Source organism: Lottia gigantea (assembly GCF_000327385.1).
Source record: "Lottia gigantea unplaced genomic scaffold LOTGIsca_3, whole genome shotgun sequence".
NCBI classification, from domain to species: domain Eukaryota; kingdom Metazoa; phylum Mollusca; class Gastropoda; family Lottiidae; genus Lottia; species Lottia gigantea.
In genome coordinates this window covers 17903-142966 of record NW_008708986.1, presented here as the reverse complement: position 1 = coordinate 142966, position 125064 = coordinate 17903, and the positions used below count along the sequence as shown (strand labels likewise).

The window sequence follows — 125064 nt, the reverse complement described above, 5'->3', positions numbered from 1 at the left end:
CCATTTACTCAGTATACTTCAAACAAAGTTCCTAATAAACTAAGAATACCATCAAGAATACATTCCAAATACCAGTTACAAGGTATTGTTGTTCCCACAAATACCTAATAGTGGAACTTCATTATGTAGTGCTTATAAGCAATCTAAATTTGGGCTCTGAATGTCTAAAATGGGATTCAGCAATATAGCATTAACCAAAATAGTGAACACAGGGTATAAAAGTTGCCCCCCCTCACAGCCATGAAAGCAAGTTTTTCAGGCAAAAATCTCACAATGATATTAGAAATTCGGGCAATCTCAGATATTCCGCCCCCCTCGGACATAAACCTGGCTCCTCCACTGCATATTGTGTGCTTATGTATATATTTTATGCAAAGACTAACATTACTATTTTGAGGCTGCTATTCCAATTCTCATAAAAATTCTAAAAAAAATCAAAAAACTTTTTACTTTGCTCCGACGATAGATCGTTTTGTCTTAGTTTCGGCTTAATCTTCAATGAAAAAAAAACGTAATGATTTAAATATTAAATAATTGTTTAATATTAATAACAAATTTATACAAAAACAATCAACAAGATACGACATATTACTACTAACTTTAACATAAAGTCTTTGAATGGCATTTAGCAATTGTGAGTACGATATATAGACACAGCTTTATGGAACAACAATCATGTGCCTGAGGACGACGTAAAACTTTAACCAGTGATTGTTGTTCCATAAAGCTGTGTCTATATAACTTTTAACATAGTTGGACAAAGATATTTCAATGTACATCTTAGAATATCTGAATATACACCATGTCAGGCATATGTTGTACTCAACTGCCTAAAATATTTATTACTAAAAAGATACCGAAAATAGTTTGCTTTGTTTTGCATCATCCTCAGATGCATATAGATATCTTGACCCAACTACATATTATATTCTAGAAAATAATCAACAAATAAGAAAAAAATCAGTATATTTGGCCTTTTGAGTTTCTTTACTTCCAATCATTAACACAGTTTGGAATAGTAATAAGTAAATCCATTTTTCATTACTATTACCCCAAATCTTGTAGCGCCCTAACTTGCAACTTAAAATATGAGGTAAATAAGATAATATACAATCTATAGATAACCTTATTAGCAAAATTCATTTGAAATAATTTTCATTTTTTATGCACATTCAGTGAAATTTTGAATATAAACAAAACTATACTTCATTGTGTGCTCAAAAGCTCAAGTACTATAGTTGAAAGCTTTCATACCAGAGCAGAAAAATTCAGACTTTAAATTCTGACATTAAGTTCAGAATATATGAATTAAGCATAACATCTGCCTATAATACCAATAAGCCAAAAGCACTGGTGGACATTTTGAAGAATAAATCAAATCTAAGTATGCCCACAATAAAAGAATAATCCCAGCTTATCACTGACAGGGGTTGAGTTTCCTCAAAGCGGAATGGCCAGCATTTATAATAATTGTAAATAGGAATAAAGAACTATTAAGCTAATCAATGCTTAGCTCTTATATTACATTCACATATATTATACAAAGCATGAACAACATTGTGAGCAGAACATATACTTAAAATCTATACAGATAAGTATGATACATTATTTTATGATCTTCCATTATTATGCTTTCATTAGGACTATTATTATGTAAGTTAATTTAATTTAATTAATTATATGCACCTATTTCTAAACATATAAATATTATCTATTTCTACAGCAGTACTATGGTGAGCATATACATTTTGAAACAATCAAAACTGAATAAACACTATTTATTTATTAAAGGGATTTTGAAGAGGTTTTCTAAACTTTTGATGATAAATGGAAACCATTGACAGCACTGATTAGCACCATTCCACATTTCTCTCTGACATCTATGGTTTTTGGTTTTCAATTGAAATACATGTTTAAAGACGTCAATAATGACAAAGCTATTAGTGATATAGAAGAACCTTCCGAATAGTAACATCATAAACGCCTTATTTCATTGGAATTGCAACATAGACTGATTGAAAATTGTAATGTTTGATTTGGCTATCAGTGTAACTGATATCAGTGTCCCTGATACACAAAAAACTTCTATACAATCCCTTTAATGTAGAAAGACCATAAAGGATATAAGGTTGTAAGCTGTGCTGCGAATGATCATTTTTATTTGTAAATTTTGAACTTTTCCAGATGTTCATATTATCATTTATGGATTACACTACATTATTTTATAAGCTCTAAATTTTCATCAACAAATCTGAAAACTTTTTCAATAATAAAGCCACATTGAATAAATATCAAATTGTATAAGACAATCTCAAATTTCAAATAAAGAAAAGAAAAAACCTTGAAGTACTATTGAGCAATACAAAACTAATTGAACTAAAATAGCCATTCTTTAATCAATCTAAAGCTAATAAACAAGTACTGTTGATGCACAATTGATTTTTGTTTAGTCTATTTAGCTATTTATTATATTGCTTCTTAGTTATTGCTGGTATCTCTACATATAAGCAGTTTCATTAATATATTCACACAAGAACTTTATCAAACATTGATAGGGAGCATTTTGAAGAATAAGCACTTTGATAATAAAAGTATATAAAGATCTAACAAAATTTAGGATAAATTAAATTTCAAATAAGTGTACACTATATATTATGTTCTTTGTGACCTTACTTTCTTAAAAGTATGTTCATTTTAATTTGATTATTCTATTCAATAATGAATAGACCTTTTTTTTAGTTTTATTTTGTAATATGAATTTGATTTCAGCTTTTAGGTCACATATCATATAAAAAATAACCTGAATAATGCATGTATCTTTGCATATACAAAATATATAATTATACAATTTGGATGAAATACATTTGTAAGTTATTGGGTTTGTGACCAACTATGTTTTGTCTAAATAAACAAAAAAATATTGACATAATTAATGAATTTGAAAAAAAACAATGACATGCATCCAAATTTGTGACATAAATTAATCTGAGCTTTGGTTGTAATAGTTAAAAACTAAAAGAGATGTAAAATTATTTTTATAAAAGCCTTGATAAATACTAATAACTGTAAAATAATAATAAATAACTTGCCTAGCAAATAATGTTTAATGAAAAAGTTTTGATCTAGCAGGTTTACCCCTGTAGTTTTGAAAATGGTCAGTAAAAAATTAAAATTAAGTATAACATAATAAATGGGTTTGTAAAAATATTTTCTGAATAAAAAATGATTAATACTTGTCTAAAGCACTTATATTATCAAACTCTATATAAAACATTAAATAAATAAGCACATTTCTCTAAAATATTCTCTCTATTTTGATTTCTCCATTTTTTCTCGTTCCAATCTTTCTTTCTCCATTTTTTCATTTTTTTCATGTAAACGTTGATCATCACCCCATTTTTTTGTATTGCTTAATGCTTGCGTTTTAACAAAGTCTATTTCACGATATTCTGTTGGTGTTTGATTGGATAGGTTTTTACTCGGTAAACTTTTCATATGAACTGAATCTTTATCTGTTGTCTCTTCTAGAGCTAGATCAAGATATTTCAACTCTTTATCTTCTCCAGGGGGTGGTGGAATACTCTGGACTCCACAAACCTTGTGCAGAGACTGAAATTAGAATTCCAAAAAACTTTATGATCTGATATAAACTTTAAGATAGAGAATTCAAGGTCACAGAAGTCTTTTCTCAAGCTTTTTTATGATTCAGAAACTGTGATAAGTAACAAGGTCAGAAATACAATATGTATACTATTAGAATATGACAAAATAAGGGTATTTTCAGGTATCAACAAATATCTTGGACCATTCAATATACTCTTTCATCCAATTTAATTGGTTTTAAAATATACAGTGTGATCTGTATAATCTGACATGCATGGGGAGAATGTTGAAATACTCAAAGTATTAAACATGTTGGATATTAATATACTTACATTAAGGCCCTCATCATCAGAACTAAAATCACCATCTCTATGAGGAAGTTGAATTGCTGGACTCTTATGAGGAATAATTGGTCGACTGAAATACATGTATATTGTATATTATAACATTCTGATATGAATAGATAAATTTAAGTGTAAAGTCTGTATTAACTATTAACCCAAGAATAAGGGATCTGAAGATATTATGCATGATAGAGGGAAAGAAAAGAACCTTAATTGGATATCTATCTAGATATATTTCAACTTAGGACTTCTGAGTACTCTCCAGTACCTTGAAACTTAAAGGGATATTCTGTTTTTTTTATGAGGACCAGAGCCAAAACTACTTTAAGCTGCTTACTTTAGATTTTAAACATTTTTGATAATGAAAGTTTTTCACATGGTAATAACTATCTATAAAAGTTTATATCTGTTCATGCATAAGAAATTTTATTTTTATTCATAATTGTTATGCCTCAGCAATAACCTAGTAACAATGTAATTTTGTAAACGTACAAGTAATTCATACTTGTATTTCAATTATGTATGAATAAAGGTTAATTTTTTTGGTAATGTTAAAATGTAGCAATGTTTACTACAGAGTTTAAAGTTCAACAATGAACCACTCCCCTGTGCATATCTTGTTAGCATTTTGATTAGAATTTGACAGGAAGGTGATAAATACCGCTAATTCTATCATGTTCATTGGACAAAACTACATACAGGGAAGAGTCATAAAGTTTGTTATTTGTTTAAAATGTGATTCCAATTTCTCAGAAATTTATGCATCATAGAAAGCCTATACTTACATTTCTTTTTTTTCCCCCAAAGGTTACTGCCTACTCCTCAATATCATTTATCACAGCAAAATATTATACAAAATTCAGCATAAGGAACTCTTTTTTGTGACAACCCTTATATTCCACCTGCTAAAAATCATCACTGCATTTAAGCTCACTTTAGAGGTCTGTAGAGGTAAGGATTTGTCACCCTTTAAATACTATCTTAACAAAAAAGTTTCTTACCCATTGCTTGTTGTACCATTTTGATGTCTTTTAAAGCTTTTAGTTCGCTTGTTACTCCATATTGAATATGTATCATCTAAAATATTATAAGTTTTCATTATATTTACTATATAAAGTCTTCATATTCCAAAATGTTCAGTCAGTGACATATGTAAAATTTGGAAATGAAATGCACTTTTTTGAGCTAATGAAGATAAATTTTTCCAGGACAATGGCATTAGCCTGCTCTTTTTCGATTTCCTACTGTCAAGGGGTTTTTACTTGCACAGTCTGTAGCCTTAGTTTATTGTCTCATCTGAAAGACTAGATGCTTTTTCCATGTCAGCCTCTGAATATCTTATGTAGAAAATGTAAACAAAAGTCAAAACACTCAACGATAATATCATTAATCCAAACTATTATTGGCCATTTACATAATGTGACCTTTATATTGTACATGTTTATTGTTCTATTGTTATTGTGAAGGACACATTATATAGCTTATCATGTGTCCCTTATTTTAAATTCTGAAATCCCAGAAATTCTGTGCAATGGGCAATAACTCAAATTCTGTTGATCGAAAAATTGTCAAATTTAATCTTGACTAAGATCTCATCATTATAAATGATCATACCAAATTTCATTTAAATCGGATGAAAACTGTAGCCTCTATTGTGTTCACAAACAAATTTTGAAGCGTTTTTCATAAATCAATAACTCAAAAACCATTCATCGAAAGATAGCCAGATTCGAACTTGTCCAAGATCTCATCATTATAAATATTCACACCAAATTTCATTGAAATTGGATGAAAACTGTAGTCTCTATTGTGTTCACAAACAAATTTTAACATTTTTCATAAGTCAAGGGCAATTACTCAAAAACCTTTCATCGAAAGATGGCCAAATTCGAACTTATCCAAGATCTCATCATTATAAATATTCACACCAAATTTCATTGAAATTGGACAAAAACTGTAGTCTTTATTGTGTTCACAACCAAATTTGACGCATTTTTCATAAGTCAAGGGCAATAACTCAAAAAACGTTCATTGAAAGATCGTCAAATTCGAACTTGTCCAAGATCTCATGAATATAAATGATCACACCAAATTTCATTCAAATCAGATGAAAACTGTAGTCTCTATCACGTTCACAAGCCAATTTTGACGCGTATTGGCTAAGTCAAGGGAAATAACTCAAAAACTGTTCATCAAAAGATCGTCAACTTCGAACTTGTCCAAGATCTCATCAATATAAATGATCACACCAAATCTCATTCAAATCAGATGAAAACTGTAGTCTCTATCGTGTTCACAAGCCAGACTGACAGACTGACGGGCATGGGTGACCACAATATACGTCCACATTATAATGTGGGCGTATAAAAATCAATTACTCTGATATTAGATCTATATCATCTTTTGCCTTATGACAAACTCATTCAAGTATGAAGAAAAAAAAATGTATACCTGTTGGGGGAATTGCTGGTCTGTGAATAACACCAGGTGGTCGTGGTATTGATCGTGATGATGGTGGAGGCGATACATATAAATCATTATTCAATGTTTCTGGAGGACGAGGCGCTGGTACAGGAGGTGTAGCTAACATATCAGTATACGTAGAGTCAGTATTACTTCTACCACTGCCTCTATCCATAGATAAATACATATCATCATTGCTTGGTATAAACCCTGCTGCAGCATTTATATATGAATGTTTATTGCCTTTACATGGTTTAGGAGCTGCAGGTACCAGATTAATGTTACTCTCGCGATTGTTCAACACCGGATTATTAGATTTGGGTATATCATAGCTATCAAATACTAATGGACTTTCATGCTTGGAAGGTGTTGGTATTATTGCATTAAGATCTGTATTGCCCATGGCCATGGTATTCCTTGGTGTGGGAAGATTTTGGTAATCATTTTGAGGATAGTTTGAAGTGATGGGTCTGGGAGGACGACTAGGGGGAGGAGGAGAGGATTGTCTACATGCTGAACGTACAGGTGGTGTATCATATGTGGGTAATGTCATATCTTGTGGTGTAACAGGACGACCACTTGATAATGTAGAATCTGTACACCCACTACTACTAGATCTAGGTGTGCTAGGACTACCACGACGTGGTGGAACATCATAAGTCAACTCATGATGAAATTCACTATCTGAATTCCTTTGTCCATGTGGAGGGGGTACAAGATAGAACTGATCAAAAGATATATGGGTTTGTTTTGATGGTGGGGGAACACTATATAAGTCACTGAACACTTCACTACTGTTCCGAGGACTTGGTGATTGATGTCCTGTTTTTAGAGGAGGAGGCGGAGCTAACTCATCAGGCACACTATCCACACTTTCACGTCTGTCTATCGGTGATTGTCTATCTGCACGATTACTTCCAGTACTACATTCCTGTAATGGTATGTATGATTCCGAGGTTGATAAATGTGACGATAATGTTGATTGTGTTGTGCATGGTACAGGTTGTGGTTTTGATGGTTGTGTAACAACTGGTATTCTTGTTATACTTGTTCTGGCACTCGGATTAACAGAGTAAGCAGATACAACAGGTGCTTTGCCATTTTGTGTAGGAGCTTGTTTCTTTGGTTCTGGTATGTCAGTGGCTAAAAAAAGAAAAATTTTCAATCATTTCTTTCAAACACTGGTTAAACAAAACAAGGAATGAAATTATGTATTGGAATGGTTTCAACTTAGATTCTCTTGGACTCTACCTACCAATTTACAAATTTCGAAACACAGCAAAAGATCATTTTTTACAAACCACAATCAAATTGAAAAAAAAATGGGTTAAAAAATTAAATGTATACAAAGTGGAAATTTGCTAGACAGGGTCTTTAATCTTTTGTTAGTTTTTCTCTCTCCAGCTCAACAAGGTAACACATTCTGATGTTTACATCATCTAATTTGTCAACAATTTAAAACGTGAAGAGATGAACAGCAAGCGTTGTTCAAACTGATCACAGCTTTACTCCTATTACTGATTTGTACTACAATGACTTTTAGAAGTATGTTGTTAGCTTGAACTTTTTCTACATCAAATGAAGACAGTACCTGTACCTATTGATCTTTTTTTTTATACAAAATAAGGCAAGATTTCAAATTAAGACCATACCGAAAGAACCATTGTTTTTTTTCCAAAAAGCGTACGCACCATTTTCAAAGTAAAATTTCGGTCATTTCTCTAGCTCTGGTCATAAGACTATTCAAGAATATTGCATAAACTTCAAAAGCCAATAATGAACCTTACTCACATGTATGCTAATGCAATGTTAGAAGAGAAAGCCTATGAGATCTTGAAACATAGATCTACCAAAAATTAGAAGAAAGATAGCTTGCCAGGCAAGGTAACATACGCCCACTGGCAGCTGTCAGAAATGATTAAACAGTCTTTAGTGACTACAGGGTTGCACAATATAGCTAATAGAGTGAAACGTCAAGTCAGACACGATATTTCGGTGAAATATTATCCGATCATCGCGAAAATCGATAGGGACCATCTTCATAATGACATTGACATACAAAATAAAAATCAAAAGAATCTGTAAAGAATTGTAGCCTGTAGAGTGAGCACGATCTGCACAATATAGCTAATAGAGTAAAACGTCAGGTCAGACACGATATTTCGGTGAAAAATTATCCGATCATCATGAAAATCAATAGGGATCATCTTCATAACGACACAGACATACAAAATAAAAATCAAAAGAATCTGTAAAGAATTGTAGCCTGTAGAGTGAGCACGAGTTGCACAATATAGCTAATAGAGTAAAACGTCAAGTCAGACGCGATATTTCGGTAAAAAATTATCCGATCATCACGAAAATCAATAGGGATCATCTTCATAATGACATTGACACACAAAATAAAAATCAAAAGAATCTGTAAAAAATTGTAGCCTATAGAGTGAGCACGAGTTGCACAATATAGCTAATAGAGAAAAACGTCAAGTCAGACACGATATTTCGGTGAAAAATTATCCGATCATAACGAAAATCAATAGGGATCATCTTCATAATGACATTGACACACAAAATAAAAATCAAAAGAATCTGTAAAAAATTGTACCTTTAGAGTGAGCACGAGTTGCACAATATAGCTAATAGAGAAAAACGTCAAGTCAGACACAATATTTCGGTGAAAAATTATCCGATCATCACGAAAATCAATAGGGATCATCTTCATAATGACATTGACACACAAAATAAAAATCAAAAGAATCTGTAAAAAATTGTAGCCTGTAGAGTGAGCACGAGTTGCACAATATAGCTAATAGAGAAAAACGTCAAGTCAGACACGATATTTCGGTGAAAAACTATCCGATCATCACGAAAATCAATAGGGATCATCTTCATAACAACATTGACATACAAAATAAAAATCAAAAGAACCCATAAAGAACTGTAGCCTGTAGAGTGAGCACGAGCCAAATGTGAACGGACGGACCGACGGGGCGATTACAATATACGCCCATCTTACCTGTGTTCGTATAAAAATGATAAAACTTACGACTTTCTTCTTGTTTTAATCCACAGACACTACAAAGATTACTGACCCACTTTGCCATGTCTTCTTCTGTTGCTGTGGCTAGGAAATAGGTCCTTTCTTTACCTCGACAAACAGTTTTTATAGCTAGTAAATAGGGGAACTGATCAGAGTCCAGAGATTCTATTATTTGTTCACATTCCTCTAGATCTATTGTTCCTTTTTTCCTGGTGCATTGTTCATCACTGAAATAGTTCAGTTCGTACTGGCCTGGTAAACTACCAGATGGTTTACATAGAACAAAATATCTCTTCTTCCATTTCTGAAAATATAAGAATAGCTTTTATTACACATCAAAAATTTTTCAAACCAAAGATTGAAGACTGAATAACTAATACAATTTTTTCCATATTTTACTACAAAAATATGTCTGAAGACTAAAATCCACGAAATAGCTCATTTCAATCAAAAATGTTTTAAAAGACCCAAATTTTGTCCACAAATCTCAAAGCTCCTTTAAAAGCCTGTCCTCAAAAACAACTGAATTTAGTTGTCATTAGACTAAGTTTCATGTCTCTAATATCTATGATAACTGATTTACAGACACCCAAGATTCCATTTTTAAGTCCATTTATAGATCTTATCTGTCTGATCTGTGTTTGAAAAACATGATTTACTTTCTATTCTTTATAATGCTGAGACAGAAGATAAACAGTAAACGTGATTTGAAACAACACAAACAATTGTTATATAATTATCAATTTTTGATATAAAGATTCTTGAAAATAAAAGCCTTAAAGATATTAATATTGACAAATGTATTAGACCACACCATTGGTAATAATAATATAAAGTCTACATGTCCTAATAACATGATTTAAATCATGATAATAACCAATAAACTATCATAATTATACAGGCTTCATCATTACACAATCATAACATGTCTCTTAACAAGTCTGAAGTTAATGTCATTCTATCAAAACCAACATTAGTGATGGAGTTTCAATGAAATATGATATTTATTCTAGGATATACACTACAAGTCAATAAGATCATATTATTTCTCAAAGTTAGGACAATATTAAGGTAACTCTCCAATTGATTGCAAACATATTCTGGAATTGTATTAAAGGCAGTTTAAAGGAATTGCAAAGAAGAGCACTGATAGCATTGGTTTGCACGAACCAATTTTTGGCACCATTCCAATTTTCAATCTAATGTCATTGGTTCCTGCAATTCCACTAAAACTAGATGTTTGATGTAATTACTATCACAAAACATGCTTATCTTAAACAGGCCCTCTGCTTAAAACTTAGTAGAATTGTGGAAGCCATACACGTCTGATTGAAAATTGAAAGGGTACAAATCGATGCTAACAATGTCCCTGATACCCATAAAAAAACTTCTTTACAATCTTTTTAGTAGTATCCACATCAAAAGTTTATGGCTCCTGTATTTCAAAAAGAGTTTGACTAAATCATGATTGTCACCTATTCCAAGATCTATTTTGCTTGGTCAAGATTTTTTATATATAAAACACTACAAAAATGTTAGAATAGAAAAAAAAACATTAAAAATATGTCTGAGAAGAGAGGGTCCTTAAACAAACTGTACATCTGTTAATAATCATCCACAGCTTGGTGATATCTTACATCTCAAACTAGGTGATAACTATCATATAAAAATACCAGAATGATAGTATAATGATAGTTTAAGTATGAGGAAAGTTATCATATTTTACTTGTCTAACATCAGATACTCAAATAGTGATTAACAGATGTATTGGAATTATATTTAACTCATGCCAGGACTTCTCCTTCAAAATTTATACTAATGGTCTTATAGATCTTTTGTGTGGATACATGTCTACTGTCAAAAGCAACAGAGAAATCTTTATCAAAATATAAAAGAGACATTGATTTATTGTTACATATTGATGACAATGGTATATAACTCATACTTGCACTTGACTTTTGTTCTCAACCAGAAAATTTCAAGGACCAGAAACACTTGTGAATCATATTATAACTCAAGTAAATAAATCTCAACCCAGAAGTGAATCATTTCACACTATTTGATAGTGAAGGAATTAAAAAGGAAATAAGCCATCATGAATGGTGTAAACAACAGAGGTAAAGCCTTGAGGTACAAACTGGAACAATTTACTATAACATCATACACTAGTCAAATGCATCACACAAACAGAAATTCTAATTCTTTATAGCTCTTTAATCTGACATTTAGAATGAATAAAATAAACCCTTGAGTTCATGACTCTTTCGCCATTTTGCTAAATTTTGCTTTTATAGGAAAAGTTCTGCTTTGAACACCATTGAATTTATAGCAACATTTGAAACAGGAAAAGATAAATTTGTAGAATTGATATTAATATGAGTGACCTTTAGTCAGCTGTCAAATATAACTAATTACTCCATCATTAACATCACATTCAATAACAACATTTTCAATTTATAATTCATCTGACCTTAATGTAGTTATCATGGACTACTGCTGGTAAAGAGAATCAGAGTTTCTCAGCAATGAGTTTCAAGATCTAATTTAATTCTGCCTTGTTTATTTTACCCCCTATTTTTTTTGTAAAGAAGCTCACATTGATATTGGTGCCTTTTAGACTACCAGCCAACATCCTATGTTTATCTTAATTTGATGGCTAGATTGTTTATCTTGTTGACTTTTGTTCTTATTAAAAACTAAACATATTTTATTGCACTAAACAAAAGTTATTATTTATGGCACTCATTTTAAACTCTTTCATCTCATTTTCTTGCTATTCTTTTGTTTCCGTGACCTATATCCCTTGAATTTCTTTTCCACCTAACTAAGCTAAATGTGCCATTTTTGTCACATTAGTGCTGTTCTTTGTAGAGATAGCACCTTTCTCGTCTACTTTTGATTTTTTTTTTTTTTTCGCTTGATAAAGGGATTAGTCCAGCATTGTATCAACTTTTTACCTACTGTTTGCACGTTTTTCCTGCTATAAAAATATCTAATTCAACAACCTTGGACTTTTCAAGTGTTGCTAAAGAATTGAAAGAAAAGACTAAAAATAAATCTTCTGCAACTTTTCAGAGTCTAAACATTACAAGTGAAGTCAATGTAATATCAACTAGTTTTCTGGTAAAAACTAAAGTACTCTTTGCCAATTGTTAAAAATTTCTTCCCTCCTGATCATAAACTTGTATGATTTTGTGATGATAGCAATGACACATCAAAACATACTGGGTGTACAAGCCTACATCATTGGTGGAAGGAAGCTCTTGACCGTGCACCTTTCTCTTATTCAGATACTATCACAAGGACTATCTGGTTTGAAAAGGGGAATAAAATTGTATAATATATACAAAATAACACAACTAAACACAACTAACCACATTGAGGTCACATTGAACCCCATTCAATCATATTAACTAATTGGCTTTCTGAAAAGTCAACAACAAACCTTCAATTCAAACATAAGATATAAAATCCTCAATTCACTAGCTTTAGCTCTGGCTCAGATATTCAGGAAAGAAAGATTAATACTCTTTATCTACCCATTTTTGGTATCTCTAATAATACATGGCCTAGATATTTTATCAATGAAATGATTATGAATTAGGCCACCCTAGATAAACCCACACAATGTACAGAGAATAACTAGTTGGTTATAGCGCCCTGAATATATTTTTGCATTTTCAATATCTTATTGGTTTTGCTGTTGCAAATCCTTTCATCTTTAAGGAGTCATTTCCCCTGATTCTCTCGCTCAGTACAAGACATTTAATATATAAGCTTACACAAATAAATAAAATATGCTATTTCCATGAAATTTTGCACTGCAGTTTGAGTCAAACACCGAATGGGCTAGTCGACAAGACTATCAACATTGTCCTTCATAAAGTAAGGTGAAAGTGATGATACTCTTTTGATTGGGTAACATTTGGATACCCCTTTCAGAGAGCTTATAAGTCTAATATTGTTTAATTAGAATACTGACATTCTCTATTCCAACTCAAAGCTACACCTACACAAATGTTCAACAACACAAATTTCACACGACTTGCATTTTCATCATAAGCCCAATTTAACATTTTATTAAAAGTACTAAGAAAGTTTAACATGTATGTGTATTAGAATATAAAATAGAAAGTTATTTGGTGATAATGTCACATTCCTGACTTTAAAATATATGAATATAAACTAAATGGTTGTGAATCTGTACTATGGACATTTCATAGTTTTATATCAATCTATACCAGTAGTATCCAAAACCACATCTCTGTATTGTTTACCACAAACAAAGTCCTAATAACCATTTTTGTGAATCAAAAAACAAAGTAATAACATGAAGTAAAACCAACAAATCACATTCAACTTACAACAAACATCTTTGTTCATGTTTTTTTTTTTATCAACAAGTTCTGGTTACATTCCCTGCTACAGTTTAAGCACCTACTGTCCTAAAAGCAGCTATATTTCTGAATTCAATAAAGGTAAAAAAATGCTTCAAATTACCTGAATCAATCCTGTTTAACATACTATATTCAACTATACTACTGTAATCCACAACAATACCACTTTCTCTTTTGAATGCTATTTTAACTATACTAATACTATAATACTATACCTTCAATTACTTGTGAATGTGAATGAGATACCAGCCTATACTATGAAGTGTAAAATTTCCAGTTCAATGTGACCAAAAATAGGTAAAAAATGTTGAAATCCAACAAAAATCATAAAACAGGAAGTCGGGAACAGATTAACTAATCCTGAACCCTTGATAGTCTCGGAAACAATATCTGCAGTCAGGAAATTTCATGACAAGAGACAGGTTAAACTCAAATTGACATGACATGCTGTCAACTCTACGTATGTCCCTACCTTTATTGTGGTATGTAAATTATCTACACTGAATTACTTTCATTCCTAATAACTAGTAATAATAAGTATAATAGTATGAGAGCTCACTATACAAATATTTTTAAGATTTATGACATAAGGTTTTAAGTACTAAGGAATGTCAACTTGAGTCTATGTTACCATTCGTTTTCTATACACCTGTGTAACTAAGCTTATGTAAATGTATTGAATGAGGTTGCAAATGATGATAATTGAAGGTAATATTAAACATGAACAAAATGTATTTTAATATCATAACAATCATGAATTAAACTTTTACAATCAACATTAAAGATGGGTTTCCTTATTTTTTTGGTGTCGAATTAGGCAAACTAATTGATTAATTGGTGTTTCTAATGAATTATCATGTATTCTTAATCTTATCATTATGTTCTTATTGCATATATTTAAGAGTTTTAACCAATCATAAATGTCCATGTATGTACAGTCTGGATAAACTAAAAAATCCTTTTTGACCTTTCTTGATCGGTCACTCATTTGGAATTCTGCTGATAAATCTCTTCTAATTTAGCTAATTATGAATTAATTACGGACAGGTGAGACAAACTGATATTTTTCCAAGTCATTAAAACACCTATTTCAACTCATACAAGAATTAGCATTTTTATTTTCATAAATGAAAGTAAGGGAACCAATCTTTAAATAACAGGGAAAATACTCATTTTACACGAAAACCGATATCATTGTAAGGAAACTTCTTACCAGCTGGTCCATGACCTGTTGCCTATTGCCTATCCAAGATGGCCTTGCCCATTTAAAGCTGGGTCGTCTGGAAATTTAGTTTTAATTCAAAGTCAACATCGTGTTATTCAAATTGCCAAATCCACCTTATGGATTAGGTAACAATAAAGGCTCCAATTGTCTCATGTAATATCGTTATAATGCAAGGACTTTATAATACCCTGTTAGCCCTTCCTACTACTTATGCCATAAGACATGTGATTATAACTTATATGTGTATAGGTCAGTGATTCCATAGAAAAATTGTGTATCAAAAAGGCAATATTCTCCACAGAAAATACCTGCCCACTGATAGCCTTATACAATCTGCAGAAAGACAACTGTCACAAGACTTCAGAGATACCAATAAATGAACATACTGACAACTAAAGTAAATTTCATCAGACTACCAAAAAATGGGGCACAATTGTATATCATGGCAGGTCAAAAAAATGAACCCCTGCATTTAAGTCATATGCCTTCTTAATTTGTTGATCACCATTGACCCCTGGGCAAGTAAAAAGCTGAACCACTGCATTTAAGTCAACGATGAAACCAAGTCAGTCAAATGTTAAAATGACTTTTTGATAGTAGCTCAAGGGCAAAGATGGGTAATATAAATAAAGCCGAAGCAGAAATAGAAATCCCTAGTGTTCAAAGTTTATACTGGCCAATGATACGATCAAGTACTTGTGAAATGTGAGATATTATTTTAAGGTTAAAATTGAATTCTTCATCTGTTAAACACTTTGATAAACTACTAAACTAAAGGATTGGTAGTACTATTATTATTATTATCTGGTCTCAATCAGACCATAATTTAAACCATACAAAATCAAGGAACACCTCTTTTTTATATCCTAGTACTTTTTTTAATGGTTACTGTATTCTGTTTGAAAACATTGCTGAGATACTATTGGTGTCTTGAAACATTTCTTTTTTGGAATTAAACTTCTCTGAATGTCAATCACAAAATTCATGTTCAATATAAATCTTTTTTTCAAACAAATTTTAATTGGTGATCTGAACATTGTATTCAAATAATAAAAACCCACCATTCAAAGTCAAACTACATTCTAGTTTCTGGGTGTTTCAAATTCAGCAATCCATTTGTAAGTTAAATTTTTCATAATAATAATAACTCTATTGGGGTTACTTCATAATAATAATAACTCTATTGGGGTTACCATGTACATAGTATGTATATTCATTTACAATTTCCATCACTGTGCACTAAATGTTATTGTTCATCTGCATAAGCCCAATCAAGGGGAAAAAATTGGTACATGTACATCAATTCCATTTAAATTAAAAAGAAAAAACGAAGTCTACCTCTCCACAACAATTATCATAACACTATACCAGAGAGGTACAGCCACATCTCAACCTATGTGTGGTTTTCATTCATGATAACATGAAGTAAGAGGGCGAATATTTCAATAAAGAATTTGGACAAGATAAGAATAAGAGACATCACTGGCAGTTAAAGACCACTTGAATAATACTAATACAGTAATATGATAGGGAAGTGTCCTATCTTAACAAGCCTATCACTTAATCTCTATCTTATTGTTTATTATATATTTATAATAAAAAAAGGCCAGTCTATGGTTCAATATGTGAATATATCCTATCTATCTACAGGAAACATCTGTGAATTCATGATGAATCACATCCCTATGATAATTTTTTTTTAATTTACATCAAAATAAAGCACAACTGACACCATTCAGTGACTAAGAATTATATTTTTAATCTTTGACAAAAATTGGTTTAACTCAAACATTAATTTTGTTAGACACAATATCCACATTTGCATAGGTTATGTAATATTGTAGGTAAGATAAAATTGTCTCAAATTTGGTATTCCCTATTAAAGTGAGATGACATTTCAATTTCACAATATTTCACTACTCCACCCAAATAATGTAAGAGGAAAGCTTTCAAAGTTTCACGTCTGATAAAATCTTTTGTCTGAGAAGAAAAACAATGTTAAACTTACATTTAGTAGTATTCAAGACTAATTGGTATATCCTTGAACACAACTCTTCAAAACAATATTCAGCCAGACAATAATATATGTCTTGACATAATAAAAGTCATGATAACTTAGTCTATTAATTCACTCTTGTCAAGTAATAAAACCACTTTTCTCCTGAATATCACAATATACTTCTAAACTACAAATCAAAACATCAGTGTTAAGTCTAACTATAAATATAAACATATGTAACACAATTGACAGTGTTAACACTTAACGCCTAGTTATACAATAGACACACACATCAGAGAAGAATTCACAACTCTGCCCAAATGATAGAGAAATCTACACTATACAAGTAATGGGTTGAATTCTTGTTCAGTGTATATCTGTTGAAATGGGTCATAACATATAGAAAACAAATTACCATTAAATGTCAAAATAGTAGCTCGAAATCATTAATTCCTTCTGTTCTGGAGTTTATTCCCTGAATATTCCTTGATATTTACTTGTAGGTCTAAGTAATGTCTAGGACTACAGCACTAAGTTTATACAAGACGATTTGCCTTTTTCTGTTGGTTTACAAGAACTGAATAGAGAAAAGTATTAAAAGTCAACACTCAATCCACAATCACATGGTCTACTAATCTCCAAATATTTATTCAGCTTGGCCACCTTAACGTTACACCTAGAACCAATGAATGGCAAGCATTTACAAGACTAGCAACATCTTGTTTTTGTTTTTGAAAGATTAAAAGACAGGTGATCATGATCAGCGTCAAAAAAGTCTTTAAACTATGTCTCAATAATTTTACACAATAAGAGTTTATGATCAAGACCTGTGATGAAATGCGAGATCACAGATGGTAAGCAGGGGAGCCAAGTTTTATAATCTTCATTCAATCAACACTTTAGTAAAGAAATGGTTTATTTGTGAATGACATGAAAGGAGTACATGTCAGTATAAAGCATATTGAAAGATAGATATATCTAGTGAAATAGGGATTTATCTAGAATACAGCTGATATTTGTCACTCTCTATATAGTAAACTGATTGAAAATAATCTAAATATGGTTTGTTACCTTGATACTATGCTTTGATATTTCAACTGTCAACTACCCGGTAGTTAATTTAAAGGGATCGTAACTTTGTCTGTCTATCAGGGACATAGATAGCATCAATTTGCACCATGCAAAATCTGCTTATATTATTTAAGACCCTTTGCGATAGTAACGTCATAAAACGCTTGGTTTTTGTGGAATTGCAGGAACCAAAGACGACCGATTGCAAACTGAAATGGTGCAAATTGATGCTAACAGTGTCCCTGTAGCATATTTGAGTTACGAAAGGGGATGATTTTACACAAATTGGTAATGCTTTTAAAAAATATGTAAAAAAAGAGTGTTTTACTCAAGAAATTTCTAGATTATATTCCTTTAATAACTCAAAAACTTTCTTTGAAAAATAAACTGTAATATTTTTAAAAGGAATATTGTGTGTGTATTATGAAGTAGGTTAGATAATATCATTTGTTTAGCTCAGATAACAAGAGTACATTAAGATATTACATGATATTGAGAATTACAACTCTTACTACGCTTGCCATATGTTACATGAAAACATCTGGATGCTTTTATAACAAGTCTCTTATTTAATAATAACAGTAAAGGACAACTTATATGATATAACTATGTAGTCTGTACAGGAATTCAAACTTTGGACCGGTTTTATAATTCGATAGGCTCTGTGTAGAAGAGACAATAACCCCTTGAACAGTTCTCAGAGCAAGCCTTCCAAGAACCATTCTAATTTAGGTCTCAGAGCAAGCCTTCCAAGAACCATTCTAATTTAGGTCTCAGAGCAAGCCTTCCAAGAACCATTCTAATTTAGGTCTCAGAGCAAGCCTTCCAAGAACCATTCTAATTTGGGTCTCAGAGCAAGCCTTCCAAGAACCATTCTAATTTGGGTCTCAGAGCAAGCCTTCCAAGAACCATTCTAATTTGGGTCTCAGAGCAAGCCTTCCAAGAACCATTCTAATTTGGGTCTCAGAGCAAGCCTTCCCAGAACCATTCTAATTCGGGTTCAGCTGCGAGTTAGTCTGAGAGAATTGTATCACGAATAAGAGTTTTGACAAGCCCACAACACCTCGTTTTAAAATGGAAATGAAATTGGTGCTAATTGAATCAGACTAATCAGATCACTGTTGATGGAAATGAGGTCATGTAATCAAAACACAACATCGCTTTTCCGCCGCCCTTTTTAAGAGTTAAGAACACATTCTTTCCAAGTAAATATTCCAAAGTAAGGTTTGATTTTCTTTCAGCTTCAATTCTTTACCAAAATCTTACTCAATTCTGTACCGTACATATTCAAATTTAAATATGTAATAGCACGCTGGTTTCGTTTTGTTTACGTTCGCAAACAAAGCATCATAACAAGTGATTTGCTTTGATTGGCTGAAATTTTATTACCAAGACAACTTGTATTACCACTGTCTTGAAGAAGTATGACGAATGGGGGTGTGGTTTGGACACGATGATCTCAGAGTGGTTTTCAGAACGGACTCAATAAATTTGTGAGTCATTATTCAGTGCAATTGTTGACTACATCCGGGTGTCGGAAAACGGACGGGGAACCAAAACGCTTTATAAGGACCTGATCTGATTCTTAAAATATCCTAGATTAAGTGTAAATGTTATAAATTAACGATTTCATCAACATCAAAAATAACTTTTTTTTCTTTCTGCACTTAACGTGCAAGTTTATTCCTACAAATTTCTCAGAAACGGGGCCCTGGTATTAAAAGGTACTAATAGAACATACATGAAAGCTATGAAAGCTGGTAAAAGGTACTGATGTTTAGTGTGAAGGTATGGTAATTGTATCAATACTAGTTTTGGGTGGCATCATTCAATTAAAACAGGAATGGACATAGGAGACCTAGAGTTGAATAACCAATCACAATCAGATCTGTTGCTTCTGCTACAACTCTTGTTTTACCTATATCCATATGCATATCAGACTCAATTTCTGACAGAATGAATGGAATCATAAAATGCTGATCATAATATTCAGAGGAATAGAAAGAAAGAAAAAAAGAAACAACTATATTTTACAAGGATAACAACTTAGGTTCACAGTTTAGAGGCCTTTCTACCAGCTAATCCTTGGCAAATTACTTGGCATTAATCTGTCCTGGAATTATCCTACCCATTTATAGCTGGGTTGACTGGAATTACGAGTGAAGATGACTTATTTAAGGTCATCAGACTATCAAACGCCGATCGCGAATTGAGCCTGCAGCCGCAATTTGCTTGTCCAAGCAAATGACGTCATGTTAAGAACCAATGCTCTAATTGACTGTGCTATAGTACAGACATTCAGATTAAGAACAGGCTCAACAAATCAAGAATCTATGTAAAAACCTCTTTGAAAAGAGCTCCTCCAAAACATACCACACTTTTTTTGTAGTTCGAAACATTTTTTGAAACAATTTGTGAAAACTATAAAGCAAAATCTATCAAAATGTACCGGAAAGTCTTTTTTTTAACGCCAAAACTTTACGTAAAAGGTTACCTTTAAAGTTTGTTGTGTAGAGAAATATGTCTCCTACTTTTTGATAATGAAAATGTTTTACAAAAAAAGCGGAATTACCCTTTGATAATATGGGGCCAAGTAGATTATGTGTCCCTAAAGATTCTTTATAAAAACACTTTGTGTAAAGACAATGCAAATTAACCATATTTGAAGCATGCACTTTAACACCCTCTTTAACTCATACAAGCATGATATCTTGTATTACAAGTTACATTCAAGAAATCAAATTGTATTTATTCACAGAGGAGTTATTTCCCTTCATTTACTAACATAATTCAAGTTCAAAGAAAGATTAATCACAATAAAAACTTACATATCAAACTTAAACTTAAAGATCAAATTACCAGTTTGTTAATAGTCATAAATATTAACAAGATTGAGATCAACAAGGTTTTCACCTGATAACAAAAGATGGTTATGCACAAGCTTAGGTCTCGTCTCTGGTCTAGATTTTCTTTAGAGATTAATAATTATTTCAATAACTCAAAAGCAAAAAATAAACAACTAATCAGTAAAAAGCAATTCTTGGTTCTTTAAAATGCCTTTGCTTATTTTTCTTGATCAAATCATGCTTATTGTTTGATTAATTGAGTGCTAAGATTGGGTGAGGATGTAGAAAAGCTTAGGGATCAAATTTACTGAAATGCGATTGAAAAAGCTAAAGATAGATTTCTTGTTTACTCACTGAGATTGATTGTGATAATTTAGCCACATTTTAGTATAAAAAATTATTGGCCAAACCATGTTTAAAAGAGATATTTGTAAGTTAGAAATAATGTAATTAATTACACTGTGTATTTAAAAAATAAATTGTCTTTTTCCCTATTTTGGAAACATAACCATTGAAATTTAAAAATTTTTTTTTGGTATTTGGCTCTTTTAGTAATGTGAAGCTGTGAAAAGGCACACATTACGAGTTAATTATTGACTTCTGGACAAACTGGTTTTTTCGCAATCGTTAGAACACCTCTGTTATCAATTTATATAAGTATCAGCCGTCCAATAATGGAATATATATATAAATAAATGAAAATACAGGAACCAAACTTTAATCCATAGAGTCCAATATCGTACCAATGCTGACAATTCAGATGGTGTTGAGATAGTCCTAAGGCATTGATATATTTAATCCCATCGCAACATACAAATTTATTTAAAATTCGTAGAATTTGATGCTTGCTTCACTTTTTGTCTGCAATCAATACTAGCTATGATCATATATTTCTTTTACTCTTGGTTGTAAATATGCGACGATTGTTTGTCAATGGCTATGACTTAGTTGTTACAATTACAAATTGTCAGCAAACTGTTGGCTTGTGACCGAAACAACAGCAAATTTACAAACTTTTGGAATTTTAAACAAAAGTAGGAAATTCTATTCTCAATGATTTCTACTAATAAATATACCAGGAAGTAGACCAATTTTTCATTTTAAACAGTTCTAAATATAAATCTCTTTTCCGTATGACAAAGCCTATCCTGTTATATATGTAAACCACTAAAATTTTCTCCCTAACCTTTGAGAAGATGAATCAGGAAATATATGGACTACTGTTCATATGGTTTATTATCAAAGCTATCATGTTACATCAATGATTGATACTCTATCAATCAGTTACCTATCATATTATTATCTATGTCATCATTGCACAACTCAGTATGGTGAAATCTGCATATATCTCTCTGTCAGCTGACTATAATATCATAATGTCAATCTTAAATGTTTCAAAATATCACTATTAGGATAGAAACTGGGTCAAAATCATTTAAAATTAAATGACATGTGCTTTAAAATAAACAATGCCAAGTGAAGTACAAAAAGTAAGATTTTACAGATCAATGTACAGTATCTTTGACTACAGTCTTTAGTACAGAAGCCTTGGTTCCTTAACCCATCTCAACCAATATAAATAACTTTTACACGGCAGAGGTTGAAATATTCAAACTCACTATCTCTATCTTAACCAGAATTGATCCTCAGACCTCCAGGTTAGCAAGTCTTAGGAATCTAGAGATCACATATGACATTAAAGATGGATTTCCTTATTTTTTAGTGTTGAATTAAGCAAACTATTTGATTAGGTTTTTTTAATAAATAATCATGTATTATTATTCATATCATTGTGTTCTTATTGCATATAATTAAGAGTTTTAACCCATCATAACTGTCCATGTATGTATACTTTTTGCCCATTCATGATCGGTCAGTCACTGGAATTTTGTTGTTAATTCTCTTCTTATTTATATAATGAAAATAAGGGAGCCCATCTTTAAGAGCAGTATGAAATTGATCTAAGTTTTTTGAACATTCTATGTCACATTGTATTAATAGAGGAGATGGATATCATAACTATGCACATTAAAAATTCTTTATTTTTAAATATGGTTTAAGCTTCATCCAAACTTGAACCCTGATTCAGTTAGCTGTTGGATAATAAGTAGGAGTTTTTTCTTGAAAGAAAAAGCTTTGCATGAAGAGTTTCATGTAGAATCAAACAATATTTTGGTTCTTTAGAAAAGCGATACTTGACAAAAGTACTTTTGAAGTGATTATGTGGTTCATTTTTTTTGTGGGAAAACAATATAAATTTATAAGTATATCTGTAAAAACTATCTATTTTAAGTATAATTCAAGTTTTAATAGAAAAATATAAGTACAACTGTAGGCTATAACATAAATAACTTAAATCTGGTGAACCAGAAACATGTTACATAGAGAGTAAAGATTTAAATGAGCGTAACCAGATTCTATGATAATGAGAATAAACCAATCATCAAATTTCAGTTACAGATATAACATACTACTGTTTCCTCCAGAAAACCAGACCTACCTGGAATGTATTACCAAACTATAAATAAAACATTCCAAGAGTCTTTATTCCTTTGAATTCAAATTGAACTGAATTTATGGCTCAAGGCACATTTCTTTAAATTGAGTGAGTGTATTTCAACAGCAGACAGGTGTTCAATCAGCTGCTGATTGATAATCAGGTCTAGAAATAATCTGAGGGAAATCAAAACACAACAGCTCTTCTAAACATACATAATATTACAATATATGACAAATTTGAAAAACAAGATAATTTTGTTAATGAATTTTCTGTGTTAATAGGTGTAAAAGACCTTTCATCTAAACATTGTTATCACAACAATTGATCAATAATATTTCAATAATATGCACTCTATTTGGGATAAGATGGTTCTACTGGAAGTCTGATCCTGTCAAATAAAGAGGAAATAGCCCAAGTACTTTGTGCCATTGACCTAGTGGGGAAAATAAAAGTTTCAAATTCAGCTGTAAATGGTGCAGTGAATACTTGAGAAACGATTTATTTCATGCAAGGTAACTTTTGTTATTTTGGTATTGTAGCCTTTCATAGTAATCTGAATCTGACTTAACACATTAATATTCATTAACATATTATGTGATGAGCACACTTTCATCCAAGAAGATCCAAATGTTAATGAGGGTCCATTGTCATTAAAATGATAACTTGTTTATTCTTTGGTTACTAAGTTATTCTTTTTAAAATACTGGATTTATTGGCTATATAAATAATTGCTGAACCATTTCAAAACTTTATCTTTATGAATGAATGAAAATGAACAAATAAAGAGTTGGTGTCTCCTTAAACTGCCAAAACATGTTCTCCTTAAAGTAACTGAAGGTCAAGTAGCACAATAAAGACTAACAATAGTTTGTATGTGAACTGTATTCAGTGTATTATATATAGGACAGTGTGTTTAACCCCTCAACAATAATATAAAGAGAGATTTGTTCGCCAATAATGATAATGAAAGGTATCAGTAGTTATCACCAGTGAAAATGATAACATTGATACAGGATACATTGATACAGGATAGTGTGATGTTATGTAATACTCTCTCATTATCCTATCATTATTTCACTACTTTAAACATACTGGGCCATATTGATAACAATACTTTACTCAATACTGACTACTTCTTACTGATAAACACTGGTAATGTAAGCTTACCACTATAATGTCTCGATTAACCTTACACTCACCCTTTTTCTTTAAGTCAATTAGGATTGAATCTGTTCATGTCAGTTGATAACATAAAAGACCTGCTTGAATAATATTTTAAGAAAGAAACAAACAAACATCTATATTTTACAAGCATAACAGCTTAGGTTCATAATTGAGGATTCCTTCTACCAGCTGGTCCTTGCTCAATCCTTTTGGCATTGATCTTTCCCGGATTATCTGTACCCATTTACAACTTGGTCGACTGGAATCATGAATGAAGATAAATTTCACTTGCCAAGCGAGATTGGAACACACAGCCATCCTTTGCTCTACGTAACCAAATGACTGAAGAACCAACTCTCTAATCATTTAAACTTAAAGGCTTCAGCATCAATTCTTCGAATAAAAATTCACAACTTTACTTATAACATATAATTTACAATTCTTATAATGTTAATTGGAATAAATCTTAAAAAAGACATGCCCTCTCAAAATATAATTTTCTTTGAAGGTTATCAAATTCAAATATTCTCCAGAATTGAGATAAGTTCTCAATTAGGTCATAGTCATTAACTGATAGCTAAATATATTGCAGTGAAATTATACTTGTCAAGCTGTCAGAGTAAATTAAAAACCATCCTGAAATATTCAATGTCTTAAAAACTTAAAGTAAATCATATAACTTTATGTGTTGACCTGGATACAACAGCAATAAAAGTCTTTTGTTGTGCAGAAAGTCAAGATGTCACTTGACAGAAAATTCAACAAGACAAATTCAAGTTAAACCAATTAAAAAAAACCCAAGATAACAAAATAGATTTGAATAAATAAAAATCTGCTTGTTAAGTTTGAACTAAGGTGAAATTAAAAGTCAATGTTGATACATTCTACCTTTATGTCATTATATTAGCCCTGAACAGAAAAAGCAATGATTTTAGATTTTAGTTATTACTAATGCCTGATGCATAATATAAAATTTTGTAAATCAGGTCTTCAGCATATATTGGGATTTTGTTTTTGAACTTCCTCTGGCCATCTTACTATGAAAGAAAACTTGGACTATCTTTAGCCAATGTTGAAGTATCAGGCGATAAAATTACCAAATTTAAACTGTTTATACTACTACAATTTTGAGAGTTCTGAGATAGTTCTATTACAATAGTGTAAATGATTTGTTGTTTAATTTGTTAATTGAACTCTTCACGATAGGTCTAGAACCATGCGTAAGAACGGTTCTTGGAATGCTCAACCGTTTACCAAATGTTAACTGTTCCGTTCTGAGAACTGTTCCAAGACCACCTTGCCTCAGTAGTCTCAAATTGGAACTGTTCTCAGAACAGTAGTAACTATTCTCAGAACTGATAATTTTTGTAATTGAAACAGGGTTATAGTTTTTTGACATAATTTTACTATCTAGAAGGTTGAACTAAAGCCCTGGCAAAATATAGATTGTTTAGATTTGAAAATAATAGGGGTGGTAATGAAAGAGAAACATAAGCTTACATGTCAAACAATTAAATATATGTCAAATAAATAACTGTGACAAAAGTAGTTAATTGTTGAATACTGAAATAGGAAGTTGTTTGAGTTCTTGTTTGTCTTTTTTCTTCTGTGTTGTATGGAAACACCCTATAACATTCCATATTTTTAAATATCATATGATCTAAAAGCAGAGTTAAACTGAATTTTATTGTAAAACATTTTGAAGATCTGATGTTTTCTGACAATTTCAAGCAAACAATGACATTAAATAAATAACAAGAATGGTTTTACAAGTTGTGAGAAAGTAGAAATAATTTTATACAATTCTCATTATTCTGAAGCTGGTGCATACTCCCTCCATGAGAAAGATTAATGCCAAGAGGCATTGCCAAATATCAGCAGGTAAACAGGGTCTTCATGAATCTAAGAATTGTTTTCCATATAACTGTTTCTTTTTCTTTCTTTTCAGATTTGGCTAAAACGGACACAAAACATTCTAGAATCCCTCCTCTACTCTTTAGGCTTGGCAGAAATGTGAATAAAGTTTTACAAGGTCAAAGATTTTGAGAGTTAAATTCCATTCATTGGCAAGAAACATAATTTAAATGATAAATTTTTAAAGCTACTCTCCTTAAACAGCAGGAAATTGTGAAATTTGAATATTAAAACAGTAAAGATACACATCATTAAGTACAGCAATTTATATTCAGGATTATAAAATGTGAGAAAGTGAAAGTTATCTAAATACACTAGATGTCTTCAATAGACACATTCTTTAAACAAGTGGTTTTATAACTATTGCCAAAATTCCATCTCCTACTATTTCAAACCTCTCTACCTAGTCTACACCACAGATTACCTGCCACTCACAATAGTACCTGGTAAATACTATGATCTGAGGTTCAAATGTTATAAAACAACAACTAGTCTTTTAACTCAGTTAACCAGGATATTTACTTAACACATATAACTAAAATGAAAATACATCTGCTCGAGCTTTCATCAAACCATGTTTAAGCTTAAGCTTATAATAGATATAAAATGCACAACTTGAGATATAGGCTACAGGCATCAATAATCCTTTATTCATCCTTAGGTCAGAAAAAGGGAATGTTTGGCCTTCAGCATATAATAGTTAGATCTTCATTCACACATTTTTAATTCAAAGTTTTAATAAAATATGAGACTGCAGGCCATTATTGTCTACATGTAGTATTAAAGCTTATTTAACATAAAATTGCCACCAATCAATAAATTGTGAAATAATTAACAGAATAGAGAAAAGGTCAAAATAAAGTACTGCAACGACTTTCTCCCACTTAAAATAACTGAATAACTTGTAATTTATAAGACAAAGCTTATTCCAACACCAAGGGTAACACAGAATAGATTAATTAGGGTAAAATGTTTACTATATCAAATTAAAGAGCAGTGTTCAAAATTGAAGCTATTATTAGCATGTGATCCATATTCCACACCAGATCTTATCCTGAACCAAACAATTCTAATTATTGTAAAACGACTGCAAGTCATGTGGATTATTTTCAATAAAGCAATAGATGGAAAATGTTTTACATGAAATCACTTGCTTTATTATATGAAAAAGAGGTGTTGGAACTGTACCATGAAGTTCAAGTAGTATGACCAGAGTTGAAGACCTATCTTGATTCAAGCTGTAGTCATATTCACATTAGAGCTGCCGCTTATCATACTGTATAAAAACAGGGTCCCGCAAATACTATTATTTAATTTCAGATGTAGGTTTGGAAGCAAGGATGATAACTTTCAAAATAAATATTTGTAAATGGTAATATTATATACTAGTCAATCCCTTAAAATCCAATGAGTCAATGAGAAAACAAAGTATCCCTGTAATCCTACATGACAAAATAAGACAATCATTTCCTAATGACACATAGTAATACCTTTCATTACCTTCTTAAATCTTATATTTGTCAAGGATACAGATGAATGTCTATTATGGAAATTATGAATACTTTTATTTGCCATGTTGTTTGTAATCGCTTACTTTGATTATTTAAAAAAGGTTTGTAAGCAAATTATGATACCAAGTTATTAAGTAGAACTACACAAACAGATCATAGTTAAAACAACAACTACATTCAAACTCAATAAAACCCAAGGTATGAAACAAGCAACTGTTGTAACATTGATGAATCAAATTTCATAAGAGTCTTCGAGTTAGGGCACTGGCTGTGTGTCCTAGCATACAAATCCACTGTAGTCTGTAGGCCTTGTCAACTGTCACCGTCAACTCATGATGAACAGATTACAATTCATTTGTCAGTTGTTCTCCTAATCGTTAAAAATAAGCTGCAGGTTGTAATCTTCATGATCAAATCCTTTGTGGGACACATGAATCTGGATGAAGCCCATACATCAACATTCACTAAGCCTGAAGTGGATGCTAGCAGACAAAATAAATAAAAATAATTTTGACACTCACTGCACGGAATATCTTCCAAGCTCCCAGCAATTTTCTCTCTGGGGGAGACTTTGTCATCCATCCGGAATGCACTACTTCATGATCAACTTTATTCATATCGTGGTGCCTATGTAAAAATCCTAAGTACTTATTAAATAATGATGATTTAGTTTCCATGAAAGGGCCGTAGTATTCCTACCACAACACACCATTTTGCTCCAGATTAACAACTATCTGCACGTCATCTACGTTGTCACAACTATTTGACTGAAGCCATTTTATTATCGTAATCATACGTTAAAGAGCCAGTGGGAGTAATATGAAAATTGACCAATATTGTCATCCATGGGGGGACAGGTTCGCCATTCGTTAAACCAATAGTATTTTAATCTTAGGAACAGGATTTTTGTTGCAGATGAGCTAATCAGTAATATTGCTCACTGTTGAAATCTTAGCCTTCGTGTTAAATGACGACTTTTGTGAGACTGTCATAAAGACATCTTGTAGAAATAGAAAGTGAATCTTCTAGTTTGAGCTATTTGCGAAGGAATTATGCCATTTCTGTACATTTCTAGTAGTTCTAAGACTATTTACATATATTCTTAACCCAAATCAACCCCCAAAATGACGAATTTGTCCTTACTGACAGTAGAAAATTTAAAAAAAAAAAAACAATGAAAGTGTTGGTTGACAAGGTTCTTCAACCTGTATAAACTTTTTGGTACAGAATTAATCATGAATACTAAAGAAAACATTGAGAGTAATTTCCGAGTAAGTCAATACTTGATTCCTGCTACGTTTTTGTTGGACAGATGGAAGAAACGTTATTTCAGCTGATAAAAATAAAGATTCAGTGAAGACGAATGTATTACTGAAAGAAATCCAAGACCAACAATTATGGTATAAGACTTTAATGCGATTTAGAAGTGAGAACACACGGCAATATTATGGAATAAAAATTTTTTTTTAAAATAAAACACTTTAACGTTTCAACACGAATTAAAAAAAATTACAATATAAAGGGTCAGGAAGATTATTTTACATTTAATTTATTTGTCAATATTTGTCTTATTGAAAACAAAATCAATTTCAGATTTTCGTTATGACTTTTTCATCCGGATGTACAAAGGAAAATTTGATAACTCGTCCCTTTAAATAATTTTACTGTTAACCGTACGAAAATTTGTACACATATACATTCTATTCTTATCCTCGTAAGAACTGTCCAATGATTGGACAAGGAACGGAAATGATACACGGTCATCATAATAAGATTCTATTGGCTGTCTGATTTATCATTAACCAATCATATTTTATCAACGGATTTCCCTTACTATTTTTAGAGTTTAATATGTCATCGGGGTAATTTCCTGTGAATTCTTATCAAGCTTTTATGAGTTTTTATAGATAAGATATGATTTATTACCCCTTTTATAATAATATTATTCACCGTTCCAGGTATGATACATTGGTTGATATATTTAACACCCTTTAGTCCAAGAGAACTTGAGGCTGAAGATACGCATTATTTAATGAGAAATCTTTACTGTCACTGATACTGATATGTTACAATATGTGCCAATAGTTGTAAATTCTGTCATTGTACAACAGGTATTTTGACTGAACTTACTTTTATATGTTATAACTATTAATGGCAATTTCAAAATGGGAAATGTACTGGGTTATAGATGGATAGTTTTATGGTGTAGGCTAGATTAGGTAGGCCTATAAACATAAGAGGATAGGCTAATAGTCAGGGCTTAGGATATTTAGATTTACAGGCGAATGCTTCAAATTCCTATGTGAGATGGAGAGCAGGGAGAAAAAAGGCTATCGTCATATAATTAATACAATTTCTGTTACTGTTTTGTTTGAACATAAGAATGTGTACCTTCATCTGGTAAAGCAGATATTTTGACGAGTATAATGAGTTCCACCCTACAGACCAATATTTTATTTAATCATAATAGGTACCCTTAGATCTAACATTATGTTTTACATGTCAAGGTTAACAGTGGCAAGTTGTGAGATTAGTATAAAAAAAGATTAATTGTGTCAAAGACATATCAAGGAAATGGTACAATATTGCATTAATATCTTATTATGCAATATCAAGAAGACAAATTGATAGGGTTGTAGGTTATTAGCATTGACCAATATATACCTTATTGTACCAAATAGATAAGTGACCAAATTACATAATTATTATCTTTTATTGTTTTTTTTTGTTCACTTATTGTTTCTTAAGTATCACCAAATCTTTGTAAGTTTTTTTTATCATATAATCATGTCCAGTTATTAGGTGAAATACTGATGAAATCAGTTTTAGAAAAGACCTATATTAACCAGGTAATGAAAAAAATTACAGAAATCAGGAAGTAGGAAAAAGGATGTGAATTAGTATAAGCAAAAGTAATGGGAAATGTAACAGGATGGTATTGATTAATTTGATAAGTAAATCTTGTGATTATATGTTGTTTTGATGACAACAATAAATAAATCTATAGAAATTGGTGGGAAAACTCATGGTTTGTGAAAATAACCAGTTAAAATTTGATGTAGTCTCATGATAATTAATTTACGAAATCTAAGTTTATATATAAGTAACACTTGTATTACAAATAAACAAAACTTTTGATTCCTTTTTGGCCTAACCTCTGTTACATATAGTACTTGAAATACCTAGAAATATAGAATTTGTGTAAAAATAAGATCACTGTAAGGAAAAGAACTAATAATTTCAAAGTGTTAATTAGCTAAGTTAAATTGTGGGATTTTTTTTTCAGCATAAACATTCAAAATGAAAACAAGAAGTAAAATGAAAATGCGTTAAATTGTTTGGAACTGAGGTTTGTTCTGATAGAAAATGGCAGAACCTATGGAATGGTCATCAGGCTCATCAAGTATGGAAGAGAATAGTAAATGGAGTTGTGTCATGTGCACATTTGAAAACAACGCACAAGACCACAAATGTCATGTATGTGAATTTCCCAAAAAGGGTACTGTTTCCAAGACAACTAGTGATTCAAGTCAAAACAGAGAGAACTCAAGACCAGAGAATGGAGCTGTTAATAAAATCAGACCAAAGAGTGAAGGAGATGCTTTAACAGGTGCTAAAGGTAACAAAAATGAGTGGAAATGTAAGAGATGTACATTGTTGAATTCTGCTGGATCTGAAAGGTGTTCTGTGTGTGAATCCCCAAGAGTGATTAGGATACCCACATTGCCAGATAATATAGATATAGCAGCTTTTAAACCAAAACCACAACCCTCACATGTTGCTCAGAACCCATCATCAGACAAACAAGACAGTCGTACCAATGTTATTGCAAGTAAACCTGAAATTAAACCCAGAAAACCCCTTCCTGACGTACCAATTTGTCAAGTCGTTCGTGTGAAAGACAAAAAAAAACAATATGTGTCAACAGCTTCCAAAATAGAAATAAATGCAAATTCTATTTCAAAAGATCAAGAACCTTCAAGCAGTGATCCAGCCCCAAAAAGTCCTATAGAATTCAACAAAGACAGTGTTAGATATCTGAAACCATCTTCTAGTAAAACCATACCTATTTCTCAAGACAGTGCTACTTCTCAAAATGGCAGCATTTCCTGGGATTGTGGTCAGTGTACATTTCTGAATGAAGATGACACTGATCTATGCTGGATGTGTGGGTTTGGAAAAAGCGAGTCCCAGAATATTAGTTCAGGTATGGAGTGGAAATGTCCAAGGTGTACTTTACATAATAAACAAGAACAGACAAAGTGTTCAGCTTGTGGAGTTGGTAGGAATTCTGATAAACCAACTCGAGAAAAGGAAGTATCAAAAAAAGATGACAAAATGAAGAAAGAAACAGATTTGTCTCAAAATAAGAACAATATTATCAATGAAGGAGCATCAACTTCCCAATCTATTTCAGACAAATGGCAGTGCTCATCTTGTACGACTTTGAACAATATGGTCGACAAATCATGTAAATCATGTAAAAATGTAAAATCGAAAACACACAAGAGAAAGAAACCGCCCAGCCCTAGTCTACCAGGTACTCTAAGTCGACAAGAAAGTTCACTGATGGAAGATTTATTGAAATTAGAAGTCGAGGAAGCTCTGGATAGATTGGAATGTATCAGACTGTTCTGTAAACAGGTGAAAAAAACTTTTCAATGACTATTAACTGTCAATGTTATTGGCTTTATAGTAACTTAACTAAATGACTACATAAATACTATCAAGGCTTAATTATTTTGAAAAGCAAGAGACACAATTTGAATCCATGTGTTGTTCAATCAGATTTTTAGAACCATGACTAAAGGACCTCCTGAAATTTATTTAAACCTCATTTGATTGTTCATTTCCTGATAATTGATATTGTAAGCTCTATATTTAACTTGTGATGAGTATTCTCTAGAAATATGGAAAGTTACTGTGTAAAATCTGTATCCAATTGAGGTTGATTTTGCTTTAGGATTTTCTTCATATTCTTTTATATTTCAGAATAAAGAGGTATTTGTTGACGATTCGTTTCCTCCTGCTCCTAAATCACTGTATGTTGATCATAAATCCAAACTGGTAGCTAGAAATATACAATGGTTGCGTCCCCATGAAATCACACCTTATTATCAAGATGAGAAGTCATTAAAGTGGGTTATTTATAGGACACCCATGCCAGAAGATATTTCTCAGGGAATTCTTGGTGATTGTTGGTAGGTCATAGCTTGAATTTTTTCTACTTCAATAATTATGCTTACAGTGATTGGAGTCTGTAGCAAGTTATAACCCAATATCCAGTGGTCCAAAATGGATTGTACCCCAAATTGTACCCCACTTCCATCATCTAACAACTTATATGATTCCTATATGTTTTTGCCCTAAAATATGTGTCAGAATGCAAATAATCAATTCTATTTTTAACAAATTTTCTTTGTTGAGAACCCTCTCAGACGTTCCATGGGAGGTTTGCGCCTAAGCTCTTTAAGTTCATAGAGCTGCCACATTTGGAATCTTAACCTTGATAGTTGCCTGCCTCTTATTTGTACCCTCAGTCTCTGAATACTTGGGCTGACACTGACACTTCTGAGTTTGTCTACTTTGCCTCCCATTCAGAGAATCAAATAGTACATAATGTTATATTAAAGATGTAATTGATGATTTAAATTGTACTCTAGAGTGTAAGGGAACTGTTATTATCAGTAAATGCTGTATAAGAAATAGAATTAAAGTCTTTTGAATCTGAATATTTCTATGTTGATTTTAGGTTTTTAAGTTCATTAGCTGTATTAGCAGAAAGACCAGAGCTAGTAGAACGTATTATATTGACTAAAGATTATTCATATGAAGGTGGATATCAAGTGAGGTTATGTAAAGATGGAATGTGGACTGTTGTTTTAATTGATGACTTTCTACCATGTGATCAGAATGGAATGCTGGTATTTTCTCAGGTAACAGTTGGTGGAGATCTCTCAGATATAAATTTTAGTTCTGCATTTTATTTAAGTACAAGAAATCCAGTTGTCTCGCTTTTAATTTACTTGCTATATATGTTTAGTTTATTACCTAAAGTATGTTTACATTAAAAAAAAAAATATATGATATATAATTCAAGATGACTGGAAATGGACAAAACATTTCAATTTGATCAGTTTCTTATTTTTGGAAAGGAATTTTCCTATACTAGTTTTAATATTTTGTTTGATGTTATAAGTTTAACTAGTTTGTACATGGTTGGGTTTTTCCATAAATATCAGTTTATATATTTTCTCAAAGATATTGACAGTGCTTAACTCCATTATCATGTTTCCAAATGAGTATAGTGTCATGTTTGTCTGAAATGAAATAAAAATGGACATCAGCAGGCCAATGTAACAAACACTTTTGGCTTGTAAAAATGGTATAAGGCTGTTTTGATAAGATTCAATCAATTATTTGCTGATTTACAAATGATTGTCTTCAACTTTTTGTTTCTTGGTCATTAGCTGTATTTTCACTACAAGTATGAAATTTTTCCCATTTTTTTCTTCAGGCTAAAAGAAGACAGTTATGGGTGCCTCTGATAGAGAAGGCAATGGCTAAGTTACATGGTTGTTATGAGGCTCTGGTTGCAGGAAAATGCATTGAGGGCTTAGCAACACTAACTGGTGCTCCTTGTGAAAGCATCAATTTACAGGGTATACAATATATTCATTATACTAAAAAAATAATACACGTAGTTGTGAAATAGTCAAAAGAGAAGCGTTGAGAATTATTGTTAGTTCTACATGATAAAGAATTTGGGCTTGTTAAGAAAAGTTATTCAAAGCACAATGATTTTTATGTTTGGATGAATCTTGCAATCTAGATTGCAATTCGAAAAGCTCATTTGAACTTTGTTCTGAAAACAAATGATTAATGATATTCTTATGTTAATGATTTTTTGTAGGAGATTCAACTCAGGGAAGAGTTATAGAACCTGATTTAATCTGGGCCAAGTTATTAAGTTGTAGAGATTTAAAGTAAGATTTTTTTATGTATAATGCACACAGAGAGTTTATGTAGTATTTCTGTGAAAATTTGATTATGAATCCTAAATATGACACATTCTTTTTCCAGATTTTTAATGGGAGCATCATGCGGTGGAGGGAAAATGAAAACAGATTTTAACCATTTTCAAGAACTAGGTTTGAGATCTCGACATGCTTATTCTATATTGGACGTACAAGATGTGGAAGGAAACAAGTAAGGCTTCTGAGATTACAAAAATTAAATTTTTAGGTTACTTGATGTGCTCAATGTATGTTATGTTTTGGTGATAAAGGATATAGCTGAAATTGAGATTTAACTAGTACTTAGAGCACTGTATCTCTTTGAGTAGGAAATTGACAAGGCAGTTGTGCACCAACTCAAAAGTAGTATTTCATTTTCTGCACATTTTGAAGTATGTGGTCTGCTTCAAAGTAACAAAATTGTTTAAAAAAATAGTCTCCCTTCATACACAGGTTAATCAATTTCTATTATTATTTTTAAATTATTCCTGTTAGTAGACCTTTCTTGTTGTAACAAAATAATTCTCTCATTGTTTTGTACAGATTATTACGATTAAGAAATCCATGGGGTCGATTTTCCTGGAAAGGTGATTGGTCTGATAAATCAAGTAAATGGCACACTATTAGTTCTACTGTACGAAACAATTTAATGATACATGGTGAAACCGAAGGAGTTTTTTGGATTTCATTGGATGATTTACTCAAGTAAGTTAAACATCTTTGAAATTGGTTTTTATTCTTAGCCAGCTTGCAATTATGCAAATACTAGTAATAGGTTATTTTGATTAAGCCCAAAAATATCAAATTTTGGATTGGTTATCAAGATCTTTATGGTTAACTTTCATAGCCTGAAACTTTGATGTTTTATTTCCAGATGTCATAACAGTATTGATGTGATTTTTATCATGCAATTTTTATTTCTAGATATTTTAACAGTATTGATTTGATGTTTATTTCTAGATCTTTTTTTTTTTTATCTTTTGTGATACTCATTTCTTGATATTTTAACAGAATTGTTGTGATCTTTTTTTTTTAGATATTTTGACAGTATTGATGTATGTAAAATTAGACCTGATTGGAGAGAAACTAGAATACAAGGTGTTTTCCCTAGAAATGCTATGGAACCAATGAAGATTGTAAAATTGACCGTATTTTATACCACAGAGCTGGAACTAGGCCTGTTTCAGGAGGGAATTCGGTAAGAAAATTTGCTTCCCAATTAGCCATACCACGAAGCAAGCAATACAAGGGAAATTTCCCTGGGCAGCAATGTTAGCTTGAAATTCAACATTGCATTCAACATACCTTTTAATAAAGCTTTTTTTTGTTTCACAGTGGTAATGAGAGTACAACATTAGACCTATGTCTAGTTGTCCTACGTGAAGTTAAAAATACATCGACAGCAGCTGGTCGTGTTGTAGGTGGAAGTAAACGTGAATTAAAAAGTTTTATAGGTTGTAATATGATGATAGAACCAGGAGAGTATTTGGTCATGTGTCTGGCTTTTAACCATTGGACACTTGGTAAGTTACTTTCAACATACAATTCATGGGAAATTGAAATGCTGAATGTCTGTTTTCATTATTTGGGATTCAAAAAGATGCCAAGATATGTTTAGTGTTTGAAAAGACATCTTTATTTAAATTCCAAATAACAATTAATGAGCAAACTTCATTCTGCTGTTTTAATAGTAAAGTGCAAATATTTATGTTTTTTAGGTGCTACAGATCCCAAGTAGCAGTCCATTACATCATTATGTATTATCAATACATAGTTCTAAAGCTGTAATGGTGGATGAGATTACAACTTATAGAAATAGACTATATGAACATATCTTACCTGATGCTATAATACAACTCTGTATTGCTCATGGTCATGCTCAAGAGGTAACTAGCCTTGTTTTAAATTGGATTGTTTACATAATGCTAAATTCCTACATTACAATAAAGAGATGTCAGTATGTAGATATCAATCAATCAATGTAATACATATTCATTTGCATACCATTTAATAATTTTGTCAGTGTAAAGTCTTTTATTTAACACACTCTGATGGCAATTTCACTTCTGAAAAGATTTCTGCAGACTTTTTAGTAGTCTTATATCATTTACACATTATATATTTTATAACCTTCTGTTGACAGATAAGAGATGGAGTAACATTATATAATCTAATGAATGGATGGGCCGGTGGTATTTTTATGGTTGAAAACCGGCTGCCACAGAATTATGTCCAAATATGGTGTGAGTGTAATGATAGTAGTAATGTTGTATCAACAAGAGGAGAATTAGAAACTAAAGATGCTGTTCCAGCCCTCAGCAGGTTAGTTAACTTTGCTCAGTTTTGTGAAGCAGTAATTTGATGTAATTGTGATTTCTAGATATTTTGATAGGATTATGTGACCTTTATTTTTAGATATTTTGATAGGATTTATGTGATCTCTATTTTTAGATATTTTGATAGCATTGATGTGATTCTTATTTCTAGATATTTTGATAGGATCTATGTGATACACCAGATACTCTCCTGGTTCTATTAATTTTTTTATTTTAATGAAAGACATTTTTTTGTTGTTATTACAGACAAATATTAATGGTGTTATCCCATTTAGAAAGAACACAACCATATCATTTATCCCGTGTTATAAAGAATAGATTATCAACCAATCAACCAGGGCTGGGTAACTGGGGTAGTCCTGTCTGTAATAATAGTCCTTCATTGTCACCTACTATAGCTTTATTTCATTCACCAAGACCACTGTAATTCACAGTGGACAACTTATTACCCTAACTTTCTCACAATGGTTACCAAATTACACTATTCATGGAATTTCTTTACTATTATTATCATATTATGTCATACAATTTGGTTTCTTCCTAAACTTTGATAGAAAATGAAAAAATTTTTTGTATCAAAATGTCTTATTCAATACTATGATTTCATCATGATTTTGTAATACCGTTACATTTTGATGGAGTGACTGTGTATCTGTTGTTTTAGAAATGATTTCAGTTGAATTTGTTTTTAAAACATTATTGGTATAAAATGCCAATGGTAGAGTATATTTGTGCACTGATTTGATTGTCTAATTATGCTATCTCCCTTTCTTCGCTGTCATAGAAAGATCAAGGAAAGATTTTTTGGAATGACTTGAAGACTAAATTGTTTTTGTGTGAAATACAGACAGTCTTTTGTTTGTTTCTTTAAAAATAGACAATGTTGTTAATGGTCAAAACCAATGTCTACTATTTTGATATTCAGATTTGCATAATTTCATATATGAACTGTTGTTGGATGTATGCAAATATATATTGAACAAATCAAAATGAGAATAAGCATGTGAAACATGTACGATTTTATTATTGTGATCTCAAGTGAATAAATATTTTACTTGCTCAAAAAAATATGCATGACAACGACTTTACATGTAGAATTTGTTGATATCTATCAAATATTTCAAGGTTTTAATATTTTTATGTCATGATATGACCTCAGTTTTATTTTTGAATATTTTAATTGATGGAAACAAACATGGTTTTCTAATAATGTCTTTATTGGTGTACTTTTAAGTCTTTGGGAATTTTTATTGTGTTATAAACCTAACTAAAAAGGTTTTCCTAGCCTTAGTGTGGGACACTTACAGATTTAAATTTCTCAGACATTCTATTTCACTAACCACAGATATTTGATGTGAAATCAGACGAACAAAAAAGGCATAAATGACCCCTATACACATGCAATGGGTATGAATCTCTAATTAATCCTGTTATGAAACCAACAAGACATTACATTTGAATATGATGTTTGTTTGTCATCACTTTCAGGGGCATGGTTTTAGACAGATTTAAGAGATGCTTTTTCACTTTTCAATTGAGTGTATTTAATCTTCATAGTTATGCAAATTTTAGAAATAATTATTCCCATGCTATCAATTAGACCATGCCCCTGAAATTATCTAAATAATTACACTTTAATATATATATTTGGGTGAAAACTCATATATGAACCTCAGAATTATGAGTATTTTAGATCTCTGTAGAATTGTCCCATTACTGTAGATTCCCATTATCCCTTATACAAAATAATCGATTTTTATGTGTACAATTTTTGTATGTATATACGTATATAACTTTTTGATTCACAATCTTCAACATTTGGTAGATTGAATTTTTCAACATAAAGATAAATGTTGCATTGCATGTTATTAAAAAAAAATTTTATAAACATTTTTAATAGCTATATAGACCAGTAATAATGATGCTAAAAATTACTCAATTGAAGCTTCAGGATTTTGGGTTAATTTTAAAGGTATACTACCTCTTAAGATGACCAAAAAATTGAAATTTTTAAACATTGCCAAAATGAGCTTTTGTTCATCCATTGACTAAACTATACAACAGAATCCATCTATAATCTAATAAATCCATACAACTAAGTAATAATTCATTAAACTTAGTAATTTTGAAACATTCTTTGAAGCATTTTTCAATGATTATTTAGTTTAATAGATATATTTTCTTATATTACTGACCAAGTTAGAGACTTATTTATCCAGTTTAAGAGGTAGTATCTTCTATGTTTTGTATGTTTACAAGATAAAAAAAAGAGGTAGTATCTCTTTAAGCTTGCTACTAACATCAACATTCCAAACTAAAAGGTTGTGTTTAAAGAATTAGAATAAGCCTATATATTGTTCATAATATTTTTGATGAAAAGCTGGTAATTCCATGTTTCATTTTGTATTTCATGGTTTTTTGTACTCAAGCATGGATGCCAGTGAATTGTATCTTTAAATATAAATATTTGTTTGATTTTATGAAAATTTTAAAAGTTTGACAATGTGTTATTGCGAATGTTAAACATGACTGATATACATGGCAATTTTGTATACCTTCTATATTATGTTCCTATTCTGCATGTATAAGTAAAGAGCTCAACTGATATTGAGTAATTTTTAATTTTTGGATGAAAATCGTTTGGTATTAATGGTATTATTTGGGTAGTGTGAGTTTTTGATTGAATTGTAGCACAGTAGATGATTGGGAAATGGGTTCGATTGTCATCTGCTAGACAGTAAGTTGCTTTGAGTAGTGCTTGATTTTCTACCACTTCAAATGAGCACAAAACTGGTCTAGCTTAGCTTGAAAGACTTATGCTACCCTTAAGTCAGACGATTTACGGAATTGATATTTTTCTGATATGAAAATTTCTTTCAAGATATTGGTTGTGATTCCAGTTTAAAGCACACAAAATTTTTGACATTTATTTTTATTGTTAACTGTCTCAAACTAGAAAAAATCCAGTGATTGACTGATCAGACCTCAATTTTAATGCAAACCATTTTCATTGAGTTAATTTAATAGTCACATTTTTGTATGTGTATTTTTTTTATTTGCTTGTGTCAAAATTTTTCAATTTGTTTTGTTTTTTCTGCCTGATTCCTGTAATTTATCTTTGGTTTATCATCAATAAAAGGATACATTTTGATAGGGTGAGAAAAGAAATTCTAAAATTTCAATACTGTTATAATGAATTTCTGGACATTTTGATAATCAGGGATGATATATTTAAAAAGTATAACCATTTGGTATATGGTGCATAATTTGATTTTAGAAGTTGAAAAATATTTTCAGCAAGATAAATGAAAACTCTCACCACAAATGTTCTCTTTTAGCTTCTATATCTATCCTTTTGTTGAGATCTTTAAAACTCATTATATATATTACTTTGTTTACTATTTATGTATCATGAACCACATTTTATACGCCCACATGGAAATGTGGACATTATATTGCCTTTGGTCCATCCATCTGTTCACATTTGTTGCTACAGTTTTTATCCGATCTTGATGAAACTTGGTATGCATGTGTATATTGATGAGATCTCGGTCAAGTCTGATAAACGGTTTTGCAGTTATTGCCCATGACTTAGTAAAAAACGTGTCAAATTTTGCTTGTAGGCACAATAAAGACTAGTGTTTATCCAATCTTGATGAATCAAGATATGCATGTTTATTTTGATGAGATCTTTGTCAAGTAAGACATTGGAAATAAATAATCGGATGAACAGTTTCAGAGTTATTGCCCTCATGTGTACAGCAATGAGACATTATTCATGTTTGAATTTGATGATTATTTGATGAACTATTTCAGGTTTTTGCATTGACTTATAAATATTTTGAAGAGTTTTTGAAAATTCATTATTAAGCCATTAAAGATTTTGTTATCTCTGACAGCTGGCAGTGGGCATCTGTTAACTTGCTTTGCAAGCTATCTTTATTATAATTTAGTCACAATTACCAAAATATATATTTTTAAATATTCACATTGTAAAGTGTTTGATTTTTACTTTTTTTCTGTGTGCAATGTCTATATTTCAATCAAATTGGAGCTCTTGTAATTAAAATTGCCTGGAAATTTAATACAATTTGAGACAAATCTTGAAAAACAGATTTTGAGAAATGATCCTTCAAGAGTGTTTGAGTCTTTCAACATTTAACCCTTGAATCATTTATAATGAATCAAAGAGTATAAAACTCGGTAATTGCAATAATAATACAAAAGTTAAATTATTTGATCCCGATCCCCCTATGATGCACTTTTTGTTTTTAAAAATTTAGAATTTGAGTAAAAATTGAATATTTTAAATATAATTTTGTCTGTGATATGTTTGTATAATTTATTTTTTAGTATAATGGAGGTTTGCTCAAATCAACCTATTCAATTTGAAATAAATCTTTGGTGTTTCTGTAGTTATTTTCAATATTTACTCTTCCTTTTCCAAACCTGAACATATATTCAGGAGTATCAATACTGAAGATGGGGATATTTATGATGTGATAGAATTATCTAGTTCATCTATCAATCATTTCAAATAGAAACTACCTAAAATATTTCAACCAAACTCTGAAGCATACGCCCAAAAATATAGCCCTGTTCGGATGGAATAACGGAAAATTTAGAGACAAACAAAATGTCATGGATTAATACTGCAGCATGAGCTTTGATAATTCAATCAATTAAGGTCATTAAGGACACGGTAAGCATTTTCAAAAATTTTACATATAGATGGTAGAAAAAAGATAGTAGACCACAGCCTTATACGCCCACCACTGCATGCGTATGGTAAAAATGAAACATCCATTTTAAGTTTCATCAAAATCGATTGAAAACTAAGAGAGTAATAGCATATTCAAGATTTTGGGGCAAGGGGAATAACAGTCGAAAATATCTCAAATTCGAACTTGATCCTTGTTTTATGAATATGTATACACATACCGAATTTCATTTAATTCCTTCAAAAGCTCTAGTTTTTAGAGTTTACGAGCAATTGATGTTGATAGAAGCACTTACTGTATAGAGGTTAAAGGGCGATAACTCCTCAAAACTGATGTAAGAGGCCTAAGTCTTGAAAAAGCCTTTAATTTAATCAGAAGTAAACTAAACTTTCTCAAACCTTTCCATTTAGGTCCAATAACATCCATTTTAAGTTTCATCAAAATCGGTTGAAAACTAAGAGAGCAATAGCATATTCAAGATTTTGGGGCAAGGGCAATACCTCTGCTTCTAAGCTTCGAAAATAGACCAAATTCGAACTACATCTTCGTTTTATGAATATGTATACACGTACCAAATTTCATTTGATTCCATAAAAATTTTTAGTTTTTAGAGCGTTTACAAGCAAATGTTGAAGGACTGACAAGGGTGCCGACAATATATGTCCACACAGAGAGATGTGGGCGTATAAAAGGCAGAATGGAAGTCTATCTTCTTTTAAAATATTTGACAGAAATAATAGTAAGAGTATGTTTGAGTTATGAAAATGAAACAAAACAATTCTGCAGTATATTTTTTTTTACTAATGATACATGTATATATACAATGAAGTATGATAATGGTACATCTACAATAAGAATGAAATCTATAATAATAATAATAATAATGGTTTCTTGATTGATCTAATTGGGTTATTTTGAGGAATAAGTCATATCTGTAACTTAGCACTATAAATCTGATAAATTTTCATTAAAAATATAATTTGGAGACAAGACTTATTCCCTCAACATAACAAATTTGAGAATATTGCAAGTGGAAATACAAATGACAGTAATGTACAAAAATAAATAAAATGTAAAATCAATTTTATTTCATTTGATTGAAATAGATTTGATAGAACATCAGGTGGATTTGATAAAATAAAATAGAAATGGGTCACTTGGTTACATAATGTTTTTCTCTGTTTGACTGTGCCACATTTGATTTCACAACAATTTATTTCTGTAAAACCTTCACTGATATAGTTTTTTTTTTCTCATCCATTTGTTTCAAAATTATGACTTAATTCTAGTGCCCATTTAATTTTGTATAAAAAGGAAAGAGTAAAAATATTAAATAAAGTTACTCTGTAAAATAACACAATGTTGATAAAAACTAGAGCTCTACTACTTGTCAGGTTTTTTAACTGTAGGTTTATCTCCACGACACTTAGGACAGTACCACTTTCCTTTAGGTTTGTGAGATAAGTTAACACAATTGAAATGAAACCATTCAATTTCACATTTGTCATTGTCACATCCGATCATTTCACCGTAAGAAACCTGGTCACATAGACAGTACCGTGGTTCATCAGGGTCTATTGGAGGATCAATAGGGGAATCTGACCTCTCTTTCTTCACTTTCCTCTTTTTCTTCTTCTTTCCAATATGATTATCCTTTTAAAAAACAATATGATACATTATAAATAGATAAAAATGAAATCAAATTAAATATGATATTGGTCTAAATAAGCACCAATTCAAAATAAAGGTGTATCAGATCCCCAAGTGAAATAATTTTGTATACTTTACACTTAGTTAACAGCCAGTAAAACTTCCAACTAAGAGAGTATGATATAAAAGATGGTTTTTGGGAAAAATGATAGTTGGGAAAAGATAAAACTACCTTGTCTTCAATATCATTATTTTTCTGACGTCTCTGTCTTTTCTGTCCTGATTTTTCTATTTTTTCGTGATCATTATTTCTTATTTCTTTTCGTATTACTGAGTATTCTTCTCTATCTAATTCTCTAGGTCTGTGAGCTGAAGGATCTAAAAAAGAAAACCAAATTTAACATTATACAATGTATATCATAAAATTTTTATTTTACCTTGAAGCAATATAGATTGCTCAGTCTAATGTTTGCAAAATAAAATTTTAAAAAATTATTAGCCTACCCAAATTTTCTCTATCCATATCTAGTTGTCTCTGTCTGTTTTCTATTATATCTATTATGTTGGACATATAATGTAATTTTTCATCACCAATTTCTTGACATTTTATTAATGACCTCTGAATTCCTAAAAAAGCTTTATTTTTAGCAATTGTCTCTGATGCTGGATTTAAGTAAGTATCGTGGAAATGATCCATTTCTTGTAAAATATCTGAAATGAAAAATTATATCCATAAATTACAGCATCTAAGTATATCTGATGCAAAACAATGTTCCACTGTATGTCATTTGTATTCTGATGCTTTCAAGTCAATAGAAGTATAAGGTTTGAGGATTTAACATTTCAAATAAACACATTTCTCTAAGTTCTCTCCAACAAATTACCTGTGAAATTGGCCTATATTTTGGACTCGCCTCTACAAAATCGTACCTCCAAATACTAATTTTTTTATGGGTAAGCCTTTTGATCTACCAAAACACAATCTAAGACTCCCAGTAGTATTTTGGAGCTGATAGTTCCAGTAATGATTTGTCTTGTGGTCTGACTATCAATGTAAATTACGGGTAAAAATCCCTTTAATCATGAGTAAACAAATGGTTTCTTCAACACTAAAACAATCGTGGATCAATCCATTATAAACGAAGTCTATAATTATGTTAATATTATTGAAAACTTCAATTTATCGAAGAAGGTTACCTCTACATTGAATATCTAGTTCCCGCAGAGCTGTCACACATCTTTGTAAATCATCGGGTAAGCTCTCCATCGTTTCGAGGTAGTTTTCGAGATATGTTGCTGAACACAACGCCTCCACGGCGGCCTGATTTAGCATAGTCATTTTGGTCACAGCATCAAAGAGTTTCTTTCCTTCAAAAATCAACAATATTTATCCACTAACATTCGCAAAAATCGAAGTATAAAATACTAAAACATGAAACATTTCGCAAACCGCTGTTCAAATGTAAACTATGGCGGCTTAAAATATTGGAATTAACAGGTGCTTTCTCAATGAAAACGAAATATTGTGTTAAAAGATTTTCCATATTAACATCTCCACATTAGAATTAGATTCTGATTTTTATGATCCAACTTATATTTCTTTCTAGGTCTAATATTTTCAATCAATATCTTAAGGATAAAATATCATTTTAGTCGATTAAATTTATATTTTTCGTTTCGATCTGGGAATGACATAGATAGTTTAGAAAATTAATTCTTATTTGATGACCCACATCTTGTGGCCTTGAACTCTGACCCTGAACTCTTCTCTCATAAGCTTCTTGAAGCCAAAAAATTTCAACTTTTATATCTTTCTAAATAATCACCTTTGAAATGCTTTGTCAATTTTGTAGAAAAGGGCACTGCATTCCATTCAAGACAATTTCTGCACTTTTTCATGCCCAGAGGTCCAGTTGTCAGATTTATCAATTTAAAGACTTAAGTTCAAAGAAAGATGCTTCAATAAATCTGAAAGCTAAACAGAGTGAATGGGTAGAACCCAATGGGTTTGATAGTGGTGTTAAGGTTTGGAACAGCCTCACCAAAAAAGTCTCCCCTTTAATCTTGAAAAATGAAAATCAACTCTCATGGTAATTTCTCTTTTACCATATTGATTGAATTAGAAGAAAGGAATTAAATGAAAAAAACTGGATCAGTTTCAGTGAGAAGGCATGGCATGGGTCTAATCAAAAGCCATTTTTCATTTGGCACAACCAGATATGATAGTGAACACAACATAACATCATATTATTCTGAAAATTATTACAGGGCCGTTACCAGGGCCTTTTGTCTGTGAGGCAAACATCCTGTTGTTTCTCAAGTCAGTTAATTCTCTATCACATTGCTTTTTTTGAACTTCAAAGGGTAACCACCCTTACTGAAACATCAAATAAGCTATATATTGAGCAGATATTCTATTACAGGGACAAGTTCGCCATCCCTTTGACTGATCATACTTTAGTCTCAGAAACGGATAATTTTTTAGCTCTCCAGCGAAATTTGAACCTTCAAATCCAATTCTCTAATTATTCTAATTAATAGCTATAAGATAATTATTTGTTTTTCTTTAGGTACATGTGTGGGCCCACAGTGTATGATAGTGCACATATTGGACATGCCAGTTCTTATATGAGATTCGATATAATCAGAAGAATATTAGAGAATTATTTGATATTGATGTTCAGCTTGTCATGGGATTAACAGATATTGATGATAAGATAATTAATAAAGCTAATAAAGTATGTTGGGTTGATATATAGTTTTCCTATTTAACAGTTGAACTGTTGTCAAACAAGCTCTTGTAAGAGTGAAGTTGTGGAATAAGGTCTGATTTTTATTCCAACAGAGAATTATTTGCATCAATCCTTTGCAAATAATGGCCATTTTTTCTGTCCATCAATTTCATTAATTTAATTAAAAAAATAGTTTGTAGTGATTTAATTCCAGGATGAAAAACCCTTTACAGAAATAGCCAAGAAATATGAAGTGGAGTTTTTACAGGATATGAACAAATTGAATATTTTATCACCAAGCTATATTACCAGAGTCTCTGATCACATCCCACAAATAATTCAGTATATCCAAACTATACAACAAAAAGATCTGACATATCCTACAGATGATGGTAAATATTGATTTTCCTATATCGTGTTGTGCCTAATTTGAAGGATATCTGTTTCGATGGATGAATTTTCAGTAGCCAGTAAACACTTAGTATGTAACTGATGTCATCACTTTCAAGTTGAATATTTTAAACAAATAGTCAGCTTTCTTGTCAGTATACTGGAATCGAGCCCTGGCAGATTAACGGATTTATGCAATTATTTTTATAAAAATAATTCAAAATTTCCAAAAAAATTGATGAAATGTAGGAAAGTTGTATGCCACTTGGACGTCTTCTACACAAAGTCATGTGACTATCACATGTTTGCATCTATTTATTTATGAATTCTCGGCTGTCAAAGTTGATTCTTACTTTTGTTTATAACGAAAACACTCTATACTCTTTTAAAAACCATAATGCAGGCAGGCCTACAGATATTTAAATTTTGATGCATATTTATCTCCTTTTTTTTAAAAATTTTTTTCACTTGATAAACAGCTACTGAATTTTTTTGCTGCATATTAATTTTTTTAATGTTCAGATACATACGGTACATATTTGTTCAAGATTCCTTGACAGCTAAAAATTCCACATTTCTGACAATATATCTCTCATCGTGCTCTACTGTTTGACATTGTCTATTTTTATTACCACAATCAGAGTGAAAGTGATGGATATAATAGTCCACTCTGTCCATTTTATCCGCGTCTGAATTATTGTAGGAAGTGTATATTTTGATGTGATAAAGTATGGACGCTACGGTTATTTTCGGCCATATGTTAAAGATGAAGACTATAAAGGTTAGATTGATACTTTTTTCAGTTGATTCTGTTTTCCATGATGTCGATAACATCTAAAAAATATTTTGTGATGATTGTAAGATTTTGATTTTGATTATCATTCGAAATTCACATTTGAACAGTAAATTTTATATGAATAACTTTGGAAGTATTGTAAAGATTGTGCACTATTTCAGGTTTTAAAAAGCATTCAAGTGATTTTGCTTTATGGAAAGGTGCTAAATTGGATGAACCATTTTGGGAAAGTCCATGGGGTAAAGGCAGGCCTGGTTGGCATATTGAATGTTCTGCCATGGCAAGGTATGATAGATCAAGACTTACATTCCCACTGTTTGCGAGGCATATGGCTAGAATGAAAACAAAATAATTATACGATTTGATGTTCTGAACTTTTTCTAGAAAAAGTATACCATACTATGATTGATTATAGCTCATTTCACTTATAATGATTTGTAACAGACAAAAAAAAAATTAAATATAATAGTGATTAAATAAAATATGTAACCGGCCATTTGAGGGCAATATTTTAAAGGGAAAAATATCAAATTCTTGAATATTGTATTAGGTGAAAGTGTTCTATAATTATGTTAAGAATTTACTTTTTCTTTTTTCAGTGGTATTTTTGGTTCAAATTTTGATGTTCATTCAGGAGGAGTAGATCTAAAATTTCCCCATCATGAAAATGAAATTGCACAATCACAGGCGCATTATAATTGTCATCAATGGGTCAATTATTGGATTCACACAGGTAGGCTGTAATTCTAATTTATTAGTTTTATCAGAGTCCTATGACCTGATGATACCTGGTAATTTATAACCCTTTTCAGACTGGAAAATCAGATGCTAGATTCTCCATAGAAATTTTCAGAGTTATCAGAAATGTAAAAAGTTTGAATAAATTCCAGTTTAATAGTGATTGTGAAAGTGGGTATTGCTTCTAAGGTATAACACTTCTTACTATTTGATGGCTATATTTACTAGTGTGGCATCCATTATAGGAAGTCCACGCACTTTTTTTCAGGATATCTACATTTAAAAGGAGATGAAAACAAAATGTCTAAATCTTTGAAGAATGTTGTTGGTATTTCTGACTTACTAGAGAATTATACAGCAGATCAGTTCAGAATGATGTGTTTACTGACCGCATACAGACATTGTAAGTTTTACACACATGAAAAGTACTACCAACCCTAACTGGTATTTTCATAGTAAGTTTAATTTTAAGGTGCCCACACACCATAGTGATTACCATTTACGTATAGTTGTGAATAATGAAAGTGGTTATGAGTTTCTAAGGCAACACATAAGTAAAAAAATTTTACTTTAAAGTGATACTACGTCTTAGAATTAACATAAAATTTAAGAATTTTAAACTTGGCAAATATGAGCCAGTAGATATACCTGGTGTCATAAATAACATAACAGGATTCTAATATAATCGGATGAATCCAAAAAACTTAGTAATTATCCATAAATATGCATTTAACTATTGAAAAATGCTTAATATCAAGATCAAGATAATTTTTATGAATTTTCCAATTTTCCAGATTTTATAGGGATTCTGTTGTAACTTTATGACACCAGGTAAGCTAACTGATGAATATAGACTAATATTGACCTTTTCCAGAACTTAAATTGTATGTTCATTCTAAGACGTAGTATCACTTTAAGTTTATTAAAGGTTTTAAATATATGGACATTATGTTGAATGTTTTTCAGATTTAGAATATAGTGAAGATGTCATGACTAAAACTTCCACTAATTTGAACCAGATATTGAATTGTTTAAATCTATGTGATATTTATGTCAAAGGTCAACTTCATTGTAAGAGCATTGATGAGGTCCAGTTACAAAAAAGGTATTCATAAAACATCTTTGAAAGCTGGTTTTGGAAATGTGGACGTATATTGCCGTCGCCCTTGTCTGTCCTCCCACATTTCTTTTATGCACGATAAAGACTACAGCATGCATTTATTGACGATATCTTGGTCAAGTTCGAAATTGGTAATAATCGGATGAGCTTTATTTGGAGTTATTGCCCTCGACTTAACAAAACGTGTCCAATTTGGCTTGTAGGCACGATAGAGGTACAGTTTTTATCTTATCTTGAAGATTTCAGTCATGTTCTAAATTGGTAATAATTGTATGAATGGTTTCGGAATTATTGTTCTTTACTTAAGATTATTTGAAAATTCATTATTAAGTCACAACAGACTTTGTTATCATTTCTGATAGCTGTTAGTGGGCATATGTTACCTTGCCTGGCAAGCTATCTTTTTCACTTATTATATGATTATAGTTTGCAACTGGCAAACATTTGCATGGTTTATCGGTTTTTATTTTATTATTTTAGAATAAATGATTGCAGAGTGTCTTTTAAAAAGCATTTAGCCAATGATTTTGATACTACTAAAGCTTTTGATGATATGTTTGAGTTAGTGAAGTTCTTGAATTCTTCCCTGTCTAAAATAGAACAGGTAGGCAACAGTTTAAACATGATACCTTGACAAGTTATGTTTTTTAACATTAAAAGAGACTTATCCTCTTAACCATGAGGGATTACAGTTATATCTAGTTCAAAATGATTCTAAAATAAGTTTTTTTGCCATTTCAATGACTTGCATCACTGAAAGAGGTTATTGATGAACATTGATTGAGTAATATTGACATTGTTAAAGACCCTAACACAATTGAAATTGAAGTAAAGCATCCCTGTATACGTCATGGCGTTTAATTCTTACTCAATCTTAGATTTCCAAATCTAAATTGATATCCAGTTAAAGAACTGCAATGTGAGTCGTGACTATGTAATTTTATAATTATTTTTTAGGAAGATGATCATATAAGATGTCCAGCAACAGTGGCAGCTGCTAGTTTATTTATTAAATCAACTTTAACAAAGTTGGGTTTTGATCTAGCAAATCAAATGGTAATGTTTTTAAAAGTTTCATTTGTACAAATGCGTGCAACCTTTTCATGAATCTAAACAACTTAGCAGTGACCTTGCCCATATTTTCCTAAAGCTCTTTTCTTAAGATGAACAGTTCTTATATTGGATTTTATATTTTAAATGTGTTGTAGCAAAAATGAAATTACATTGCTTCCAACTTCATCTAGTCTTAACCGAAGTCTTTGTGCATGAGGCCTTAAATTAAAGTTAACCTCCATTCAGAACCAGTCAAGCTCTTGACCATTAACCCTTTAAACTGTAGCTGCAAGAATGCACTTAAAATTTTATTTCCAGTCATCCAGTAAAGGTGGTGATATGTTATTATTAAATAAAGCTATGGACAATTTGGTTGATCTACGACTTACTGTAAGAAAGTTTTGTCTGGACCCTCCTGCACAAATATTCACAGGTAATGTATTATATTATTGAAAATATAGTCAATCAACGTTTAAGATTATGCTTACCAAGCATTTCACTGGATATTTCTATGATAAGGAATGAATAACACTATTGGTCAGTACCTTTATAAGGATTTGGTTGGTTGTCTACAGATTTTGAAGAATTCAGATTCTGGTCTGTGATTGTTCACAATTATTTTGTATATTTGTATCAGAGCCTCTAGAAAATAAGAAATTAGAAAAGAAGAGAAGAAAAGAAGTATTTTCACCATTATTAAAGAAATGTGACACGGCTAGAGAAGATTTAAAATCTGTTAATATTTCTATCAAGGTGTGTAAAGTGTCATTCCTTGCAGGCAGTGGTGTTGCAACGTTGCCAGCCTAAAGGAACTGGGGGTACAAATAGGGGGCATACTAACTTGATGTGAAAACAACTGTTGGGTATGAGATTCCAAAATGCAGATCCCACCAGAAATATTGTATTGGACCAAAATGTATATACTCTAGCTCATTTTTTGAAAATTTCTTACTATATTTCATGGGGAGCAAATTCTAGCAGGGTGAGCTTGCATGACTGCTCATTTGGCAACTTATATTTATAATCCTTAAAGAAAGCACTATTGAAATATGAATATGTTTGCTTATTAAGTAGCTGATATCTACCTAATAAAATGTAAAATATTGGCATTTAAATCTAATGTCCAAGCAAATTTGTATTGAAAAAAAAAATGGACAATTCTTTTGATCAGAATGATGCTTAACTGTTGTCAATTAAATTTCAGGATTTAGGAAATGATTCTTCCTGGTTGATAGAGAAAAAATAAAATGGACACATATATAATGTTTGGTGGAACCATCATTTAATTTAAACAATCTGTGCTATTCACGTCTCCCTTGCTCATAAAATTAAACCAATGGCTCTTCATATCTTATGCCTTATTGGGAGAGAAAACTGTCTTTTCATATTAAACCCAAAACTCTAATAATGATCATTCTATAGTACTCTCAATGACCACATACAAAGCATTTTGTGTAATTTATGTTTGGCTGAAAAGAAACAAAATATATTCAATGTGTAAGATTTTTTTTATTTGAATAACACTGGTATTTACTCTGTATATTTATTTTTTTTTAACAATAAAAAATGAATCATAGAATGTTGAGACAATGTTACAAATAGAGGCACAAAGTAGAATTCTACAAACTATCTGATAACAATAAACAGGTTTTTCTTAAACAGTAGTTAATTGTATGTTATTTCAAAAAATCTTAGAAGCCAGTTTATCAATAATTTTAGTTCTCAAGAATTCTGTTTGGTCGATCACTAACTTTAAATTCAGTTATAGCAACCAATCAAATATACTATATTTCTGGCACCACAAAACTTATATTTAGATTTTGTAAACACTGACAATTGACAAGATGAGTCAATTTCAATTATATCATGATACACTTCCTCCACAAATAAACTGATATTTCAATTGAGAATTTAACTTTTTGGACGAGAAGAGCATCATATAGAGTTTACTCTTTTTTGACAGTTGATCTTTAATTAAAACCACTCAACACACCAATAACTCTATATGTGGTTCAATATATATGAATGTGGTTTTATTCTCAAAATAAAATAAAATTATGGTGAACAAAATATATAGTTTGGAGTATTGAAATAGCAGGTAACAAGACACAGTTGTCAGTTAACATTGTAAAGACACATACATGAATCTGTGAAATAAATAAAACACTAACACATAAATTTGATAAGACGTAAAATAAACCCAATACCTCTTTTCATAAACCCAATATCTTACATGAAAGAAAATAAAATATTCTCAAATGTATCATGATCTAGTCCAGCTTTGTCATTTTCACCATTTGAGAAAAAAATTAAATGATATAAATTTGTTTCCCTATTATTTTGGATCTGTCTCCATTATAATCTTAAATGGTTTATACCGAATTCGCATACTGTTGCATTAATTTCAACTAATCACATGTCATGCAGAATCTGTGTCTAAATATTGAAATAGCGAAAACCAAAGTAGAGCATTATAGCCAATGAGATTATGAGACTGCCTTTACACGCTTGTAAAAATGAGAGTTGTTAGAGAATAGGGAATAGCTTTGAAACTTATTGTTTCAATATAGATTGAGGTAGTGATTGGGAAAATATAAATAAAAACTTTACAAACCTGGTATAAAACAAATAATCAACAATGTAATTATACAAGAAAGAACATCTGCATATATCCTCTAACTTTAATAATTTTAATTTAAAATAGCAAGAGCATGTAAAATAAGCAATTCAATTAGTAAGCAACCACTAAAAGCATCCAGCTGGTATTCATGTCCTCTTGCATTTCGTAATATGGATTTCAGGAAAAAAGGTTAAAAAAAAAAAAAAGATTTGGGACTATTCTACCTTGGAGATTTGTACTAGATTTCTATTTATCATGACACATTGTAAATAAAAACCAATGCATATTATAATACAATAAACACATTCTATTTATGTTGTATATCTAGTTTTATGATCAGTATTTACTATTCATCTATTGAATAACACAAATCATTTAGAGATTAAGTACTACTGGTATATATAAACTATAATAATAAGCTTAGTAGGTAATCTCCAGCTTAGAATATTTACTATAAAAGTAAAGTTGTTTAAAAGTGTAGAGTTTCTACATTTGCATGCATATTTAAAATCAAAGACAAGGTGACACGTGAATTGTTTTAATAATCTCTTAACTACATAATAAAGCTCTATTAAAATTGAAGGTATATTACAAGTCATTGCTGGACTGTATTCCCCAATATAGCTAATGATATTAACAATTAAACAAGATAAATTAATACATGTATATTGAATCTACCATCTTTCATTCCAATCTGGACGTTGACTTCTCTTGGCACTTGTTGGACGCCTAAACGTAGACTGGGTAGAGGAGGCAGCACTATGAACACTTGTTAAACTTCTCGTTCTAGATCCCATTCTAGAACTTGATGTCATTGACATTTCATCCCAGGGTGTACTAGAACGAGATTTAGGTCGGGTGCCATGAGCCATTGATATAGGAACACCATATAACATTGTCTTTTCATATTCTCTTTCATGTTCTGCCTTAGACATGCCCTTTGTAGGTTTAATATTCTTTAATCTTCTTAAAAATGCCTGAAACAGAAAGGGGGCAAATTTTACTTATTCTTCACTGGTAAACTGGGCTGTTAGATTTTCATTGTGAAAAGTGGTTCAACAGTATAAACTGAAGATTACATTTTATTAGGCAACTGCTAATGTGATCCCTTTAAAGTTGACTTTAAAAAAGAATTGTCATAGGCACCTTTTTTCTCAAGAAAACTACAGTGTATTCTTTTAACAATTCCAATAAATTCTTTATTTAAGTAATTATGGCTGATTATAAGCCTACATAGTTACTAATGATGATTAATGGTTGTTAGTTTCCTAAACACTTATCAATCCAGATAATCAATAATCATTACCCAGAATCGTATTCATGTTCCCACATTCAGTTAAGAAACTAATTAATCTATAGTACTGGTGTGTGTGTGTGTGTGTATATATATATATATAGGTATTCATTACAAATATCAAAACAACTCATTATAATAAAACAGTACAGGTATGACTATAGCAACCAATAATATACAATGGAATTTATTCTAAGAATTTTCAATGTTTCAAGTTTCAAATATTGCATTAGTCAAAGAAATTATCTGAAACCATTAATTTTCTTATGGGTTTTAATGAAAATCTCTCAGCAACAATTTGCTCCTATGAACAAGTACAGACTCATTGTTGATATCCTGAGAGCAATCTATCACAATAAATTTTCATAAAGCATCATATTGTTGAATAAGTATTGTAAATAAATCAAGGAATAACTTAATTTGGTTGTCCAATGTTATGCATGTGTGGCAAATAACCTCACCATGAACTGACACTATAGCTTAATAATCATGAAGAAAAAGATAGCTTGCCAGGCAAGGTAACATACGCCCACTGGCAGCTGTCAGAAATGATTAAACAGTCTTTAGTGACACAGGGTTGCACAATATAGCTAATAGAGTAAAACGTCAGGTCAGACACGATATTTCGGTGAAAAATTATCCGATCATGAAAATCGATAGACCATCATGAAAATCAATAGGGATCATCTTCATAACGACATAGACATACAAAATAAAAATCAAAAGAATCTGTAAAAAATTGTAGCTTGTAGAGTGAGCACGAGTTGCACAATATAGCTAATAGAGAAAAACGTCAAGTCAGACACGATATTTCGGTGAAAAATTATCCGATCATCACGAAAATCAATAGGGATCATCTTCATAATGACATTGACACACAAAATAAAAATCAAAAGAATCTGTAAAAAATTGTAGCCTGTAGAGTGAGCACGAGTTGCACAATATAGCTAATAGAGAAAAACGTCAAGTCAGACACGATATTTCGGTGAAAAATTATCCGATCATCACGAAAATCAATAGGGATCATCTTCATAATGACATTGACACACAAAATAAAAATCAAAAGAATCCATAAAGAACTGTAGCCTGTAGAGTGAGCACGAGCCAAATGTGAACGGACGAACCGACGGGGTGATTACAATATACACCCATCTTACGTGTGGGCGTATAAAAAGGGTTTAAATGCCATGTATGATTTAGGATTATCAAAACATATCCATATCTTATCCGTCATAAGAGTATATGCATAATAATATACTGAATGCATATATATTATATAACAAAAATTGCAAGGGAATATATTATAATGGTATTCTAATACAATTCTTAATAATTAAGTTCATAACATTTCAACACAATTTACATGTGATGTTATGTATCTTGTTATTAAAGAAGTGTATTCCTTTGTATTTTCTAAACGTGTTTCAAATTTTTTTACTTTGTACCTGTTACTTACCAAATTTTCACTTTCTATTTTACGCTGTTCTCTTTCTCTATTGATAGCTGAAGGTGTCAATCTTCGTATCACAGGTTTTGTACATCTCATATGTTGTGGTGGTTTATCACGCATTTCAACATGCTGTAAAATTTCATTTAAAAGTCTACGATTTTCTTTTTCAATCATATTTGCTCTCTCGTTGCTATAAGAATAATTTTCTCTTTTATCACCTGCTTTAGGTGGTGCAAACATAACCCTGCGTGTATTGGCTTTGATTCTTTTATCTTTATCCAATTCTGACACAGCATCTACTAAAATATTGAGATCTAATCTTTCTGCCTCATTGAAAGATTCCTCATTAGAACCTGCACATCCATTGCTTTTATTGTGCGATGCATTTTTCTTATTCCTTTTCTTTTCTCTTGGACTATTTGGCGCTGAATTCAGAGGTGAAACGTCAGTTATTTCACTCTCTGAGTCAGAATATTTTTCTTTCTTAGATCTTCCTTTCCTTGACTTTTTATCACTAGGTCTTTCTACATCCCTTTTCTTTTGTGATCTGTCCAACCCATTTGTCCATGCATCTGTATTCTGGTTCCTACATGAATTTTTGGATGTCATTGGTCTTTCTCTGCTTTTGGAACCAGAGGAAACATGCACTGGTTTCGATTCAGATTCAACATCCGAATTAGAGTCTGAATAGGCACTTGCACTATCTCTTTCACTTTGAGACTTTTTGGAATCATTTTGTTTTCTCTTCTTGATGTCACTTGATGTTTGAACGGAGCTTACTTTCGAGAAACTCTCAGAATCACTTTCTGATTCAGAGAATGATTCTTCACTGGATGAGGCACTTCTCGAATTCATATCATTTTTATTATTTTTTTTCACAGAGTCTGCACTTTGTTTTGTTTTTGACTCATAGCGTTTTCCATGTCTGTCATCTCCACTATCTGAATTACTGTCAGTGTCTGACACAGATGAATCTGAAGTGTAACTGCTATAACTGTCACTATCAGTCTGATCATCCTTCTTTTCTGATGTTTTTAAATCTAAAGAAAGGTCAGGATCTGGTAGTTTTGACGGAGTAGGTGGCTTGGGAGATTTCCTTGCAGCAGGTGGTTTCCCAACTACGGCATCTTTTTTGGGTTTATTTTCACCATCACTGTCATCGTCAAAAAAATCAAAGTCTACTTCGCCTTTAAATTCATCTAATCCCCTATCATCCATCTTAACGAAAGTACCGTTTACACACGTTTTTCACTATCACTCATTTCAGAAAAGAAAAGCGTTCAGCTTGCCGACAATGTTTTCTAGCAACTGCAATGGCGTCACGATCTCGTGAATTTCGAGAAATAACGGGATCTCGTAAATGTCATATAGTCTCAGCCAAGATTGGGTTCTATTTCCAAATTTACAGTTATGATTCGATCAACATCTCTGCTAGCAACTCATTACTAGAAGAAACATACCAATTTTATTTCAAAAGTCTGACAATAATTATAACTGACTGTCACATGAAACAGGTATAAATTGTTAATCTGATGATTTCAATTGTACCTCGATGATTTCTATTTTCGCGCACTTGTTTGAGTTCGATTATCAAGTCTTAAAATTCATGCCGACTTTAATATTGAGTACTCTGTCAACAAGTCCGACATCATGCTAACTATGAAAACATTTTTAAATGTGGTCATCTTTGTAAAATTGAATGCAAAACATGCCTGTTGAATTTTGAATCCTTGAATGAAGTAGCCTGTAGTTTTATGTTTACGGGGTCATTGATATTAGATTATGTAATTAGATCTAAAAGAGTAAAGTAAAAAAGCAAGGATGACTTTTATTCACGAAAGTAATCCTCAGTGGCTTTCCCCAGTTACAGTGGGGAAATTAGTTTAGAAATTAGGGCATATTTCGCCCCCCTCAGACGTAAACCTCGCTCCACCACTGATAATCCCTTGGTTTGGCTTTGGCTGTACTAATGATAATATTTCTTCTAACTTTAAGTTTTATTTTTGCCTTTCTTGCATGCATGCTTGGTCTTGCATGCATGCTTGTCTTGTAATGAAATTGTGTTGGAGAATCAATGGAAATCACTTAATCATATTCGGGTTGTAGCGTAATAAAACAAATGGTTGCCTTGCAAGATACGCCCACTTTCCTGATAAATTATCAGTGTATTTAGGGCATTCTCCAGTCTGTGTCAAATCATACCAAAATCTATTTGTGCAAGATATTGTTGATTTAAACAAATGTACATTATTTAATAAAATTCTGACATAAACTGTCACCTCTATTGCGTTCAAATCTAGCCAACAAATTTTGATGCATTTTTAAGTTGAGGGTAACAACTCAAATTCTGTTGATAAAAAAATTGTCAAATTCAAACTTAACCAAGGTCTCATCATTATAAATGACCACACCAAATTTCATTTAAATCAGATGACAACTGCCAATTGAGGAAGGACGGATAGGGGCAACGACAATTATTATTATAATGTGGGCGTTTAAAAAATGGAGATAGAGATGGACATTTGTTGTATGTTATAGGTTCCACATTCAAGGATTACAGTCACACAACTACATTTAGTAGTTTGGGTTCAACCATACAACTCTATGGGTTCTACTCATTTACATAGTCTTTATGCCTAGTCTAGTATATATTAATAAAGTGATTTCTAAGGTAATCTGATCAAACTGTAAATGTTAGATACATTTATAATATTTTTGTCCACCTCAGTCTTAACTTGATGATTGAAAGGTTTATTTTTATGTATGAAACTGATAAAAAGGTCTTCCCAACAGGCCAATAACTAGGGATCGCAGGGCGGGCAGTTCCCCCCACGCCCCCCTGGAATGTGGAAATATATTTAAACCCCTGCAAAATTTGAACAAATTCTCAATTGAAGCTGAAATCAGTCTCTTTTGCCCATGTAAATGTGTGGCATATTGGGTTGTAATGGCCACAGGCCTGCTTCCCATAGTAAAGCTTTGGCATTCTGACCTCCATGCTGCATTTTATCAGCAATTTATTATTTCCTTTCAGGATGAAAACCCAAAAGAACTACACCACTCAAAATGTGGCAAGTTACACAGTATTTTATCAGGAAAATCGACCAAAGATGACTTCAAAATATCCTTTCTTGACAGCAGATCAGATTAATTGTCGACTGAGAGATCAATGGAAAAAATTAGCCAAGAAGGAAAAGAAGAATTTTGCTATCCCAAAAGTTTGTGTCACACCCAGCAAAGTAAATACTGGAATAAAGAAAAAGGTTAAAGCTGAAGACCAGGAACTGAAAAAATCTACACCTAATAAACCACTCTTTTGTGAAGAAAATCCAAAAATAGCAAACTTGATACTGTCTAAGACTCTGAAACAAAAATCTGTAGCTGATTGGCTGGATACAAACAAGCAGAAATTGGCTGAATCCAAGACCTACTCTGGTGTTGTTAACCCTGTCAAAGATGTTCCTGAAGTTTATGATAGAACACCTCACCTGAAGACTGGGATACTTAAAAATACAGAAAGGTGATTATATCTTAAGTTTTAAGATAAGGAATTGAAATTGGTGTGCATGTACTTTTATGTAAACTTGCATGAAAATTTTCTTTGAAATTACTGTACTATGTATGAGCTCTGCTGCTGCATTGTGTCGTATAAAACAAAAGATCTATACTGGTACTCAGTAATCAATATTATTGCTTTATAAACCTTTGGGTTTCAATTACTTAATGGGCATTATATTTTTCAGATCTGTGTCACTAGAGAAGTCCAGACAAGAGGGTAGAACTCCAGCTAAAGTTACCTTTACCCCTATTAACAAGCAGGGCAGGAAATTAGCAATAGCTAACAGGTTTACAGATGATTTCAAAACTGGTAATGAAAGTAACTCCATGGAGTATATTCAACCTAAAAATCTAAAACACGATTTTGAGATTGATGAAGATAGACAGTCAGAAGTTCAGTCTTATACATGTGATTTTGATGATGGTGGTGATGAGGATGAAAGCAATGAAATAGATAGAGAAGATTATAGTGATAGTGATGATGATAATCTTCTTCATTATCATCATGAGAATGATGAAGATGATACCCAGCAAACAGAGGAATCAAATCCCAGAACCCCTATCTCCAAACCAGTCTCTCAAACTTGTAAAAACACTGATCAAATTGTACCAAACTCTTCTGATGCTTCTTCAGAAATTTGTACCACTGCATCCAGCACACCAAAAGCATCAAAGGCACCAAAACCACTAAAGAATGGTTTGACTACACCAAGTCAATCAAAACGCACCCTTAGACCACGTAAACGAAATACATCACAAGAAGAAAATGTTGTTGAAATTCCAAGTTTTGAAAAAGGAATCAGTCCAAAAATGTTTGGCCTTCATAAAGAAAGGGGGAATACAAACCTAGCAAAATTGATTACTGGTGATCTGAACCACCAAGAAGAAAAGCAGCTTCTTGTATTGGGTGATCCTTACTACCAAGATGGGCAAAAACTTGTATTGGATGGTAAAAAGCTAGTAAAAGAAAATTTGAAGGCTTGTCAAGTTCCAAATGTCAATCAGATGAAAGAAATGGAAACAGAACATGTAAAAAAATCAAATAGAACAAAGAAAACTGGTAGAAAAGATAATAAGAAGGATGACAATAAAACAGCTGGTGATGAAGAATTGGGGTGTCGTAGAACAGCTAAGAGAAAAACCAGAAATAAGAAACCAGTCTATGAAAATAGCATCTTAAGGGAAAGTGGAGATTTTGATGATTTGGGCAATATCACCAGCAAGAAGAAGATGAAGACTAAAGTGCTGCCTGGTTTATTTGATGAGTATGATATTGAATTGATATCTAAAGAAGAATGCATCAAAAACCAAGATAAACTGATTTCTGAGTTTCCAGCTTTTCAACATTGTGAAAACAAAATGAAAAACAACCAAAAAGATGATTTCAAAAGTGGAATTGGTTACGATTTGAAAAAACTTGTAACAGAAAAATTACAAGATAAAAATGAATTAACAGGAAAAGCTTTGGACACGATTAAAACCATGATATCAACACCTCAAAAATCCAATTCTAAGAAAACAAAAGAGAAAGAAAATCTGAAGAATAACAATAACATTATTGATAATGAATTTGAAGATATTGACATAATCCTGGAGGATTTTGATGAACCTGTTACAGAGGTCAAGCAAGACTTTGTGGACATCAATAACAATTCAAGTGAGAATCTGGATGAAAAAGAAGATACATCATTGTTTGGGCTGAAATCCTTCACATGTTCTTTTAAGTTGGGAAAGCCAGATTCCTTTTCATCATGCTATGATGATGATACTGAGTATGTTGAGGATCAGCTAAGCTGTTCCAATGGTAATAATACCCTACAGAAGATACTGTCAAGTTTACGTCAGATTGGATCCCAATCCAGTGTTGAAGATGAAGAGAGTAACATTTTAGATGCAGATGATGAACCAATGGATGTTGAGGAATCTCCAAAAATTTTATCACCAACTTTATCTGGAGTGTCAGAAGTAAGTTTTCTGCAATTTTTACATCTGGTACATACTGAGACAGATATGAACTTACCATAGCTATGCAAGTAGCCTATCCAGGTCATGTATTCTCGAAATGATCTTAGCGCTAGATGTCCTAGAATCAATGTTAGAAGATAAGAACCTAGGACATCCTAGCGCCGAGATCGTTTCAAGAATACGGGGCCTGGGTTTTATCCGTATTTGTTACATTACATTAATACCTTTCAGGCTACTTGTTAGCAATAGAAATTACCATATTTATTCAAATTTTGTTGAGTATTTAAGAGATAGCATATTTTTCAGCTTTCAAGTTTATCAGAAGTAGAACACAAACTAGTCGACAAACCTGGAAAGAAAAACATATTAAAAGGGAGAAAACAACCAAGTAGAGTTAAAAAGGGAAAAGGGAGTGAAACTGAAGAACTGCAAGATGAGGAACCTCCTGAATTTCATGATGTCAACAACAAGGTAAGAATGGCAGAATCTTTTCACATTTAATAATAAATTCCTCTAAAAGGAATGATATAAAAGGAGCTCAAAATAGTAATTATGTAATCTAGGTATTCACTCAAAATTTTCTAAATGTGGGTCAATTAAAAAAGCTTATTTCTATTGCCACAAAGTTTAATAAAAAAAAATGATAGTTAATGAGTTTTTCTTTTATATGTTAGGTTATTCCAAGAGGTGAAATTTGTGAAATGTTTGATGAGATTTCTCCACCAAATAAAAAGTTCAAGAAAAGTAAAGAAAGAAGGTATGTATTAAAAGAAATTATTCTCTTTACATCTAATTCTAATAAAATTGTTATGCAAATTGTGTTGATTCCACTAATTTTCTAAGATATATTTCTATTGATACATGTCAAGAATATATGAATATTGAAATATTGCTTCCTTACAGGCAATATTATTATTGGGCTCGAACAACTGTTTCTGATTTGTGCACTATATTAGGCTGTCGACACCAAACATTAACTTATCTTTCACAGATTCGTAGCGAGTAATCAACAGGCTGGAATCAGTAATTTTGATGTTTTATTCCATGAAGAAGATATCTTCCTTTAAATTTTTGTTGTTACATTTCTGTTACTTTATTTATTTGTTGAGTTGTTTGTTAAAAGTTAAAAGGGCATTAACGGTTGAAATTGTTAAATTATTTTTTTTAATTCAAGAATTTTAAATTAAAAAAAAATGTTCATTTTTAAATATGTAATAATTAAAAGTCATAATATATATCCCTTTACTGTTATTAAATTGTTACTCATTAAATATTTACCATTTTCAAGAAAGAAAAATAAAACTACATGTCTATACTTTCCACGTAAAACCACTTTAAATTTCTTTTGGTTGGTTAAATGTTCTGTTTTGATTGTAATACTAATTTGCATGGTTTGTTTATTTCATTAAGCAGAAGATAAACTGCATAATAATGTTCAGCAAAAATCATATTTCAGTGAAATATTGAAAAGTAAACCTTATTTTGTTTTGTTTGAATATTTTGTTATTTTTTGTTTATGGTTCATATTAAAATCTGTTTGTTGGCAATTAAACCATAAAAATATAAATGGTTGACCTGTATAATTGATCATGTGGTAAATTAAAGCTGTTAAAAAGAGTACAAAAACAAAATCTATTACAGGAAAGAGAAATTACCACATGCTTGTGATCTTCTGAAATTCAGTTACAATGCACTTCATTAGCTTATTTTCATCAAGTGGTCATAAAGATGATAGTCAAACAATGTTCATTTTTATGTAAGATTTGTCACAGAATATGCATAAATAAGTCTTTTTTTTAATAATTTTATGTAGTAATGAACTCAATATAAGTCTGTCTTCTTCTGTGCCAATAACCAATCATTTATTTCGATTATATTTTTTTGTTTTATTTCAATTACTGGTGATAAGTATTCTAGTCATTGTTGTGTAAGAAATATTATTTGAAGATTGGTGTTAAAATTGTAAATGATTATCATTTTAAAATTTCAAGGAAAATTAAAAGGATTTTCATAAAACAATTTATGGTTCTGAACATTTTGTGAAATTGAAAGGGTACCTTATAAATGAATCTCTTCTACTTAAAACATTTTTGTAGTTCATGTAGCAGTGAAATTTGATCTAAGTTTAACAAATTTTTCACAGTATGATACCTATTTCTGAAAAAAAATCAAAATCCATTTAATTCACCATTTTATGTTCAATATTCCATTTTATGATTGTTTGTGATCCTATTGAAAACACAATTTGGGTTGAATGGTGTTACATAGTGGAGTCACAGATGTCGAACATAATATCAGAATGGTACAATTGGTACAATGTTCCTAAATTCTTACGTATACTAATCTTGAACCTTGATAACTCATGTCCACAAATGAGAAGAAACAATGCGACAATAATATTTTTTGCAATAATTAATATTCTTCATAGAAGAAATATCATAAATTTCCACAAAAGGTAAAATATTCATATACACCATATTCAATTATCTCGGACAATATGAAGTTACATTTCAGACACTTTTGTGCAAAAAAAAAAAAAAATACGAAAAGAAGTACTGGTACCAAAAGAGTTCTAATTTATATTACATATAGTAGCATTGAGTTCAGTGTTAAGAAATGCTACAGCACAGACTGCCAGATTAACATTAACGCAAATCTTCAGACACTATTTGACCTATTTGTATTGAATTGAATTCCAATCACAGATATTTTATATATTCAACTGGCAGTTGACATTGCCATTCACTCATCTGAATAATACTGTTACTTTCTGATCTTCACCAATAAGTCCACCTTAATCAAGTCTTTCAACAGTTTTCGGGATTGATATTATTTATTGTTGATTAGTTTATTGACAGTTATTTCTTGGAACCTCCAAAACCTGAAAATCCCATTAATGCTGCCATATCTTGATCCCCTTCTTCTAAGTCTGTATCAGCTTTTCTTTTTCTTTCTTTCCTTTTTTCTTTCTTGTATGCTTTCTGTTTTTCCTCCTATAAAATAATGATAAACCATACAGTTCATGTGGAACACTTTGTGAAGATAATGATGATGCTACTGTAACCATGTTACTACATCTGGAATAAAGTTTGCTTTATCCATGATCTTCCTCATCTGTCTTACCTGGAGAATTGAAGACTAACAACGTTAAACTTGTTAGATATAAAGAACGACTTTAAATTTACTTCAAAAATAAAAAAATTGGTCAAGTTTGACAGGTCTAAAATTGGTAACCATGTGTCTTAACTCACTGTTCCTCTAGTAGAAAATCTCTAATAATTATGCAATAACATATTTAACTACCTCCTCTTTGAGTTCTTTCATTCGTTCTTCAAAATCATATTCTTTACTTTTTTCTTCTTTCTTCTTTTTATTCATCTCAAACCTTTTCTTGACTTGATCCAAAGAAGATCTCTCGATCTTCATGGACATTCCCAAATTTCTTTGATCTAAATTGGATTAAATAAATTACTTCTCATTTCCAACAGTTCAATTTTCCATTCTATAAGACAGTTTTTCATCAAATAGAAAATTCTAAAAAAAAAGTCAAAATTTCATTTAAATTTAAGATTACTTACGTTTTTTGCCATTTATGTGGTCTAGGAAATTAATGCTGTCTTTGACTACACAATCACATACATTGCAAAAATATCTGAAAATACAAGTGCATATCGCATATGATTTAGGTTTTGTTTAAAAGAGATATACTTGTCTTAGACCACACAATCAAATTGATTGTAAACCTATAAGCTTATAAACCGAACTGGTAATTGAAATGTTAGGTAAGTTCTTCAGGAGCTTGGCTAATCATATACGGTACTGAAATTGAAAGCAGTGATGGCATAAAAACAAACTTACCCTCCTTGTTGGAACGCTGGAGTTGTTTTTGTTATAACCTGAGATTTTCCTAGTTTCGAATCTAAATCTACCTAAAAACAAAGAGAGAAAAGTAGCTAAATGTCGATTCATGAGAAGATTTAAAGCAATAAATGGAATGTTAATTTACCTGTTAGTGTATTTGAATTTAAAGACATACATAAGTTTCATTTGTAAAAAATGAAAGCATAAATACCTTGTAATCACGAGGTTGAAGGAGCTCTCTCTTGACTGGTATTTCTTTATCAGAGGTTCCCAGCTCTTTAGCCAACTCCTCTTCCAATCTTTCTTTGGCAAGCTTTTCATATTCATCTAAATCCCACTTCTTTCTATGATCTGAGGGGGTTTTCTGTGAAAAAAAATTCAATTTAATTACTCCAGTTATCTTTTGATCTTGATTTTTTTTTGCTCATTTTTCTATGTTATCAGCTATTATCAGACCCCTGTTCCATTTAACAGGTCAAGGTCTGCTATGCAGTAACAATTTCAGTCAGGATTCAAGCATATTTCTGAAAAGGGGGAAACCACCTCTTGCTCATGCATTACTGCATTAAAAACTGACGTGGTAAATATCCACTGCCGAGTAGAATAATAGGCCTGTATTAATAAGCCTATATGCTTGTACCTTCAACTGACCTCTCCAGCTACTCGATCAAATATATCACAAGCACATTAAGTCAAAAGTAAATTTCTTCATTAAATTTATTTATTTACCTCGTACGCCATCTTGGTTTAGTTTGGTAGTAGTTACCTACAGCATAAACGTATTAAACTCTATAGGTATATGTAATTGTTAAGGCACGCAGCGAATCAAATTAGAATTGAATCCCCAGATTGAAATCATAATGTTTTGTTATTGCCATTAATAGCACATCATTTTAGAGATGTAATCGTATTTGACAAAAATTGTAAAATATTTTCTTTCACATTAGCAAAGTGCAATCAAATCAATACGCATGCGCCATAAATGTCAACAAAAACATAGTACGTGGAAGACGAAGTAAACATATTTTTAATTTTGATCAAAATTGTTCATTAGAAAGTTCCAATCGACCTGAAACCGTTTAACAACTGTTAATTAATTAATATAAAACCAATGTGCAAGTAAACAACACTTGTACAATTTCAAGTGCCTGACAATCTTTATAAATAGACTAAGTAAATACCAAATGGAGTTTTACGTCCTACTTACCTGCTGTTATTAGAACCGACTAAGAATAAGCCAGTTTGGAACTATATGTCTGTATGTGTGCAGCACTCTTATTTCCTACTTCTACCTCGACATAACCAACATCGATTTTTAATTCTTATGTTATTTTTTAGAATTTTAAATCAAAGATGTCAGACTCTGATGATGATGCTGCATTTGCTAGTGCTGATGAGGGGGAGGCTCCCCAAGCCACAGCATCAGTTCCTTTAAAACGATCCAATAAAAATGATAATAAGCCAGTACCCCAGAAAGCTCAAGCTGCCAGTAAACCTGAAACGAAGGGTAAAAATAAAAAGAAGAAAAAAGGAGGAGGTGGAAAGAATTCTTCACACGAACTTAAAAAACAACCTCCCAAAACCACATCGGATACTAAATCAACAGAAGAAGTATGTGTATCAGAAAAGGAAAGACCTGTTAATAAATCTTTACCAGAAAGTGACACTCAAGCCTCAGAATTATCATCAAATGCCAAGAGTGATTCTACATCACCTGCTAACGCTAAAGCTAAAACAGACTCGGAGTGTAAACCACCCATAAGTGATTCAAAATCTTCAACTCCAGAAAAATCAGACAATACTAATGTTGAAAATGCAACTAAAATAGTCACAGAATCCCCAGGAATGGAAACTATTACTAGAACTGTTGATAAAGATCCAACTGTTGAGGAAAGTGAAACTTCAACAAACACAGAAGAACAGGTAACAGTACTTGCTCTTAATATGTTTGTGTCAATATTCGTCTCTCCACTGTATTGTGTCAATTTAATGAAATTTGCCTCAATGACTAGTTTGTGTCTGTGTAGGGTCTAGCCATCATAACATAATGCTGCCATTTTGAGCCTCATTTTAACAAATTCTGTCTTGTGTTAAGTCTTCAGGTGGCTGGGGTTGGGGAGGATGGGGTTCCTCCTTATTAAAGACTGCTACTCACTCTGTTTCAACTTTTACACATCAAGTAGGTAAGTATTGAAGTACGTACTACCCATGTAGGAAGTTATGACAAGTGCTCTAAAGCCCTGTGTAGTTCATCCTCTTTCTCAGGTAACCTGTAGAATTTTAAAAGTTACCTAATCTGATTTCATCTTTATCTAACAATAAAAACAAAGGAAATATTATTCATATTATTGAATCTTCCTGTAATGATACCAAATTGAAGCTTTAACTATAATGATGCTAACTTGAAGTTTTAACTATAATGATGCTAAATTGAAGCCTTACTGCAATGATAAGTATTGTAAGGAATGCTATCATGATAAATGGGAAGTAAGGAAAGTTATTGGTTCTATTTAGGTGATGGATTAAATACTTTGATGGATACAATGGAAACAACACTTGGTGTACCAAGCCCAGAAGAAATGGTAGAGAAACAGAAAGAGGGAGAAAAGAAAGGTAAGTAAGATGTGCAATTTGATATTTTGCTGTATAAATATAACTATACACAATTATGTTGAAGATGGCCATTTTCCTCATTACTGATTATTTTCAAGAATGTGTGTTATGAACCCATCAAGGGCTATTGATAGGACCATGTAGATGTTAATATCAAAGCCAACTCTTTTTTCTGTTTACCTGCATTTAATGTACCATCTTGTCTTAACCATTCTCCTGATAAGACTTTGTCAAAACTCAGTGTTTGTGATACGATGTCAATGTACCACTTTCATTACCAGCTTTCCTTTTTCTTTCTTGTTTGTCAATTAGCTGAACCAGTTACTAGTAAAGATGACAAAAGTACAAGTGAAGAAAAGCCTGGTACACCAGCTAAAACAGAAGATGATGAACAGTCCAGTGAGACAAAACAATCTGAAGGAACAGAAAGTGGGGGAGGAGGAGGCTGGTTTTCAAATATTGGTCACCTTGTTCAGAATACTGTGAGTACTATTTTAAATCTTATCTCATACAATAATATCATGGGGCCAAGATCACAGCAGTCACATTTTAGGGATCTTTCCTTGCTATCTGAGCTAAAAACCCAGATTCAGGTTGCATAAGCAAATATAAGGTTGTAAGTGTTATGACCTATTCTGACACTGGTATTATATCATAATTATTATACTGTTAGCAGTAGTAATGTAACTTTACTTTGAACAAGTATAATGTTTTTGTTCTAGGTGACAGAAGGCATGGGTGTTTTGGAAACTATTGGTTCTGGCAGTTTAGATGTTATGGAAAAAATTGGTAAAAAGACATACTCAGTTATTACTGAACATGACCCAGGGTTCCGGAAAGCTCGTCAATTTCTAGGGAACAAGGGAGATAAACCTAATTTGTCATCTGTATTGCGTGATGCTAAAGAGGATGCAGACAGAAAAGTCGAACAGGATAAAGAGTCAGCTGAAGCCAGACAGTGTCATTTTGGTTTCCTATTTGATGAAAATCAAGGTAATGATATGATTCGTTCAGATTGTTCTAAAAAAAAAAGAACGGGTGTCTCTCTGTTGAACAATTCAATAGGTTAATCTTATAGCGATTTTTAAAAAATACACTTTAATTATGAAGATAAGAGCTTATTTTATGATGTGAAACAAGGTCTATCATCAGGAAAGATGGATTTAAAAGGGTATTAAATTTCATGCAAAGAAATTGAAGATAACTAGAACTTTAAGGAGTCAAGTTGTCACTCCTGTAGGTCCGTCCATCCACAATTGACTTGTAAACACAATAGAGGCTAGAGTTTTTATCCGATTTTAATTAAATTTGATGTGATCACTTATATTGATTGAGAGAATTTGACAATGACAAATGGTGACCGTCTTTGATATGCCGAAAATTTATCAGGGATATGGGCGTATCTTGCTAGGCAACCACTTGTTTGATGTATTTGTACATCTCCTTTCATTTGTTTTTCAGGTTTAGCTCATTTGGAAGCTTTAGAAATTCTGTCTAATCAGAGTGAAAAGAAAGTACAGGCTCTGTTACATGCCATGCCTGATGAAGTCATAGGTAAAATTAAACCTCAACTTTTACAGATTAAGGACATATTTGAAATTGAAGATAAAGATGATGGTAAGAATAATGATACTGATGTATCAGTGAGATAACCTCACATATATCATGTCACTTTATACTTTATTCATCTTCACAATGTAAAGCTATTACCAACTTAGTACTTATACCTTGACTGCATTAGTCACCTTTCTTGTTTCATGGAAGTTTTACATGAAGCAATTTGATTGGATTGTACACCAGCGAATAAGCCAATCAGAGGCCTCAACTGAAAGCCTTTTATAACAGTCTTTCCATTTGGGTCAATCTAATCAAATTGCTGCATTCCATGAAACAATAATATTGGCTATAGCACTCAAGGTCTAAGTATGTAATTCATGATAGCTTGACATTGTGAGGGTGCTCTTTATTTGAACAACATTCATCTGTGCTGAACAATGTAACTTTCACACAAATACTTTAGAATTGACTTTGTCAATCAAGTTTTGAAAAACACTTTTTGTTCATTGATTGAATACATTGTTCAATTTTTGGTATATTTAATCCTTTGAAAGTGAAACTGTGATCTTTGTTTTATGTTTTTTTCAGACAATGAAGAAGATGATCATGATTTTGTTCAGTTAGTTACAGATCAGTTATCAGAATTACATCTTGGTACAACAGCTGATAAACTTAAACTGGTATTTGTTATTCTCATAGTTCTAATATCCGATAACCGTTTCAGAAATCTTCATTTCTTTTCCTATTCATCTCTTTAAGCTATCTAAATTTGACTTAAGTATCATCGAAACGTTTTGTGGTTGGCTTACATATTTGATGTTATGATTGATTTAATTGTGTTATTTAGGTACATGAAAGATCAAGAAATTATGTAGAAGAATTTGAAACAGAAAAGAAAGCAGATGAAGATAGTGAAACAGAGTCAAATGAACCAAAGGTGAGATAACTCTTGTAATATTTGCTAGTCATTACTCCAATGGAGCTACATGTACTACAGTCTGTGGATGTACTCTAAATTATATTCTAGACACTGTTTAGAACTGTGAGAACAAACAAAAGGGCATGTTTTTTGTTGTATATTTTCCTCATGTGAAAAGATCATTGGTTGCTATTGGTATTTTGCCAAGATGTTGTTCTGGATTTCGTTTTTGCAGTTCAGACTGTTAGTACTTGCTTTATTTATTCTTACATTATCATGTTTTAAATTCTTTATTGTTAGAAACTGCACTCCAGGTGAGTATTCCTAAAGCCACAAAAAAAATGCTTTCAAATTCTTCATAACAGTGTTGCTGCGATTTTCCCTCTTTGTTGACTAACCGATTTTTGGTATTTCTTTGAATTGTAGGAAGTTCACAAGCATGCCATCCAATTTTTAGCTGATTTATCATGTAAAAGTGTTGAACAGTTTCATAAAGCTGGTGAATTGATATTATTAAAGAAAGATACAGAGAAGTCTTATGAAGACAAATCTAAAACTCTTGCAAAGTAAGTAATTTAGTTGTTATTGTTATACTATGTTGAAATAATTAAGTTTTGCTATTTTTGATTGAAATTTCCTGGAGATGCATGAACATTTGGAAAATTCCAGTTAAGCATATGTGAATTCTTCTGAAGGTAAGGTAACTAAACTTTCAAAAATATGTGGGGGTTAGCACTGGGTAGGTTTGAAACTGACTATCTAACCCTGTGATCTATTCTGTTTTAATTTTTAGTTTAACTCAAGTGTTATGCTCAGAAGTTGGTATTTTATCTTCAAAGTTTTCTCAGTGTCTTAATTCAATAGCAGTAAGTATTTCATATATACTTGATAGCTTCTCATGATCATTCATTGAAATAAAACACAGTTTTTGGGTGTAGTGGCTTTAAGGGCAATTAGTCTGCAATCATTTAACACAAATGTTTTTGTCAGCGAGATATTTTATTTTACCTTTATCAAATTCACCCAGAAGTTCCGCATTAATGCCCCAAATTGTTTTTTCCTTGTACAAAATACGACAAAAAAATATCTATCTCATTGCAGGATTAACTTTATTCAATATTGCTTATACATTTGGTTGTAATTTTGCTACTGTTTGCAATTATTTAATAATGATAATTTCCATTGCAGGAAAAAGACAAAACAAAAGAAGAAATAGTTAACCCATTGGTGACAAATATTTATTTAGAGGTAAAGCATTGTAGTTTTTGTATGAAATAACAAAAAGAGCACTTGATTTTCTTTGCCACTCGGCTGATTTTTGAATATGTAATGAATAAAATCCCATCCGTTTATATAATTGTATCATTATTCCAAGAACATTACTAAAATATTGTCGCTTCTTGTTTTAAGATTTGGGAGCACCATTTATTTATGTAGGAGATATCTGCCAAGAGGATCCAGATCAGGAGAATGGTTCTGTTAATGATAAAGTATATTTGAAAATTGAATTTCAGGCAACAAACAGTAGTACATATATACAAGATGCTTTTCAACTTTTATTACCTGTTTTACAACATGCAGTTATACAGAATTCAGATGTTTTACAGTGAACAGGTTGTGCATAAATATTCGAATATAGGTCTACCAATACTCTACTTTTATGTATTAATGACAACAGGAATTTAAATTTCAACATGAAAGCTCTCTGTCAACCATCCTGCACAAAATTCTCATGCATTTTCTTTTAAATTGGGATCCTGTTCATTTACCCCACTATTTTTACCCTCATTTTAACAGAATGATATTGCTGTATGGACTTCCCTGTATGAAGAATGTGACACTACATAGTCAAAATGAGTCAAATTTGAATTATGATTAATACTACCATTGTATCATTTTGTATTCAATCAAGGTTTTAACTAATTATTATGTGAAAAGAGAAGAATAGAAAATTTAAATGAGTGTTTATTTACAGCTTCTACATTTTCACATGTCAGCTTGGCAGACTCAATGCGGTTTATGGTGTGACATTTCTGTTTGCTTCTCAACCTATGGCTTGACATATGCTGCTAACTCCAGAAAATGTAGCCCTGTTTTCCCACCTTTCCTTTCAAGTTTTAAATTGTAAACGGATAGATGATTGGGATTAGTTTGTGAACTTGTCAGATATTATAACATATCATAACATTGTTGACAAACCAAATATTTTGAGCAACCAATTTGCACATTTTAGGGCTCCTTTGCACAATAACCATGAAATTGGAAGTAAATTACTACAATTGAGGTCTTATGTAGTTTACTGTTATCAGGTCACACTACAATCTACTTAACAGTTTCACCCAATAATTAAATGTGCTGTCCCAGATGCTAATGACACTCTACTGCCCCTTCACTACCCTGAACAATACAACATATTGTAAGAGTAATACAGTCAAAAGAAAATCAGTAAAACATTTAATTGTGAAACAGATTTAATTACGAAAAATGTCAAAAACAGGAGCAAAATATGAAAAATTTACTAAAATCAATACTTCAAATTCATGCATATATGTTTTGAGGAATACATTGATGTGAAATTGAGGAAATTTTCAATATATTTTAACAAAAACAAAATTGAAATTTTTAAATATTTAAAGCACCTTGTGAAAAAAAAATTATTAAAGATATTATACAAACTTCTTGGAATAGGATAATAATGCTAGTATATTGGAAGGGTTTCAGACCTGCAAGGAATGCTTTACTCTAATAGCACTTTCAGAATAGAACATCATATTCTTCAGGTTAAATGCCTTTGAGGCTTACAGATTATTTCAAGGAATGCTTATGTTCTTTCAGCACTCTCAGAACATATGTAAAATTAATAGCACTAGTGATTGCCTTTAACATTTCAAAAAATCAATGACCTAAGATGTAATGACTATTTCTTAATCATTAGATTTGGGATTTTGCTATACATACCATCCTCTATTTTTGCTCTCTATGTAATAACTATGATAGTTTTGCATTTGATTTTACCTCTATTTTCAAGCTATCACAAAGACAGGAAAAAGCAAGGATTCAGGATCTGCAAACTAGCAACTAATATAAAATATGGTACAAAATTACAAAATAAATCAACTAGTCTTGTTTTTCTAATTGACTAAAATATAACAGCACTTAAGATTACCTGAATAATAATTCTACAACAATTACAATTCAACAAACAGATTGTATAACTTTTTTGAAAGCATATTGATGTTTAGTTTGGGTAAACAGTCAATCTTGATTAAGATTCAAATCTTAAAGTTTTGTTTCATATTTTTATGATCCACATAACAAAACATCCAGATAATATGTATTTCATCAGAGGGCCATTGATTTAATACTATATAAATTGTGTGTTATTTCACTTTACTGAACATCTGACCATGTCATGAATGATGAATCTATGAACACTTTCAGATATTGGTAACAAATATGAATATATTATGCTTAAGGTTTCGTAGCACACTAAATGCACTACAATAAACATATTGAAGGATTAAGTTATCAAACTATTCTGTTTTCCGTTGGAAGAAGAAGAACAAACTTATTTGAGAAATTTTTAGCTAATGACTAAAAGTAGCCATCACAAATTAGATTCAATCATACTGAATTATGATACTTTCAGCTCAAATTGAGCTCGTAGATAATTAGGTGACACACACTTCAAGGAAGTATTAATATATCATTCTGAGAGTAGTACCAAACCAAATCACCAACTTGCTTTCAAAAACAGTTATAAAAGAAGCTCACAAACATGAATTTCTTCAGCTGGGATCACTAAAATCCTCATTATAGTTAAAGGAATGTCACTAAGTTGGTCTCTTATAAAGGATTCTAAATTCAACAAATTAGAGGATCTACTCTATCCGAATAGGGAATGTGAAAAATTGGTCTTTATTTAAGTCTCCTGTACCTTGTTTTCGTTTACCAGCCTTTTTATAAATTCCGAATGATATCATTTGATTAGTTATAATGCCAAGTTAAATCCAAATGTTCATAGCTAGGTTGATCTATTGGCATTTTTTTTCTACAGTAATCAAAGAAACTTTTTCTTTTTATATAGAATCTCTGGAAGAGCAGAATGGGTCAAAGATAACTTTACATTTCTTTATGAAAGCTTGAAAACTGAAGAATTAGACTTGGCATTGAAGTTTACAAAATTTTTGTAACCAAATGACTTAAAGGGACCGGTTTGCCATTTTCGAGTGTTGATTTGGGTCATGAATAACATATATGTAAATAGTCTTCAGAAGTACTAGAAATGTACAAATATCAAATAATTCCTTCAAAAATACCTCTAACTAGGAACTTTAAGGGACTGTCCGCTTTTTTGACATAATATTTCATTGTAAAAAAGTGAAAGGATAGTCGTCTTTTTAACTTTCAAACGCAGATAATTCTGGACACACATGGATTTGAAGGCTCAAATTGGGAAGGTGAACTATACTGATAAGCTTAGCAAAAAAGTTTCCCTTTCTGAAACTAAGGTACAATAGGTCAAACACTTGGTAAATCTGTCCCTTTAATTTGGCCAAAAAAAGTTTCCTTATGACACACAAGCTTTATAAAATTACTCAATTTAACAAAGAAATATCTTAATATCTTCATAATAAATAGTTATAATAACTAAATATCAAATAAATGGTAAAATAATATCTGTATGCTCAGACTTAATAGTCCATTAATAGTGTATTCTACAAAATAATATCAAAGTCATCAAAAACTTTGTACAAAGAAAACTGAAGAAAACAAAAGAAATATATAAATAATTGGCAATATTGGCAAACTAAACATTATGAAAATGCACTACCAGTATTATAAAATATAATGACTGAAAAGAAAAAAGAAACCCTTAATTACCCCTTAAATCCATTATGTACTATTTTGGTGGTCTCTGCATTTGACATAGTCAAAATGTGGGTGGCATTAAATTCTGAGATTCAAAATCATTTCATCAAATTCAATTTGATTTCATTCAATATGAGATTCTTTGTTAATGACTTAAGTTAAGAAAGCGTACACTTGCCAATCTAAGCTAACATAAGAACTGGTGCTCGAACCCGTTTAATTTGGAAATAAATCTGAGTCCTTATCATTGATTAACCAGATATGCACAAATGGTACAGCTTTTAGATATCTGAATTTGATCATTAAATGGGACATATCTTTGAATTCCAACAAAATGAGACAGAAAAAAAATTAATACTACTATGTTTTTATGTGACCTTTGGAGATAAGTACATTAGGCCAGTAGGAATGAGCGAAGAGGGAGCCAAGGGCGATTATTGCTTTTGATAGCCTATTTAGTTTAAGGCCCCCATAAATATGCAGCAGAGGTTTATGTTTGTGAAATACTATCCATTTATGTTGATGAAGAAATATGGTGTTATGCTGAGTTTATAGGTACAGTACTGGTACCAATTGTTAAGATCATAAGCTAGCTATTACTATTGTTACCAATCATAATACTTTTATGGAACCTGCAATACAAAATAATCATCTCAATAGTATTACAAAATATGAGAAACTATAGAAAAAACTTAATACTTGTACATGTATAGGCCTAAAGGTTATCTTTCAAAGGAACTTAGTACCAGCATTGTATGAAACAGAATAAGCCCCTGATAAGAAAATATTCACTCAATCAATTTGTAAAATCTTATAAGTTATATTCTGCAAGTGGCTGATAATGTGAGATATCAAAAAAATTTCAATCAAAGCAATGCCTAATCACATTAGATAACCATAGGGATTTTTTATGTGCATGATCGAATTAGTCTGTTTATAAGACAAAGAATGTTTTGGCTATGTCAAGAGCAATAACTCAACTCAGTAAAACATTTCATAATATTTACAGATTGAGAAAAAGGTTCACCATTTCTATTAGGTTATATAAACATAAATGTCATGATTATGCTCTGCTCATGAATTGACTCATGCATCCAGTCAACTGCTTTAACTAATTGTAATAATGATGAAGCAATTGTGGGATTGTTAGCCAAGATGTCTCCAACAAATTCATAAAATAATGATTTCAAACAATACACAAATATAAGTTTTATGTTATTTTGATTCTGTTTACTGTTTTAGAGATTTAAATTGACCTACTGGTTTCATTCAGTCTCAATATCATGTCAAATTAGATTAACTCAAGTGGCCATAACAACCACAGTTACCCCTATTAGTATTAGTATTAATTGAATGATTATGTGTCATGTCATAATAAGTGGAACACACCCTACCATTGCAATGGTGTTACTTCCCATTCCATTCAGTTTTATGCTGCTGCCTACCAAACCCTTCATCATAATTTCCATTCATCTTAAAGAGCTGTTTGAAATGACTAGTACAAAACATTTTCCCGGAATTCGCTGCGAAATTTTTCGGTGTCAACTGACACTTGCATTGTGAACAACGGAGGCACGATTTGTGGAACGGTTTATCGTTCATATCTGCCTTTTCCATGGCATAAACGGGTTTTTCACATGCTGTACATCTTTCTACAAGTATGTTTGGCACAAAAGTACTTTTCCTCACTGACATTTCGTACAATTTTCACAGAATGAATCGCATTTCACCCAAAGTCAATTTCGGCTTGAAACTCCCTCCATGGGCTCACTCTTTAACGCTCTCCTGTAAAATGCTGTCCAAATCCATAGGGTAGGGTGAACGTGGACGACTATGAACACTGAGGCGTTATTAAAGATATAGCCTATAGACCTATGATGACTCAGTTCAACTTTTTTATCATTTTTACATGACATCTCATTAACCTGTAATAAAGTTACTTAATTAAAGAATATTTTAATATTTGTCACGAATCAAGCTAATCATGTAATATGTGAGGTCAAACATATAAAAGTAAATGCATAGATGAACTCCCAGATTTCACAAGCGGGGAGAAATTTAAGGTCATATCCAATGTGTTTTTAGTTTGATACATCTTTTATTGGAAAGAATAGGCCTTATGTAAATAAAGTTTAACACTTACAGAGAGTAAAACTTTCTGGATTAGCCTAGTGCCAAGTATAAACTATTTGTGTAATACTTAATATACCATTACGAAGCGGGTAATTGAATAGATTCAGATTATTACTCTCGACGCCCATTGTCAATTATTTATTTCATTTTGAACCGACCGACTTATCGACCACTTGCGAGCCAAAAAGAGTTTGCCATTTTTGAAAGGAATATCCTCAAATAATAGCTTTGTTGAATAAATGTCACCGATCGATGTGATGATGACGTCAGTAATATATCTTTAGACCAACGGAAATACCGACTTGAATAACGTGACCCCGAGTTGCTTGTGTTTATATAAAAAGATCAGATAATGGCCGGGTTTTTTTTTCATTTGATATGCCTGATGAAGGTTATTCAGAATCAAATAGCAAATATATATAGGCCTATAAGCTGCGATATAGACCATCAAAATATTAGAATGGGCCTACTCTTTAACTAGGCTAATCCGAGTGCCTACGCCGTTGGGGGTACAGCGGAGGTTGTGAATAAGACGCCTCCACAAAGTTGCCGCATTTTGAATTCAGCCTCGACAAGTTGCCCCCCCCCCCCCCTCCTTCCCTCCTCCATTCATCCAGCCTGTCCCCTACATAGAATTGCTGTGGGAACTTAAAACGGTTAAAATGAGAGATATGAATTTAAACCCATTTAAATTGATTTTATTGCCAAGTTACACTTTCACATGACATGCTCCTCTCTTCGTTGATCTTATTAAACTCAAGTTTTATATCACTATTTTTAAGGACTGCGTCTTAAAAAAAAGGGGGCGGGGGGTGGCTTGGGTTGGCATGGCCAAATGGCCCACACCCAAAATATGCCAGCAGCTAGGCTACTGATTATCTGCGTTTGGAAGTTAAAATGACGACTGTCTTTTCTTGAGACTCTGCCATTTATAGAAAAGACATAGACTACCGGTTTGAGACATTTTTGATCTTTGAAGGAATTGTGCTATTTTCGTACATTTTTATTAGGCTCTTCTGAAGACTTATCAAGACCCAAATCAACCTCCGAAATGGCGAATCCTTCTCTTTAAAGTATTCATATGAAATTATAAAATATATAATACATGTAATATGATTGATGGGTATAATCAATCTAATATTTACTAATTAGATTTAGAAATTTAATTAAATTAAGATGCGGAGAGACGATATGATGTATGAAGATGGATTATGGATACAGTGGAAAACAAAAGAAGCGAATCGATTCGGACATGTACAGATTCTATATAGGCCTATATTTTCTATATACATGTAATGTTATTCTAAAAGGAAATTATGGAATGCAGAAGTTGACTTTACAACTCCCAAGAATACAGTGGTCGAACTTACATCTTTCAAGAATGTAAAGTCCAGGAGACATAGTTGATTACGGTGTCTTGAATCCTCCGTCGAAGGCGGACCGCCACCGCCATCCCGCCAGGTCATTTGAGACTTGATATTCAGGCACTTGATGCAGGCACCAATAAAAAGTTGGAATGTTTTCATTACGTATGACGAAACGTAACAAGAAATAAATCTTGTTCTTTTTCAACATGCAAATGTTTAGCAATCCCACTGTGGCGAGTTTGAACGTGAATTAAAGTAAGCGCGCCATGTTATCTTTTTTTAATTTTACTGGTGAGTAAAAATAATTTGGCGACTGCATTTTCGACTTTCTGTTGTTAAATCGTATATTGGCCTAGTCATATATCTGTCTGCTGAACGTTGCATAGCCTATCTGACGTAAATTTAAATTTCCTCGAATTTTAAGTATTGTAACTTTGTAATAAAAGTGGAGCATCTACCCTAGTCTAAAATTGACAGAAAAAAACTCTAGTGGCATGGGTTAGCAATAGTATGATTCGGACTATTCCGACATTGTGGTCAGAGTTATCGTTCCTAAACTTGATTTCCGGTCATTGAAAAAAAATATTCAAGAGGCCTACGTTACCAATATGTCGCTCCTCATCAAGTCAATTTAACAAGTGAGGAAAAATGTAATTGAACGTTCCCCACAAGAGATCAACAAGAACTCCCCCATTGGAACCACACGAAACAACAAATGTCTTTGTAGATAAGGGGGCTTCTGGGGTAGACCGGCTGCATACTATAATTGCACGTGGTTGACAAAAAAATTTTGTTTCACTCTTTCAGCATTAAAATATTAGCTCGATTAAAGGGTCGTAATCATAATTTCTAAAAATAACTAAGCTTAAGGACTTAACGTCTATAATCCCTTTAATATGGAAGGGTATTTTCGTTTTCGAAACTGCGAATTGCGGAGTTCTTGATTTTCGGATATTTTGACATTTATGGAAAAGTGGACGTATATTGCCGTCGCAGTTCGAAATTGGTAAAAATCGGATGAAAAGTTTCAGAGTTATTGCCCTTGACTTAGTAAAACGCGTTAAATTTTTATCCTATCTTGATGAAACTTAGTAGGCCTATGCTTGCAGATATTGATAAGACCTCAGTCAAGTTCGGAATTGGTAACAATCGGATGATTGGTTTTACATATTAAACCACCACAGACTTTGTTATCATTTCTGGCAGCTGGTAGTGGCGTATGTTACCTTGCCTGGTAAGTTATCTTTAAAAATAAAATAGTGACTGTCAAAATAAGATAAGTAAAATGTGATTTATAGCAAAAAGTCAACATAACAACATAAGAATACGGCCAACAAAATAGAATTTTACTGATGACACGTGACCTTTGAACTTTTGGCTGCGCCTGGTTTATACCCTGGTTTTGCAGATCCGAGGTATCTAAATAGGTTTAAAACCCCCGCACCTGCGGAAATGCGGAATATATCCCCATTTAACAGGGCTTATTATTTCTGTCTCTACATCAGCTTGTTTCGGTCTAAAAACAATTTTGCCTTCCCATACGGAGTGAAGACTAGAGTTTAATAACAGTTTTTCTATTGTTATATTGTATTGTGTCCCAACAATGGCGAACATTCGAAGAGCTGCCAAACATTGTTGCCTCACCAAGACAGAAAATGTTAATTCGTTCGAAAATTTGAAGAAAAACCTCATTTACACACGATGAAAACTTTGCACAATTTTTGGTCGCCGATTTTCATTAGCTTAAAAAAAACCGGAGTAAAGCCATTGATGGGTTTTATAAATGACACTGAGCGAGTAACTGAAAACAGGCGCAACAAAAAGTGGCACTGCTCGAACTCCTTATTGTTAAAAATTCCACTAGCTTGAACGATATACGGCAACAAATTGGGACGCATTATGGGTTTCAATCAACAGAACGTGCCCATTTCCTGGACTTCTGCGGAATCAGCCTCGAACCAGATGAAAAACCAGAAGACATGTTCAAACGACAAGCCGCATTCGTTGAAGACAACTTGTTGCAACAAGGTTGTGTTATTTAACATCATGGGCAAAATATCGCCGGAGACTTATTCACCCCCGAGGCCCGAGCTACCCAAACTTTTAAAACAAAGAATACTGAACCTAGCTTCGTACCCGTACATTATCCTCAATCCAACCAGAGATTTCAAAAACTCTTGACTCCCTATTGTTTGAAATACAAACTTCCAATGATACCCTGGCCTTTTATACACGGCAAAATACTGATAGCAGACCATCCCAAATTAATCACTCTGCGTACAACAAACCAACTGGTGAAACTCCCAACACCGCAGATGCCAGAGAATTTGTCCACCTTGTCAACCAAAAAAATTTCAACGAAACATTTTCTGTTTTAAAAGTAAAATAGTGGAACTCGTGGAACTTTTTGGACGACGTAGTAATAGGCTTACAGCTCCCAGATAAGAAGCTGGCCCGCCTTTGCCCCCTCCCAACCATAATAACACACACCAAAACCTTACTCTCCAGCCTGCCACTAGAACTGACAAGAAAGTCAACAATACATTTATGAAACTATGAGTTTGCACCATCATAAACACACTCCTGCATTAGATAAAGGCAGTGGATATTAGCAGTGAACCGGTTGAGTTTATTTTTCACTATTTTCCCGGCACGTTCGAGTAAGGCCCATATAAAGAGGACTACGGGCTATTCTGTCGCTATGTAAGAAAGAAAATTTGAAAGTTGGGAGGGGGCAAAGGCGGGCTAGCTTCTTATCTGGGAGCTGTAAGCCTATTAATACGTCATCCAAAAAGTTGACACGAGTTCCGCTATTTTATTCCACATGATGAAATGACGTATACTGATTGGTTTAAGACGGAAAATGTTTCGGTTCAAAGCATACCACAGACAAAACACAAGTTTGCCCGAAACATTTGTTCAGAATTCAAACAAGTTTGATTTTCAAACAAATGTTTCTTGAAACAAAAAACAATGATTTTTGCAAACGCACACGACGGATTTTTGTCGCGAAACAAAAAGTTGTGTGTGTTGGGCTTATATTCTTGCTAACCGAGATATTTAGACCGATAATTTCTTTTCATTTGTTATGGTAACCCTACTTATTCTGTATTTCTATTTAATATTACTCTGATAATACCTGTTACAATTAAATACAATGATTTTCAGGATTAAGATTTAAGTAAAATATCGGTGGGTTCGTTTTGCCGCATTGCCCAACTTGCCGCATCGTGCCCAACTGCAGAAAAACGACCTGTAAAACGAAACTAAAGGTTTCTGATAAAATCCGGAATGACCATTTGTTTCACATGAAACGAAATATTTTAATATGGTGTCCCGAATCGATTTTTTTATGTCCGTCAACATTTGCTTGTAAACGCTCTAAAAACTAGATTTTCTGATGGAATCAAATGAAATTCGGTATGTGTATACATATTCATAAAACGAAGATCAAGTTCGAATTTGAGCTATTTTCGACCGTTAGAAGCAGAGTTATTACCCTTGCCCCAAAATCTTGAATATGCTATTCCTCTCTTAGTTTTCAACCGATTTTGATGAAACTTAAAATGGATGTTATTGGACCTTAATCGAAAGATTTGAGAAAGTTTAGTTAACTTCGGATTAAATTTAAGGCTTTTTCAAGATTTAGGCCTCTTACGTCAGTTTTGAGTAGTTATCGCCCTTTAACCTCTATACAGTAAGTGCTTCTATCAACACCAATTACTCGTAAACACCTAGAAAATAGAGTGTTTCAAGGAATCAAATGAAATTCGGTATGTGCATACATATTCATGAAACGAAGGTCCGTCGGTCCTTCCGTCCGTCAACATTTGCTTGTAAACGCTCTAAAAACTAGATTTTTTGATGGAATCAAATGAAATTCGGTATGTATATACATATTCATAAAATGGAGTTCGAATTTGAGCTATTTTCGACCGTTAGAAGCAGAGTTATTGCCCTTGCCCCAAAATCTTTACCATCCGCATGCCGTGGTGGGCGTATATGGTCCACTATCTAATTTTTCTTTTTTCTAAACATTCGCAGGTTCGTCGATTTTTGTAGTTAGTAGTGTGGAGCCAATCAACCCCAGTTTCTACCTTGTCCACCAGGACATTCTGGAACCGTTGAGCCACTGCCGAATTATAGAGCACATCGAACACGAGAATTTAAAACTTCTCCTCGCTTGATAATTCTGATTTACTATTCAGAAGATTTTCACTTTCAGACATTTCAGTTGCCATTTTTTCTAGCACGAGAGTGACGTTATTGGCACGCTGTAGAGGGACATAACTCTTGCAAGTTATTACCAAATTTATTTATTGCACTTGTCTTGTTTCGTTTTATGGATTTATGTATTTTCTATTACGGTTCTGATCGTTTGTACTTGGTATTTATTTTATTCCAGATTTTACCATAAAAGTATAGTTTCGATTTCCCTAACAGGTCCAAATTATACATAATAAAAATAGAAGATGTGGGACAACAGATTAAAATATTTTGTTTCATGTAAAATATGGCCATTCCGGATTTTATCAGAAACCTTTAGTTTCGTTTTACATGTCGTTTTTGTGCAGTTGGGCACGGCAAAACGAACCCACTGGTAAACATATTAGCTCTATTAACGGCGCGTTTCTCAATTTTCTAGAGAGAAAAAAGCTTTAAAAAATACCACCGTGAAAGTCTATTGATCTAGATCATAAGACATCGTTAGGGTGGGGGCTGGGGCCCAACAAGTGAGATATAAACCCCAGTGATACCTTCTTCAGTTCAGCAGAGATTGATTCATTTACAATGTCTTTGTACAAAATCAAAAGGATATAGATTTTGAAACGTTCTTAGCACCTCTTCAAATTCTGAGCTCCAGCACTAATTCATTCCTGGCGACGGGGCTGGACTCAATACGACAATACTTGCTTGTAAATTTGGTTGATAGTAGGACAGGTTTCGATTGGATTTTAAGGAAACCCTTCTTTGGCCATGATGAAACCTGTCATGCATATATACAGTGGTGTAACCTATTTTCGTGGATATAAGGATTCAACACCGAATTTTGTCAAAGTTAAAAAAACGAATTTTTTTTTTATGTCTTAGATGTTTGCTCAGATATTCTACAAAATATTTAAAATTGGTTTATTTCGATTTTCTTTATGAATCCTTCACTTTGACCCATATTTCATGAGCAACCAACTCGGCAACGGCGGCAGAATGCGGCACCTATTTTCGTGTACAATGTTTGATCTATAAATATGTCTAGAAAAACACGGTGTATGGATACCGGGTGGTATAATTAACTTCTCTTAGTATTTATCTTTAATATCAATTCATTTTAATTAGTGACAATTCGTTCAAAGAACCACGATTTAAAAAAAAATAGTGACTGACAAAATAAGATACGTAGCGTGATTTATTGCTAAAAGTCACTGAAACAACATAAGAATATGGTCCACTTTGTGTTCCATAGAAATTTTCTGCTGACACGGAATCCGCTAGTTGATCACGTGACTTCATTCGTTGGACTACATTCTAGCAGACGACTTGGAATTCCGATTACCGCTTGGGATTATAAGGAAATTCGGCCGATAAAAAATGGTGACGTTTGGTAATAACTGAAATCCACCATTTTGTATTTGTCAAAGTATACATTAATACATTTTACCTTGCTTGAAACTACTGGATTCATTATACTAGCTGATATTGTAGAGAAAACCCATGTTTATTAAAACAAACTAATGCGGAGGTCGCGCAAGGTCGCTCATGTAAATTATTAATCCTTTTCGGAAATCCACGTATAATAGGTTTCTACGAAATTAGGTTACTTGACTTGTATAACCTGTATTTGTGATGTTTTATTATTGATCTGGGTATAAGATATAGCTCAGTGTCTTAGAGCCAATAATTCGCTTTAAACCATAATAAACCCTTTTTAAATAGGTGGGAACACCGTTTATTCCAATCAATTTTAATGTGGTCCGTCAGGTTTCGAAATATACATGTATGATGTTCTCCCTTTGATGGTAAAACTTTGTTATATAAATCCACATACCAAACGGACAGTACAGAAACTTCAGATGGAACCAATCCACCGACCATTAACTACGACCTCACTACTATATAGCCTAGTCAGCGATATCAGCATCAGCTGGAAGCGACTGGTAACTTTTCATTTACCTTTCAGACTGTCCTAAGATTGAAAAACTGTTACCCAAGAAACTCTTGGCGAAAAATTCACACGTTCAAATGGAATATGTCTGTAGTTTTGTTTATATATTTCTGTTTAAATCAGGGCTTGGCCTACATCAATATCGGTTTCCATTTCAACTGGCTGAGGCCTACTATCTACGTACATAACCTCTCTAGTCGAGCCATGCTGGATGGCAGATGATTTCTAAAGGCTTGTGTCCACATACGCGATTTACGTCGAGTTTATTGTTAACCTTATCTTATCAGTGAAGCTTGGCATCAGTATTGTTTCGTATTTCGCACATCATAGAGTCCTAATTTATTACGTTGACTTAATCACGTGAGAAGCTAAATTTTCATGACATGCTTTCCCTGTTAGTAAAAGCATTTTCTTTACATTTCATGGTTTATTTTTGTCAGGTTGTATAATTTGTACAGGTAAAATGTAAGGGTGTGAGGCAGCCATTTTCTGGCATGAACAATTAATTTCCCCATATTGAGCACCAAGAATTATCTCCCATATAGTCTTTATTTACATTTTATTTATTGTGACATCTTTGGTAAAGCCTTTGCAAATTATTAGCAGATTATCATTGTATATTGTCATTTGTCATCTATTAATTGATTCATACACTTTTAATTTTTTTATCCTGTTTGTGCAGATAATTTTACTTAAAATAAGCTATTTAAACCAGAATTCATCGTATTCCTGTGCGAATTAACATAAGACCCTGATCTTTGGCAGTTAGGCCATACCAAAATAATATTCCGTTCGTCGGGAATTCCGTACCCGATTTTAAAAAATAGTATTCCGTATCAAAAGAGCTCCTGTATGTAAAATTTTGAAAAAAGAATTTTTAATTTAAAAAAAAAAATTATATTGCCCTTATGTCCGTACCTCTAAATTGATCAGATAACATGATTGTTTAGCTCTCATTTTTAGTTTCATTTTTATTTCTTTAAGCCTAAAATTTGGTAGCAGGAGTAACAAATTGCGCCCTCTATTTCCGTTTGTCAGTTTGTGGACATCGTGCGACAATTATAGTAGAACATGTTCCAGCTGTTGAAAGAGTGAGTTCGTACAGTAGTTTAGGCCCTTCGCTGAAGCAAGAACGTGCAGTGCTAGAATTAATACATGATTTGTATTTGTCTTTTTTACCAAAATGATTTTAGTATTCAAAATTAGGTCACACCAGAAACTTATTTTGCCATACATGGCGTTTGATGTTGAGCCTGAAAACACTTTTAAAGATGTTTATGATCTGGCATCTGCAGGAATTCAATCGTGCATATCACAGATCCCAGAAAAAGTGTACATCACGGACAATATGGAAAAATCAGGCGGTGTCTTAGTTACACATACGTTGAAAATTTCTCTGTGTGATGAACTGAAATCCAAGTTTGTGTACTTTTTAATTAACTTGCCTTCTCATTCTTCGTCTGAGGAACCTGTTTGTAATACTTCCAAAAGTGATAAAAATGTGTTCGATTTTATGATGGCATCAAGAAAGACATTAATGTTTCCTGAAAAACCTACACCACCAGTCTTTGACAAAACCTTAACTGGACCTCAAAAACTATTTTGTGATGTGCTAGATTGGTGCAAAACAATTTATGATGGCTGGTCAAAAGACCAGTTAATCTGTGCAAAAGAAATTTTGTGGAAGATTACAAATAAATACTATTAATTGTTATTTTATCTGAATACATTCAAAATCATCCATGCTGGAAAATTTTAATGGTACGAAGGGACTTTTTTTTTTTCAAATTAAAAAATATTATATCGCACCAACCAAATCAATGATTACTAACTTTTAGACATTTTTTTTTTAAAATTAAAAAAAAAATTTCGTTCGCTCGTACCTTTTTTTTTTTTAAGAAATCCCGAAGAACAGAAAATTATTTTGGTATGGCCTTACAGTCGCTGGGTCCACTTTTGAGGAATAGCATCTACCACTTATTGGGTTACGCCAGACGATAAAGACCTATGTCCACACATACGTGTTTTCAAGCCGTGAACACAAGCCTTCACAACGATCAGCAGGGAAATATATTAATATGATGTTATCTCATTTACACCCACACGCTTCCTAAATACCAATTTTTGAATATACATGAGTACGGGAAACACCTTTTGTATGGAATGGCTCATACGAAATTATATTGAATGAACCACGATACAATGACATACGCAGGTATACGCTTTAATAGAAATATCATTAACCTTATATTCGCTGAAACAGATTCCTTAAAAGTTCCTTGAAAAGTTAAAGGAGTCGCAGTGGCTCAGTGAGTTAGACGCTTGCTCACTAACCTGAGGTACAGGTTTCAATACCGGCATAGGTTGAGATAATGCCTTTGGGTTTTTCAACCCGGCTGCCCCTTGAGGTTGAAGGTCGAAGGGGCTGACTTGGAAAAATCGTCTCGTCGTTCGGATGGGACAATAAACTGAGGCCCCGTGTGCTACAGGCTGATACCTCAACAGTTGCCGCTGTCCTGGTAAAATTACCTTATTGTACACTGCATGACGTTGCCCCGCTTCATTGGCCCAACGATACAGAAAAGTAGGACGTAAGCTTCCATTCATTTCATTTGAAGAGTTAAAATACACAACTCGAACCTTATTGGATATATTTCCTAAAGATACCATGACAAAAATTGAAATTTTATTTAGGCTATATTATTACTTTTAGATGATAAATGGATATATTATACGGTGGTTCGTGGCATATTAAAATATGATTGCAAATGTTCAACCTGTATCAATTAATTTGCTTGTTTGAAACTAATCTTACTAAACTTGCGCCATTGGACTATTATTTATAAAGTGATAATCATATTAACAAATTGTCCCTAACTAAACTGTTAACGTTCACACAAACTGTCAGTAGTCTAGTCTTGTTACCAGGATAGTGTAAGATATCGTGAAAGGTGTGGTTTCTGATGGAATTTATAAGAGGTAACGATACATCCTTCATTACATTCTACCACTGGCCAGTAAATCACCTATCAGTGAGACCTGACCATTTATTTATGTTTGTCATTTGGATTGCACCAGGTCACACAGATTAATATATCCATGTTTAGAAATTCATTTTATAGGTTCCTGAACATAAGAGTGATGTTGTTAATTTGTTTCGCGATTCTTGGTAAACTGATAGGAATCAATAACGCAGGTATGATTTACATTTTTATATAATATTTCAATGATATACCAGAAAGTTTATGAGAATGTTAAAAGGAATTCACATGTGGTTTTATCGGCTCATTATATCAGTTTAAGTTACCATACTACATTTTATATAACAACTCTTTTCTTGTCACACCTAAAATCTATTCAGGGTACAACAAATGCCATTTATACAAAATATTGGACAACTATTTAGCTTTGTATTATCTTGTCTTTGTTATACAATCACTTGTTTTAAAACATAGGTTTATTTGTGATCCTCTATTTCTGATCTAAAACTCACAATCGATTGATTATTTTTATTATTATTTCAAAGCATTCATTCAAAAGCAAATGTATAAAGACAGAATAGATATTGTTATTATACATAATATTGTTATATATCCTATAGAACAGTTGGAATAATTTGAAAATAGTTTAATGAAATTAGTTGCTGATTTATTAATAGAGCAATTAAGTAAATACCTAATTTATTGACCATAACCCTATACTATATACATAAATATATATAATCCGATACGCGAGAAGTTAATTAAGATGGGTATTCATTAATATTTATTGACAGTTCATACATTTGTGATATAATAAGATATATATTAATCAAACCAATTGCAGACGATTGATTAGGATACTGGATTGGTATTTTATGCGTCGAAATCGTTAGTAAACTTTGTAGCAGCTATGTTCAAATTATTCCGATAATAAAAGTCAAAATATCACACTGTTTAGATAGTACTTCTAAGAATACATGGGCATAGTGTTGAACTAAACAAGGAAATACTAAAAAGTGTTAAATTTTAAAGCGAAACACTCTATAAAAATACGTGACCAAACCAAATCCTTTGTATTAACGTCACATTGTGACATGAAATTAAACAGTAAGCTATAATTTACATTGTTTTCGAGAAGATACAGTATACTTATTATTATACAATGTAAAGTTATCTGCCATTCCGAGTGCCCATGTTTGTTTTTTCACCATCACATTCACTTTTAGACTTTTACAATTATTTCAAAATAAATTGGCGCACTACTCCACTGTTATATTGAAAACTTTTTTTTAACAATAGATACAGGTGAGTAAATGCATCTGCCACGACACGTTCAGAGGTGTAGACTAAAAAATAAAGAAAATATGATTTCCGTAACGTTCTAAAAATAATTTCAGTTTCGTGATTTCTCTATTTGTGACTAAACCAAAATGGTTTCCACATGTTGCAGGATAGGCTACATATATAAATACATGTATAGCTGAGGTAATTTTCATCAGAGATAATGTAAGACGTTTGTCTATCCTAAATTTTCCACCCATAAACCTTTTGTTTAGGAAAAGAACCCCCGATTTAACTTTAACAAAATATTTACCTTTACTTTTTAGTGATGATGTTCCTCTCAATGTTCGGATAGCCTACCAATGCAGAACAAGAATAGTATTGATATTGAAATCTAAAAAGGGACTGACTTCATTTTCCATATTTTCCAATAATGTTACTGCACTCCTCAACCTTGATTTCACAAATTTTTATAAAAGTTCTCATTTTATATTTCGTGACATTGTGCTTACAATAAAAACGTATTTCTTATTTCACTTACAGGTAACATCTGCCAACCACCAGAACAAATTCACCTCAGCTTTGGAAAATCAAGCAATGAAATGATAGTCATGTGGGCAACTCCCATTCATGTGAAATCGTGGGTAACGTATAGAGAATCTGGCAAACAGGAGGAAAGCAATTCTAGTAGTACCATAGCTGAATTAACACACGATTCCGACTCAGCTTTCAGATACATTCACAGAGCTCTGTTGAAGGTAAGACAGTTCAAGAGATTCAAGAGACGATCACTACAGATTGTTGCATTTTAGTTGTTAACTGGCACTACAGATTGCATTTCAACTGATAAGCAGACAGATAAGACTAGTATTCGAGGACTGTTTCTAATAGATTCTATGCATTTATTCATAACACATTCCAGATTTTGTTTTCATTCACGTGCTGCGATGTCTTTGTTGACTTCTATGTTTTACATATCGATATTCAATGTCTATTTTAACATTTGCAGGATCTAAAAGAAGGTACGCTGTATCAATATGAAGTAACAGCAGAGTGTCCACAAAAGAAGATGACCAGCAATTCCTATAATTTTACAACTATCTCTTCGAACAATGTAAGTCGGCATATAGAATAGAAGGCATAACTACCGCTGCCAAATCTGTAAAACATTCGCATGATGTTCTATTTAAACTTAGTGATGGGCCGTTTGTCGCAAATAATCGGTTGTCCTTCGATTATGTCCTACCGATTGCGACAATCGGTTTAGAACATGAAAAATTGATCAACAAACACACGAACGCACCTCAGGAGGTCACTCTACTGTCTAGTCGGAGACTGGTATGGCAGACGACAAGGAAGAAGGCATAAAACCATAGCGTTATAAATAGAACGAAATGAAAATGAAATGAATGGAGTTTTATGTCCTACTTTTCTGCACCATGTGGGCTAATGAAGACGGGCAACGCCATGCAGGGTGCGATGAGGGAAATTTTGCCAGGACAGCGGCATTAGCCTGCTCTTTTTCGATTTCCAACTGTCGAGGGATCTTTAACGTGCACAGCCTGTAGCACACGGGGCCTCGGTTTATTGTCCCATCCGAACGACTAGACGCTTTTTCCATGTCAGCCCCTCTTACCTGCATCACTGACAGGGGGAAACCGGGTTGAAAAATCCGAAGGTATTATCTCGACCTATGCCGGGATTGAACCCTGGACCTTCAGGTTAGCGAGCAAGCGTCTAACTCACTGAGCCACCGCGGCTCCCCTATAAATAGAACGGGTTTATTCTTAAAATGTGCGGGTTTCATGTCACATTATAATTTGAAAATGCATAGACCTAGTAAATGCGTTTGGAATCACAGAAAATTCATTTTACGGACGCAATCCTAACCGCAGAAGATAATTTTTTTTAGCTGAAATGTTGCGGCTCACAATCGTTTTCAAACCTCTCCTAGAATTTTGACATTGAACTATAGTTAGTGGGGGTGAAGCTAAGTATAAAACCAAAAAGATCAACGCCCTGCCAGTTTTAAAAAATTTCTCCGGGGTCGCCCCATTGGTTCTTCGCGGCGATGGACTACGACACAAATTCGGTGGGGGGGATTTTAAGGAAGACGTACGGTAAAAAGAATTACCTTGTTTACTGCCATTTACGTAGTGTGGCGTTAGGCCTATCCCCTCTATAGCCACCATTTTGTTTCTCAATGAGTTCTATATACTACGTCATATAGAGAGTGCGCGATCTAGTTATTATATGCATCTATGCATAAAACACATTTGTCCCCATATAGGGGGCAAAACAATATCAAAAGTATGGAAATACTTTCTAAAAGTTAATGAGGACGGCCACCCATCAAATACAATCTAAATATGGCATCTGCCATCTGCCGACTTTGTCGGAAAACTTACAAAAAGAACGTAAATTAAAAGAATAACCAGTCAACTCGTCAACATGTCAACCCGTCGACAAAATTTTGTCGAAAAACTCGTAGAGCTATAAAAGTGACTTGATCGAATATTGATAAAGATCTATATAAATTCATACACAGTGGTGTAACCTATATTTGTGCATATAAGGATTTCGTCAAAAATTAAAAAAATGCAGTTTTTTATGTCTTAGAAGCTTCCTCAGATATTCTACAAAAAAATTGGTTTGTTTCGATTTTCTTTATGAATCCCTCACCCTCACCTCACCCATATTTCATGAGGAATCAACTCGACAATGGCTGCTAACTGCGACATATATTTTCGTATACAATGTTTGATCTATAAATAAGTCGAGATACCCAGTGGTATAATTAACTTCTCTTAGTATATATCTTTAATACTATTTAACTAATGACATTTCATTCAAAGAACAATGATTTTAAAAAATAAAATAGTGACTGACAAAATAAGATAAGGAAATTCGGCCGATAAAAAATGGTGAAATCATAACCCATGATTATCAAAACAAGCAAATGCGGAGGTCACGCGAGGTGAATTATTAATCATTTCCGGAGATGCACGAAAAATAGGTTAGCACGAAATTAGGTTACTGTATATAAAAACAATCTTCCTTCTAAAAAAGACTATTTTGGTATTAAATAGACAATAATGACCAGAACACATGTCATTCCTTTGATTTATTTCATAGAAACATTCTATAATTAGCATCACATACAGTCAGGTGTTTGTGGGGTAACATAGCAAACGAGGTTTCAAAACAGTAGTAGAGTACCGTTCTTGAAAATATTATCCTCTTTTGAAATTGTCTGTACATCCAATATCATTAATAAAATTTCTCAAATTATCCAGTTTGTCATAGAGTGATCAAAATTATACACGCCTTTCATTTTTGATTACTATTGATAATGTTAAACACATTTATTTGTGCTATCAGTACAAATATATTTATTGATAAAAATTATTCGACAACAGGTCTTTTTATATGTGAATTTGCTGACTCTCATGGTCTATTTACGCAATTTCTAAATAATTAAAGATTTAAGGGAATAACAGTATGGCTGTTCAACTGGGTAAAACATACCTCTGTTAAGCATCTCCCTCCAGGAAGCTACCTATTTTGAGCCTTCCCTGACCTAAAAACTGTATGAATACTATGAAATTATCAGTTTCCATCATCTATTAATTAACCGATTATTAATCGGTTAGTCGATCGGTAAGGTCAAACCGATGTCAACCGATAATCTATTATGATTTTCAACAGATTTCCCACATAATATTTAAAACTGATCCTCAGCAATGTCAAGACCGAATAAAAGTTATATTTAACAGACTCGCCACTATGATTTTGTTATAAATTGCATGATCTTTTACAACTCACACTCAAATTTTGTATTTTTAAATCAATATTTGGAATTTAATATTTTTATGTGTAATATTTTATTTTATAGAGCGCTCCCGTCTCGGTAATAGTGTATGGAGATATGGGGGTCAGTCAAAATCTCTCATCTTATGTGGATCAGTTGATGCAGGAAATTCAGTTATTGAAGCATCAAGCAGTCTGGCACATTGGTGACTTTGGATATGATCTTCACTCACACGGAGGCGAGGTAAAATATAAAAGTTAGACATATAGATGCAACTGCCAATTTTATACATAATCAGGTTCAGGTGCAGTCGAATGGAATAGGTCAGGTCAGGTCAGGATGCTTTTAACTTCTATCACCTATCAATGAATTAGCATCGTCAAATTTATTTTTCAAGGTTGGCGACCAATTCCTTCGAGAAATCCAGCCTGTGTCTGCTATCGTGCCATATATGACAGCACCTGGAAATCATGGTAGAGTACATTTTTACTATACAAATACTTACCACATACTAGTGGTTTAATGCTACTTTTCTAAATTTCTAAAGCTTTTTGTATTAATTACAATATTAGCATGTCACCGTTAGACTGATATTCTTGTTACCATCCTATGTTAAGTAAATGGGTAATAAAAAACATTCTTAAGTCCCGGCCATTTATCGTTTCAGAAATTCATAAAGATTTTCATCAATATCGGACAAGATTTAGTCAACCTAATACAGAATGGCCAATACCGATAGATAATATGATGTATAGTTATGATCTAGGACCAATCCATTGGATAAGGTACGTACTTTATTTGGAAATGGTTATAAATACTTATCTCTAGTTTTACGTAGAGCCGAAGGACTTATATTACTTCAAAGCTGAAAGGTGTCGTCAATAATGATAAACCATATGCTTACTTCATTTTGACCCTCACCCATTTGATACGTATAATCCCGTGCAATTCTATACTTGTTCGTAACATCTTCGTAATTGTCTTTTCTTGTCAGTTATTCAACAGAAGTTTATTTCACCAAGGATCAGAATTACGTAAAGAAACAGTTCTATTGGTTATTAAATGATTTAGTTAAAGCTAATAAAAATCGTCACATTCGTCCTTGGATTATTGTCATGGGACATCGTCCATTGTATTGCTCTAACACGGACAGTGATGATTGTACTAACAGGTGGTTTTCGGGCTGGGTGCGACACGGGTAAGTTGGTTTATTACTTTCTTATTCCGATCTGCATGTTTAATCCACCCTAATAACTCTGATCAGCCATTGGTCAACGATGTGCTTTCGATGGTTTCTGGTTCTGGTCCTACCTAAGTTGGTTTATTACTTTCTGATTCCGATCTGCATGTTTAATCCACCCTAATAACTTTGATCAGCCATTGGTCAACGATGTGCTTTCGATGGTTTCTGGTTCTGGTCCTACCTAGATCTAATTTGGCACAGTGAAGAAGCGAGTTTACAATGCTTCTTGTGGACAGAGACGCAAGTCGGCTGCATGGATTCATCAGCTGTTCCTATTTATCGGAAATTATTGTAGTTCCAAAATCCAATGCTGTTATTTCTGGACTTCCTATACGACACTGATTGTTCTTAATTGCGAAGTAATATGTAATTATAGCATGTATATAGTTCTTAACTCGCTTCCAATCTTTTTAAATCAGTGTGAACAATCTTCAATTTAGGTTAGAAGATTTATTTTATGCTCAAGGTGTAGACCTCATACTTCAAGGTCATGAACATTCCTATGAAAGAACATTCCCCATGTACAAAGACAGACCTGTGTCTAACAATTATACACATCCTCGTGCGCCTGTGCACATTATATCCGGTGCAGCCGGATGTTCAGAAGGTTCAGATCCAGAGGCAGTTGTGACTAGTAAGTTGATTCAAATTTCTTGATTTTCGTAAAATTGAGGATAACCATACGTGTGTACATGTGCAATGCTCAGCTGATAAAGTGCGATACACAGTTCATACAGTCTCTATTCATAAGATTTTAAAGCTCGTTTTTCGTTTTTGATTGTAGCAAAGTCATATGTCTTGATACCAGCTGTATAAATGTCAATATAATTTTTTTCAGAGTCGTGGTCTGCTTTGATTGATAGAACATTTCCTAGAAAGAACTCGTACGGTCGACTTCATGCCTATAATAACTCTCACCTTTTGTGGGAAGAAATAGCGTTTGATTCACAATCAATTATAGACAGTGTAATGATAATACAGGAAGCTCATGGTCCATTCGATAACGGTGTTGATTGTGACGAATTTGGTGGTGGTAGTCATCCGAGCTGTCAATGTCCATTTGTGTTTCATTTTCAAACTTGTCAAATTGCAGCACCCATTGTGATAATACTAACGTTCGCGATAATCATCTATGGCACTGTGAAGTGTGTAAAACGGAGAAGACTGAATCGGACAACAGAAAAAGTGGAGTATCTTTTAAATGATGCTAATGATTCTGAAGAAGAATCCTGTTAAAGGATATTCTATCAGGTATTGCAAATTTCCATGTCCAAGTCCGTGCATTGAATTTAAAGGGACAGATGCACCATTTTTTGACCAATAATACTTTAGTCTCAGAAACGGAGATTTAGAACTATCCGCATTTTAAGTTAAAAAAGAAGGGTTGTCTTTTCTTGAGACACTACCTTAAATAGAAAAGACATCTAGAGAAATTAAAGGAAAAGAAATTCAAAGTTTGAGATACATTTGAAGGAATTATGCGATTTATGTACATTTTAGTTGTTCTACTATTTACGTATATTCAAAACACAAATCAATCCCACAAAATGCCGCATCTCTTTAAATGGAGATTATTATACACATGAATGATTATTCCATTGTGCCTCCAATATGTTTTAAAAATATTAATTATATTTAAATGAATAAAACATTTATAGACTACCTTTGTGACAAGAAAGATGTGCGTTTTATTGTTTAAATATGAAACCATAAATTACAGAAATTGATATACCTATGATAATCGCAATCCGGTAAGTCAAGATACACAAGCCGACAAAATCAATTAGGTAGGTATGAAAGTCGAAGAGGAACAAGGCAGATATCCAAGGACAGAGCAAGTGCTTAGTTCCCAGTATCCCTTTTGAAGCATCTCTGATCTCACATATACAACGATAAGCATCGTATACCACAAGATACAAGACTTCAATGATGCTTGATAAAGACGAAAGTATCATCGTCGAAATGTCGCAAGTTATTTATTAAAGTAATTGTTATCCATAAAATCGTATTCATATATTCATACCTCAATTACTAAATGCCACTTAAGGGAGTCATATAGAAAACCATTTTTTTGGATTGTTTTATTATATGGGGCTGAATATATTGCTTTCAAGGATTGTATGCTTGAAATAATTGAAATGAAACCATCTCAACATTACGGGAGATTACACATAATAATAACTTAAGCACTTGAAGATCGACTTTCGTAATTAAATTCTTCTTTGGTATATGTCCACATAATCTTCATATTTTAGTTACGACATATTATATAAAATAGATGTGTCTAAATATATTTAAACATAAGATGGAAAAGAAAAGGGGTAATATAGTAAATCACCTATTGCATATCCCGTTTATTATGTGGACAGAAAGTTATTGGATATAAAACTTTTATTTCTGTTACGCCAAAAGGGCAACTGTACGTAATAGAGTTTTCCTAATCAAGGAAATGTGCCTTTTGTTTAAAATTATATATTTGTGTTTTGGCTTACATTGCCTTCCATAGTATTAATGAGTACAGTCACGCGACTGAAAAATATTTCCAATGGTCAAGGATGAACGACTTTTTACTACATCAACAAAATGGCATCGAAAGAGATACCCATTGCCACGTGCCGGCCCTGCAAAGCAACCATGCATTTCACCTTATCTACACAACTCATGGTCGTGGCAGTCATAATTTCATTGTTTGTATCATTATTGTTACTTACTTACTAAGGGGTGTCGGTTTCAAAAGCCTTTCGAAATCTCAAGGATCGGATCTCAAAGTACAAATCACTACACATTACCTGAATGTATATTGCGGTATTTAAATTTGTAAATAGTTTTCTTACCGTGTTACTTTTGAGAATTTTTTAATGGAATTTGGAAATCAAAGTTAGGTACTGTTAGTCAAGGTACAATGATTACAAATTTGTTGTGCAGGTCAAATAGAATCATTTTTGACTACTTAGAGTTGGGTTTCCTTATTTTGATTTTTGAAAATGAAAATGCTAATACTTATTATAGAAAGTAGGGGTGTTCTAATGACTTGGAAAAATACCAGTTTGTATAAGAACATAGTGATATGATTAAGAATACACGATAATTCATTAGAAACACCAATTAATAAATTAGTTTGCTTAATTTGACACTAAACAATATGGATCATGCAGTGCAAATAGATCTCGCATTTTCATAAACTGTTTAGATGTTGGGGTTTGACTAAACGTCTGATATTACAGATAAATAACTTGGAATAACAGATTCTCAACCAAAGACAAAACATAAACTATCCAATAAGCTTATCCAATTGAATTTTGGTGTTTAGAACACTTTTGCACACGAACATTGAAATAAAACACTCTATCTCCTTAGCTGATTTAAGCCATTTTCTCTTCCAACTTTCTTTTTTGTATTTGCCCGTAATTTCGTCTTTGTAATAATGGCTGAATCTGACACATGTAGATTCTTTCCCCTTTACAAAGCTTTCATTATTTTTGTAACGGTCACTGGACATTGCATAGCCTTTGACCACCTACCCACTGGACATTTTCATCTTTATTTTATAAGGGTAGTTCTCATTGCATTAGTTTATAGGATTAGATTAGGATTTTTTAGGAAGTTATCAATTTAAATTATCTGATAACAAACTTACGTTTCATTTGAAAATTATGGATAGGTTAAAGGAGGTGGAGGAAGAGGATATTTTTGGGGTGTGTGTGTGTGACACTCTAGTTCAAAGTGTTCATATCGAAGATGGGGTAACCTCATGGATGAATAATAAATTAAAAGGTAAGTGGCCAAATAAGTCAGAAGATATGGAACGTAGTACTGATAGGTCCAGTAATCAGATTCCGAAGCTATCAATATTTTACGGTGAGTCTGGGAAAGGAGAGGTAGGTTATGATCTCTGGAGATATGAAGCTGATTGCCTGATATCAGAGCACGTGTACCCTGATCATATTAGTTTGCTAGCTATTCGTCGCTCATTAAAATGAGAAGCTGGTAAAGTTATCATGCGTCTTGGAACTAAAGCAACCATTAAAGAAATATTAGCTAAATTAAAAAGTGTGTTCGGTATATGCGAAGAATCCGAATCATTAATAGCTACTTTTTACAGTGCTCGACATAGAGAAGCTGAATCTGTCACTGCCTGGGTATGCAGAGTTGAAGATCTGTTTGCTAAGCAACTGAAAGTGAACATTCAAATCCTTATGAGGCTGGCACTGCGATCCGTCGAGTGTTTTGGCATGGGTTATTAACTCATTTGAAAGATGTATCTTCTCACAAATACGACTTACATCTTTTGATGATCTTGGGGTAATGCGAATTAAATTCGATTTCAATAGTCGAAAATCGACCACTTCTGAAGTAAAACCTAAACAATCAAACATGGTTACTTCTAATCGTTCAAAAGAATTGCAGGAGCTTAAAGGTACAGTTAAGACGTTGTCTACTCAAATGGGTGAGTTGAAGGAAACTGTATCCCAGCTTGTCCAACCTGTTCAACCATCTTAAAGTACGTCCACAAATCACAGAGATGGGAATGGTAGATTTGGAACTTCGAGAAATTTTCGAAGTAATTTTTACACGGGGCCTGTGTGCTGGAGATGTGGTGAAAATGGCCACTTACAGATGAATTGTAGATCAGCAACTCAGCTTTATAATTGGTCGTTCAAAACTTCAGGTGACGTTGAAGAGCAGCAATTTGTCTACAAGATAAAAGAGTTTGATATTCTTGATAAAGTACAGGTTGATCATAGTGATTTGACAACCGAAGAAATAGATCAAGGTAATAAACTGTTATTGAGTTTTAATGATATATTTGCCACAAATGATTAAGGTTTAGGTCATACTTCACGGGTAAAACATAGGATTGAGCTTATGGATGAACGACCTTTCAAACAACGTTCTAGAAGAGAACAGAGGTGAAAGAGCATTTGAAACAATTAATGACATGAGCAATAATTCGTCCATCCCATAGTCCACATTGTCTTTTGCAGAAGGAAGAATGGTAAATACGCATTCGTACGGATTTTCGTCGATTGAATATATGAAAAATTAAGGATTCAATTGCTCTGCCTAGATTTGATGAGGTATATGACTATTTAGCGGGAAAAGCTTTCTACAGTAAGTTAGACATGAAATCTGGTTATTATCAATAGCATTAGAAGAGGAGCACAAGGAACGTACAGCGTTCGTGTCGTGTATTTTGATGATTTGATTAGTTTTGCAGATACATACGACACTTGGAACGACTTAAACTCGTTTACAAAGAATTCGTGAGTGTAATTTAAAATTTGTCATTTCAGGGCTATTTTTCTTAATGTTACTTTTAGCTGTAATGCTGTATGGTTGGTGGTTAATGGTTTTATGGTGTAGTCGATATAACTGATAATAGCGGAATGGATACCGTATTAGTAAGATGGTATATTGTACCGATACAGATCGGCGACTAATTTGTCCATGTAGTATATGTTGGAGGTGTGTGAAACGCACCACGTATTAGATGTATATGTGTAATAAACGTATATAAGTTTTATCTGTAATTATTCCATCCTTCGGCCCGAATCCGTGGCGAGTCCCATTTTACCATCTCAGACTGGGGTGATTAGTAGCTGCGACATTAACATCGTGGGTTATTGGACATATCTTCATTGGAAGGTTTAGCAACAATATCACGGTTATTAGACAAGTACTTATTGGCAGGTTCAGCAACAGTATCATCAGATTATCGGATATGTAATTTATATGTACAAATATTCTTTCCATATCTGTTAATCAAAAAATGTTTTCGTATATTAAATTTTTACAAATTATGTATATAATGTTTGTATATCATGTAATAATAAGTTAATGCACTAAGTTACAATAATGCAAATACATTTTCTTTGCTATTTAATTTATGCAAATATGTCCAAATATACATTAATTGATTAATTTAACTCAAAATGGATTCATAATTTTTATTTTACATTTACATGTAAATATATTGTATATTAATAATGACATAATAATATGCTAAAGCATTGTGTTTCGAACATGTATATGCTAATGCAATAAACTTAATCAATCAATCAATGTCATTAACAGGTTCAGCAACATTGAAGGTTATTGACATGTACTCATTAGCAGGCCCAGCAACATTATCATCACGGTTATTGACATGTACTCTTTTACAGATTCAGCAACATTATCATCACGGTTATTGACATGTACTCTTTTACACATTCAGCAACATTATCATCACGATTATTGACATGTACTCTTTTACACATTCAGCAACATTATCATCACGGTTATTGACATGTACTCTTTTACACATTCAGCAACATTATCATCACGGTTATTGACATGTACTCTTTTACACATTCAGCAACATTATCATCACGGTTATTGACATGTACTCTTTAACAGATTCAGCAACATTATCATCACGATTATTGACATATACTCATTGGCAGGTTCAGTAGCATTATCCATTTCTTCATTATATGCGCCTTCTGGTATCTTACTCGCTTCGCTTGAAATATCTTGATTTTTTTCAGATATTAAGCGGAATTCCATCCTGACTATTTCAGTCTCATTATGAAGAAGAAGAATTAGCATGTATAATTGTAAGGAGCTTCTCTTTGCACCTTGATTTAGTCGGGGATACCATCCCTCAACTTCATTATGTTTGCGGATTAATTGTCCATACACTGACCAATCATTAACATCACAAATGGATTGTCATCCACGTTGACTCCATAGAAGCACAAAAAGGTGACAGGTTTGACAGATGTAGAATAATGATCGAAAGTGGGGTGTGTATATGCAATAACTTTTCTTACAAGCTTGTGATACGAAGCCTTTCTAGACGTAGAATGAGATTTGCAATAAATGTATATTGTTCCACAAATCGTTTAACATAGTTTTACGTCTTTTTTTGGGCGTATTTAATTGTTTCACGTTTGATGAGAATTTTCAGTGAGTCCCACCATATTAATGGTTTACCGTACTCTAGTTGTTGGATATTCAATAGACTCAAATACATAGACAGTATGATTGGTGGTCTGATTCCTCTTTATTCCAAGGACGAGTTATCTCCCTTGAGAACAAGCACACTTCCGTTTCTTAGTCTGATGTAAACTGTAGAAATAATCATTATGAATGATATTAAACTTTGCCTCAATCTTATTATATTATAAGTATCGAACATGGCGCTGCGAGCAACTACAGAGTAGAAAGAAAATAAAGCTGAAAACAACTTCAAAATGAGTGGTCAAGATGAAAATGCCCAACCGGTAGGCAACAATAACAATACCGTAAACAATGAGGTCAGACATCAACATGTCAAACCAGCATCATCCTACAACGTACCTATTTTGGAAGTTGAAAGTGACTCTAAAGGTTCTAATTTTGACGTTTGGGTTCGAAAATGGAATGCCTATATTTTAATTACGGGATTAAATCAACAACCTTTTGACACTCAATTAGCAGCATTAACTCTAGCTCTGTCAGACGAGGCCTTCAAAATATTCGACCATCTACCTCCAGAAGATTGTACATCTTCAGACACAGTCATAAATGCATTGAGAAGACATGTCAAAGGTCAAGTTAATGTAATTATTGAACGAAGAAATTTTTATCTTCGAGATCAATTGGAAGGTGAATCTTTTGATGATTGGCTAACAGAACTAAAAGATTTGATGAAAACTTGTCAATTCTGTGACAACTGTCATGACAGCATGCTACGTGATAGAATCGTTGTAGGACATCATAACGCCACAACTGTACAGATTCTTCTAGCTAAGAAAGACCTTGATCTATCTACTGCTGTTTGCTAACAAAAACAGAGATGAAATCAAAGGCGAATTCTCCTGCAAAATATCAAAGTACAGAAAGTCAAAATCTTCAAACCAATCACACTCAAAAGCTATAGATGTTGAAACCAAAATGTCTTGTGGCAAATGTGGAAAAAGTCAATATCCAGCTGACAAATGTCCAGCTAAAGACAATATTTGTAGAAAATGTTCCAAGAAAGGACATTATGCAACAGTTTGTCGCTCAGCTTCTGGGGAGAATAATCCGAAGAAGTCTGCACCTAAACCTAGATTATCTACAATAACAGCCAGGATAGCTAGAATAGAAAGGTCACCAAGAGTGCAAATTATGATGAAACCAAATCATCTAAAAAAGCAGAATTAAAAATTTCAGCGATGCCTGATACTGGATCAGAAATATCAGCAATTGGTAAAGATTTGATGAATAAATTCAGGATCAAATCTCATGATCTTTTCAAAGATACAGATCAACCAGTTTTTAAATCAGCAGATAACCATGACATAGAGAATCTTGGAATATGCTATGCAACGGTGAAGTTGGGTACCCGAACTATTGAAGAAAAATTTCATGTCTTAAAAGGAGTTCAGGGATGCATCTTGTCATAGAAAACTACAAAAGCTTTGGACATAATACCCAAAGATTATCCAAGACAAATATCACCCGAAACTTCAGAAGTGAAGAAAATTCATCATTCTGCCAAAGTTGATAATAGTAGTACACAATTAAAATCAGAGGACATCATCAAAGAATTTTCAGCTGTTTTCAGCGATGAAATTAAGCCAATGCCTGGAGAAGAATTTACAATTCAACTCACTGACGACGCTGTCCCATTTTGTGTAGCAACACCAAGAAGAGTAGCCTATGCATACAGAGATAAGTTGAAGAAGGAACTTGATGACCTTGTTGATAAGAAAATCATCGAATCAGTTACCTACCCAACAGCTTGGTGTGCACCTTTAGTAGTTACACCCAAAAAAGGCTTAGCCGATATACGCCTGTGTGTAGATCGGTCGCATCTCAACAAATACGTTAAACGAGACCGATACCAGTCTCCAACACCTGCTGAAGCTGTAGCCGACATAGCTGCAACAAAATCAAAATGGTTTACAACTATGGACGCACTTAAAGGTTATCACCAATGCCCTCTTGACGAGAAGAGTCAAGATTACACAACCTTTATCACACCGTTTGGGCGATACAAATATATTCGTGCACCTTTCGGTATTTGTTCTATTTCCGAGCATTACAATAGAAGAATGAACGAAGCATTTATTGGCCTTCAAGGATATCGAAGAATCGTAGATGATGTCACAATTTACGATATTGACCTTGATAGCCATTTACAACATGTTCGACAATTCCTACAGAGATGTCAAGAACGTGGTATTACCTTAAAGAAGGAGAAATTCAAATTTGCACAACAAGTGGAATTCGCTGGATTTATATTATCAGCAGATGGTTACAGTCCTGATCCTAAAATCTAAAAACAGATTACCCAGTCCCTACTAACATCACTGATGTAAGGTCGTTTATTGGTCTAGTTAATCAACTAGGGTCATTCTTGTCAAAGATAGCTGCCGCTACAGAGAACTTTCGACCACTCCTTCGTCCAAAGAACGAATTTCAGTGGAATGAAATCCACCAAAAATCATTCGAAGAAGCAAAGAAAATGTTGTCCAGTACTCCAACATTAGCATACTTTGATCCATCAAAGCCCACATCACTTCAGACTGATGCTAGTCGTCTTAATGGACTTGGATTTGTCCTACTCCAGCTTCATAATAATGAATGGAAATTGGTCCAAGCAGGTTATAGATACCTAACAGAGACAGAAGCTAGATATGCTATGATAGAGATCGAGCTACTAGCCGTGGCTTGGTCAGTTAAGAAATGTAACCCTTTTCTTGCTGGACTCGATCAATTTAAAATTGTTACCGACCACAAGCCTCTAATTCCAATCATGAATAATCATCGCCTGGATGAAATAGAAAATCCTCGCCTACAAAGATTAAGAATGAAACTACTACCCTACAAGTTTAAAGCGGTATGGAAGAAAGGGAAAGATCATGCTGCACCTGATGCATTATCAAGGGCTCCAGTCGTAACGCCTACTGCATAATGATCAATATTTTATCGATGAAGAGATCGACACGCTTCATCTGGATTTAATACGTCAAGCTGTAAAAGATGCAGACATGGATCCTCGCCTTTCAGATATTCGTCAATCCAGTATTGTCGATAAAGAATATCAAAATCTCGTCGAAGTGGTAAGAAATGGTTTTCCACACGCATGAAATCAACTTTCACAGGATTTGAAACATTACTGGATCAAACATCAATCGATGACAACCTCTTAGTAGTTGGACCTCGACTCCTCATACCAAAATCTCTTCGTCAGAAAATTGTCAATGATTTACATGCTTCACATCAAGGCATCACCAGAACCAAAGCTAGAGCAAGAGTAATCGTCTATTGGCCCGGTATTGACAACGATATCGAGAATGTCATTCGTTCCTGTAAAGCTTGCACTGAAGAATTACCATCGCAATCTAAAGAACCAATGACGAGACGAAACCCAGAACCTGACAGAGTGTTTCAACATATTTGTGCTGATTTGGGTTCCTTTGGAGGTGAACAATGGCTCGTAATGGGAAATATTCAACGACGAATCAAATCATTAAGAGTTTTCAAGATAGTTTCATGGAATCATCTATACCAGAAGTACTTTGGACAGATGGAGGTCCCCAATTTACCTCGAAAACCATGAAAGACTTTTTTAAACTATGGGGAATTGAACATAAAGTATCTTCACCCCATTTTCCACAATCAAATGGAAAGGCCGAAGCTACAGTTAAATCTATGAAAAAACTGATAAGACGATGTTGGACAGGTAGAAATATCAACATGAACAAATGGATTACAGCTCTACTTCAATTCAAGAATACGCCAAAAGCAGATGGTACGTCACCCGCTGTTAAAGTATTTGGCCATCCTCTTCGAGATAATATGCCTGCTCACCGACGATCTTTCGCTCCAGAGTGGCAAAAAATAATAGCTGATGCTGATGAGAAATCTTCCATACACAGTAATGAAGTGGAAAAACGCTACAATAAAACTGCACAACCACTTTTATCATTATCTGTTGGAAACAAAGTAGTCTTTCAAAATGACAGAACGAAGCGTTGGACGATTAATCGATCAATTATTAAAATTGGTAATCATAGAGACTATTTCATTGCAACTGATGGTGGTCGTGTATTACGACGAACTAGAAAGTTTCTTAGACGTCGTTACCCACTGGTCCCTATACCAAAATCTGCATCAAGGACCACTTTCCAGATCAAACGATATCACATTCACCAAATGTTACAATAACACCAGTTTCGCCACAGACAGCCAGAAATTGGAGAAGTTTACGTCAACGTCGCCCACCGAAGAGATTAAATTTGTGAAATTTCCTTAAGCGAAAAGAACTTTAAGACTTTTTACAAGAACTCCGTTATTTTTTAAAAAATCTCCAGGGGAGGTGTTGGATATTCAATAGACTCCAATACATAGACAGTATGATTGGTGGTCTGATTCCTCTTTATTCCAAGGACGAGTTATCTCACTTGAGAACAAGCACACTTCCGTTTCTTAGTCTGATGTAAACTGTAGAAATAATCATTATGAATGATATTAAACTTTGCCTCAATCTTATTATGATATTATAAGTATCGAACACTAGTATAGTTCGTCACAGAGTTAAAATCACCGAAAATGGCATTGTTTTCGTTAGGATTGATTTAGTTTGTTAGTTTCAAGGAAGAGGGAGGGGCTTTGGGTGTGTTATTTTCGTCTTTGCCAGTTTTCATTTCAATTAGTTCGATTATTGAAAATTCAGTCGTTAATTCTCCCAAAAGTGGCGAAATATTTTCAAAGTAATATATTCGAGTCGATTCAGATGGGTTTAGGTTTTCCTTGGCTTGTTCGTTAGTCTTTATACGTATCTCAGCCACGTGTGGCATCTGCTGTGTTGTCGGGGTGACGTCTAGTTTGACTTTTTTTTTTAGATTTGTGTTCATTTAAGCTTGAATTGTTGGATTGTTTGCTCACACGCCTGTTATGCTTTCCGTATCTTGATTAGTTGAAAGGTTATCACTCAAAAGTTCGTTAGAAGTACTGTTAATGCCATCTGTGATGGAACAATACGATTACTGTTGTCTTGATTTAAATAAAGTTGCGTCCCAATTTATGGAAGTACATTAATGTAAACACCGCCACTTTAAACTTTATTTCATATTCTTAGACATTTCAGAAAGTGTTGCCTCTCACAGGGTAATTACTGTTTATGTTATTGTAGATTTGTTTAATTAGCAAAGTGTCTAAAATTTTATTATTTCATCTGTGTTCAGTTTAAAACATGTCATCATGTGAACTTCGTTTGGTGTAACCTTTAATTTTCACATGTAAGCTAGGCCTATTATATTGACAAAATGAGAAGAATCATAATATCTGTACTTGTATTTATCAGTTGTATTTTGTATTTTTAGTTTTTCACTCTCTTCCGAGAGTCTACTGTATATGGTTGTGTTGAGAGATATCAATAAAGCTTAAAACAGTACAGTGAAAAACCTCTGGTAATGGCAAACTTAACCTCACAGACTGATTTGGACGACGTGATTTCACCCGCACAACGCGTCGACGATGGGAAGACACCCACTGATGAAGAAAGGTTCAAGGCAGAGCGTACACCTTCAAGATCCAGATCTGGACGTTCCAGAACATCAAATGTGTCAAGTCATGGCAGTCAAACCCTGTTAATGACTTCAAAGGCTAAGATGGCAGCAGCCAAATCTCGCCTTCAGTATGTTAAGAGAGAAACTGACAATAAGAATCAACAGGCACTACTCGATGCAAATTTGACCGTAATTCAACATGAAAAAGAAGCTTCCGTAGCAGAAGCTGAATACAAAGCGATGGAAGAAATGGTGAACTATTCAGACAGTAGCAGCAGTCGTAGTGATTCAGATATAAGAGAAGTGAAAGAAACAAGAACAAGAAATTTCGCTATGAAACCATCGACTCCATATGGTGAAATGCCAGTCTTATCGCCTCAAAATGGTTTACTTCCTAGGGAGGACACTCCACGTGATATACAAACAGTGCCTGGTCGAATCCAATACCAACACTCAACTAATGTGGACAGAATGAACAATTTGTCCCCCACAATTTCAGAAATGTTATGTACCCCCGATCCTGTGCAGACCCAAGCTGACTTGAACCCAAGTGCAACCCCATTCCAACCTGTATGTTGAAATGCAACGCCTCTCTGTGCATTTACCCATTGTGTCTAATAATTGTAGTTCTCTCCCTTGTCACACTCAGGGTCCAGCTTACACTGATATTGCTAAGCTTATGATTAAGAAAGATTTATCGTTTTCTAGGTTGGTAAAATATAATGACAAACCGGAATTTTTTAGCTCTTGGAAATCAAGTTTTTGTGATGTTATATCTGATCTTGATCTTAAGCCTTTAGAAGAGATTGATCTCTTAATAAAATGGTTAGGTCCAGAATCTTCCAAACAAGCACCAAGTTTAAAAGCTGCCAATCCTGGCAATATTAAGAAAGGTCTAAATTGCATTTGGGAACGTTTGAACGATCGATATGCATCTCCCGAACTAATAGAATCGGCCATTAAGAATAAACTTTCATCTTTCGCAACAATCACATATAAAGAGAATAAACGACTGTATGATTTATGTGATATAGTGTCAGAGATAGAATCTATTAAGGAGAACGATAGATATAGAACTTTATTTAGTTATTATGACTGTTCAACTGGAGTCTCCCCGATTGTAAGTAAACTTCCAGTTGCTTATCAAGAAAAATGGGCGCGTGAAGCTGTTAAGTATAAGAAAAGGTACAACGTCGCTTACCCACCTTTTAGACATTTCGCCGAATTTTTAAGAGATCTTGCTCAGGTTAAAAACGATCCTAGCTTTCATTATGAGAGCACGACTCCGCATATTAAAACCAAACCTCTAATAACTACGTTTTCGAAGAGAGATTATATGGATATCTCTACTAAAAAGACTGAGACTGTAACCGAACCAAATCGTGGCAAATCCATCTCAGAGGATCTTTGTCCCATTCATCAATCCAATCACACTTTGAACCAGTGCAGATTCTTTCGCATGAAACCATCTAATGAGAAAACGGAATTTTTGTTTCAGAAGGGTTTATGTTTTAAATGTTGTGGAACAAAGAGCCATTTGGCGAAGGACTATACAGCTAAGGTGCAATGTGAAGTTTGCAAGAGTGCTAAACATCCAACTGCACTGCATAACTCTAAGGACGACAGCACAACTACACACTCCAAAACTGTGATCGATCACGGCGGGGAGAATTCCGTCAATTCAACAGATCAAACTAATGAACAAAAATGTGAGCTCAAAGTGTACTGAACTTTGTGAGAAACCATTTAATGGGAGATCCTGTGCTAAAGCAGTCTTAGTGAATGTATACCAAGAAGGTTCTGATAAGTATTTACAGACATACGCTTTGATCGATGACCAGAGCAATAAATCTGTGGCCAAGACAGAATTTTTCGATCACTTTGAGGAACGAGGAGATGAGATTGAGTATGCCTTATCTTCGTGTGCTGGTCACTTCATTTCAACTGGACGACGTACCCGTGCTAAATATATGATAGAAGCCGTTGACTCTACTTGCCTAGGCTGATCGAATGTAATGACATTCCGAACAACAGGAATGAAATTCCAACTGAAGTTTGTTCCTATTACCCCCATTTAGATAAAGTAGAACTTCCCAGTATGAACGCCAATGCAGACATTTTACTTTTAATTGGACGTGATTTACTTGAGGCTCACCGTGTCTAGGATCAGTGTGTTGGGCCTTCAGAAACTCCTTTTGCTCAAAAGCTACCCTTAGGATGGGTGATAATTGGTGAGGTGTGCTTAGGTGAGATCCATCTAGCTGATACAGTGAACGTTAACAAAACATTTGTACTCCAAAACGATCGACCGTCAATATTTGAACCTTGTGAGAATTCTTTCAAACTTAATGACAATATTTATCAATCTATAGACGATTTAGGAAACTCTGTTTTCATGAGAACACGGAACGACAACAAACTGGGACTGTCGGTGGAAGATAAACAGTTTCTGCAAATTGTTGATGATGGAATTACCAAGAACGCAGCTGGAAACTGGGTCATTCCCCTGCCTTTGCGCAAAGATAGACTACCTATGTCGAGTAATAGAGAGAGTGCATTAAAGAGAGCCACTTCATTGGAATTCAGCCTGAAAAAGAATCCTGAAAAGAAAGAACAATTTCGTGAATTTATGCAGAAAGTATTCGACAACAAGCATGCAGAGATTGCCCCTCCTCTGAAAGATGGAGAAGAACACTGGTATTTACCCATCTTTGGGGTCTTTCATCCAAAGAAACCGAAACAAATAAGAGTCGTGTTTGACTCTTCAGCTAAACACCGGGGAGTCTCACTCAACAATATGTTACTGACTGGACCAGACCTTACCAATAGCTTACTGAGCATCCTCCTCAGATTCCGGAAGGAACCCGTAGCGGTGACAGTTGATATCCAACAGATGTTTTTTGGTTTTCAAGTAAATGAAGAGCACAGAAACTTTCTCAGATTTTTCTGGTATGAAAACAATGATATGGATAAACCTCTCAGAGAATACCGCATGTGCGTTCATGTGTTTGGGAACTCTCCTTCCCCCGCTGTAGCAACATACGGACTTCGTAAATCAGCTGAAAATGCCCAAGAAGACGTTTGCGACTTCATTACGAACAACTTCTATGTCGATGATGGCTTAACATCGATTCCTTCATCAGATATGGCTATCGACCTGGTTAAACGGACTCAAAAGGCAGGTAATCTACGAGTACACAAGATCGCATCAAATAGTAAGGCTGTAATGGAAGCCTTTCCCGCGGACGATTTAGCGAAGGATTTTAAAGAACTCAACATCGGAGGTAATCCACCCTTGCAACGAAGTCTTGGAATTTGTTGGAATGTGGCACTAGACGCCTTCATATTTAAAATTTCATCCGATGTGAAACCCTTTACCAGAAGAGGTCTGTTATCTACAGTTAACAGTTTATATGACACCTTAGGATTCTCTGCTCCCGTTGTAGTACAAGGCAAACTATTCCTACGGAATTGGATATCGGGAACTGATTGGGACGAACCGCTCCCTACAGAGCATGAAGAAATGTGGAATTCTTGGAGAGAATCTTTGTCAGCATTAGAAGAACTCCAAATCAATAGAACTTATACGAATAATCTCACCCCTATATCCGAGATACACGTCTTCTGTGATGCGTCAAAAGAAGCTATAGCAGCCTCATCATATCTGAAGACAATTGACCCAGAAGGAAACCCGCGTGTGTCATTTATACTTGGAAAAGCCAAAGTCGCCCCTCAACATGGACATACCATCCCTCGGCTTGAACTTTGTGCTTCTGTTTTAGCAGTTGAAATCGCCGAAGTAGTATGTGAAAGTTTAGGTTATGATATGAACTCTGTGAAATTGTAGCCAAGTTGTACTTGGGTACATTAACAATGAGTGAAGGCGTTTTTATGTGTACGTTGAGCATAGAGTGAACAGAATTAGAAATTCTACAAAACCTCAACAATGGCGTTATGTCAACACCGACACTAATCCAGCAGACGAAGGAACACGACCTATTCCTGCTTCCGTTTGAAGAACAGTAAATGGTTAACTGGACCATCATTTCTCAGTGAGAAGCCTGTTGATGAAGCACTGACTTTTCCATTAGTCGACGAAGAACAAGATAGTGAACTACGACCAGAAGTTCGTGTGAGTAAAGGAAACATAACTGTTATTAAATCTAAGATTGGACTTGAAAGATTTTCAACGTGGGATAAATTAGTCAGAGCTATCGCATATTTAAAGTCCTATATCAGGAACCGCACAAGGAACCACGTAATCCTAGGAACCAAGAACTTTATCATGAATCAGAGAATTTTATCATCCAACAAATTCAACAAGTCTACTATAGTGAAGAGATTCAGAATCTTTCCAGAAACACATCCATTCCAAAAGGAAGTAGCATCATATCATTATCGTCAGTTCTAGATAAGGATGAGATTCTTCGCTTAGGAGGACGTCTCTCAAAATCGAGCTCAAGTCTTGAAGAGAAAAACCCAATAATCACACCAGGACGTACTTATATTGCTAAACTGTTAGTGTTACACTTTCATTCCATGGTCAAACATCAAGGTAGACATTTTACCGAAGGACTCATTAGGTCTCATGGTTTTTGGATATTAGGTGCCAAAAGGCTTATATCATCTCTCATTCAAAGGTGTGTAACATGTAAAAGACTTCGAGGAAAACTGGAATATCAGAAAATGGCAGATTTGCCGACTTACTCCTAACCCCCCATTTAGTTATGTAGGGGTCGACGTGTTTGGACCTTGGTCAGTGGTAGCAAGACGCACACGGGGAGGTCAGGCGAGTGCCAAACGTTGGGCAGTTCTTTTATCCTGTCTGACATCAAGAGCGATCCATATTGAATTGATTGAAGAAATGAGCTCGTCTTCATTCATCAACTCTCTCCGAAGATTTATTTCAGTTCGTGGTGCCGTGAAACAATTTCGTTCGGATAGAGGAACTAATTTTGTTGGAAGTGTAAAGGACCTCCAAATGAATGCCATAAAGGTGTCAGATGGAACTGTGGCTGATTTTTTATTCAAACAAGGCTCCACTTGGAAATTTAACCCTCCCCACTCCTCTCACATGGGTGGAGTGTGGGAACGGATGATTGGGGTAGCGAGACGCATATTGGATGCTATGTTACTGGATCATAAACACAGAAATTTAACACATGAAGTTTTATCTACTCTTATGTAAGAAGTTTCAGCAATTGTTAATGCCAGACCTATCATGGTACTTTCGTCAGACCCAGAGTCTTCATCCGTTTTAAGTCCATCAGTTTTATTAACCCAAAAGTCGGTGAATTCAGATTTTGGAACTTGTAATTTTGATATCAAGGACTCTTATAAATCTCAGTGGAAATTTGTGCAAGTTCTTTCCAATACGTTTTGGTCGAAGTGAAGAAAAGAGTACTTGCAAACATTACAAAACAGACAAAAATGGCACCAAGAAAACCGAAATGTGTCAAAAGATGACATCGTGTTGTTAAAAGACAATTCAGTACATCGTAATGAATGGCCTTTAGGTATCGTTACAAACGTTTTCCCAAGTGACGATAACCTTATTCGTAAAGTCGAAGTTCGTATTGAGAAGAATGGTAAACGTGTGTCGTATATTCGTCCTATTATGGAACTTATTGTCTTGTTAGAAGGTGATATTAACAACTAATGTTGATTCTGTTATTTTGAAATGTCTTTTAACTTGCCTTATAGTGCTATTCTAAGTAGATAGTGAATTTTTTGTTAAAATTCAGACGGGGAGTGTGATGGAACAATACGATTACTGTTGTCTTCATTTAAATAAAGTTGCGTCCCTTTAGAAAACTCTCCAATTTATGGAAGTACATTAATGTAAACACCGCCATTTTATCCTTTATTTCATATTCTTAGACATTTCAGAAAGTGTTGCCTCTCACAGGGTAATTACTGTTTATGTTATTGTAGATTTGTTTAGTTAGCAAAGTGTCTAAAATTTGATTATTTCATCTGTGTTCAGTTTAAAACATGTCATCATGTGAACTTCGTTTGGTGTAACCATTAATTTTCACATGTAAGCTAGGCCTATTATATTGACAAAATGAGAAGAATCATAAGATCTGTACTTGTATTTATCAGTTGTATTTTGTATTTTTAGTTTTTCACTCTCTTCCGAGAGACTACTGTATATGGTTGTGTTGAGAGATATCAATAAAGCTTAAAACAGTACACCACCAAGTAATTACTACACACACAATTAATGTCTAACATTTTGCAAATTTCAAAATTTTTGACTGTACATTTAATAGCCATATGTCCTAGTTGATGGCACCTTCTGCATTTTATTTTAGGGCTATTAAATGACTGTCCTGTAGGCATTTATGGAACACTTTAGGCTGGTTATTGTGGATTACTCGGAAGCTTTTAAATCCACGAATCGTCTCTAGATTCACTGCCCAAGAGAGGGATTTGACGTCTGGGAGGAAAAAAAACTTTCAGGGCTTGTCCAGGATTCGAACTCCGGGACCTCTCGCACCCGAAGCGAGATTCATACCCCTAGACCAACAAGCCGCCGACAAGAAAACGAGGAAGCCATTCGGTTTTTAACATTTCGGATTAGAATCGATCGCAAAAGCCACTGCGCTTTCCACTCGACATGCTTCATTGGATTAGAAAACCAGCCTTTTCCTTCAAGTTGACGTCAGCCGACAGTTGATTGAGAAGAGAAACTGATCAAACAAGCTTTAATGTTCCTTTCGTCACAACGATATCACGGTTGAAAGCCAATCTTCAAGCCAGTCAGTTTGATCGCCGCCGTCGCCTATACCATACATGTACATCTGCCAACACAGACTTTTCGCGGGCGATTCTCAGCCGTGCACGTTCCCGCCAACGCACGAAAAAATGGAAGCCATTTGGATGTTGGGTCGTGGATGATAATAGGGCTTGTCCGGGAATCGAACCCGGGACCTCTCACACCCGAAGCGAGAATCATACCGCTAGACCAACAAGCCAGCACTGTGTCGGCGGAAAATTAGCTACATGGTTCTGGCCGGTGTACAGCATTAAAAACGAGTTAACTCCTGTCGTCAGGAAACAAGGAGAAAGAAACGAATGGAAATAACGCTGCCAGATACACACGGACGTGAAAGAAAAGTTGGGCTTGTCCGGGAATTGAACCCGGGACCTCTCGCACCCTAAGCGAGAATCATACCTCTAGACCAACAAGCCGGACGAGAGTTCAAAAAATTTCCTGAAACAAAAGATAACGGTGATACTGAGAAAAAGGAAATTAGTCAAAATGGAAAAAAAACTTTCAGGGCTTGTCCGGGATTCGAACCCGTGACCTCTCGCACCCAAAGCGAGAATCATTTTTTTTATCTTTGCAATATTTATTAACATATAAACATAATCAATATTTACAAGACATTCTATACAAAATATCACAGAAATAATATCGTAGATATTTTAAATTGATTTATGTTTGATTAAAATAGTACTGATTAAAAACAATATAAAATGAGACATTTGATTATAAAACAATTATATATAATTGGACAAATTTTCCCTATGTCAATGAAACTTTGTGAAGCCGAAAGCGAAACAAGTTTTAAAGTTCCATTTGAGGGATAATTTTTAATAGATATTTTCCTTTGACATGAAAGCTCCAAGTGGAGCTTTAACAATATTAGATAGTGGGTAATTTCATGATATTGTTAGTTAAAAGTCGGCATCGATAGATCCAACTGTATTGTAAAAAGACAAGAGGGTAAGATGAATTCTTTCACAAAATTAAGGTTTCTGGTTTTATAATAACACTTTATATGATATAGACTTTGACAAAGATTATACTTAAATAGTTTGATAATATCAACATAAGAATTAGGTGTTTCTACTAAAATATTTCGTCTACTGAAAATTGTTTTGCGTGCTATACTTAAAATAATATTACTTAACCGATAAGGTACTGATTTGCTTCTAGTTTGGATGCCTAAAATCATAAAGCCCCATAATTCATCATCATTTATAGTCTTAGATAAGAGGTCTGACAGTATTAATTTTAAAAGGTACTGAAGGAGTGAAAGATCTAAACAGGAATAAAATAAATGCTCAATATCTTCGGCTTCCTCATTACAAACTGGACACGTATCATCTTGAATTTTACCAATTTTACATAATTTTACTCTTGTCCAGATAATATTGTGAATTATTTTAAAGTCTAAATCCATTTGTTTGACAACCTTACACATTTCAAAGGTATTTTTACAAACTATGGGCCACTTAATACTAGGGAATATACCATCCCAACGTTTAAAACTTGTAGGTTCACAACATTTATTCTCAATTAATATATTATATATAAGTTTTGATGTGAAATTATCGAATGCCAATTCCTCACCATCTATAATGCAGACTGGATTGCTTTCGGTAGAAGGGTCACCCGAATATTGCTCAGTCTCAATAATTGTTAACCAATCTTGAGGTATTGAACATTTGATAGTTTCAAACATCTTGGCCACATATTCTGGTTTTACATCTAGGTGACTAAAATCCTCTAACAATTCGTCTAAGGGTAAAAATCCGGGAATAATATAATATATAATATCATAAATGGTATTAATGTTACAATCAGAAATGAATTTACATTTGATTACTTTATCATTGTGCTTAATAAAGGGATTGTCAAACAGAGGTTGCAGCGATACATCAGACAGAGTACAGGGAGGAGGTCTATGGCCATGAGTGATTATGTCCCGTGCATTAAACAGAGTTTGATAGAAGGGAGGCAACTCGAATAATAGTTTTTGACTAAAATGCAGTTTAATAAGGTCTGTAGCCTTGCAATTGAAATATCTTTGTACAAAGTAATTTAGTACCGCCTTCCATGTAAAATTTTCTTTTATAATAACAACTTTCTTCAACAACTTCAACCTATGAGGGTTAAATTCCTTGCTTTCCACATGTTGCAGATAGTTTGCATCTTATCCAGTTTTAAACTCCAGTTCAAATCATCACATATTTTCTTATCATTACCTAAATAAACACCTAATATCTTAATAACACTAACTTGTTTTAAAGGAATTTCTAATTCTAATGGCTGATTTTTTACCCTACCTAGAGGGAGTATTTGACTTTTATCAATATTAACACGAGCTCCTGAAGCTTTACAGTAAGGTTCAATTACATTAAATATTTCGTTTACAGACTTCAAATCTGAAAAAGTAAAATTCGTATCATCTGCGTATTGATATATAAGTGAAGTTATATTGCTGAATTTGATGGGGATGCCCTTAAGGGGAGATAATTTAACTATGGTATTCATAGGTTCAGAACATAAAATATAAAGCATTGTACTCATAGGATCACCTTGTCTAATGCTACGTGTAATGGGAAAGAATGGGGATAAGTGTCCATTACATTTCACTGTACCTAGAATATAAAATAGTGATCCATGTGGTAAAATACGGACCAAACCCAAAGCCTTGTAAAAGATTAAAAAGGTAAAAATGAGATAAAACATCGTATGCTTTATACATGTCCAAAGATAAAAGATAAGCCTCAATATTTTCACAGTTTGCATAATCTATTACATCTCTTATAGAGTGAATATTATCAAAGATACTACGCTTTGGTACACCGCATCTCTGATCAGTTGAAATAAGCGTATCAATTACCTTTTTAAGTCTACCGGTAAGGACTCTTGACACTAATTTATAGTCATTCTGAAGCATTGAGATGGGTCGAAAATTCTTCAGATCTCTTTTGTCACCCTTTTCCTTATAAATCAGCGTCAATATGCCCTTCCTCATAGACCTAGAAAGTAATTTTTGATCATATATTATATTAACAATATTTACAAATATAGGACCTATCTTATCCCAGAATTTTATGTAGAATTCTACAGTAATGCCATCTAACCCAGGACTTTTGCCTTTGTTCATTTCTTTCAAGGTATCAGAAAGTTCAGATAAAGTTATTGGAGCATCACACATTTCTTTATCACCCTCTGATAACTTGTTGGATATGGAGCAACACATATCATTAACATAATTGAGATTATTGTGTTCATTTTTGTCCTTAGTGTATAAATCACTATAAAACTCTACGCAGTGGTCAAGTATTGAAAAAGTATCATTTAAAGGTTTACCATTCTTATCCAAAGGCTCATTTATAGCATTTTTAGTCTGTCTTTGCTTTTCTAATTTGAGAAAATAGCTAGTGTTTTTATCACCTTCTGTGGCATTTTGGATCTTAATTCTCAGGATCGCCCCCCTACATTTTTCAGTTTCATATTTATTAAGCTGATTCTCTAAATCAATAATTAAATCCGAGCTAAGTTTAGGGTTATTTGCAATACGCGCATATTCCCTTTCTAATTTGTTTTGAATATCATACAGTTCTTTGGATTTTGCTTTGCTTACTTTACGGGAGTAATCCTGAGAAATCTTTTTTATCTTAAACTTATCCCACCATAAAAGGGGATTTTGTGAATATAAATCAATTTTAATTTCCGTGTCAATCAAATCATTAATTAACTTACAGTACTTACTATCATCTAAATGCACATTATTCAATATATACACACCAGGGCCCTTGTTACAATTATCAAAATCTATACATAACTTAACTATATTGTGATCTGAAAAAGTGGTAGGTATAATATTTGAATTAATAACATTACATAATAAAGATCTTGACATTAAAATGTGATCGATCCGGCTTACTTTAAGTTGACCATCCACAATAGATTTCCTTGTAAATACTTTTTTGTCGGGGTTTCTATATCTAAATATATCAACTGCGTTATGCGACAAGGCAAAATTGTTCAATGCTAGGGAACTTGCTCTATTGCTATATTGGCCCTTGCCACGATCTAAAAATGGATTGAAAACCTCATTAAAATCACCACATACAAGGAGTTCCCTTTGGGGATCTATAAAACTATGAATGCTCTTAAAAAACTCAATCCTATCATATGGGTTATTTGGGGCATATATACACAAGATTAAAAGTTTCCTGTCATTAATATCAAGACTAACTGTTACAATTCTTCCTTCTTCATCAGATGAGGAGGATATAATGGTCACTGAGCTAAGAACATTTTTTTTAATTAAGATTGCCACACCACGTGAAGGAAAATTTGAAGAGAAATTCGAAAAGAAAATAGAGCCATCCCACTTGCACTGGATAGATTTAATTAACTCACGGTCCCAATACGTTTCTTGCAGACAAGCTATATCAATATTTACCGCATACAGTTTCTGAAATACACTATCAATTCTATCATTAGTTCTCAGTTTATTAAAAGTACAAAAGTTGAATGTTAAAAACGAAAGGAGGAAAACACACATGAGAGACCCAATCATGATAATTAAACTGAGAAAATTATTTTGAGTTCACACTAGTTTTACTATCCCGCTTATTAACCACTTTTCGAATATGCTCCGGATCTGGTTTCGTAATCAAGATATTTCTGCGCGATCGAGTAGCTTTGAAGGGCGGCGAAGGGATAGGGGGGTAGATTTTAGTGTTCTCCTCAGTTTCCTTACGATCCGATTTCATGATATGGAATTCTTTCCGGGATACAACACGTTGTGGTGGGGTGGGTGGAGGGGGTGAGGGTAAGGGTGGTGGAGGGAGTTCTTGTTCCTGATCACATTCTATGTGTTTAATCACACAATCGTCGTCTGGGGGAGGCAAGTCATTTAAAGGTGAGTTGTTATCCATGCGTGTAGATTCAGTCACAGGTTCGTTCATTTCAGAGCACTGTTCAGTATCTAATCTTAGTTTTTCAGACTTTTGCTCCGGTATACTTGACATTGAGTTGGAGTTCACACTGACTGAGTTCAAGTCTATGTTGACATCTGTGAGCTGATTGACACTCGAGTTATCCGATAATTCAATGGACGAGCTATTAAAACCGTCCTCAAAATAATCGGAACACACACACTCTGTTTCCAAATGTTTGCAAATATTACATAGTTTTATCATACATGTATTACCCATATGGCCATACTGATTACATCTCCGACACTGAATTTGAGGACAATTGGCAATTATATGAGAGTCTGAATAACACTTATTGCACACCTTAGTTTGGTTATTATGGATCACACGATAGCTTTTAGTTCCATTGATCGTCTCTAACTTAACCGCCCATGGTAGGGACTTGAGCTCTGGGGAAAAAAGACATCTAACATGGCGAATTCCATTCTCAACTGTCTTATGCTTATCATGAAAGTGTCTTACAACCTCTCCGTCAATCTCTATTCTAAAGACCTTCAATTTTTCGACCAATACGCTATCTTCAATATAGGACGGGATATCCATAAAGGACACTACAGTGAAGGGGGAATATGGGATGCGACAGACAAAATTTTTATCACCTACTTTGAATCCTTCGCTAAGTTTCTCTGCACATTGTTTATCCTTAACTGTAACTTCCAAAATATCCGGTCTCCTTGGTATCACTGCATAAACATTTCCAACTCCAATACATTCTTCTAATTTATCAATCATATCATCCAAATTATCCTTTTTCACATCCACCATTAAAATTTCCACTACACATTCCTTCGAGTAAGTCCTCGAACCCATATTTCAGGGCTAGAGGGGTAAAAAGCCCCGTACGAATATCCCAAGACTATCGTCTATACACTACAACAGTCTATACATACATTTTGTTCACAAACTTGTAAACAGGTTAAATCATAATATCACGGTTGAGTAATCTCTGGAGAGCGATGTGAACACGTCTTCTCAGCTTGAATACACAACCGGAAGTGAAAGCGAGAATCATACCCCTAGACCAACAAGCCGCCGTTAAGAAAACGAGGAAGCCATTCGGTTTTTAACATTTCGGATTAGAATCGATCGCAAAAGCCTCTGCGCTTTCCACTCGACATGCTTGATTGGAAGCGAAAACCAGCCTTTTCCTTCAAGTTGACGTCAGCCGACAGTTGATTGAGAAGAGAAACTGATCAAACAAGCTTTAATGTTCCTTTCGTCACAACGATATCACGGTTGAAAGCCAATCTCCAAGCCAGTCAGTTTGATCGCCGCCGTCGCCTATACCACACATGTACATCTGCCAACACAGACTTTTCGCGGGCGATTCTCAGCCGTGCACTTTCCCGCCAACGCACGAAAAAATGGAAGCCATTTGGATGTTGGGTCGTGGATGAAAATAGGGCTTGTCCGGGAATCGAACCCGGGACCTCTCGCACCCGAAGCGAGAATCATACCGCTAGACCAACAAACCAGCACTGTGTCGGCAGAAAATTAGCTACATCGTTCTGGCCGGTGTACAGCATTAAAAACGAGTTAACTCCTGTCGTCGGGAAACAAGGAGAAAGAAACGAATGGAAATAACGCTGCCAGATACACACGGACGTGAAAGAAAAGTTGGGCTTGTCCGGGAATTGAACCCGGGACCTCTCGCACCCTAAGCGAGAATCATACCTCTAGACCAACAAGCCGGACGAGAGTTCAAAACATTTCCCGAAACAAAAGATAACGGTGATACTGAGAAAAAGGAAATTAGTCAAAATGGAAAAAAAACTTTCAGGGCTTGTCCGGGATTCGAACCCGGGACCTCTCGCACCCAAAGCGAGAATCATTTTTTTTTTTTCTCTTTACAATATTTATTCACAAGTTCATAACATACATAGATACTACATACATGAATATACAGTATAGTATCAGTGACAGGTGAATTATTTAAAATCTTGTTTTTTATAAGTTTGTTATTGTAATATTTGTATGTACACTTTAAAATGTTAAAAGTGAGAGTATTCTAATTTCCACCGAGACCTGTGTAATCATTTTAATACACTGAATACAATAATATACTAATACTTTTATAGAGAAGAAATGAAATCTATTTCACAAGTTTCTGACTAGTGAAGATGAAAAGCAGTCTCGCAAAATGTGGCTTTAACGAAATTCGAAAAGGGTAAAGACACATCTAAAGACACTTTAAAATAATAACAGGATTGAATATTACACACTTCTTACTAAGGCGAAGTGTGTTATACACACAATTTAAAACATTAAGCATTGTACTAATCAAAAATCTATGCCAATGGATCCGTCCATTTCTAGTGTGAAAAATAAGGAAGGGTATATAAATTCTTTTCTAAAATCCTTATTAATGTTTGTATAATATTGCTTAATATAATACAGACTTTGTGATAGTATAATCCTAAATAATTTTATTATATCCAGGTTTGATTTAGGGTTATCGATCATATTGTTTCTTCTACAATATATAGATTTCTTGGCACATGAAAGAATAATATTACATAATTTAAAATGTTGGGATTTACATCTAGAAGGGGGGCCAAATAATATAAACATAAGCACATCTTCAATTAAAATGGGGCGACTTAAAATTTCTGACAGCATTTCTTGTATAAGTTGATTTAGTAGTGACAGGTCGAGGCATTCATGAAACATATGAGGCAATGTTTCTGGCTCCTCAAGGCATACTGGGCATGTATTGGTCTCTATTTTACCAATCTTGTTTAATTTCTCACAAGTCCATACAATATTATGTATTATGCGAAGATCTAACTCAATATTTTTACAATCCTTATAGGAGTCTACTACGTTTTTACACGTAACTGACCAGTTTAGTTCCTTTTTTAAATTGTGTTCCCAGTATAAAAAGCCTGTAGGTTTAACTGCCTTGCGTTCTAGTAACACTTTACCAAAGCGAGAATCATACCCCTAGACCAACAAGCCGCCGTTAAGAAAACGAGGAAGCCATTCGGTTTTTAACATTTCGGATTAGAATCGATCGCAAAAGCCACTGCGCTTTCCACTCGACATGCTTGATTGGATGCGAAAACCAGCCTTTTCCTTCAAGTTGACGTCAGCCGACAGTTGATTGAGAAGAGAAACTGATCAAACACGCTTTAATGTGCCTTTCGTCACAACGATATCACGGTTGAAAGCCAATCTCCAAGCCAGTCAGTTTGATCGCCGCCGTCGCCTATACCACACATGTACATCTGCCAACACAGACTTTTCGCGGGCGATTCTCAGCCGTGCACGTTCCCGCCAACGCACGCAAAAATGGAAGCCATTTCGATGTTGGGTCGTGGATGAAAATAGGGCTTGTCCGGGAATCGAACCCGGGACCTCTCGCACCCGAAGCGAGAATCATACCGCTAGACCAACAAGCCAGCACTGTGTCGGCAGAAAATTAGCTACATCGTTCTGGCCGGTGTACAGCATTAAAAACGTCAGGAAACAAGGAGAAAGAAACGAATGGAAATAACGCTGCCAGATACACACGGACGTGAAAGAAAAGTTGGGCTTGTCCGGGAATTGAACCCGGGACCTCTCGCACCCTAAGCGAGAATCATACCTCTATTTTTTTTTTTTTTTTTTTCTTGTAAAATATTTATTCACATAGCAAATATTTACATTATCATGAAATATAATAAGTATTACATGTATCACACAAATATACCGATGTATAAAAATAGAAACATTAACAGGTTTATTACTGGTACAAAGGTTTACATGTGTAAAAACATCTTTTTGTGTATTATTTTATGATTAATTTGTATGTAAATTTAAAAGGATAAAAAAAATACTAGCAAAAAAACCTGTAGTGTTAATGTAGCCTATAGCCTGAATGCATTGATAGAGAGTAACTGTATCAAGGGTCACTATCACAACATAACGGTAATGACTGTGTAAACAGTTTTGACAAGAGTCTTGACTATCCGCACTAGCTGAGTAATATACACGTGACTTTACTGTTCTGTCCTATATTAAAAGTGGCAGACGACAAAATAAACGGTAAAAATCATTCATACTAAACTGATGTGGATACATTTATGTTAATATAGGGTTTAAAGGCAATTACTTGGATTAAAATAGTTTTTACCGATATCATTGGGAACATCTTCTTAGTGAGCCTTTTTACGAAAGGATGGAAAGATAAAAAAAAAAAGACCCGAGAAGATGTTACCATAACAAATTGACTAAGGTAATTGATGTTCTTAATGTTAAGAACACTCTTTACATATAATAGAATATATTATCATACAATTTTAATTAATATCTAAAAATCTAAAGAAATTGACCCATCCAGCTCTAGTGTGATAAATCCAGATGGCAAAATAAAATCCTGAACAAAATTTTTGTTAATAAGCTTATAATATTTACTAATATAAAATAGATTGTCTTGGAATATTGACTTAAATAACTTAATAATATCCACATTAGAATTTGGGTGATCAATTGAAACCATTCGCCTTTTATACAAGGTGTAACGTGCAGACGACAATATGGCATTACACAATTTATAAGTTTGATGCTTCACACGGCTTTGAAAGCCAAATAACATATATATTTTAAAAATAGAATCTAAATTATCACATGTGAGTATATCTTTTAACAAAATTTTAACTAAAGTATGTAAAATATAGGAATCGAGGCATGAGTAAAACATATGAGTAATATCTTCTGGTTCATCAATGCATACAGGGCACAAATCGTCATCAACTTTTCCAATTTTGTACAACTTAACTTTAGTCCATATGACATTATGGCTAATCTTAAAATCTAGTTCCTTTATCTTAGGTATTTTAAAATTATCTGACACATTTTTCCAGGTTATTTCCCAGTTTACATCGTAATCAAATCTTTCAAAATATAATATACATTTAGGTTCTATACAATATAGCTTTAAAAACATGGAATATATAAATTTACTTGAAAAATTGATTATGGGAATTTTAACATCATTGATTAAAAAAGTATCATCAAGTACATTAGCTTTATATTCTTGTGTCAAAATAATTTTCTGCCATTCTCTAGGAATAGACTGTTTAATTATTGTAAAAAACTTAATTATCTTATCTACATTAAAATCATCATATTTGTCTTGAACTATATCTACAATTAAATTAACATTTAAAAAACCTGGAATCACATAATATATGATATCTTCAATTTTAACTATTTCACATGATTCAAATATCTCATTACTTAACATTTTGCCATTATGTCGGATAAACGGATTATGAAAAATTGGTTGAGGAGCAACCTCATTAATAGTAACAGGGTTGGGTCTCAAATTCTGATTCAGAGTGTCCCATGATCTCAATAAATGCTGATAAAATTGTGGTAGCTTAATCAGATACTTATGATGTAAATGAACTTTAAAAATATCCTTTCCTAACCGAAGGTTACCATACTTAAGAAGAAAGTTATTCATCAATGATTTCCATACTGCTTGGAAGTTCGGATCAAAATACTTCATTAAACATTTGAGTGCTAATGATTGGGCCTTAAGCTTAATATCCATGAGAGCTAAGCCCCCATTATTCTTACTATTAGTAAAGGAACTATACTGGATTAATGGGGGCTTTCCTCTCCACACAAACTTAACAACAGCTTGGGTTATCTCCCTTTCTATATAATCGGGGATTGGAGTGACTGCCAAGTTATACCACAGTTTAGACATAATAAGTGAATTTGCCACAAGAACTTTACCCTGTAATGTAATTTGGCGGCCACTCCAGTACCCCAATAACCGTTTAATAGATGCTACTTTGCTATTCCAATTAAGATTATTACATAATTCAATATCATCTCCTAAAAACACGCCTAAAATCTCAATGGCACCTTCCACCTGCTTAATAGGAATCTTAGTATTAAGTTTACAGTTTTTTACACTACCTATGGGTAGAATTTCTGATTTATTTACATTAATCTTTGCACTTGAAGCCTTTAAATAAGGATCTAAAATATTAAAAACATTATTTACAGATTCTATATTACACAATGTTAAGTTAGTATCATCTGCATACTGAAATATGATAGAAGTTAGATTAGTTAAACCATTAATAGATACACCCTTAAGGGGAGATGATTTAACAAGAATATTCATGGGTTCAGCACTAAGAATATACAAAAGGCTGCTCAAAGGGTCGCCTTGTCTAATACCAGTAAACATTCTAAAAAAGGGAGATAAATAACCATTGATTTTTACAGTACTGCAAATATTATCATTATATAAAATCTTAATAAAATTTATGAAAACTTCACCAAAGCCATAATACTTTAAAATTGAATATAAATAATTCCTCGATAAAACATCGAAGGCTAAAGCTGCATCTAATTTCAGGATGTATGCCTCTATATTCTCCCCTTCAGCATAACTAATGACGTCTCTAATACTAGCAATATAATCTAATATATTCCTTCCTGGAACTCCGCACGTTTGATCCGAGGA

General features: G+C 33.2%; 14 protein-coding genes across 14 annotated transcripts; 9 read left to right on the top strand and 5 right to left on the bottom strand.

The window, feature by feature from the left end:
- Positions 1–9457: 9457 nt before the first annotated feature.
- Positions 9458–9754, bottom strand: LOTGIDRAFT_98709 (hypothetical protein; the record flags this gene model as incomplete). The annotated part of the gene is made up of 1 exon (XM_009057050.1): positions 9458–9754. A coding segment is annotated over one exon (297 nt), but the record flags the coding sequence as incomplete, so codon positions are not given.
- A 21758-nt stretch (positions 9755–31512) lies between these two features.
- Positions 31513–37856, top strand: LOTGIDRAFT_104705 (hypothetical protein; the record flags this gene model as incomplete). The annotated part of the gene is made up of 13 exons (XM_009057049.1): positions 31513–31782; positions 32593–32721; positions 33070–33278; positions 33830–34013; positions 34595–34739; positions 34991–35063; positions 35161–35286; positions 35637–35798; positions 36130–36291; positions 36429–36663; positions 36821–36979; positions 37237–37415; positions 37676–37856. 13 exons carry the CDS (start codon positions 31513–31515, stop codon positions 37854–37856), a joined length of 2214 nt encoding a protein of 737 aa, XP_009055297.1.
- A 5686-nt stretch (positions 37857–43542) lies between these two features.
- Positions 43543–45277, bottom strand: LOTGIDRAFT_182053 (hypothetical protein; the record flags this gene model as incomplete). Its single annotated transcript, XM_009057048.1, has 4 exons — positions 44998–45277; positions 44305–44511; positions 44030–44178; positions 43543–43803 (listed from the first exon to the last, which is right to left on the bottom strand). Coding segments are annotated over exons 1-4 (759 nt in total), but the record flags the coding sequence as incomplete, so codon positions are not given.
- A 282-nt stretch (positions 45278–45559) lies between these two features.
- Positions 45560–52642, top strand: LOTGIDRAFT_182052 (hypothetical protein). Its single transcript, XM_009057047.1, has 13 exons — positions 45560–45890; positions 46371–46538; positions 46747–46924; positions 47626–47703; positions 47880–48003; positions 48318–48451; positions 48725–48859; positions 49423–49561; positions 50057–50180; positions 50534–50632; positions 50948–51062; positions 51267–51382; positions 51834–52642. The coding sequence occupies exons 2-13, from the start codon at positions 46491–46493 to the stop codon at positions 51873–51875; spliced, it is 1332 nt and encodes a 443-aa protein (XP_009055295.1). The 5' UTR covers positions 45560–45890; positions 46371–46490; the 3' UTR covers positions 51876–52642.
- A 3806-nt stretch (positions 52643–56448) lies between these two features.
- Positions 56449–62522, top strand: LOTGIDRAFT_228477 (hypothetical protein; the record flags this gene model as incomplete). The annotated part of the gene is made up of 6 exons (XM_009057046.1): positions 56449–57507; positions 59028–59513; positions 59737–61516; positions 61823–61987; positions 62191–62273; positions 62420–62522. Exons 2-6 carry the CDS (start codon positions 59029–59031, stop codon positions 62520–62522), a joined length of 2616 nt encoding a protein of 871 aa, XP_009055294.1. The 5' UTR covers positions 56449–57507; position 59028.
- Positions 62523–63040: 518 nt separating this feature from the next.
- Positions 63041–66123, bottom strand: LOTGIDRAFT_228476 (hypothetical protein). Its single transcript, XM_009057045.1, has 6 exons — positions 66107–66123; positions 65589–65741; positions 65375–65445; positions 65095–65168; positions 64820–64965; positions 63041–64509 (listed from the first exon to the last, which is right to left on the bottom strand). The coding sequence occupies exons 1-6, from the start codon at positions 66116–66118 to the stop codon at positions 64375–64377; spliced, it is 591 nt and encodes a 196-aa protein (XP_009055293.1). The 5' UTR covers positions 66119–66123; the 3' UTR covers positions 63041–64374.
- A 2226-nt stretch (positions 66124–68349) lies between these two features.
- Positions 68350–72421, top strand: LOTGIDRAFT_182051 (hypothetical protein). Its single transcript, XM_009057044.1, has 9 exons — positions 68350–68476; positions 68723–68983; positions 69452–69607; positions 70136–70227; positions 70395–70484; positions 70893–71032; positions 71260–71332; positions 71655–71714; positions 71981–72421. The coding sequence occupies exons 2-9, from the start codon at positions 68725–68727 to the stop codon at positions 72074–72076; spliced, it is 966 nt and encodes a 321-aa protein (XP_009055292.1). The 5' UTR covers positions 68350–68476; positions 68723–68724; the 3' UTR covers positions 72077–72421.
- A 2992-nt stretch (positions 72422–75413) lies between these two features.
- Positions 75414–77283, bottom strand: LOTGIDRAFT_182048 (hypothetical protein). Its single transcript, XM_009057043.1, has 2 exons — positions 76733–77283; positions 75414–75970 (listed from the first exon to the last, which is right to left on the bottom strand). The coding sequence occupies exon 1, from the start codon at positions 77031–77033 to the stop codon at positions 76746–76748; it is 288 nt and encodes a 95-aa protein (XP_009055291.1). The 5' UTR covers positions 77034–77283; the 3' UTR covers positions 75414–75970; positions 76733–76745.
- Positions 77284–86232: 8949 nt separating this feature from the next.
- LOTGIDRAFT_153105 (hypothetical protein) lies at positions 86233–95550 on the top strand (the record flags this gene model as incomplete). The annotated part of the gene is made up of 10 exons (XM_009057042.1): positions 86233–86642; positions 88121–88194; positions 89804–90018; positions 90270–90374; positions 93156–93314; positions 93469–93544; positions 93739–93856; positions 94066–94269; positions 94755–94948; positions 95153–95550. 10 exons carry the CDS (start codon positions 86233–86235, stop codon positions 95548–95550), a joined length of 1953 nt encoding a protein of 650 aa, XP_009055290.1.
- Positions 95551–102177: 6627 nt separating this feature from the next.
- Positions 102178–102486, top strand: LOTGIDRAFT_105111 (hypothetical protein; the record flags this gene model as incomplete). The annotated part of the gene is made up of 1 exon (XM_009057041.1): positions 102178–102486. A coding segment is annotated over one exon (309 nt), but the record flags the coding sequence as incomplete, so codon positions are not given.
- Positions 102487–105027: 2541 nt separating this feature from the next.
- LOTGIDRAFT_153103 (hypothetical protein) lies at positions 105028–105498 on the top strand (the record flags this gene model as incomplete). Its single annotated transcript, XM_009057040.1, has 1 exon — positions 105028–105498. One exon carries the CDS (start codon positions 105028–105030, stop codon positions 105496–105498), a length of 471 nt encoding a protein of 156 aa, XP_009055288.1.
- A 1247-nt stretch (positions 105499–106745) lies between these two features.
- LOTGIDRAFT_153102 (hypothetical protein) lies at positions 106746–107420 on the top strand (the record flags this gene model as incomplete). Its single annotated transcript, XM_009057039.1, has 1 exon — positions 106746–107420. One exon carries the CDS (start codon positions 106746–106748, stop codon positions 107418–107420), a length of 675 nt encoding a protein of 224 aa, XP_009055287.1.
- An 85-nt stretch (positions 107421–107505) lies between these two features.
- On the top strand, positions 107506–107814 carry LOTGIDRAFT_78434 (hypothetical protein; the record flags this gene model as incomplete). Its single annotated transcript, XM_009057027.1, has 1 exon — positions 107506–107814. A coding segment is annotated over one exon (309 nt), but the record flags the coding sequence as incomplete, so codon positions are not given.
- Positions 107815–118748: 10934 nt separating this feature from the next.
- LOTGIDRAFT_104694 (hypothetical protein) lies at positions 118749–119405 on the bottom strand (the record flags this gene model as incomplete). Its single annotated transcript, XM_009057038.1, has 1 exon — positions 118749–119405. A coding segment is annotated over one exon (657 nt), but the record flags the coding sequence as incomplete, so codon positions are not given.
- Positions 119406–125064: the final 5659 nt, after the last annotated feature.

Excerpts from the sequence above, each read along its gene's own strand:
- LOTGIDRAFT_182052 (XM_009057047.1), top strand. The coding sequence starts at position 46,491 with ATGGGATTAACAGATATTGATGATAAGATAATTAATAAAGCTAATAAA. Across the intron at positions 48,860-49,422 it reads ACTGACCGCATACAGACATT|ATTTAGAATATAGTGAAGAT; the intron begins GTAAGTTTTACA and ends AATGTTTTTCAG. Across the intron at positions 51,063-51,266 it reads TCCTGCACAAATATTCACAG|AGCCTCTAGAAAATAAGAAA; the intron begins GTAATGTATTAT and ends TATTTGTATCAG.
- LOTGIDRAFT_228476 (XM_009057045.1), bottom strand. Across the intron at positions 65,446-65,588 it reads TTCAACCTCGTGATTACAAG|GTAGATTTAGATTCGAAACT; the intron begins GTATTTATGCTT and ends CTTTGTTTTTAG. Across the intron at positions 64,966-65,094 it reads CCACATAAATGGCAAAAAAC|ATCAAAGAAATTTGGGAATG; the intron begins GTAAGTAATCTT and ends AATCCAATTTAG.
- LOTGIDRAFT_182051 (XM_009057044.1), top strand. The coding sequence starts at position 68,725 with ATGGGTGTTTTGGAAACTATTGGTTCTGGCAGTTTAGATGTTATGGAA. Across the intron at positions 69,608-70,135 it reads AATTGAAGATAAAGATGATG|ACAATGAAGAAGATGATCAT; the intron begins GTAAGAATAATG and ends TGTTTTTTTCAG. Across the intron at positions 70,485-70,892 it reads CAGAGTCAAATGAACCAAAG|GAAGTTCACAAGCATGCCAT; the intron begins GTGAGATAACTC and ends TTTGAATTGTAG.
- LOTGIDRAFT_182048 (XM_009057043.1), bottom strand. The coding sequence starts at position 77,033 with ATGTCAGTGAGGAAAAGTACTTTTGTGCCAAACATACTTGTAGAAAGA.